The 144,179-nt window shown below is 34.7% G+C and overlaps 11 protein-coding genes across 11 annotated transcripts; all 11 read left to right on the top strand.

Moving 5' to 3' along the window:
• Positions 1–7,764: 7,764 nt before the first annotated feature.
• On the top strand, positions 7,765–9,064 carry LOC131057164 (1-aminocyclopropane-1-carboxylate oxidase-like). The gene is made up of 3 exons (XM_059215807.1): positions 7,765–7,920; positions 8,013–8,248; positions 8,401–9,064. Exons 1-3 carry the CDS (start codon positions 7,819–7,821, stop codon positions 9,011–9,013), a joined length of 951 nt encoding a protein of 316 aa, XP_059071790.1. The 5' UTR covers positions 7,765–7,818; the 3' UTR covers positions 9,014–9,064.
• Positions 9,065–20,674: 11,610 nt separating this feature from the next.
• LOC131057167 (1-aminocyclopropane-1-carboxylate oxidase-like) lies at positions 20,675–21,974 on the top strand. Its single transcript, XM_057991353.2, has 3 exons — positions 20,675–20,830; positions 20,923–21,158; positions 21,311–21,974. Exons 1-3 carry the CDS (start codon positions 20,729–20,731, stop codon positions 21,921–21,923), a joined length of 951 nt encoding a protein of 316 aa, XP_057847336.1. The 5' UTR covers positions 20,675–20,728; the 3' UTR covers positions 21,924–21,974.
• Positions 21,975–33,676: 11,702 nt separating this feature from the next.
• Positions 33,677–34,871, top strand: LOC131064064 (1-aminocyclopropane-1-carboxylate oxidase-like). Its single transcript, XM_059215805.1, has 3 exons — positions 33,677–33,778; positions 33,871–34,106; positions 34,259–34,871. Exons 1-3 carry the CDS (start codon positions 33,677–33,679, stop codon positions 34,869–34,871), a joined length of 951 nt encoding a protein of 316 aa, XP_059071788.1.
• An 11,735-nt stretch (positions 34,872–46,606) lies between these two features.
• On the top strand, positions 46,607–47,082 carry LOC131064063 (1-aminocyclopropane-1-carboxylate oxidase-like). The gene is made up of 2 exons (XM_057998090.2): positions 46,607–46,708; positions 46,801–47,082. Exons 1-2 carry the CDS (start codon positions 46,607–46,609, stop codon positions 47,080–47,082), a joined length of 384 nt encoding a protein of 127 aa, XP_057854073.2.
• A 10,701-nt stretch (positions 47,083–57,783) lies between these two features.
• Positions 57,784–59,106, top strand: LOC131064033 (1-aminocyclopropane-1-carboxylate oxidase-like). Its single transcript, XM_057998059.2, has 3 exons — positions 57,784–57,885; positions 57,978–58,213; positions 58,366–59,106. Exons 1-3 carry the CDS (start codon positions 57,784–57,786, stop codon positions 58,976–58,978), a joined length of 951 nt encoding a protein of 316 aa, XP_057854042.2. The 3' UTR covers positions 58,979–59,106.
• An 11,555-nt stretch (positions 59,107–70,661) lies between these two features.
• On the top strand, positions 70,662–72,038 carry LOC131057174 (1-aminocyclopropane-1-carboxylate oxidase-like). Its single transcript, XM_057991360.2, has 3 exons — positions 70,662–70,817; positions 70,910–71,145; positions 71,298–72,038. The coding sequence occupies exons 1-3, from the start codon at positions 70,716–70,718 to the stop codon at positions 71,908–71,910; spliced, it is 951 nt and encodes a 316-aa protein (XP_057847343.2). The 5' UTR covers positions 70,662–70,715; the 3' UTR covers positions 71,911–72,038.
• Positions 72,039–83,645: 11,607 nt separating this feature from the next.
• Positions 83,646–84,968, top strand: LOC131064060 (1-aminocyclopropane-1-carboxylate oxidase-like). The gene is made up of 3 exons (XM_057998086.2): positions 83,646–83,747; positions 83,840–84,075; positions 84,228–84,968. The coding sequence occupies exons 1-3, from the start codon at positions 83,646–83,648 to the stop codon at positions 84,838–84,840; spliced, it is 951 nt and encodes a 316-aa protein (XP_057854069.2). The 3' UTR covers positions 84,841–84,968.
• An 11,599-nt stretch (positions 84,969–96,567) lies between these two features.
• LOC131057553 (1-aminocyclopropane-1-carboxylate oxidase-like) lies at positions 96,568–97,890 on the top strand. Its single transcript, XM_059215804.1, has 3 exons — positions 96,568–96,669; positions 96,762–96,997; positions 97,150–97,890. The coding sequence occupies exons 1-3, from the start codon at positions 96,568–96,570 to the stop codon at positions 97,760–97,762; spliced, it is 951 nt and encodes a 316-aa protein (XP_059071787.1). The 3' UTR covers positions 97,763–97,890.
• Positions 97,891–109,497: 11,607 nt separating this feature from the next.
• LOC131064028 (1-aminocyclopropane-1-carboxylate oxidase-like) lies at positions 109,498–110,820 on the top strand. The gene is made up of 3 exons (XM_057998054.2): positions 109,498–109,599; positions 109,692–109,927; positions 110,080–110,820. Exons 1-3 carry the CDS (start codon positions 109,498–109,500, stop codon positions 110,690–110,692), a joined length of 951 nt encoding a protein of 316 aa, XP_057854037.2. The 3' UTR covers positions 110,693–110,820.
• Positions 110,821–122,373: 11,553 nt separating this feature from the next.
• Positions 122,374–123,750, top strand: LOC131057173 (1-aminocyclopropane-1-carboxylate oxidase-like). The gene is made up of 3 exons (XM_057991359.2): positions 122,374–122,529; positions 122,622–122,857; positions 123,010–123,750. Exons 1-3 carry the CDS (start codon positions 122,428–122,430, stop codon positions 123,620–123,622), a joined length of 951 nt encoding a protein of 316 aa, XP_057847342.1. The 5' UTR covers positions 122,374–122,427; the 3' UTR covers positions 123,623–123,750.
• Positions 123,751–135,357: 11,607 nt separating this feature from the next.
• On the top strand, positions 135,358–136,680 carry LOC131064026 (1-aminocyclopropane-1-carboxylate oxidase-like). The gene is made up of 3 exons (XM_057998051.2): positions 135,358–135,459; positions 135,552–135,787; positions 135,940–136,680. Exons 1-3 carry the CDS (start codon positions 135,358–135,360, stop codon positions 136,550–136,552), a joined length of 951 nt encoding a protein of 316 aa, XP_057854034.2. The 3' UTR covers positions 136,553–136,680.
• Positions 136,681–144,179: the final 7,499 nt, after the last annotated feature.

The following is a 144,179-nucleotide window of genomic DNA, read 5'->3' as shown; positions in this document are numbered from 1 at the left end:
ATTTCGATTTGGACCATGCAAAGATAATCAAACATCCTATGACTACCTCTAGGTTCTCTTCTCTTATCTCGTAATAACACAAAGTCCCTAACTACAAACTCTCTATTCTAATCTCTTCCATTAAACATTTATTTAAAATGTTCTTAATATTTTTAATCCTGTCTACCGCTATTTTCTTTATCTCTTCTTTCCTAGTCAAAGATGTGATCCCTTTTCCCTAATGATTATTCAAATTACTAATCTTTGATGACAGTTGCTATTCGTATTCCAACAAATTTCAATGGTATATGAAGCTTACTACTGATCTCATAAGCAATTTTAATTTGAAAAACTGTGATCTCTTTCTATTGTGATTGTGTCTACCCCAAGAACATCGAATATCCTTTTTTTTTTTCCTATTTTTTGTTATTATCATTTACTATCTTGAGCATAATGGTTGTGAGATTTTTGTTTCTTGATCATTACCCTGTGGGTGTAAACCAATGAATTTAAATATGCAAGGCTACATATAATAATACAAAACATAGATATGTTTGAAGCAGAATTGTTTTTATAAGTATCAATTAATATTGTCTAAGTAACCCTGAAAATTATCAGTATCATTTCATCAATGAAATTGTAAAACACTTTAGATGTAGAGTATTTTATATTCAACCACTTTAACACTCATACTTAAGTAATTAGCATCAATCAAAATATGAGTGTGGATAGTATTTGATTGTGGTTTAATTGTAACTATTGTATTTTGGTTCCATTGTTAGAATGCCTCGTCAATTACAAGAAACCTCAAGGGATAGAAAATGGCACTGGGTATATTAATAGTTTTTTGACATATTTTGCATCATGACTTTATTCTAATAAATTCTATTGTTGTTCTCTATTCGCACAATCCAACGAGATTTCATCAATCGCTTGCTTGTACCCTACAATCCACTAGATAACACTTTTTTGCTGATTTTAGCCTATAGTTCTTCTCTCTTTAGCATAGATGTTGAAGACATTCTTTGTGGGTAAGGAAATTTACAATGGCAAAGGCAACACATATAACACCAAATCACACTGTCGTTGTAGAAATAAAAAGATATCAATCTATCTAGGATTCTTTAGCATGTTAATACATTTATGCACGTTAGTCTTTTGAAACCATATATTTCACGTATAACCACCAATGGGAACGTAACTTCCAAAGTAACCTACTAACCAATTTTTAATTAATTATTGAAAAATCATACTAAAAAATAATTTGTAATATAATAATACAAAATTATCCCCTATTAGATTTATCCCAGTAAGTTTCGTGCATTGTAAGAGTTTAACACAACCCTTATCGATACTTTGATGAATCACCTTCACGAATAATCCTCACTGACACAGGAAACACGAGACTAACTCCATGAACGGATCTCCTAATTATAGAACCCACAAACCTCTACACAACATGAAACAGCGTAGCTTTTCCCAAACCTACTTGTATAATTAGAGAGAAACATTCCTCTGGCATTCTAGACCTATCAAATCCCTCTACAATGTTGCATATGACATAACAATTCTCCTTTGAGACTCCACATATCCCTCGAGTGTTTTGAATCCTTCCTCTATGGTTTAAATGAAGATCAACCAAATGCTGCTCTTTTGTACTAAATAGCAGCAATCAAATGTTGATACATCAAGTGCACTCATATGAAAACCCAATCCCCATCTTTTCTTAAGGGGCAAAAATGGAGAAGAATGCTTCTCCTGCCATGAATCACCCCTGAGAAAGAAGCTAGCTCGATATAATATATTTCCTCCTATATCCATTTCCTCCGACCTCCTATGTGATCCTATTACACTATCCATTTGACATCTCACTAAAATCTCAGACAATACAACCATCTGAATTTGAAATCTTTGTCAAGTGTAACATAGATGACTTGAACATTTGATTAATGTTGTAACGACACAAAACTAAATTATGATGGCATCCCTTTCTTCTTTTAAACAATCATCCTCGGGTTGGTGGCAGAATTCCCTTCGTCATCAACTCACTACTTTTCGTAATGATGTTTATGTCAATTATTCTGATGTTGTTTCTAAGGATACACAACTAATTATTCCTAGCTAGTAATCTTCTCCTATCTTGGTTGTTGTGGGTGTGTATTTGGGGTCGCTTTCTTCTTTGTCTACTACTTCCCAGTTGCCCTTGGGAAATGCTACATCTAATTTGCCTTCTATTCCGATTATATCTGCTCCTCTTCATTCCAATATAGAATTACTCTCTTATATGCCTTTTGAGGGACTCTCTCCCTCCTCTTTCCCTTTTGGTTTTAAATTTTGACGGTGACCCATCTTGGACAATTGTACATAGCAGGAAAAAGGGTTCCCTTATTCAACAAAATATATACCCTTATTTAACCACAAGAAAAGATTTAATTATAAAAATTACCTCCAAAATAATCTTTTCAAATACTCCCCTTTAATAAATTCTTAAAATCCTTCAATGTGTGTGTGTGTTCCTTACACATCTATATTGGTGTATCTTTTATAATGCATAAAAATCACAGTTCAAACCATACACATTTGTCGTCTTATAAATATGTGCCATAACTCCAACTACATGCCCTAGGTAAGTTAATTCTCAATGACAATTAAATATTCAAACAATTCATTTTTCAATAAAAAAAGACATTCTGCTCGTACCTTAATCAGTTTATGTATTTGGTATAAACTTCTGCACTTCACTGGGTGTGTTTAAAATAGAGAGATTAAAGACTAGTGCATTAACTTATTCCATGCCTAAATTTCCTTGTTATACATCAATAATTTCAGGTCTAAAATATCGATCTTTGGCTTCCATATAGGACCAACACATTATTTATAGTGTCTCCTGTCATTACTTCTCTGAGAAAGTGGATTACCTTATAATTTATATTATCGCCTTGGACTTCTTATATCTCCGTCATCAATTAATTCACTATCTTTCTTGCAGATTTTATAATTAAATCAACAGTGGTCTTCCAAATCTATCATGCGGCCAACAACCACCAATTCTTCACCAGTCTAAACTAACCACATGCCGCACATTCCTCCTTCTCTATATCTATTTATTGTAATATCCATGCTATTTCTTCTTCTCCACCCGCCTAGGGAAATAAATTCAAAATTTTCTTCTTTGATCGTGTACCACGCCTCTTCACAAATTTTACACAAGAACCTAATTCACTTCAACATTACCTCTATAAACTTCCATTTCCATTGCAAATATTTATATACCATAATTTAGCTACAACTCACTCATAGGATCAAAACCATTGCATGCTCTAATACCAAGTTAATAATGTTGGAGACAACACAAATAATACCAGATCACAAATTGTTTTTAGAAATAAAAGATATTAATTTATTTTGAATTTTTAAGGATAACTAGTAATGCGGTGTTCCACATTAGGCTTTTTAAAGGCTTATATTTCTCATATAAGCACCTACCAGATCGTAACTTCGCAACTGACCCGCTAACTTACAATTATTTATTTATTCTAAAACCTTACTAAAAAATAACTATTCATTAAGTACTCTAGCAGAAGTAAGCAATATTTAAGAATCGTTTTCTTAAGTCCAACAGAGACTACAAGTGTGAAATTTTTAGTTTCACTTAAATCATCTTCTCTCTTATTTTTTACTATGAGTTTGCACAATCCTTTCCCTCCTACCAAGTTTGTAGGTTTAATATCAATGTTATAATCTTGTACTCTAACAATCAATTTACTCCTTTCATTGAACCTAATCTCCTATTTAGTAAGAATAATTTTCACTATTCCATCAAGAGCATACATAATTAAATATAATTTTAATATTTAAAATTGAGACTGATTAATCACTTTTACGGGAAAAAAGGTGTGTTTTCAACAAAATATACTATTTATAATGGCGTTTTGAAGAAGTTCTCTTGAATCTATTCCCCCATCATTTTTCTAAAGAATTATGATCGGCATGATGTGGTCAGATGCGTGGTGCTTTAAAACAATAAATTTGAATACCATGATGGACTAAAACAGGGGTATTGGCCATGTTACTTTTAAGGCCGTCAAATTCTTTTTTACATAGATAGATCTACTTGAATATGTCATATCCCTTTTAAAACCTGTTTATAATTTTTAGGTCATTCTTTAACTTCATAAAACTTCAAAGGGTGAATTAATTATAGTATCATCAAAAAGGTGACAAGATTATTATAGGGAGATTTTCGTTACAAGAGCATGATCAAAAAGAGCTAATAAGAAATTATAGTAGCTACCTACAAAAATCACTATGAAACCCTCCATTTCAAGCACCCAATAAATAGGAGAGTCTGTGTATAAAACCATAAAATTATAGATGGGAAACCATGAGATAAACCACCCAAAGTGTGATGCCCAAAATCCAAAGCCAAAATTCCAATATGATTTAAGAGGCTATAAATATCATATTCCTTCCACCTATAATAAGCTCATCATGATCTACTCCCCCACATGGGTGCTTCACTGTCTCCATTCAAAAATAATTGATTATGCGCTAGAAGCAATCATAAGTTGGTCAAGCGTAACTCACTCTTACAAGGCTATTGTGCATATTAGATGAATTTACATTTCTATTTTGGGAAGCCCATATTCTAGAGGTAGTAACTTCTGATACAAAAATTTGATTGAGCTATACTTTTTTAAATGATAGAGCTTTGAGGGATATGTGTCTCGTTCATAAGAGAGCTAAGGAAAACCCATCTAGAATTATTTTTAAGTCAAAATATTAAATCTATTGACCGAAATTGAGATTCTATGTTCTCTAACTCAATTTTGTTTTTTGTATTATTAGCATTAGGATGCAAGTTCAAGACACCTTTCCTAAAAAAATTACACATTTCAAACACCTTGTAAGATAAAAGGCACTACAATCACTATTGACTAATTTTTCTAGGAAAAAATATTCCTCTAGACTAATGTCACCTTCTAAAATTCTCTACGCTCGCTACACTTCACAGTGCATTTGTAACATTTTGAGAAGAGTCAACTTTCTCAACCATCACCCTCTCATGCTCGACTGCCTAATAAAATGGTATTGAACATCAATGTTCTCAATACTCACATGAAAAATTGAGATATTTGTTGGATGTATGCCATAGCCTCTTCAACATCGATCTATAACAGTTCCTTAACTCAGTCCTGCATATGTGCAAAGTTAAATTTTACATTATACTTCTAAACTTACATTACATTAAGTGAGCCAAAAATGAGATTTCAAAACATGTGAGATGGAAAGTTCTAGATTACCGAAGAAAAATTTCTTAAATAAAAACCTAAATGAAAAATGGAAATATCAATTTAAATAAAGAACTTGGTACCAGACGATGGATCTCCTTGCCCAAGATGTTATTTTGATGTATCAAAAACTTTAAAGGGCTTGCCTAGTTTTGATCCCACGTACAAAATAGGAGATAAGAGCAACTAAAGTAGCAAAGCAAGGGAGACCAAATCATACAAAAATTAAAATTAACTAACTCAAATGATTAAAATAATGAAATAGAAATGAGAAGGTAGAGAAGAGATAATACCTTCGTGAGGCTGAATAACCCCGAATAAAACCTACAATCAGGAAGAGATGAAATGTTGGGGCCCCTTAAGAGATCACAATGAATGGTTGAGCCCCTACTTTAGTTTCTCAACCTCCAAAGGAAGAGATAAAGATTAAAAAAGATGTGTCGTTTTATCCTCTGTGTTTCTAGGAGGTCGAATAATTCATAAAATCCCTGAATTCCACTCCCATGTCCACGGGGAGTCACAAACTAGTGTTTCTATGTGTGGTCGAAAAGTTAGTGAAATCCCAAGGTGTCGAGTACAACATAGGATTTAATGCTGATGGATAAAATTACATGAGAAGAATGAGAACTAATCTGTAAAAATAACAAGACCAAATTCACCTCAACTCTTTGGAGAAGCCAAGGCGACCAAGTAGGTTGTAGAGCGTTGCAACAACCTTCAAGAGAGTGTTATAAACGATAGCACATTCGCAAGAAGATTAAAATGCTCAAGACATGGAAATCAATATAGATTGAGTTCAATAATTTATTTTTCTTAGTTATGGTATGCATGTGGAGGCCATTTTGTAGTGGTCATACATGCACGAGTGCAATTTGGTGATTATTCCTTTTCCTATCGATCATAAGTAGTCTTTGAATCAATGTCCTAGGTTAGATAATGATTTTGAGGATATTGATTTTCATATATTTAATATTTACCTCTCTAACATTTTTGTAATGACATACATTGGAAAATGGACACCCATGGGATCTTGGTAGGAATTATTTAGTTATTATTATTTTTTTTTATTGGTAAATTATTTGGTTATTATTATTCTCTAGGATACTCTAGATATTGTTAAGAGCATACTTTTTTTTATAAAAACAAGTCAGGAATACATCAACGTTGGCATGTTTTCCTTTGTATAGCATATTACAACGATTTGAGTAAGCATACATCTAAACCACAAGTCGCTTTCGGCTAAGCAGCCACGTACAGTGGGATCCAGCCCATAAGGGATTGAACCTGTTGCGAAGGCGGCTCCGGGGATTTCAACCTTGGTGCATGGATTCTATATCACACACCATCGTCCTCACCAATTGAGCTACAACCCTTTGGCATTAAAACCATATTGAATAGGGTAGGTTACATAAATGTGAATGTCAATGCTGGGAGTTATAGCCATTGTTTGTCATAAGATAAATCGGCATTTTTCTTATGAATCGTTTGGGAGATATTTTTGTGAGAGTGGAGCATCTTGTCATAATGGTGGGTGGCTCAGTCGCTTCCACCTTGATGATGGTGTGATGGTATTAAAGAGTGGTGACTATTGGGGTTATCTGTTCAGATTATGGGAATCGTTTGTCATCTTTTAAATGATTTAGATTAACTTCCACCCCCTGAAGATAGCATAGAGATTTAAGGCCTTCCCTTTCAAATATATCTAAAAGAAAAGAAATCTAATCTTAGATAAAAGAAGAATTATTACTGTTTTGCTAAATTAATCGGCTGTCCAGAACATAAGGCTCCTGTGTTATCTTCTAAATAACTTAAATCGGCGTTAAAGAAAAAAGACATTGTCAATAAAGAGTTAAATATTCAAAACGTAGACTGCTTGGTCATTTTTCTAAATAATTTAAATTCACTTACCACTTCGTGAGCCAGATCCAGATGTTCGTGATTGAGACCTAGGAACGAAGGCAAAGGCACGGCCAGTACCATAGCCATCTCACTAGCCAGCATCTCCTGAGCCCACACAAGTTCCGGTTCCAGGGCCAGCAGCGACTTCGTTGCTTACCCAGTTTCTGTTGATCCGATTGGTTAATCAGTCCTATCACCCGCTGTAGTAATCAATTATTCAAAAACCTATTGTCATCTTCAAAACGAGTTAAATTGACTTTATAATTAAAAAATACAAGCAGATCGTCAAAAATCCAAGAATAAACAGTTTCTTTGGAAAAGCTAAATACTCTCCTAATCTCTGTTTCGCTCGCAGTTGTTAAGATACACGTTTTAATTCATTTCACGTTTATATGCAAGACTTATCCGCAGACCAGGCCGATAACGATAAGTCGTCTATCATATTCATTGAATCTGCGGCATCGCAGACCACGTAAGTCGTCTATCGTGTTCATGTTAATTGCTTGGCTCAGTCACATTCCTTCCTGATGTGCATCTATATAAAGAGCTGCGCGCACCACAGCATTGCATAAAAGGAGTGACCAGTAACCAGCAGCCCGTTTCTTCTACTCCTTTTCAAGAGAATTTGTAGTGCAAATTTATAAGGAAAATGGGCGTTCCAGTGATTGACATGAAAAACATAGACGGAGGAGACAGAGAGGTGATCATGGCTGAAATAGCCAAGGCCTGCGAGAGTACTGGTTTCTTTCAGGTGAAAAACACAACTGATCATATTTTCTCATGTGCAAAACTTACTAATTATAGAGAAAACAGAGTTGAAGTGATTTCGTTTTGTGTTTGCAGCTTTTGAACCATGGCATAGAGCATGAACTCATGGACCGTGTAAAGAAAGTTTGCTCGGAGCATTACAAGCTTAACAGAGAGCAGAGCTTCAATGCCTCTTTGCCTGTAAGGTTGTTGAGCAACGCTCTTGACAGCGATAACGCTGATAAGATCGAGAACGTTGATTGGGAAGATGTTATTCAAATACATGAGATGCAGGAGACCAATTCATGGCCTTCCCAACCCAGTGATTTCAAGTACAACTACTCTACTATTTTGTGCACAATTCAAACGTTTCTATAAATATAGAATAGAAAAAATTAATATGAGCATGATCTATATACAAGTGTTTCTGGTTTCTGGATATCGAAAAACTAAATACTAAGACATTATATTGCATTTTTCTCAGGGAAACTATCCAGGAGTTTCGAAACAAGATATTTTCATTGACAGAAAAGCTGTTGGAAGTAATAAGTTTGAATCTGGGGCTAGAGAAAGAGTACCTGAAAGAGGCATTTGCGGGAGGAGAGAAGCCCTTCTTCGGCACCAAAGTGAGCCATTATCCTCCTTGCCCTAGACCGGACCTCATCAAGGGCATCCGTGCACACACAGATGCAGGTGGCCTCATTCTCTTATACCAAGACGATCAAGTGTCCGGTTTGCAGGTCCTCAATGATGGCACTTGGGTTGACGTGCAACCCATTCCATACGCAATAGTTGTTGACATTGGGGACCAGTTGGAAGCCATCACTAACGGCAAATACACCAGCGCATGGCATCGCATTCTACCCACTAAGAATGGCAACCGTTTCTCAGTGGCATCGTTTTATAATCCCTCATATAATGCCAAGGTTTATCCCGCATCTCAACTTACTGCTCAGACCGGTGATGAATTATCGGTTTATCCAGAGTATCCAGAGTATCTGTTTGGAGACTACATGCAGGTTTACAGCCACCAGAAATATGAAGCCAAAGAGCCACGATTCGAAGCTATGAGGATTGTGAATGTAGAATGCCAATAGAATAGAGCTCTATTTACCTCCTCCTCTCCTGTTTCTATTTCTGTGGCTACTGTCTTCCATCCATTTTGATATTCCTCGTAATGTATTCCATCCATTTAAGGAATATTTTCATCCATATATATAAATTTTTATCTATATATATCAAAGTGTTAATTTATATAATTATAAAAGTGTTTCTTATAAAAAGATTCGTATATTGAGTTGTAGTTTGAACTCTTATATTTATCGATGTTTTTCTCTCACATAGAATTCTCATAGCTAAGAGTATGTTTAAACATATGTTAGAACATTAAAATAGAAAGCATTCGTAATAATAATAGAATAGTTAACTCGTATAACCGAACATAAAAGTAATATTATAGGTTTCCAATCATGATGCTTTGTTTATATATCAAAAATTGAAATACGACTCGCAAATGCAGCCTCTCAGTATATTTCAAAGTTGAATATGACTGAAGAATGCAACCTCCCGTTATGTTTTCAATGCAGATATAACTAGCACATATATTCTAAACAAGACATCATTGCCATTAAACGTAACATAACAAAATATGCAAAGATAATTTCACACTAGACATAAGAAATTGAAATGAAACTATTAATTTCTCTACATTCTCAAAGGCTCAAGACCACCTATTTTTCATGGCTACTTCAATACCTTCTATCATACTCGAGCACTACACTTTTAAGGGAAATATATCTCTTTCTTCCACAATTGCCCACCTACCCTTTATTTTGGGTTTATAAGTGCTTTGGAAACAAAACACAATTAATTCTCTAGTGAACAACACAAGAAACTATTCCATTACAAGCATTCTAGGATAGGAATTTTATAATCAACTACTAACTCTTCTTGTAACTTCAACAAGCATACAGTTGTCGTGAAATTTGGTCAAACGGCTGACATTGTTTGGTTGTAGGCGAGCATTATTTACACCAATTTATGAAGCACATGATGAACGATGTCTGTACATGTCGACTCTCAAATAAAAATGTCTCCTCTTCTACTATTCAGTTGTTTGTACAATCACTACACTAACATGCAAGAACATCTACTATTAAGTAAAGATTCTAAATAAGCATGAACATATTTAGTGAGTCAAGTCTATCTTAATCATCAAAATCCATCATCCACGTATAGAGTAATACAAAAACTTAAGGGATATATTCTCTTGATACCTACGGATATAATTATGCCTTAATTTCCAACTTGGATAGTTTCTATTCCTTGTGAATTCCACAACAAAAACTACTTGGTGTACGACTTGATTCTTTATCCCATCTAGTGATCCAACAATATCTTATATAATATAAAATTATTCTAAACATGCCCACGAGAGATAATAATAGATTGGAAGTTTGATCCATCGAATCCATCAGACAATCCTTGAGTTTCTAATCACAATCACGCATGCCTATTTTCGGTAGCATCTCCCTTACCAATACCGCCATCAACCGATTTTCCTATATAAATATTCATATCTGTGTATCATTCCACAAAGAAAAGGCACAATAATTGAAGGATTCATTACCTTGGTTGGTTCAGTGTACTTCATACATGTCGGCACCCTATTTAGTCATGTCTCAATTTTGGCCTATTCTATGTAGGAGTGTATATTTTTCCCTTGCCGTCTCATTATTGATAACCCTTTCGATAGATTTACTATTTTGCATTCTGTCATGTCCTTCATAATGCACCTCAACCTTTCTCTTCTCGAGTTGGGGGCCCCCTTCTGCTCCGCTTTGTTTTCGTTCGTTTTTCTTTTCTTTCTTTGTTTGTGTTGTTGTCTTTTTTGTCTTGTGTTTTGGAGTCCCGAAACTCCGAGGTCCTAAACTTCTCCTTCGGATCTTCGGACTCCCGGGCTTCCTCCGTGTTCTTGACTATTCTTTCCCTTTGTTTTCTTCAGAATTCCAGGATCTCGGAGTTCCGGGTTTGGAAGAGTTCTTCCATTTCTCGAAACCCCGGAGTACGAGGTTCTCGGGTTTCGCTGTTCGTTTGTTTAGTGTTTGCATTTTTTCGGACATCTGGGTTTTCAAGGTTATGGTGGCCTCTAGCTTCCCCACACCCCGAGATCTCGAAATCATGGGTTTTCGTCCTTCTTCATTGCTTAGGGATTTCATGATTTCGGGATCCCAGGAACCTCGGGAACTTAGTTTCCCAAGTTCCTGGTTGCTCGAAATCTAAAGTCATGTGTTTTGTTTGTTCATTCTGCGTCTTTGGTTACCGTGCATGTGCTTTCGTCATGGTGTCACCGCGTGTTGTCTCTTCAAAAGTGTATCTCAAAAAACTGATCAAATGCCTTTGAGTATGTCAAAATAATTATGTGTTTCTTTATTCATTTGGAGAAATTTAATTTTAATTTGGAAAAATCCAATAGCTCTCATTTCGATGTGACCGTGACAACCCAAATATCACCAAAGACCGTATTTTCTCTCCCTCCCACTCCTCCCACCCACCCCTGCAGTGGCATCTACCTATTCCTAATGTCATCTTTTTGTTAATATCATTGACTATCTTTTGAATAATGGTTGTGAGATTCCTGTTGCTTGACCATTACCATGTGCATTCAATCGAATGAATGTATATATGCGATGCTACATATATTAAAATAACTTAATGATACAAATTATCTAATGAATTTGAAGCTTCTAAATATTACCAATGTCAAAATAACGGTAACAATTGCATGTGATAATCTTGACAATGACCTTGCAAATGTAGAAAGAACCAAAAATCATTGGGAAGAAGTAGTGCAATGTCCATCGGCTTCAAGAGTCAAAAGTTTACAAAGGTATTCAAATGACATTCAAGAAGAAAGACAAACAAAAATACCTAAAAGAGGACAAAACTTAATCAGGTATGGTATAGTACATGACACAACCCATTTTACGGATTGAATAGCTTCAAGTATTATCTAATATAAGGAGAGAAAATTTTAGTTCAACGTCAAGATGTCAATAGGTAAGTGATTCCAAAAAATATTAACCGACCTTAAATAGGACCAAGCAAGGATAGTGAAATGTCCCATGGTCATCTCTCAGTTATTTTCTCTTATCCTATAACGACACAAGGTCACTAACTACAAAATCTCTTTTTTCTTATCTCTTCTATTAAAGATTTGTTTAAATTTTCCCTACTATTTTCAACTTGCCTACTATTATTTCCCTTTTCCCTTCCATTTTTTAAAGAATAAGATCCCTTTTGCCTAATTATTCTTTAAATCACTCATCTTTGAGAACGTTTTCTATTTGCATTCCAAAAACTTTCAATGGTGTACGTAGCTTACTACCGATCTCATATACAATTTCAATTTGAAATAGTATCGCAACTCTTTTTGGTGTGATTGTGTCTATGCAAAGAACATCAAGGAGCTTATTTTTCCATTTTTCACTATCGTTGACTATCTTGTGAACAATGGTTGTGAGATTCCTGTTGCTTGACCATGACCTTGTGGTTGTAATCGTATGTATGTAAATATGTGATGATGGATATAATAAAATACCTTAATGCTACATACAATGTCTAATGAATGTGAACTGTTTAAATATTACCACGGTGAAAATGATGATAACAAATGGATGTAATAAACTCGACAATGACTTTTTACATGTAGAAAGAACCAAAAATAATTCAAAAGAACTATTGTAAATTCCATTTTGTTGTAGAGTCAAAACTTTACAATGCTATTTAGAAAAAATGACTTGGGATAAAACTCGAGAATCAAGACAAACACAAATATATAAAAGCGCATAATGCTCAATCGCCTATGCTATACTACATGACACGACCTATTTTACTATTAGAATACCTTCAAGTATTATCTATTATAAGGGGAGGGAATTTGAGTAACACCAAGATATGTCAATTAATAGATGATTATAGAAAAATGTTTATGGATTTCGATTTGGACCATGCAAAGATAATCAAACATCCTATGACTACCTCTAGGTTCTCTTCTCTTATCTCGTAATAACACAAAGTCCCTAACTACAAACTCTCTATTCTAATCTCTTCCATTAAACATTTATTTAAAATGTTCTTAATATTTTTAATCCTGTCTACCGCTATTTTCTTTATCTCTTCTTTCCTAGTCAAAGATGTGATCCCTTTTCCCTAATGATTATTCAAATTACTAATCTTTGATGACAGTTGCTATTCGTATTCCAACAAATTTCAATGGTATATGAAGCTTACTACTGATCTCATAAGCAATTTTAATTTGAAAAACTGTGATCTCTTTCTATTGTGATTGTGTCTACCCCAAGAACATCGAATATCCTTTTTTTTTTTCCTATTTTTTGTTATTATCATTTACTATCTTGAGCATAATGGTTGTGAGATTTTTGTTTCTTGATCATTACCCTGTGGGTGTAAACCAATGAATTTAAATATGCAAGGCTACATATAATAATACAAAACATAGATATGTTTGAAGCAGAATTGTTTTTATAAGTATCAATTAATATTGTCTAAGTAACCCTGAAAATTATCAGTATCATTTCATCAATGAAATTGTAAAACACTTTAGATGTAGAGTATTTTATATTCAACCACTTTAACACTCATACTTAAGTAATTAGCATCAATCAAAATATGAGTGTGGATAGTATTTGATTGTGGTTTAATTGTAACTATTGTATTTTGGTTCCATTGTTAGAATGCCTCGTCAATTACAAGAAACCTCAAGGGATAGAAAATGGCACTGGGTATATTAATAGTTTTTTGACATATTTTGCATCATGACTTTATTCTAATAAATTCTATTGTTGTTCTCTATTCGCACAATCCAACGAGATTTCATCAATCGCTTGCTTGTACCCTACAATCCACTAGATAACACTTTTTTGCTGATTTTAGCCTATAGTTCTTCTCTCTTTAGCATAGATGTTGAAGACATTCTTTGTGGGTAAGGAAATTTACAATGGCAAAGGCAACACATATAACACCAAATCACACTGTCGTTGTAGAAATAAAAAGATATCAATCTATCTAGGATTCTTTAGCATGTTAATACATTTATGCACGTTAGTCTTTTGAAACCATATATTTCACGTATAACCACCAATGGGAACGTAACTTCCAAAGTAACCTACTAACCAATTTTTAATTAATTATTGAAAAATCATACTAAAAAATAATTTGTAATATAATAATACAAAATTATCCCCTATTAGATTTATCCCAGTAAGTTTCGTGCATTGTAAGAGTTTAACACAACCCTTATCGATACTTTGATGAATCACCTTCACGAATAATCCTCACTGACACAGGAAACACGAGACTAACTCCATGAACGGATCTCCTAATTATAGAACCCACAAACCTCTACACAACATGAAACAGCGTAGCTTTTCCCAAACCTACTTGTATAATTAGAGAGAAACATTCCTCTGGCATTCTAGACCTATCAAATCCCTCTACAATGTTGCATATGACATAACAATTCTCCTTTGAGACTCCACATATCCCTCGAGTGTTTTGAATCCTTCCTCTATGGTTTAAATGAAGATCAACCAAATGCTGCTCTTTTGTACTAAATAGCAGCAATCAAATGTTGATACATCAAGTGCACTCATATGAAAACCCAATCCCCATCTTTTCTTAAGGGGCAAAAATGGAGAAGAATGCTTCTCCTGCCATGAATCACCCCTGAGAAAGAAGCTAGCTCGATATAATATATTTCCTCCTATATCCATTTCCTCCGACCTCCTATGTGATCCTATTACACTATCCATTTGACATCTCACTAAAATCTCAGACAATACAACCATCTGAATTTGAAATCTTTGTCAAGTGTAACATAGATGACTTGAACATTTGATTAATGTTGTAACGACACAAAACTAAATTATGATGGCATCCCTTTCTTCTTTTAAACAATCATCCTCGGGTTGGTGGCAGAATTCCCTTCGTCATCAACTCACTACTTTTCGTAATGATGTTTATGTCAATTATTCTGATGTTGTTTCTAAGGATACACAACTAATTATTCCTAGCTAGTAATCTTCTCCTATCTTGGTTGTTGTGGGTGTGTATTTGGGGTCGCTTTCTTCTTTGTCTACTACTTCCCAGTTGCCCTTGGGAAATGCTACATCTAATTTGCCTTCTATTCCGATTATATCTGCTCCTCTTCATTCCAATATAGAATTACTCTCTTATATGCCTTTTGAGGGACTCTCTCCCTCCTCTTTCCCTTTTGGTTTTAAATTTTGACGGTGACCCATCTTGGACAATTGTACATAGCAGGAAAAAGGGTTCCCTTATTCAACAAAATATATACCCTTATTTAACCACAAGAAAAGATTTAATTATAAAAATTACCTCCAAAATAATCTTTTCAAATACTCCCCTTTAATAAATTCTTAAAATCCTTCAATGTGTGTGTGTGTTCCTTACACATCTATATTGGTGTATCTTTTATAATGCATAAAAATCACAGTTCAAACCATACACATTTGTCGTCTTATAAATATGTGCCATAACTCCAACTACATGCCCTAGGTAAGTTAATTCTCAATGACAATTAAATATTCAAACAATTCATTTTTCAATAAAAAAAGACATTCTGCTCGTACCTTAATCAGTTTATGTATTTGGTATAAACTTCTGCACTTCACTGGTGTTTAAAATAGAGAGATTAAAGACTAGTGCATTAACTTATTCCATGCCTAAATTTCCTTGTTATACATCAATAATTTCAGGTCTAAAATATCGATCTTTGGCTTCCATATAGGACCAACACATTATTTATAGTGTCTCCTGTCATTACTTCTCTGAGAAAGTGGATTACCTTATAATTTATATTCAAATCGCCTTGGACTTCTTATATCTCCGTCATCAATTAATTCACTATCTTTCTTGCAGATTTTATAATTAAATCAACAGTGGTCTTCCAAATCTATCATGCGGCCAACAACCACCAATTCTTCACCAGTCTAAACTAACCACATGCCGCACATTCCTCCTTCTCTATATCTATTTATTGTAATATCCATGCTATTTCTTCTTCTCCACCCGCCTAGGGAAATAAATTCAAAATTTTCTTCTTTGATCGTGTACCACGCCTCTTCACAAATTTTACACAAGAACCTAATTCACTTCAACATTACCTCTATAAACTTCCATTTCCATTGCAAATATTTATATACCATAATTTAGCTACAACTCACTCATAGGATCAAAACCATTGCATGCTCTAATACCAAGTTAATAATGTTGGAGACAACACAAATAATACCAGATCACAAATTGTTTTTAGAAATAAAAGATATTAATTTATTTTGAATTTTTAAGGATAACTAGTAATGCGGTGTTCCACATTAGGCTTTTTAAAGGCTTATATTTCTCATATAAGCACCTACCAGATCGTAACTTCGCAACTGACCCGCTAACTTACAATTATTTATTTATTCTAAAACCTTACTAAAAAATAACTATTCATTAAGTACTCTAGCAGAAGTAAGCAATATTTAAGAATCGTTTTCTTAAGTCCAACAGAGACTACAAGTGTGAAATTTTTAGTTTCACTTAAATCATCTTCTCTCTTATTTTTTACTATGAGTTTGCACAATCCTTTCCCTCCTACCAAGTTTGTAGGTTTAATATCAATGTTATAATCTTGTACTCTAACAATCAATTTACTCCTTTCATTGAACCTAATCTCCTATTTAGTAAGAATAATTTTCACTATTCCATCAAGAGCATACATAATTAAATATAATTTTAATATTTAAAATTGAGACTGATTAATCACTTTTACGGGAAAAAAGGTGTGTTTTCAACAAAATATACTATTTATAATGGCGTTTTGAAGAAGTTCTCTTGAATCTATTCCCCCATCATTTTTCTAAAGAATTATGATCGGCATGATGTGGTCAGATGCGTGGTGCTTTAAAACAATAAATTTGAATACCATGATGGACTAAAACAGGGGTATTGGCCATGTTACTTTTAAGGCCGTCAAATTCTTTTTTACATAGATAGATCTACTTGAATATGTCATATCCCTTTTAAAACCTGTTTATAATTTTTAGGTCATTCTTTAACTTCATAAAACTTCAAAGGGTGAATTAATTATAGTATCATCAAAAAGGTGACAAGATTATTATAGGGAGATTTTCGTTACAAGAGCATGATCAAAAAGAGCTAATAAGAAATTATAGTAGCTACCTACAAAAATCACTATGAAACCCTCCATTTCAAGCACCCAATAAATAGGAGAGTCTGTGTATAAAACCATAAAATTATAGATGGGAAACCATGAGATAAACCACCCAAAGTGTGATGCCCAAAATCCAAAGCCAAAATTCCAATATGATTTAAGAGGCTATAAATATCATATTCCTTCCACCTATAATAAGCTCATCATGATCTACTCCCCCACATGGGTGCTTCACTGTCTCCATTCAAAAATAATTGATTATGCGCTAGAAGCAATCATAAGTTGGTCAAGCGTAACTCACTCTTACAAGGCTATTGTGCATATTAGATGAATTTACATTTCTATTTTGGGAAGCCCATATTCTAGAGGTAGTAACTTCTGATACAAAAATTTGATTGAGCTATACTTTTTTAAATGATAGAGCTTTGAGGGATATGTGTCTCGTTCATAAGAGAGCTAAGGAAAACCCATCTAGAATTATTTTTAAGTCAAAATATTAAATCTATTGACCGAAATTGAGATTCTATGTTCTCTAACTCAATTTTGTTTTTTGTATTATTAGCATTAGGATGCAAGTTCAAGACACCTTTCCTAAAAAACTTACACATTTCAAACACCTTGTAAGATAAAAGGCACTACAATCACTATTGACTAATTTTTCTAGGAAAAAATATTCCTCTAGACTAATGTCACCTTCTAAAATTCTCTACGCTCGCTACACTTCACAGTGCATTTGTAACATTTTGAGAAGAGTCAACTTTCTCAACCATCACCCTCTCATGCTCGACTGCCTAATAAAATGGTATTGAACATCAATGTTCTCAATACTCACATGAAAAATTGAGATATTTGTTGGATGTATGCCATAGCCTCTTCAACATCGATCTATAACAGTTCCTTAACTCAGTCCTGCATATGTGCAAAGTTAAATTTTACATTATACTTCTAAACTTACATTACATTAAGTGAGCCAAAAATGAGATTTCAAAACATGTGAGATGGAAAGTTCTAGATTACCGAAGAAAAATTTCTTAAATAAAAACCTAAATGAAAAATGGAAATATCAATTTAAATAAAGAACTTGGTACCAGACGATGGATCTCCTTGCCCAAGATGTTATTTTGATGTATCAAAAACTTTAAAGGGCTTGCCTAGTTTTGATCCCACGTACAAAATAGGAGATAAGAGCAACTAAAGTAGAAAAGCAAGGGAGACCAAATCATACAAAAATTAAAATTAACTAACTCAAATGATTAAAATAATGAAATAGAAATGAGAAGGTAGAGAAGAGATAATACCTTCGTGAGGCTGAATAACCCCGAATAAAACCTACAATCAGGAAGAGATGAAATGTTGGGGCCCCTTAAGAGATCACAATGAATGGTTGAGCCCCTACTTTAGTTTCTCAACCTCCAAAGGAAGAGATAAAGATTAAAAAAGATGTGTCGTTTTATCCTCTGTGTTTCTAGGAGGTCGAATAATTCATAAAATCCCTGAATTCCACTCCCATGTCCACGGGGAGTCACAAACTAGTGTTTCTATGTGTGGTCGAAAAGTTAGTGAAATCCCAAGGTGTCGAGTACAACATAGGATTTAATGCTGATGGATAAAATTACATGAGAAGAATGAGAACTAATCTGTAAAAATAACAAGACCAAATTCACCTCAACTCTTTGGAGAAGCCAAGGCGACCAAGTAGGTTGTAGAGCGTTGCAACAACCTTCAAGAGAGTGTTATAAACGATAGCACATTCGCAAGAAGATTAAAATGCTCAAGACATGGAAATCAATATAGATTGAGTTCAATAATTTATTTTTCTTAGTTATGGTATGCATGTGGAGGCCATTTTGTAGTGGTCATACATGCACGAGTGCAATTTGGTGATTATTCCTTTTCCTATCGATCATAAGTAGTCTTTGAATCAATGTCCTAGGTTAGATAATGATTTTGAGGATATTGATTTTCATATATTTAATATTTACCTCTCTAACATTTTTGTAATGACATACATTGGAAAATGGACACCCATGGGATCTTGGTAGGAATTATTTAGTTATTATTATTTTTTTTTATTGGTAAATTATTTGGTTATTATTATTCTCTAGGATACTCTAGATATTGTTAAGAGCATACTTTTTTTTATAAAAACAAGTCAGGAATACATCAACGTTGGCATGTTTTCCTTTGTATAGCATATTACAACGATTTGAGTAAGCATACATCTAAACCACAAGTCGCTTTCGGCTAAGCAGCCACGTACAGTGGGATCCAGCCCATAAGGGATTGAACCTGTTGCGAAGGCGGCTCCGGGGATTTCAACCTTGGTGCATGGATTCTATATCACACACCATCGTCCTCACCAATTGAGCTACAACCCTTTGGCATTAAAACCATATTGAATAGGGTAGGTTACATAAATGTGAATGTCAATGCTGGGAGTTATAGCCATTGTTTGTCATAAGATAAATCGGCATTTTTCTTATGAATCGTTTGGGAGATATTTTTGTGAGAGTGGAGCATCTTGTCATAATGGTGGGTGGCTCAGTCGCTTCCACCTTGATGATGGTGTGATGGTATTAAAGAGTGGTGACTATTGGGGTTATCTGTTCAGATTATGGGAATCGTTTGTCATCTTTTAAATGATTTAGATTAACTTCCACCCCCTGAAGATAGCATAGAGATTTAAGGCCTTCCCTTTCAAATATATCTAAAAGAAAAGAAATCTAATCTTAGATAAAAGAAGAATTATTACTGTTTTGCTAAATTAATCGGCTGTCCAGAACATAAGGCTCCTGTGTTATCTTCTAAATAACTTAAATCGGCGTTAAAGAAAAAAGACATTGTCAATAAAGAGTTAAATATTCAAAACGTAGACTGCTTGGTCATTTTTCTAAATAATTTAAATTCACTTACCACTTCGTGAGCCAGATCCAGATGTTCGTGATTGAGACCTAGGAACGAAGGCAAAGGCACGGCCAGTACCATAGCCATCTCACTAGCCAGCATCTCCTGAGCCCACACAAGTTCCGGTTCCAGGGCCAGCAGCGACTTCGTTGCTTACCCAGTTTCTGTTGATCCGATTGGTTAATCAGTCCTATCACCCGCTGTAGTAATCAATTATTCAAAAACCTATTGTCATCTTCAAAACGAGTTAAATTGACTTTATAATTAAAAAATACAAGCAGATCGTCAAAAATCCAAGAATAAACAGTTTCTTTGGAAAAGCTAAATACTCTCCTAATCTCTGTTTCGCTCGCAGTTGTTAAGATACACGTTTTAATTCATTTCACGTTTATATGCAAGACTTATCCGCAGACCAGGCCGATAACGATAAGTCGTCTATCATATTCATTGAATCTGCGGCATCGCAGACCACGTAAGTCGTCTATCGTGTTCATGTTAATTGCTTGGCTCAGTCACATTCCTTCCTGATGTGCATCTATATAAAGAGCTGCGCGCACCACAGCATTGCATAAAAGGAGTGACCAGTAACCAGCAGCCCGTTTCTTCTACTCCTTTTCAAGAGAATTTGTAGTGCAAATTTATAAGGAAAATGGGCGTTCCAGTGATTGACATGAAAAACATAGACGGAGGAGACAGAGAGGTGATCATGGCTGAAATAGCCAAGGCCTGCGAGAGTACTGGTTTCTTTCAGGTGAAAAACACAACTGATCATATTTTCTCATGTGCAAAACTTACTAATTATAGAGAAAACAGAGTTTAAGTGATTTCGTTTTGTGTTTGCAGCTTTTGAACCATGGCATAGAGCATGAACTCATGGACCGTGTAAAGAAAGTTTGCTCGGAGCATTACAAGCTTAACAGAGAGCAGAGCTTCAATGCCTCTTTGCCTGTAAGGTTGTTGAGCAACGCTCTTGACAGCGATAACGCTGATAAGATCGAGAACGTTGATTGGGAAGATGTTATTCAAATACATGAGATGCAGGAGACCAATTCATGGCCTTCCCAACCCAGTGATTTCAAGTACAACTACTCTACTATTTTGTGCACAATTCAAACGTTTCTATAAATATAGAATAGAAAAAATTAATATGAGCATGATCTATATACAAGTGTTTCTGGTTTCTGGATATCGAAAAACTAAATACTAAGACATTATATTGCATTTTTCTCAGGGAAACTATCCAGGAGTTTCGAAACAAGATATTTTCATTGACAGAAAAGCTGTTGGAAGTAATAAGTTTGAATCTGGGGCTAGAGAAAGAGTACCTGAAAGAGGCATTTGCGGGAGGAGAGAAGCCCTTCTTCGGCACCAAAGTGAGCCATTATCCTCCTTGCCCTAGACCGGACCTCATCAAGGGCATCCGTGCACACACAGATGCAGGTGGCCTCATTCTCTTATACCAAGACGATCAAGTGTCCGGTTTGCAGGTCCTCAATGATGGCACTTGGGTTGACGTGCAACCCATTCCATACGCAATAGTTGTTGACATTGGGGACCAGTTGGAAGCCATCACTAACGGCAAATACACCAGCGCATGGCATCGCATTCTACCCACTAAGAATGGCAACCGTTTCTCAGTGGCATCGTTTTATAATCCCTCATATAATGCCAAGGTTTATCCCGCATCTCAACTTACTGCTCAGACCGGTGATGAATTATCGGTTTATCCAGAGTATCCAGAGTATCTGTTTGGAGACTACATGCAGGTTTACAGCCACCAGAAATATGAAGCCAAAGAGCCACGATTCGAAGCTATGAGGATTGTGAATGTAGAATGCCAATAGAATAGAGCTCTATTTACCTCCTCCTCTCCTGTTTCTATTTCTGTGGCTACTGTCTTCCATCCATTTTGATATTCCTCGTAATGTATTCCATCCATTTAAGGAATATTTTCATCCATATATATAAATTTTTATCTATATATATCAAAGTGTTAATTTATATAATTATAAAAGTGTTTCTTATAAAAAGATTCGTATATTGAGTTGTAGTTTGAACTCTTATATTTATCGATGTTTTTCTCTCACATAGAATTCTCATAGTTAAGAGTATGTTTAAACATATGTTAGAACATTAAATTAGAAAGCATTCGTAATAATAATAGAATAGTTAACTCGTATAACCGAACATAAAAGTAATATTATAGGTTTCCAATCATGATGCTTTGTTTATATATCAAAAATTGAAATACGACTCGCAAATGCAGCCTCTCAGTATATTTCAAAGTTGAATATGACTGAAGAATGCAACCTCCCGTTATGTTTTCAATGCAGATATAACTAGCACATATATTCTAAACAAGACATCATTGCCATTAAACGTAACATAACAAAATATGCAAAGATAATTTCACACTAGACATAAGAAATTGAAATGAAACTATTAATTTCTCTACATTCTCAAAGGCTCAAGACCTTCTATTTTTCATGGCTACTTCAATACCTTCTATCATACTCGAGCACTACACTTTTAAGGGAAATATATCTCTTTCTTCCACAATTGCCCACCTACCCTTTATTTTGGGTTTATAAGTGCTTTGGAAACAAAACACAATTAATTCTCTAGTGAACAACACAAGAAACTATTCCATTACAAGCATTCTAGGATAGGAATTTTATAATCAACTACTAACTCTTCTTGTAACTTCAACAAGCATACAGTTGTCGTGAAATTTGGTCAAACGGCTGACATTGTTTGGTTGTAGGCGAGCATTATTTACACCAATTTATGAAGCACATGATGAACGATGTCTGTACATGTCGACTCTCAAATAAAAATGTCTCCTCTTCTACTATTCAGTTGTTTGTACAATCACTACACTAACATGCAAGAACATCTACTATTAAGTAAAGATTCTAAATAAGCATGAACATATTTAGTGAGTCAAGTCTATCTTAATCATCAAAATCCATCATCCACGTATAGAGTAATACCAAAACTTAAGGGATATATTCTCTTGATACCTACGGATATAATTATGCCTTAATTTCCAACTTGGATAGTTTCTATTCCTTGTGAATTCCACAACAAAAACTACTTGGTGTACGACTTGATTCTTTATCCCATCTAGTGATCCAACAATATCTTATATAATATAAAATTATTCTAAACATGCCCACGAGAGATAATAATAGATTGGAAGTTTGATCCATCGAATCCATCAGACAATCCTTGAGTTTCTAATCACAATCACGCATGCCTATTTTCGGTAGCATCTCCCTTACCAATACCGCCATCAACCGATTTTCCTATATAAATATTCATATCTGTGTATCATTCCACAAAGAAAAGGCACAATAATTGAAGGATTCATTACCTTGGTTGGTTCAGTGTACTTCATACATGTCGGCACCCTATTTAGTCATGTCTCAATTTTGGCCTATTCTATGTAGGAGTGTATATTTTTCCCTTGCCGTCTCATTATTGATAACCCTTTCGATAGATTTACTATTTTGCATTCTGTCATGTCCTTCATAATGCACCTCAACCTTTCTCTTCTCGAGTTGGGGGCCCCCTTCTGCTCCGCTTTGTTTTCGTTCGTTTTTCTTTTCTTTCTTTGTTTGTGTTGTTGTCTTTTTTGTCTTGTGTTTTGGAGTCCCGAAACTCCGAGGTCCTAAACTTCTCCTTTGGATCTTCGGACTCCCGGGCTTCCTCCGTGTTCTTGACTATTCTTTCCCTTTGTTTTCTTCGGAATTCCAGGATCTCGGAGTTCCGGGTTTGGAAGAGTTCTTCCATTTCTCGAAACCCCGGAGTACGAGGTTCTCGGGTTTCGCTGTTTGTTTGTTTAGTGTTTGCATTTTTTCGGACATCTGGGTTTTCAAGGTTATGGTGGCCTCTAGCTTCCCCACACCCCAAGATCTCGAAATCCTGGGTTTTCGTCCTTCTTCGTTGCTTAGGGATTTCGTGATTTCGGGATCCCAGGAACCTCGGGAACTTAGTTTCCCAAGTTCCTGGTTCCTCGAAATCTAAAGTCATGTGTTTTGTTTGTTCATTGTGCGTCTTTGGTTACCGTGCGTGTGCTTTCGTCTTGGTATCACCGCGTGTTGTCTCTTCAAAAGTGTATCTCAAAAAACTGATCAAATTCCTTTGAGTATGTCAAAATAATTATGTGTTTCTTTATTCATTTGGAGAAATTTAATTTTAATTTGGAAAAATCCAATAGCTCTCATTTCGATGTGATCGTGACAACCCAAATATCACCAAAGACCGTATTTTCTCTCCCTCCCACTCCTCCCACCCACCCCTGCAATGGCATCTACCTATTCCTAATGTCATCTCTTTGTTAATATCATTGACTATCTTTTGAATAATGGTTGTGAGATTCCTGTTGCTTGACCATTACCATGTGCATTCAATCGAATGAATGTATATATGCGATGCTACATATATTAAAATAACTTAATGATACAAATTATCTAATGAATTTGACGCTTCTAAATATTACCAATGTCAAAATAACGGTAACAATTGCATGTGATAATCTTGACAATGACCTTGCAAATGTAGAAAGAACCAAAAATCATTGGGAAGAAGTAGTGCAATGTCCATCGGCTTCAAGAGTCAAAATTTTACAAAGGTACTCAAATGACATTCAAGAAGAAAGACAAACAAGAATACCTGAAAGAGGACAAAACTTAATCAGGTATGGTATAGTGCATGACACGACCCATTTTATTGATTGAATAGCATCAAGTATTATCTAATATAAGGAGAGAAAATTTTAGTTCAACGTCAAGATGTCAATAGGTAAGTGATTCCAAAAAATATCAACCGACCTTAAATAGGACCAAGCAAGGATAGTGAAATGTCCCATGGTCATCTCTCAGTTATGTTCTCTTATCCTATAATGACACAAAGTCACTAACTACAAAATCTCTTTTTTCTTATCTCTTCTATTAAAGATTTGTTTAAATTTTCCCTACTATTTTCAACTTGCCTACTATTATTTCCCTTTTCCCTTCCATTTTTTAAAGAATAAGATCCCTTTTGCCTAATTATTCTTTAAATCACTCATCTTTGATAACCTTTTCTATTTGCATTCCAAAAACTTTCAATGGTGTACGAAGCTTACTACCGATCTCATATATACAATTTCAATTTGAAATATTATCACAACTCTTTTTGGTGTGATTGTGTCTATGCAAAGAACATCAAGGAGCTTGTTTTTCCATTTTTCACTATCGTTGACTATCTTGTGAACAATGGTTGTGAGATTCCTGTTGCTTGACCATGACCTTGTGGTTGTAATCGTATGTATGTAAATATGTGATGATGGATATAATAAAATACCTTAATGCTACATACAATGTCTAATGAATGTGAACTGTTTAAACATTACCACGGTGAAAATGATGATAACAAATGGATGTAATACTCTCGACAATGACCTTTTACATGTAGAAAGAACCAAAAATAATTCAAAAGAACTATTGTAAATTCCATTGTGTTGTAGAGTCAAAACTTTACAATGCTATTTAGAAAAAATGACTTGAGATAAAACTCGAGAATCAAGACAAACACAAATATATAAAAGCGCATAAATCTCAATCGCCTATGGTGTACTACATGACACGACCTATTTTACTATTAGAATACCTTCAAGTATTATCTATTATAAGGGGAGGGAATTTGAGTAACACCAAGATATGTCAATTAATAGATGATTCTAGAAAAATGTTTATGGATTTCGATTTGGACCATGCAAAGATAATCAAACATCCTATGACTACCTCTAAGTTCTCTTCTCTTATCTCGTAATAACACAAAGTCCCTAACTACAAACTCTCTATTCTAATCTCTTCCATTAAACATTTATTTAAAATGTTCTTAATATTTTTAATCTTGTCTACCGCTATTTTCTTTATCTCTTCTTTCCTAGTCAAAGATGTGATCCCTTTTCCCTAATGATTATTCAAATTACTAATCTTTGATGACAGTTGCTATTCGTATTCCAACAAATTTCAATGGTATATGAAGCTTACTACCGGTCTCATAAGCAATTTTAATTTGAAAAACTGTGATCTCTTTCTATTGTGATTGTGTCTACCCCAAGAACATCAAATATCCTTTTTTTTTCCTATTTTTTGTTATTATCATTTACTATCTTGAGCATAATGGTTGTGAGATTTTTGTTTCGTGATCATTACCCTGTGGGTGTAAGCCAATGAATTTAAATATGCAAGGCTACATATAATAATACAAAACATAGATATGTTTGAAGCAGAATTGTTTTTATAATTATCAATTAATATTGTCTAAGTAACCTTGAAAATTATCGGTATCATTTCATCAATGAAATTGCAAAACACTTTAGATGTAGAGTATTTTATATTCAACCACTTTAACACTCATACTTAAGTAATTAGCATCAATCAAAATATGAGTGTGGATAGTATTTGATTGCGGTTTAATTGTAACTATTGTATTTTGGTTCCATTGTTAGAATGCCTCGTCAATTACAAGAAACCTCAAGGGATAGAAAATGGCACTGGGTATATTAATAGTTTTTTGACATATTTTGCATCATGATTTTATTCTAATAAATTCTATTGTTGTTCTCTATTCGCACAATCCAACGAGATTTCATCAATCGCTTGCTTGTACCCTACAATCCACTAGATAACACTTTTTTGTTGATTTTAGCCTATAGTTCTTCTCTCTTTAGCATAGATGTTGAAGACATTCTTTGTGGGTAGGGAAATCTACAATGGCAAAGCCAACACATATAACACCAAATCACACTGTCGTTGTAGAAATAAAAAGATATTAATCTATCTAGGATTCTTTAGCATGTTAATACATGCATGCACGTTAGTCTTTTGAAACCATATATTTCACGTATAACCACCAATGGGAACGTAACTTCCAAAATAACCTACTAACCAATTTTTAATTAATTATTGAAAAATCATACTAAAAAATAATTTGTAATATAATAATACAAAATTATCCCCTATTAGATTTATCCCAGTGAGTTTTGTGCATTGTAAGAGTTTAACACAACCCTTATCGATACTTTGATGAATCACCTTCATGAATAATCCTCACTGACACAGGAAACACGAGACTAGCTCCATGAACGGATCTCCTAATTATAGAACCCACAAACCTCTACACAACATGAAACGGCGTAGCTTTTCCCAAACCTACTTGTATAATTAGAGAGAAACATTCCTCTGACATTCTAGACCTATCAAATCCCTCTACAGTGTTGCATATGACATAACAATTCTCCTTTGAGACTCCACATATCCCTCGAGTGTTTTGAATCCTTCCTCTATGGTTTAAATGAAGATCAACCAAATGCTGCTCTTTTGTACTAAATAGCAACAATCAAATGTTGATACATCAAGTGCACTCATATGAAAATCCAATCCCCATCTTTTCTTAAGGGGCAAAAATGGAGAAGAATGCTTCTCCTGCCATGAATCACTAATATATTTCCTCCTATATCCATTTCCTCCGACCTCCTATGTGATCCTATTACACTATCCATTTGATATCTCACTAGAATCTCAAACAATACAACCATCTGAATTTGAAATCTTTGTCAAGTGTAACATAGATGACTTGAACATTTGATTAATGTTGTAAGGACACAAAACTAAATTATGATGGCATCCCTTTCTTCTTTTAAACAATCATCCTCGGGTTGGTGGCAGAATTCCCTTCGTCATCAACTCACTACTTTTCGCAATGATGTTTATGTCAATTATTCTGATGTTGTTTCTAAGGATACGCAACCAATTATTCCTAGCTAGTAATCTTCTCCTATCTTGGTTGTTGCGGGTCTGTATTTGGGGTCGCTTTCTTCTTTGTCTACTACTTCCCAGTTGCCCTTGGGAAATGCTACATCTAATTTGCCTTCTATTCCGATTATATCTGCTCCTCTTCATTCCAATATAGAATTACTTTCTTATATGCCTTTGGAGGGACTCTCTCCCTCCTCTTTCCCTTTTGGTTTTAAATTTTGACGGTGACCCATCTTGGACAATTGTACATAGCAGGAAAAAGGGTTCCCTTATTCAACAAAATATATACCCTTATTTAACCACAAGAAAAGATTCAATTATGAAATTTACCTCCAAAATAATCTTTTCAAATACTCCCCTTTAATAAATTCTAAAACTCCTTCAATGTGTGTGTGTGTGTGTGTGTTCGTTACACATCTATATTGGTGTATCTTTTATAATGCATAAAAATCACAGTTCAAACCATACACATTTGTCGTCTTATGAATATGTGCCATAACTCCAACTACATGCCCTAGGTAAGTTAATTCTCAATGACAATTAAATATTCAAACAATTCATTTTTCAATAAAAAAAGACATTCTGCTCGTACCTTAATCAGTTTATGTATTTGGTATAAACTTCTACACTTCACTGGTGTTTAAAATAGAGAGATTAAAGACTAGTGCATTGACTTATTCCATGCCTAAATTTCCTTGTTATACATCAATAATTTCAGGTCTAAAATATCGATCTTTGGCTTCCATATAGGACCAACACATTATTTATAGTGTCTCCTGTCATTACTTCTCTGGGAAAGTGGATTACCTTATACTTTATATTCAAATCGCCTTGGACTTCTTATATCTCCGTCATCAATTAATTCACTATCTTTCTTGCAGATTTTATAATTAAATCAACAGTGGTCTTCCAAATCTATCATGCGGCCAACAACCACCAATTCTTCACCAGTCTAAACTAACCACATGCCGCACATTCCTCCTTCTCTATATCTATTTATTGTAATATCCATGCTATTTCTTCTTCTCCACACGCCTAGGGAAATAAATTCAAAATTTTCTTCTTTGATCATGTACCACGCCTATTCACAAATTTTACACAAGAACCTAATTCACTTCAACATTACCTCTATAAACTTCCATTTCCATTGCAAATATTTATATACCATAATTTAGCTACAACTCACTCATAGGATCAAAACCATTGCATGCTCTAATACCAAGTTAATAATGTTGGAGACAACACAAATAATACCAGATCACAAATTGTTTTTAGAAATAAAAGATATTAATTTATTTTGAATTTTTAAGGATAACTAGTAATGTGTTGTTCCACATTAGGCTTTTTAAAGGCTTATATTTCTCATATAAGCACCTACCAGATCGTAACTTCGCAACTAACCCGCTAACTTACAATTATCTATTTATTCTAAAACCTTACTAAAAAATAACTATTCATTAAGTACTCTAGCAGAAGTAAGCAATATTTAAGAATCGTTTTCTTAAGTCCAACAGAGACTACAAGTGCGAAATTTTTAGTTTCACTTAAATCGTCTTCTCTCTTATTTTTTACTATGAGTTTGCACAATCCTTTCCCTCCTACCAAGTTTGTAGGTTTAATATCAATGTTATAATCTTGTACTTTGACAATCAATTCACTCCTTTCATTGAACCTAATCTCCTATTTAGTAAGAATAATTTTCACTATTCCATCAAGAGCATACACAATTAAATATAATTTTAATATTTAAAATTGAGACTGATTAGTCACCTTTACGGGAAAAAAGGTGTGTTTTCAACCAAATGTACTATTTATAATGGCTTTTTGAAGAAGTTCTCTTGAATCTATTCCCCCATCATTTTTCTAAAGAATTATGATCGGCATGATGTGGTCAGATGCGTGGTGCTTTAAAACAATAAATTTGAATACCATGATGGACTAAAATAGGGGTATTGGCCATGTTACTTTTAAGGCCGTCAAATTCTTTTTTACATAGATAGATCTACTTGAATATGTCATATCCCTTTTAAAACCTGTTTATAATTTTTAGGTCATTCTTTAACTTCATAAAACTTCAAAGGGTGAATTAATTATAGTATCATCAAAAAGGTGACAAGATTATTATAGGGAGATTTTCGTTACAAGAGCATGATCAAAAAGAGGTATTAAGAAATTATAGTAGCTACCTACAAAAATCACTATGAAACCCTCCATTTCAAGCACCCAATAAATAGGAGAGTCTGTGTATAAAACCATAAAATTATAGATGGGAAACCATGAGATAAACCACCCAAAGTGTGATGCCCAAAATCCAAAGCCAAAATTCCAATATGATTTAAGAGGCTATAAATATCATATTCCTTCCCCCTATAATAAGCTCATCATGATCTACTCCCCCACATGGGTGCTTCACTGTCTCCGTTCAAAAATAATTGATTATGCGCTAGAAGCAATCATAAGTTGGTCAAGCGTAACTCACTCTTACAAGGCTATTGTGCATATTAGATGAATTTACATTTCTATTTTGGGAAGCCCGTATTCTAGAGGTCGTAACTTCTTATACAAAAATTTGATTGAGCTATACTTTTTTAAATGATAGAGCTTTGAGGGATATGTGTCTCGTTCATAAGAGAGCTAAGGAAAACCCATCTAGAATTATTTTTAAGTCAAAATATTAAATCTATCGACCGAAATTGAGATTCTATGTTCTCTAACTCAATTTTGTTTTTTGTATTATTAGCATTAGGATGCAAGTTCAAGACACCTTTCCTAAAAAACTTCCACATTTCAAACACCTTGTAAGACAAAAGGCACTACAATCACTATTGACTAATTTTGCTAGGAAAAAATATTCCTCTAGACTAATGTCACCTTCTAAAATTCTCTACGCTCACTACACTTCGCAGCGCATTTGTAACATTTTGAGAAGAGTCAACTTTCTCAACCATCACCCTCTCATGCTCGACTGCCTAATAAAATGGTATTGAACATCAACGTTCTCAATACTCACATGAAAAATTGAGATATTTGTTGGATGTATGCCATAGCCTCTTCAACATCGATCTATAACAGTTCCTTAACTCAGTCCCGCATATGTGCAAAGTTAAATTTTACATTATACTTCTAAACTTACATTACATTAAGTGAGCCAAAAATGAGATTTCAAAACATGTGAGATGGAAAGTTCTAGATTACCAAAGAAAAATTTCTTAAATAAAAACCTAAATGAAAAATGGAAATATCAGTTTAAATAAAGAACTTGGTACCAGACGATGGATCTCCTTGCCCAAGATGTTATTGTGATGTATCAAAAACTTTAAAGGGCTTGCCTAGTTTTTATCCCACGTACAAAATAGGAGATAAGAGCAACTAAAGTAGCAAAGCAAGGGAGACCAAATCATACAAAAATTAAAATTAACTAACTCAAATGATTAAAATAATGAAATAGAAATGAGAAGGTAGAGAAGAGATAATACCTTCGTGAGGCTGAATAACCCCGAATAAAACCTACAATCAGGAAGAGATGAAATGTTGGGGCCCCTTAAGAGATCACAATGAATGGTTGAGCCCCTACTTTAGTTTCTCAACCTCCAAAGGAAGAGATGAAGATTTAAAAAGATGTGTCGTTTTATCCTCTGTGTTTCTAGGAGGTCGAATAATTCATAAAATCCCTGAATTCCAATCCCATGTCCACGGGGAGTCACAAACTAGTGTGTATATGTGTGGTCGAAAAGTTAGTGAAATCCCAAGGTGTCGAGTACAACATAGGATTTAATGCTGATGGATAAAATTACATGAGAAGAATGAGAACTAATCTGTAAAAATAACAAGACCAAATTCACCTCAACTCTTTGGAGAAGCCAAGGCGACCAAGTAGGTTGTAGAGCGTTGCAACGACCTTCAAGAGAGTGTTATAAACGATAGCACATTCGCAAGAAGATTAAAATGCTCAAGATTGTTGCAGTGTGATTTTGATATGAAACATTTAGGGGATGACAAATATATCTTTGACATGGAAATCAATATAGATTGAGTTCAAATTTTATTTTTCTTAGTTATGGTATGCATGTGGAGGCTATTTTGTAGTGGTTATATATGCACGAGTGCAATTTGGTGATTATTCGTTTTCCTATCGATCATAAGTAGTCTTTGAATCAATGTCCTGGGTTAGATAATGATTTTGAGGATATTGATTTTCATATATTTAATATTTACCTCTCTAACATTTTTGTAATGACATACATTGGAAAATGGACACCCATGGGATCTTGGTAGGAATTATTTAGTTATTATTATTTTTTTTATTGGTAAATTATTTGGTTATTATTATTCTCTAGGATACTTTAGATATTGTTAAGAGCATACTTATTTTTATAAAAACAAGTCAGGAATACATCAACGTTGGCATGTTTTCCTTTGTATAGCATATTACAACGATTTGAGTAAGCATACATCTAAACCACAAGTCGCCTTCGGCTAAGCAGCCACGTACAGTGGGATCCAGTCCATAAGGGATTGAACCTGTTGCGAAGGCGGCTCCGGGGATTTCAACCTTGGTGCATGGATTCTATATCACACACCATCGTCCTCACCAATTGAGCTACAACCCTTTGGCATTAAAACCATATTGAATAGGGTAGGTTACATAAATGTGAATGTCAATGCTGGGAGTTATAGCCATTGTTTGTCATAAGATAAATTGGCATTTTTCTTATGAATCGTTTGGGAGATATTTTTGTGAGAGTGGAGCATCTTGTCATAATGGTGGGTGGCTCAGTCGCAAAAAACCTTGATGATGGTGTGATGGTATTAAAGAGTGGTGACTATTGGGGTTGTTTGTTCAGATTATGGGAATTGTTTGTCATCTTTTAAATGATTTAGATTAACTTCCACCCCCTGAAGATAGCATAGAGATTTAAGGCCTTCCCTTTCAAATATATATAAAAGAAAAGAAATCTAATCTTAGATAAAAGAAGAATTATTATTGTTTTGCTAAATTAATCGGCTGTCCAGAACATAAGGCTCCTGTGTTATCTTCTAAACAACTTAAATCGGCTTTAAAGAAAAACGACATTGTCAATAAAAAGTTAAATATTCAAAACGTAGACTGCTTGGTCATTTTTCTAAATAATTTAAATTCACTTACCACTTCGTGAGCCAGATCCAGATGTTCGTGATTGAGACCTAGGAACGAAGGCAAAGGCACGGCCAGTACCATAGCCATCTCACTAGCCAGCATCTCCTGAGCCCACACAAGTTCCGGTTCCAGGGCCAGCAGCGACTTCGTTGCTTACCCAGTTTCTGTTGATCCGATTGGTTAATCAGTCCTATCACCCGCTGTAGTAATCAATTATTCAAAAACCTATTGTCATCTTCAAAACGAGTTAAATTGACTTTATAATTAAAAAGTACAAGCAGATCTTCAAAAATCCGAGAATAAACAGTTTCTTTGGAAAAGCTAAATACTCTCCTAATCTCTGTTTCGCTCGCAGTTGTTAAGATACACGTTTTAATTCATTTCACGTTTATATGCAAGACTTATCCGCAGACCAGGCCGATAACGATAAGTCGTCTATCATATTCATTGAATCTGCGGCATCGCAGACCACGTAAGTCGTCTATCGTGTTCATGTTAATTGCTTAGCTCAGTCACATTCCTTCCTGATGTGCATCTATATAAAGAGCTGCGCGCACCACAGCATTGCATAAAAGTAGTAACCAGTAACCAGCAGCCCGTTTCTTCTACTCCTTTTCAAGAGAATTTGTAGTGCAAATTTATAAGGAAAATGGGCGTTCCAGTGATTGACATGAAAAACATAGACGGAGGAGACAGAGAGGTGATCATGGCTGAAATAGCCAAGGCCTGCGAGAGTACTGGTTTCTTTCAGGTGAAAAACACAACTGATCATATTTTCTCATGTGCAAAACTTACTAATTATAGAGAAAACAGAGTTGAAGTGATTTCGTTTTGCGTTTGCAGCTTTTGAACCATGGCATAGAGCATGAACTCATGGACCGTGTAAAGAAAGTTTGCTCGGAGCATTACAAGCTTAACAGAGAGCAGAGCTTCAATGCCTCTTTGCCTGTAAGGTTGTTGAGCAACGCTCTTGACAGCGATAACGCTGATAAGATCGAGAACGTTGATTGGGAAGATGTTATTCAAATACATGAGATGCAGGAGACCAATTCATGGCCTTCCCAACCCAGTGATTTCAAGTACAACTACTCAACTATTTTGTGCACAATTCAAACGTTTCTATAAATATAGAATAGAAAAAATTAATATGAGCATGATCTATATACAAGTGTTTCTGGTTTCTGGATATCGAAAAACTAAATACTAAGACATTATATTGCATTTTTCTCAGGGAAACTATCCAGGAGTTTCGAAACAAGATATTTTCATTGACAGAAAAGCTGTTGGAAGTAATAAGTTTGAATCTGGGGCTAGAGAAAGAGTACCTGAAAGAGGCATTTGCGGGAGGAGAGAAGCCCTTCTTCGGCACCAAAGTGAGCCATTATCCTCCTTGCCCTAGACCGGACCTCATCAAGGGCATCCGTGCACACACAGATGCAGGTGGCCTCATTCTCTTATACCAAGACGATCAAGTGTCCGGTTTGCAGGTCCTCGATGATGGCACTTGGGTTGACGTGCAACCCATTCCATACGCAATAGTTGTTGACATTGGGGACCAGTTGGAAGCCATCACTAACGGCAAATACACCAGCGCATGGCATCACATTCTACCCACTAAGAATGGCAACCGTTTCTCAGTGGCATCGTTTTATAATCCCTCATATAATGCCAAGGTTTATCCCGCATCTCAACTTACTGCTCAGACCGGTGATGAATTATCGGTTTATCCAGAGTATCCAGAGTATCTGTTTGGAGACTACATGCAGGTTTACAGCCACCAGAAATATGAAGCCAAAGAGCCACGATTCGAAGCTATGAGGATTGTGAATGTAGAATGCCAATAGAATAGAGCTCTATTTACCCCCTCCTCTCCTATTTCTATTTCTGTGGCTACTGTCTTCCATCCATTTTGATATTCCTCGTAATGTATTCCATCCATTTAAGGAATCTTTTCATCCATATATATAAAATTTTATCTATATATATCAAAGTGTTAATTTATATAATTATAAAAGTGTTTCTTATAAAAAGATTCGTATATTGAGTTGTAGTTTGAACTCTTATATTTATCGATGTTTTTCTCTCACATAGAATTATCATAGCTAAGAGTATGTTTAAACATATGTTAGAACATTAAAATAGAAAGCATTCGTAATAATACTAGAATAGTTAACTCGTCTAACCGAACATAAAAGTAATATTATAGGTTTCCAATCATGATGCTTTGTTTATATATCGAAAATTGAGCCTCTCAGTATATTTCAAAGTTGAATATGACTGAAGAATGCAACCTCCCGTTATGTTTTAAATGCAGATATAACTAGCACATATATTCTAAACAAGACATCATTGCCATTAAACGTAACATAACAAAATATGCAAAGACAATTTCACACTAGACATAAGAAATTGAAATGAAACTATTAATTTCTCTACATTCTCAAAAGCTCAAGACCTTCTATTTTTCATGGCTACTTCAATACCTTCTATCATACTCGAGCACTACACTTTTAAGGGAAATATATCTCTTTCTTCCACAATTGCCCACCTACCCTTTATTTTGGGTTTATAAGTGCTTTGGAAACAAAACACAATTAATTCTCTAGTGAACAACACAAGAAACTATTCCATTACAAGCATTCTAGGATAGGAATTTTATAATCAAATACTAACTCTTCTTGTAACTTCAACAAGCATACAGTTGTCGTGAAATTTGGTCAAACGGCTGACATTGTTTGGTTGTAGGCGAGCATTATTTACACCAATTTATGAAGCACATGATGAACGATGTCTGTACATGTCGACTCTCAAATAAAAATGTCTCCTCTTCTACTATTCAGTTGTTTGTACAATCACTACACTAACATGCAAGAACATCTACTATTACGTAAAGATTCTAAATAAGCATGAACATATTTAGTGAGTCAAGTCTATCTTAATCATCAAAATCCATCATCCACGTATAGAGTAATACCAAAACTTAAGGGATATATTCTCTTGATACCTACGGATATAATTATGCCTTAATTTCCAACTTGGATAGTTTCTATTCCTTGTGAATTCCACAACAAAAATTAATTGGTGTACGACTTGATTCTTTATCCTATCTAGTGATCCAACAATATCTTATATAATATAAAATTATTCTAAACATGCCCACGAGAGATAATAATAGATTCGAAGTTTGATCCATCGAATCCATCAGACAATCCTTGAGTTTCTAAGCACAATCACGCATGCCTATTTTCGGTAGCATCTCCCTTACCAATACCGCCATCAACCGATTTTCCTATATAAATATTCATATCTGTGTATCATTCCACAAAGAAAAGGCGCATTAATTGAAGGATTCATTACCTTGGTTGGTTCAGTGTACTTCATACATGCCGGCACCCTATTTAGCCATGTCTCAATTTTGGCCTATTTTATGTATGGGTGTATATTTTTCCCTTGTCGTCTCATTATTGATAACCCTTTCGATAGATTTACTATTTTGCATTCTGTCATGTCCTTCATAACGCACCTCAACCTTTCTCTTCTCGAGTTGGGGGCCCCCTTCTGCTCTGCTTTGTTTTTGTTCGTTTTTCTTTTCTTTCTTTGTTTGTGTTGTTGTCTTTTTTTGTCTTGTGTTTTGGAGTCCCGAAACTCCGAGGTCCTGAACTTCTCCTTCGGATCTTCGGACTCCCAGGCTTCCTCTGTGTCCTTGACTATTCTTTCCCTTTGTTTTCTTCGGAATTCCAGGATCTCGGAGTTCCGGGTTTGGAAGAGTTCTTCCATTTCTCGAAACCCCGGAGTACGAGGTTCTCGGGTTTCGCTGTTTGTTTGTTTAGTGTTTGCATTTTTTCGGACATCTGGGTTTTCAAGGTTATGGTGGCCTCTAGCTTCCCCACACCCCAAGATCTCGAAATCCTGGGTTTTCATCCTTCTTCGTTGCTTAGGGATTTCGTGATTTCGGGATCCCAGGAACCTCGGGAACTTAGTTTCCCAAGTTCCTGGTTCCTCGAAATCTAAAGTCATGTGTTTTGTTTGTTCATTGTGCATCTTTGGTTACCGTGCGTGTGCTTTCATCTTGGTATCACCGCGTGTTGTCTCTTCAAAAGTGTATCTCAAAAAACTGATCAAATTCCTTTGAGTATGTCAAAATAATTATGTGTTTCTTTATTCATTTGGAGAAATTTAATTTTAATTTGGAAAAATCCAATAGCTCTCATTTCGATGTGATCGTGACAACCCAAATATCACCAAAGACCGTATTTTCTCTCCCTCCCACTCCTCCCACCCACCCCTGCAATGGCATCTACCTATTCCTAATGTCATCTCTTTGTTAATATCATTGACTATCTTTTGAATAATGGTTGTGAGATTCCTGTTGCTTGACCATTACCATGTGCATTCAATCGAATGAATGTATATATGCGATGCTACATATATTAAAATAACTTAATGATACAAATTATCTAATGAATTTGACGCTTCTAAATATTACCAATGTCAAAATAACGGTAACAATTGCATGTGATAATCTTGACAATGACCTTGCAAATGTAGAAAGAACCAAAAATCATTGGGAAGAAGTAGTGCAATGTCCATCGGCTTCAAGAGTCAAAATTTTACAAAGGTACTCAAATGACATTCAAGAAGAAAGACAAACAAGAATACCTGAAAGAGGACAAAACTTAATCAGGTATGGTATAGTACATGACACGACCCATTTTATTGATTGAATAGCATCAAGTATTATCTAATATAAGGAGAGAAAATTTTATTTTAACGTCAAGATGTCAATAGGTAAGTGATTCCAAAAAATATCAACCGACCTTAAATAGGACCAAGCAAGGATAGTGAAATGTCCCATGGTCATCTCTCAGTTATGTTCTCTTATCCTATAATGACACAAAGTCACTAACTACAAAATCTCTTTTTTCTTATCTCTTCTATTAAAGATTTGTTTAAATTTTCCCTACTATTTTCAACTTGCCTACTATTATTTCCCTTTTCCCTTCCATTTTTTAAAGAATAAGATCCCTTTTGCCTAATTATTCTTTAAATCACTCATCTTTGATAACCTTTTCTATTTGCATTCCAAAAACTTTCAATGGTGTACGAAGCTTACTACCGATCTCATATATACAATTTCAATTTGAAATATTATCGCAACTCTTTTTGGTGTGATTGTGTCTATGCAAAGAACATCAAGGAGCTTGTTTTTCCATTTTTCACTATCGTTGACTATCTTGTGAACAATGGTTGTGAGATTCCTGTTGCTTGACCATGACCTTGTGGTTGTAATCGTATGTATGTAAATATGTGATGATGGATATAATAAAATACCTTAATGCTACATACAATGTCTAATGAATGTGAACTGTTTAAACATTACCACGGTGAAAATGATGATAACAAATGGATGTAATACTCTCGACAATGACCTTTTACATGTAGAAAGAACCAAAAATAATTCAAAAGAACTATTGTAAATTCCATTGTGTTGTAGAGTCAAAACTTTACAATGCTATTTAGAAAAAATGACTTGAGATAAAACTCGAGAATCAAGACAAACACAAATATATAAAAGCGCATAAATCTCAATCGCCTATGGTGTACTACATGACACGACCTATTTTACTATTAGAATACCTTCAAGTATTATCTATTATAAGGGGAGGGAATTTGAGTAACACCAAGATATGTCAATTAATAGATGATTCTAGAAAAATGTTTATGGATTTCGATTTGGACCATGCAAAGATAATCAAACATCCTATGACTACCTCTAAGTTCTCTTCTCTTATCTCGTAATAACACAAAGTCCCTAACTACAAACTCTCTATTCTAATCTCTTCCATTAAACATTTATTTAAAATGTTCTTAATATTTTTAATCTTGTCTACCGCTATTTTCTTTATCTCTTCTTTCCTAGTCAAAGATGTGATCCCTTTTCCCTAATGATTATTCAAATTACTAATCTTTGATGACAGTTGCTATTCGTATTCCAACAAATTTCAATGGTATATGAAGCTTACTACCGGTCTCATAAGCAATTTTAATTTGAAAAACTGTGATCTCTTTCTATTGTGATTGTGTCTACCCCAAGAACATCAAATATCCTTTTTTTTTCCTATTTTTTGTTATTATCATTTACTATCTTGAGCATAATGGTTGTGAGATTTTTGTTTCGTGATCATTACCCTGTGGGTGTAAGCCAATGAATTTAAATATGCAAGGCTACATATAATAATACAAAACATAGATATGTTTGAAGCAGAATTGTTTTTATAATTATCAATTAATATTGTCTAAGTAACCTTGAAAATTATCGGTATCATTTCATCAATGAAATTGCAAAACACTTTAGATGTAGAGTATTTTATATTCAACCACTTTAACACTCATACTTAAGTAATTAGCATCAATCAAAATATGAGTGTGGATAGTATTTGATTGCGGTTTAATTGTAACTATTGTATTTTGGTTCCATTGTTAGAATGCCTCGTCAATTACAAGAAACCTCAAGGGATAGAAAATGGCACTGGGTATATTAATAGTTTTTTGACATATTTTGCATCATGATTTTATTCTAATAAATTCTATTGTTGTTCTCTATTCGCACAATCCAACGAGATTTCATCAATCGCTTGCTTGTACCCTACAATCCACTAGATAACACTTTTTTGTTGATTTTAGCCTATAGTTCTTCTCTCTTTAGCATAGATGTTGAAGACATTCTTTGTGGGTAGGGAAATCTACAATGGCAAAGCCAACACATATAACACCAAATCACACTGTCGTTGTAGAAATAAAAAGATATTAATCTATCTAGGATTCTTTAGCATGTTAATACATGCATGCACGTTAGTCTTTTGAAACCATATATTTCACGTATAACCACCAATGGGAACGTAACTTCCAAAATAACCTACTAACCAATTTTTAATTAATTATTGAAAAATCATACTAAAAAATAATTTGTAATATAATAATACAAAATTATCCCCTATTAGATTTATCCCAGTGAGTTTTGTGCATTGTAAGAGTTTAACACAACCCTTATCGATACTTTGATGAATCACCTTCACGAATAATCCTCACTGACACAGGAAACACGAGACTAGCTCCATGAACGGATCTCCTAATTATAGAACCCACAAACCTCTACACAACATGAAACGGCGTAGCTTTTCCCAAACCTACTTGTATAATTAGAGAGAAACATTCCTCTGACATTCTAGACCTATCAAATCCCTCTACAGTGTTGCATATGACATAACAATTCTCCTTTGAGACTCCACATATCCCTCGAGTGTTTTGAATCCTTCCTCTATGGTTTAAATGAAGATCAACCAAATGCTGCTCTTTTGTACTAAATAGCAACAATCAAATGTTGATACATCAAGTGCACTCATATGAAAATCCAATCCCCATCTTTTCTTAAGGGGCAAAAATGGAGAAGAATGCTTCTCCTGCCATGAATCACTAATATATTTCCTCCTATATCCATTTCCTCCGACCTCCTGTGTGATCCTATTACACTATCCATTTGATATCTCACTAGAATCTCAAACAATACAACCATCTGAATTTGAAATCTTTGTCAAGTGTAACATAGATGACTTGAACATTTGATTAATGTTGTAACGACACAAAACTAAATTATGATGGCATCCCTTTCTTCTTTTAAACAATCATCCTCGGGTTGGTGGCAGAATTCCCTTCGTCATCAACTCACTACTTTTCGCAATGATGTTTATGTCAATTATTCTGATGTTGTTTCTAAGGATACGCAACCAATTATTCCTAGCTAGTAATCTTCTCCTATCTTGGTTGTTGCGGGTCTGTATTTGGGGTCGCTTTCTTCTTTGTCTACTACTTCCCAGTTGCCCTTGGGAAATGCTACATCTAATTTGCCTTCTATTCCGATTATATCTGCTCCTCTTCATTCCAATATAGAATTACTTTCTTATATGCCTTTGGAGGGACTCTCTCCCTCCTCTTTCCCTTTTGGTTTTAAATTTTGACGGTGACCCATCTTGGACAATTGTACATAGCAGGAAAAAGGGTTCCCTTATTCAACAAAATATATACCCTTATTTAACCACAAGAAAAGATTCAATTATGAAATTTACCTCCAAAATAATCTTTTCAAATACTCCCCTTTAATAAATTCTAAAACTCCTTCAATGTGTGTGTGTGTGTGTGTGTTCGTTACACATCTATATTGGTGTATCTTTTATAATGCATAAAAATCACAGTTCAAACCATACACATTTGTCGTCTTATGAATATGTGCCATAACTCCAACTACATGCCCTAGGTAAGTTAATTCTCAATGACAATTAAATATTCAAACAATTCATTTTTCAATAAAAAAAGACATTCTGCTCGTACCTTAATCAGTTTATGTATTTGGTATAAACTTCTGCACTTCACTGGTGTTTAAAATAGAGAGATTAAAGACTAGTGCATTGACTTATTCCATGCCTAAATTTCCTTGTTATACATCAATAATTTCAGGTCTAAAATATCGATCTTTGGCTTCCATATAGGACCAACACATTATTTATAGTGTCTCCTGTCATTACTTCTCTGGGAAAGTGGATTACCTTATACTTTATATTCAAATCGCCTTGGACTTCTTATATCTCCGTCATCAATTAATTCACTATCTTTCTTGCAGATTTTATAATTAAATCAACAGTGGTCTTCCAAATCTATCATGCGGCCAACAACCACCAATTCTTCACCAGTCTAAACTAACCACATGCCGCACATTCCTCCTTCTCTATATCTATTTATTGTAATATCCATGCTATTTCTTCTTCTCCACACGCCTAGGGAAATAAATTCAAAATTTTCTTCTTTGATCATGTACCACGCCTATTCACAAATTTTACACAAGAACCTAATTCACTTCAACATTACCTCTATAAACTTCCATTTCCATTGCAAATATTTATATACCATAATTTAGCTACAACTCACTCATAGGATCAAAACCATTGCATGCTCTAATACCAAGTTAATAATGTTGGAGACAACACAAATAATACCAGATCACAAATTGTTTTTAGAAATAAAAGATATTAATTTATTTTGAATTTTTAAGGATAACTAGTAATGTGTTGTTCCACATTAGGCTTTTTAAAGGCTTATATTTCTCATATAAGCACCTACCAGATCGTAACTTCGCAACTAACCCGCTAACTTACAATTATCTATTTATTCTAAAACCTTACTAAAAAATAACTATTCATTAAGTACTCTAGCAGAAGTAAGCAATATTTAAGAATCGTTTTCTTAAGTCCAACAGAGACTACAAGTGCGAAATTTTTAGTTTCACTTAAATCGTCTTCTCTCTTATTTTTTACTATGAGTTTGCACAATCCTTTCCCTCCTACCAAGTTTGTAGGTTTAATATCAATGTTATAATCTTGTACTTTGACAATCAATTCACTCCTTTCATTGAACCTAATCTCCTATTTAGTAAGAATAATTTTCACTATTCCATCAAGAGCATACACAATTAAATATAATTTTAATATTTAAAATTGAGACTGATTAGTCACCTTTACGGGAAAAAAGGTGTGTTTTCAACCAAATGTACTATTTATAATGGCTTTTTGAAGAAGTTCTCTTGAATCTATTCCCCCATCATTTTTCTAAAGAATTATGATCGGCATGATGTGGTCAGATGCGTGGTGCTTTAAAACAATAAATTTGAATACCATGATGGACTAAAATAGGGGTATTGGCCATGTTACTTTTAAGGCCGTCAAATTCTTTTTTACATAGATAGATCTACTTGAATATGTCATATCCCTTTTAAAACCTGTTTATAATTTTTAGGTCATTCTTTAACTTCATAAAACTTCAAAGGGTGAATTAATTATAGTATCATCAAAAAGGTGACAAGATTATTATAGGGAGATTTTCGTTACAAGAGCATGATCAAAAAGAGGTATTAAGAAATTATAGTAGCTACCTACAAAAATCACTATGAAACCCTCCATTTCAAGCACCCAATAAATAGGAGAGTCTGTGTATAAAACCATAAAATTATAGATGGGAAACCATGAGATAAACCACCCAAAGTGTGATGCCCAAAATCCAAAGCCAAAATTCCAATATGATTTAAGAGGCTATAAATATCATATTCCTTCCCCCTATAATAAGCTCATCATGATCTACTCCCCCACATGGGTGCTTCACTGTCTCCGTTCAAAAATAATTGATTATGCGCTAGAAGCAATCATAAGTTGGTCAAGCGTAACTCACTCTTACAAGGCTATTGTGCATATTAGATGAATTTACATTTCTATTTTGGGAAGCCCGTATTCTAGAGGTCGTAACTTCTTATACAAAAATTTGATTGAGCTATACTTTTTTAAATGATAGAGCTTTGAGGGATATGTGTCTCGTTCATAAGAGAGCTAAGGAAAACCCATCTAGAATTATTTTTAAGTCAAAATATTAAATCTATCGACCGAAATTGAGATTCTATGTTCTCTAACTCAATTTTGTTTTTTGTATTATTAGCATTAGGATGCAAGTTCAAGACACCTTTCCTAAAAAACTTCCACATTTCAAACACCTTGTAAGACAAAAGGCACTACAATCACTATTGACTAATTTTGCTAGGAAAAAATATTCCTCTAGACTAATGTCACCTTCTAAAATTCTCTACGCTCACTACACTTCGCAGCGCATTTGTAACATTTTGAGAAGAGTCAACTTTCTCAACCATCACCCTCTCATGCTCGACTGCCTAATAAAATGGTATTGAACATCAACGTTCTCAATACTCACATGAAAAATTGAGATATTTGTTGGATGTATGCCATAGCCTCTTCAACATCGATCTATAACAGTTCCTTAACTCAGTCCCGCATATGTGCAAAGTTAAATTTTACATTATACTTCTAAACTTACATTACATTAAGTGAGCCAAAAATGAGATTTCAAAACATGTGAGATGGAAAGTTCTAGATTACCAAAGAAAAATTTCTTAAATAAAAACCTAAATGAAAAATGGAAATATCAGTTTAAATAAAGAACTTGGTACCAGACGATGGATCTCCTTGCCCAAGATGTTATTGTGATGTATCAAAAACTTTAAAGGGCTTGCCTAGTTTTTATCCCACGTACAAAATAGGAGATAAGAGCAACTAAAGTAGCAAAGCAAGGGAGACCAAATCATACAAAAATTAAAATTAACTAACTCAAATGATTAAAATAATGAAATAGAAATGAGAAGGTAGAGAAGAGATAATACCTTCGTGAGGCTGAATAACCCCGAATAAAACCTACAATCAGGAAGAGATGAAATGTTGGGGCCCCTTAAGAGATCACAATGAATGGTTGAGCCCCTACTTTAGTTTCTCAACCTCCAAAGGAAGAGATGAAGATTTAAAAAGATGTGTCGTTTTATCCTCTGTGTTTCTAGGAGGTCGAATAATTCATAAAATCCCTGAATTCCAATCCCATGTCCACGGGGAGTCACAAACTAGTGTGTATATGTGTGGTCGAAAAGTTAGTGAAATCCCAAGGTGTCGAGTACAACATAGGATTTAATGCTGATGGATAAAATTACATGAGAAGAATGAGAACTAATCTGTAAAAATAACAAGACCAAATTCACCTCAACTCTTTGGAGAAGCCAAGGCGACCAAGTAGGTTGTAGAGCGTTGCAACGACCTTCAAGAGAGTGTTATAAACGATAGCACATTCGCAAGAAGATTAAAATGCTCAAGATTGTTGCAGTGTGATTTTGATATGAAACATTTAGGGGATGACAAATATATCTTTGACATGGAAATCAATATAGATTGAGTTCAAATTTTATTTTTCTTAGTTATGGTATGCATGTGGAGGCTATTTTGTAGTGGTTATATATGCACGAGTGCAATTTGGTGATTATTCGTTTTCCTATCGATCATAAGTAGTCTTTGAATCAATGTCCTGGGTTAGATAATGATTTTGAGGATATTGATTTTCATATATTTAATATTTACCTCTCTAACATTTTTGTAATGACATACATTGGAAAATGGACACCCATGGGATCTTGGTAGGAATTATTTAGTTATTATTATTTTTTTTATTGGTAAATTATTTGGTTATTATTATTCTCTAGGATACTTTAGATATTGTTAAGAGCATACTTATTTTTATAAAAACAAGTCAGGAATACATCAACGTTGGCATGTTTTCCTTTGTATAGCATATTACAACGATTTGAGTAAGCATACATCTAAACCACAAGTCGCCTTCGGCTAAGCAGCCACGTACAGTGGGATCCAGTCCATAAGGGATTGAACCTGTTGCGAAGGCGGCTCCGGGGATTTCAACCTTGGTGCATGGATTCTATATCACACACCATCGTCCTCACCAATTGAGCTACAACCCTTTGGCATTAAAACCATATTGAATAGGGTAGGTTACATAAATGTGAATGTCAATGCTGGGAGTTATAGCCATTGTTTGTCATAAGATAAATTGGCATTTTTCTTATGAATCGTTTGGGAGATATTTTTGTGAGACTGGAGCATCTTGTCATAATGGTGGGTGGCTCAGTCGCAAAAAACCTTGATGATGGTGTGATGGTATTAAAGAGTGGTGACTATTGGGGTTGTCTGTTCAGATTATGGGAATTGTTTGTCATCTTTTAAATGATTTAGATTAACTTCCACCCCCTGAAGATAGCATAGAGATTTAAGGCCTTCCCTTTCAAATATATATAAAAGAAAAGAAATCTAATCTTAGATAAAAGAAGAATTATTATTGTTTTGCTAAATTAATCGGCTGTCCAGAACATAAGGCTCCTGTGTTATCTTCTAAATAACTTAAATCGGCTTTAAAGAAAAACGACATTGTCAATAAAAAGTTAAATATTCAAAACGTAGACTGCTTGGTCATTTTTCTAAATAATTTAAATTCACTTACCACTTCGTGAGCCAGATCCAGATGTTCGTGATTGAGACCTAGGAACGAAGGCAAAGGCACGGCCAGTACCATAGCCATCTCACTAGCCAGCATCTCCTGAGCCCACACAAGTTCCGGTTCCAGGGCCAGCAGCGACTTCGTTGCTTACCCAGTTTCTGTTGATCCGATTGGTTAATCAGTCCTATCACCCGCTGTAGTAATCAATTATTCAAAAACCTATTGTCATCTTCAAAACGAGTTAAATTGACTTTATAATTAAAAAATACAAGCAGATCTTCAAAAATCCGAGAATAAACAGTTTCTTTGGAAAAGCTAAATACTCTCCTAATCTCTGTTTCGCTCGCAGTTGTTAAGATACACGTTTTAATTCATTTCACGTTTATATGCAAGACTTATCCGCAGACCAGGCCGATAACGATAAGTCGTCTATCATATTCATTGAATCTGCGGCATCGCAGACCACGTAAGTCGTCTATCGGGTTCATGTTAATTGCTTAGCTCAGTCACATTCCTTCCTGATGTGCATCTATATAAAGAGCTGCGCGCACCACAGCATTGCATAAAAGTAGTAACCAGTAACCAGCAGCCCGTTTCTTCTACTCCTTTTCAAGAGAATTTGTAGTGCAAATTTATAAGGAAAATGGGCGTTCCAGTGATTGACATGAAAAACATAGACGGAGGAGACAGAGAGGTGATCATGGCTGAAATAGCCAAGGCCTGCGAGAGTACTGGTTTCTTTCAGGTGAAAAACACAACTGATCATATTTTCTCATGTGCAAAACTTACTAATTATAGAGAAAACAGAGTTGAAGTGATTTCGTTTTGCGTTTGCAGCTTTTGAACCATGGCATAGAGCATGAACTCATGGACCGTGTAAAGAAAGTTTGCTCGGAGCATTACAAGCTTAACAGAGAGCAGAGCTTCAATGCCTCTTTGCCTGTAAGGTTGTTGAGCAACGCTCTTGACAGCGATAACGCTGATAAGATCGAGAACGTTGATTGGGAAGATGTTATTCAAATACATGAGATGCAGGAGACCAATTCATGGCCTTCCCAACCCAGTGATTTCAAGTACAACTACTCAACTATTTTGTGCACAATTCAAACGTTTCTATAAATATAGAATAGAAAAAATTAATATGAGCATGAACATATTTAGTGAGTCAAGTCTATCTTAATCATCAAAATCCATCATCCACGTATAGAGTAATACCAAAACTTAAGGGATATATTCTCTTGATACCTACGGATATAATTATGCCTTAATTTCCAACTTGGATAGTTTCTATTCCTTGTGAATTCCACAACAAAAATTAATTGGTGTACGACTTGATTCTTTATCCTATCTAGTGATCCAACAATATCTTATATAATATAAAATTATTCTAAACATGCCCACGAGAGATAATAATAGATTCGAAGTTTGATCCATCGAATCCATCAGACAATCCTTGAGTTTCTAAGCACAATCACGCATGCCTATTTTCGGTAGCATCTCCCTTACCAATACCACCATCAACCGATTTTCCTATATAAATATTCATATCTGTGTATCATTCCACAAAGAAAAGGCGCATTAATTGAAGGATTCATTACCTTGGTTGGTTCAGTGTACTTCATACATGTCGGCACCCTATTTAGCCATGTCTCAATTTTGGCCTATTTTATGTATGGGTGTATATTTTTCCCTTGTCGTCTCATTATTGATAACCCTTTCGATAGATTTACTATTTTGCATTCTGTCATGTCCTTCATAACGCACCTCAACCTTTCTCTTCTCGAGTTGGGGGCCCCCTTCTGCTCTGCTTTGTTTTTGTTCGTTTTTCTTTTCTTTCTTTGTTTGTGTTGTTGTCTTTTTTTGTCTTGTGTTTTGGAGTCCCGAAACTCCGAGGTCCTGAACTTCTCCTTCGGATCTTCGGACTCCCAGGCTTCCTCTGTGTCCTTGACTATTCTTTCCCTTTGTTTTCTTCGGAATTCCAGGATCTCGGAGTTCCGGGTTTGGAAGAGTTCTTCCATTTCTCGAAACCCCGGAGTACGAGGTTCTCGGGTTTCGCTGTTTGTTTGTTTAGTGTTTGCATTTTTTCGGACATCTGGGTTTTCAAGGTTATGGTGGCCTCTAGCTTCCCCACACCCCAAGATCTCGAAATCCTGGGTTTTCATCCTTCTTCGTTGCTTAGGGATTTCGTGATTTCGGGATCCCAGGAACCTCGGGAACTTAGTTTCCCAAGTTCCTGGTTCCTCGAAATCTAAAGTCATGTGTTTTGTTTGTTCATTGTGCGTCTTTGGTTACCGTGCGTGTGCTTTCGTCTTGGTATCACCGCGTGTTGTCTCTTCAAAAGTGTATCTCAAAAAACTGATCAAATTCCTTTGAGTATGTCAAAATAATTATGTGTTTCTTTATTCATTTGGAGAAATTTAATTTTAATTTGGAAAAATCCAATAGCTCTCATTTCGATGTGATCGTGACAACCCAAATATCACCAAAGACCGTATTTTCTCTCCCTCCCACTCCTCCCACCCACCCCTGCAATGGCATCTACCTATTCCTAATGCCATCTCTTTGTTAATATCATTGACTATCTTTTGAATAATGGTTGTGAGATTCCTGTTGCTTGACCATTACCATGTGCATTCAATCGAATGAATGTATATATGCGATGCTACATATATTAAAATAACTTAATGATACAAATTATCTAATGAATTTGACGCTTCTAAATATTACCAATGTCAAAATAACGGTAACAATTGCATGTGATAATCTTGACAATGACCTTGCAAATGTAGAAAGAACCAAAAATCATTGGGAAGAAGTAGTGCAATGTCCATCGGCTTCAAGAGTCAAAATTTTACAAAGGTACTCAAATGACATTCAAGAAGAAAGACAAACAAGAATACCTGAAAGAGGACAAAACTTAATCAGGTATGGTATAGTACATGACACGACCCATTTTATTGATTGAATAGCATCAAGTATTATCTAATATAAGGAGAGAAAATTTTAGTTCAACGTCAAGATGTCAATAGGTAAGTGATTCCAAAAAATATCAACCGACCTTAAATAGGACCAAGCAAGGATAGTGAAATGTCCCATGGTCATCTCTCAGTTATGTTCTCTTATCCTATAATGACACAAAGTCACTAACTACAAAATCTCTTTTTTCTTATCTCTTCTATTAAAGATTTGTTTAAATTTTCCCTACTATTTTCAACTTGCCTACTATTATTTCCCTTTTCCCTTCCATTTTTTAAAGAATAAGATCCCTTTTGCCTAATTATTCTTTAAATCACTCATCTTTGATAACCTTTTCTATTTGCATTCCAAAAACTTTCAATGGTGTACGAAGCTTACTACCGATCTCATATATACAATTTCAATTTGAAATATTATCGCAACTCTTTTTGGTGTGATTGTGTCTATGCAAAGAACATCAAGGAGCTTGTTTTTCCATTTTTCACTATCGTTGACTATCTTGTGAACAATGGTTGTGAGATTCCTGTTGCTTGACCATGACCTTGTGGTTGTAATCGTATGTATGTAAATATGTGATGATGGATATAATAAAATACCTTAATGCTACATACAATGTCTAATGAATGTGAACTGTTTAAACATTACCACGGTGAAAATGATGATAACAAATGGATGTAATACTCTCGACAATGACCTTTTACATGTAGAAAGAACCAAAAATAATTCAAAAGAACTATTGTAAATTCCATTGTGTTGTAGAGTCAAAACTTTACAATGCTATTTAGAAAAAATGACTTGAGATAAAACTCGAGAATCAAGACAAACACAAATATATAAAAGCGCATAAATCTCAATCGCCTATGGTGTACTACATGACACGACCTATTTTACTATTAGAATACCTTCAAGTATTATCTATTATAAGGGGAGGGAATTTGAGTAACACCAAGATATGTCAATTAATAGATGATTCTAGAAAAATGTTTATGGATTTCGATTTGGACCATGCAAAGATAATCAAACATCCTATGACTACCTCTAAGTTCTCTTCTCTTATCTCGTAATAACACAAAGTCCCTAACTACAAACTCTCTATTCTAATCTCTTCCATTAAACATTTATTTAAAATGTTCTTAATATTTTTAATCTTGTCTACCGCTATTTTCTTTATCTCTTCTTTCCTAGTCAAAGATGTGATCCCTTTTCCCTAATGATTATTCAAATTACTAATCTTTGATGACAGTTGCTATTCGTATTCCAACAAATTTCAATGGTATATGAAGCTTACTACCGGTCTCATAAGCAATTTTAATTTGAAAAACTGTGATCTCTTTCTATTGTGATTGTGTCTACCCCAAGAACATCAAATATCCTTTTTTTTTCCTATTTTTTGTTATTATCATTTACTATCTTGAGCATAATGGTTGTGAGATTTTTGTTTCGTGATCATTACCCTGTGGGTGTAAGCCAATGAATTTAAATATGCAAGGCTACATATAATAATACAAAACATAGATATGTTTGAAGCAGAATTGTTTTTATAATTATCAATTAATATTGTCTAAGTAACCTTGAAAATTATCGGTATCATTTCATCAATGAAATTGCAAAACACTTTAGATGTAGAGTATTTTATATTCAACCACTTTAACACTCATACTTAAGTAATTAGCATCAATCAAAATATGAGTGTGGATAGTATTTGATTGCGGTTTAATTGTAACTATTGTATTTTGGTTCCATTGTTAGAATGCCTCGTCAATTACAAGAAACCTCAAGGGATAGAAAATGGCACTGGGTATATTAATAGTTTTTTGACATATTTTGCATCATGATTTTATTCTAATAAATTCTATTGTTGTTCTCTATTCGCACAATCCAACGAGATTTCATCAATCGCTTGCTTGTACCCTACAATCCACTAGATAACACTTTTTTGTTGATTTTAGCCTATAGTTCTTCTCTCTTTAGCATAGATGTTGAAGACATTCTTTGTGGGTAGGGAAATCTACAATGGCAAAGCCAACACATATAACACCAAATCACACTGTCGTTGTAGAAATAAAAAGATATTAATCTATCTAGGATTCTTTAGCATGTTAATACATGCATGCACGTTAGTCTTTTGAAACCATATATTTCACGTATAACCACCAATGGGAACGTAACTTCCAAAATAACCTACTAACCAATTTTTAATTAATTATTGAAAAATCATACTAAAAAATAATTTGTAATATAATAATACAAAATTATCCCCTATTAGATTTATCCCAGTGAGTTTTGTGCATTGTAAGAGTTTAACACAACCCTTATCGATACTTTGATGAATCACCTTCACGAATAATCCTCACTGACACAGGAAACACGAGACTAGCTCCATGAACGGATCTCCTAATTATAGAACCCACAAACCTCTACACAACATGAAACGGCGTAGCTTTTCCCAAACCTACTTGTATAATTAGAGAGAAACATTCCTCTGACATTCTAGACCTATCAAATCCCTCTACAGTGTTGCATATGACATAACAATTCTCCTTTGAGACTCCACATATCCCTCGAGTGTTTTGAATCCTTCCTCTATGGTTTAAATGAAGATCAACCAAATGCTGCTCTTTTGTACTAAATAGCAACAATCAAATGTTGATACATCAAGTGCACTCATATGAAAATCCAATCCCCATCTTTTCTTAAGGGGCAAAAATGGAGAAGAATGCTTCTCCTGCCATGAATCACTAATATATTTCCTCCTATATCCATTTCCTCCGACCTCCTATGTGATCCTATTACACTATCCATTTGATATCTCACTAGAATCTCAAACAATACAACCATCTGAATTTGAAATCTTTGTCAAGTGTAACATAGATGACTTGAACATTTGATTAATGTTGTAACGACACAAAACTAAATTATGATGGCATCCCTTTCTTCTTTTAAACAATCATCCTCGGGTTGGTGGCAGAATTCCCTTCGTCATCAACTCACTACTTTTCGCAATGATGTTTATGTCAATTATTCTGATGTTGTTTCTAAGGATACGCAACCAATTATTCCTAGCTAGTAATCTTCTCCTATCTTGGTTGTTGCGGGTCTGTATTTGGGGTCGCTTTCTTCTTTGTCTACTACTTCCCAGTTGCCCTTGGGAAATGCTACATCTAATTTGCCTTCTATTCCGATTATATCTGCTCCTCTTCATTCCAATATAGAATTACTTTCTTATATGCCTTTGGAGGGACTCTCTCCCTCCTCTTTCCCTTTTGGTTTTAAATTTTGACGGTGACCCATCTTGGACAATTGTACATAGCAGGAAAAAGGGTTCCCTTATTCAACAAAATATATACCCTTATTTAACCACAAGAAAAGATTCAATTATGAAATTTACCTCCAAAATAATCTTTTCAAATACTCCCCTTTAATAAATTCTAAAACTCCTTCAATGTGTGTGTGTGTGTGTGTGTTCGTTACACATCTATATTGGTGTATCTTTTATAATGCATAAAAATCACAGTTCAAACCATACACATTTGTCGTCTTATGAATATGTGCCATAACTCCAACTACATGCCCTAGGTAAGTTAATTCTCAATGACAATTAAATATTCAAACAATTCATTTTTCAATAAAAAAAGACATTCTGCTCGTACCTTAATCAGTTTATGTATTTGGTATAAACTTCTGCACTTCACTGGTGTTTAAAATAGAGAGATTAAAGACTAGTGCATTGACTTATTCCATGCCTAAATTTCCTTGTTATACATCAATAATTTCAGGTCTAAAATATCGATCTTTGGCTTCCATATAGGACCAACACATTATTTATAGTGTCTCCTGTCATTACTTCTCTGGGAAAGTGGATTACCTTATACTTTATATTCAAATCGCCTTGGACTTCTTATATCTCCGTCATCAATTAATTCACTATCTTTCTTGCAGATTTTATAATTAAATCAACAGTGGTCTTCCAAATCTATCATGCGGCCAACAACCACCAATTCTTCACCAGTCTAAACTAACCACATGCCGCACATTCCTCCTTCTCTATATCTATTTATTGTAATATCCATGCTATTTCTTCTTCTCCACACGCCTAGGGAAATAAATTCAAAATTTTCTTCTTTGATCATGTACCACGCCTATTCACAAATTTTACACAAGAACCTAATTCACTTCAACATTACCTCTATAAACTTCCATTTCCATTGCAAATATTTATATACCATAATTTAGCTACAACTCACTCATAGGATCAAAACCATTGCATGCTCTAATACCAAGTTAATAATGTTGGAGACAACACAAATAATACCAGATCACAAATTGTTTTTAGAAATAAAAGATATTAATTTATTTTGAATTTTTAAGGATAACTAGTAATGTGTTGTTCCACATTAGGCTTTTTAAAGGCTTATATTTCTCATATAAGCACCTACCAGATCGTAACTTCGCAACTAACCCGCTAACTTACAATTATCTATTTATTCTAAAACCTTACTAAAAAATAACTATTCATTAAGTACTCTAGCAGAAGTAAGCAATATTTAAGAATCGTTTTCTTAAGTCCAACAGAGACTACAAGTGCGAAATTTTTAGTTTCACTTAAATCGTCTTCTCTCTTATTTTTTACTATGAGTTTGCACAATCCTTTCCCTCCTACCAAGTTTGTAGGTTTAATATCAATGTTATAATCTTGTACTTTGACAATCAATTCACTCCTTTCATTGAACCTAATCTCCTATTTAGTAAGAATAATTTTCACTATTCCATCAAGAGCATACACAATTAAATATAATTTTAATATTTAAAATTGAGACTGATTAGTCACCTTTACGGGAAAAAAGGTGTGTTTTCAACCAAATGTACTATTTATAATGGCTTTTTGAAGAAGTTCTCTTGAATCTATTCCCCCATCATTTTTCTAAAGAATTATGATCGGCATGATGTGGTCAGATGCGTGGTGCTTTAAAACAATAAATTTGAATACCATGATGGACTAAAATAGGGGTATTGGCCATGTTACTTTTAAGGCCGTCAAATTCTTTTTTACATAGATAGATCTACTTGAATATGTCATATCCCTTTTAAAACCTGTTTATAATTTTTAGGTCATTCTTTAACTTCATAAAACTTCAAAGGGTGAATTAATTATAGTATCATCAAAAAGGTGACAAGATTATTATAGGGAGATTTTCGTTACAAGAGCATGATCAAAAAGAGGTATTAAGAAATTATAGTAGCTACCTACAAAAATCACTATGAAACCCTCCATTTCAAGCACCCAATAAATAGGAGAGTCTGTGTATAAAACCATAAAATTATAGATGGGAAACCATGAGATAAACCACCCAAAGTGTGATGCCCAAAATCCAAAGCCAAAATTCCAATATGATTTAAGAGGCTATAAATATCATATTCCTTCCCCCTATAATAAGCTCATCATGATCTACTCCCCCACATGGGTGCTTCACTGTCTCCGTTCAAAAATAATTGATTATGCGCTAGAAGCAATCATAAGTTGGTCAAGCGTAACTCACTCTTACAAGGCTATTGTGCATATTAGATGAATTTACATTTCTATTTTGGGAAGCCCGTATTCTAGAGGTCGTAACTTCTTATACAAAAATTTGATTGAGCTATACTTTTTTAAATGATAGAGCTTTGAGGGATATGTGTCTCGTTCATAAGAGAGCTAAGGAAAACCCATCTAGAATTATTTTTAAGTCAAAATATTAAATCTATCGACCGAAATTGAGATTCTATGTTCTCTAACTCAATTTTGTTTTTTGTATTATTAGCATTAGGATGCAAGTTCAAGACACCTTTCCTAAAAAACTTCCACATTTCAAACACCTTGTAAGACAAAAGGCACTACAATCACTATTGACTAATTTTGCTAGGAAAAAATATTCCTCTAGACTAATGTCACCTTCTAAAATTCTCTACGCTCACTACACTTCGCAGCGCATTTGTAACATTTTGAGAAGAGTCAACTTTCTCAACCATCACCCTCTCATGCTCGACTGCCTAATAAAATGGTATTGAACATCAACGTTCTCAATACTCACATGAAAAATTGAGATATTTGTTGGATGTATGCCATAGCCTCTTCAACATCGATCTATAACAGTTCCTTAACTCAGTCCCGCATATGTGCAAAGTTAAATTTTACATTATACTTCTAAACTTACATTACATTAAGTGAGCCAAAAATGAGATTTCAAAACATGTGAGATGGAAAGTTCTAGATTACCAAAGAAAAATTTCTTAAATAAAAACCTAAATGAAAAATGGAAATATCAGTTTAAATAAAGAACTTGGTACCAGACGATGGATCTCCTTGCCCAAGATGTTATTGTGATGTATCAAAAACTTTAAAGGGCTTGCCTAGTTTTTATCCCACGTACAAAATAGGAGATAAGAGCAACTAAAGTAGCAAAGCAAGGGAGACCAAATCATACAAAAATTAAAATTAACTAACTCAAATGATTAAAATAATGAAATAGAAATGAGAAGGTAGAGAAGAGATAATACCTTCGTGAGGCTGAATAACCCCGAATAAAACCTACAATCAGGAAGAGATGAAATGTTGGGGCCCCTTAAGAGATCACAATGAATGGTTGAGCCCCTACTTTAGTTTCTCAACCTCCAAAGGAAGAGATGAAGATTTAAAAAGATGTGTCGTTTTATCCTCTGTGTTTCTAGGAGGTCGAATAATTCATAAAATCCCTGAATTCCAATCCCATGTCCACGGGGAGTCACAAACTAGTGTGTATATGTGTGGTCGAAAAGTTAGTGAAATCCCAAGGTGTCGAGTACAACATAGGATTTAATGCTGATGGATAAAATTACATGAGAAGAATGAGAACTAATCTGTAAAAATAACAAGACCAAATTCACCTCAACTCTTTGGAGAAGCCAAGGCGACCAAGTAGGTTGTAGAGCGTTGCAACGACCTTCAAGAGAGTGTTATAAACGATAGCACATTCGCAAGAAGATTAAAATGCTCAAGATTGTTGCAGTGTGATTTTGATATGAAACATTTAGGGGATGACAAATATATCTTTGACATGGAAATCAATATAGATTGAGTTCAAATTTTATTTTTCTTAGTTATGGTATGCATGTGGAGGCTATTTTGTAGTGGTTATATATGCACGAGTGCAATTTGGTGATTATTCGTTTTCCTATCGATCATAAGTAGTCTTTGAATCAATGTCCTGGGTTAGATAATGATTTTGAGGATATTGATTTTCATATATTTAATATTTACCTCTCTAACATTTTTGTAATGACATACATTGGAAAATGGACACCCATGGGATCTTGGTAGGAATTATTTAGTTATTATTATTTTTTTTATTGGTAAATTATTTGGTTATTATTATTCTCTAGGATACTTTAGATATTGTTAAGAGCATACTTATTTTTATAAAAACAAGTCAGGAATACATCAACGTTGGCATGTTTTCCTTTGTATAGCATATTACAACGATTTGAGTAAGCATACATCTAAACCACAAGTCGCCTTCGGCTAAGCAGCCACGTACAGTGGGATCCAGTCCATAAGGGATTGAACCTGTTGCGAAGGCGGCTCCGGGGATTTCAACCTTGGTGCATGGATTCTATATCACACACCATCGTCCTCACCAATTGAGCTACAACCCTTTGGCATTAAAACCATATTGAATAGGGTAGGTTACATAAATGTGAATGTCAATGCTGGGAGTTATAGCCATTGTTTGTCATAAGATAAATTGGCATTTTTCTTATGAATCGTTTGGGAGATATTTTTGTGAGAGTGGAGCATCTTGTCATAATGGTGGGTGGCTCAGTCGCAAAAAACCTTGATGATGGTGTGATGGTATTAAAGAGTGGTGACTATTGGGGTTGTCTGTTCAGATTATGGGAATTGTTTGTCATCTTTTAAATGATTTAGATTAACTTCCACCCCCTGAAGATAGCATAGAGATTTAAGGCCTTCCCTTTCAAATATATATAAAAGAAAAGAAATCTAATCTTAGATAAAAGAAGAATTATTATTGTTTTGCTAAATTAATCGGCTGTCCAGAACATAAGGCTCCTGTGTTATCTTCTAAACAACTTAAATCGGCTTTAAAGAAAAACGACATTGTCAATAAAAAGTTAAATATTCAAAACGTAGACTGCTTGGTCATTTTTCTAAATAATTTAAATTCACTTACCACTTCGTGAGCCAGATCCAGATGTTCGTGATTGAGACCTAGGAATGAAGGCAAAGGCACGGCCAGTACCATAGCCATCTCACTAGCCAGCATCTCCTGAGCCCACACAAGTTCCGGTTCCAGGGCCAGCAGCGACTTCGTTGCTTACCCAGTTTCTGTTGATCCGATTGGTTAATCAGTCCTATCACCCGCTGTAGTAATCAATTATTCAAAAACCTATTGTCATCTTCAAAACGAGTTAAATTGACTTTATAATTAAAAAATACAAGCAGATCTTCAAAAATCCGAGAATAAACAGTTTCTTTGGAAAAGCTAAATACTCTCCTAATCTCTGTTTCGCTCGCAGTTGTTAAGATACACGTTTTAATTCATTTCACGTTTATATGCAAGACTTATCCGCAGACCAGGCCGATAACGATAAGTCGTCTATCATATTCATTGAATCTGCGGCATCGCAGACCACGTAAGTCGTCTATCGTGTTCATGTTAATTGCTTAGCTCAGTCACATTCCTTCCTGATGTGCATCTATATAAAGAGCTGCGCGCACCACAGCATTGCATAAAAGTAGTAACCAGTAACCAGCAGCCCGTTTCTTCTACTCCTTTTCAAGAGAATTTGTAGTGCAAATTTATAAGGAAAATGGGCGTTCCAGTGATTGACATGAAAAACATAGACGGAGGAGACAGAGAGGTGATCATGGCTGAAATAGCCAAGGCCTGCGAGAGTACTGGTTTCTTTCAGGTGAAAAACACAACTGATCATATTTTCTCATGTGCAAAACTTACTAATTATAGAGAAAACAGAGTTGAAGTGATTTCGTTTTGCGTTTGCAGCTTTTGAACCATGGCATAGAGCATGAACTCATGGACCGTGTAAAGAAAGTTTGCTCGGAGCATTACAAGCTTAACAGAGAGCAGAGCTTCAATGCCTCTTTGCCTGTAAGGTTGTTGAGCAACGCTCTTGACAGCGATAACGCTGATAAGATCGAGAACGTTGATTGGGAAGATGTTATTCAAATACATGAGATGCAGGAGACCAATTCATGGCCTTCCCAACCCAGTGATTTCAAGTACAACTACTCAACTATTTTGTGCACAATTCAAACGTTTCTATAAATATAGAATAGAAAAAATTAATATGAGCATGATCTATATACAAGTGTTTCTGGTTTCTGGATATCGAAAAACTAAATACTAAGACATTATATTGCATTTTTCTCAGGGAAACTATCCAGGAGTTTCGAAACAAGATATTTTCATTGACAGAAAAGCTGTTGGAAGTAATAAGTTTGAATCTGGGGCTAGAGAAAGAGTACCTGAAAGAGGCATTTGCGGGAGGAGAGAAGCCCTTCTTCGGCACCAAAGTGAGCCATTATCCTCCTTGCCCTAGACCGGACCTCATCAAGGGCATCCGTGCACACACAGATGCAGGTGGCCTCATTCTCTTATACCAAGACGATCAAGTGTCCGGTTTGCAGGTCCTCGATGATGGCACTTGGGTTGACGTGCAACCCATTCCATACGCAATAGTTGTTGACATTGGGGACCAGTTGGAAGCCATCACTAACGGCAAATACACCAGCGCATGGCATCGCATTCTACCCACTAAGAATGGCAACCGTTTCTCAGTGGCATCGTTTTATAATCCCTCATATAATGCCAAGGTTTATCCCGCATCTCAACTTACTGCTCAGACCGGTGATGAATTATCGGTTTATCCAGAGTATCCAGAGTATCTGTTTGGAGACTACATGCAGGTTTACAGCCACCAGAAATATGAAGCCAAAGAGCCACGATTCGAAGCTATGAGGATTGTGAATGTAGAATGCCAATAGAATAGAGCTCTATTTACCCCCTCCTCTCCTATTTCTATTTCTGTGGCTACTGTCTTCCATCCATTTTGATATTCCTCGTAATGTATTCCATCCATTTAAGGAATCTTTTCATCCATATATATAAAATTTTATCTATATATATCAAAGTGTTAATTTATATAATTATAAAAGTGTTTCTTATAAAAAGATTCGTATATTGAGTTGTAGTTTGAACTCTTATATTTATCGATGTTTTTCTCTCACATAGAATTATCATAGCTAAGAGTATGTTTAAACATATGTTAGAACATTAAAATAGAAAGCATTCGTAATAATACTAGAATAGTTAACTCGTCTAACCGAACATAAAAGTAATATTATAGGTTTCCAATCATGATGCTTTGTTTATATATCGAAAATTGAGCCTCTCAGTATATTTCAAAGTTGAATATGACTGAAGAATGCAACCTCCCGTTATGTTTTAAATGCAGATATAACTAGCACATATATTCTAAACAAGACATCATTGCCATTAAACGTAACATAACAAAATATGCAAAGACAATTTCACACTAGACATAAGAAATTGAAATGAAACTATTAATTTCTCTACATTCTCAAAAGCTCAAGACCTTCTATTTTTCATGGCTACTTCAATACCTTCTATCATACTCGAGCACTACACTTTTAAGGGAAATATATCTCTTTCTTCCACAATTGCCCACCTACCCTTTATTTTGGGTTTATAAGTGCTTTGGAAACAAAACACAATTAATTCTCTAGTGAACAACACAAGAAACTATTCCATTACAAGCATTCTAGGATAGGAATTTTATAATCAAATACTAACTCTTCTTGTAACTTCAACAAGCATACAGTTGTCGTGAAATTTGGTCAAACGGCTGACATTGTTTGGTTGTAGGCGAGCATTATTTACACCAATTTATGAAGCACATGATGAACGATGTCTGTACATGTCGACTCTCAAATAAAAATGTCTCCTCTTCTACTATTCAGTTGTTTGTACAATCACTACACTAACATGCAAGAACATCTACTATTACGTAAAGATTCTAAATAAGCATGAACATATTTAGTGAGTCAAGTCTATCTTAATCATCAAAATCCATCATCCACGTATAGAGTAATACCAAAACTTAAGGGATATATTCTCTTGATACCTACGGATATAATTATGCCTTAATTTCCAACTTGGATAGTTTCTATTCCTTGTGAATTCCACAACAAAAATTAATTGGTGTACGACTTGATTCTTTATCCTATCTAGTGATCCAACAATATCTTATATAATATAAAATTATTCTAAACATGCCCACGAGAGATAATAATAGATTCGAAGTTTGATCCATCGAATCCATCAGACAATCCTTGAGTTTCTAAGCACAATCACGCATGCCTATTTTCGGTAGCATCTCCCTTACCAATACCACCATCAACCGATTTTCCTATATAAATATTCATATCTGTGTATCATTCCACAAAGAAAAGGCGCATTAATTGAAGGATTCATTACCTTGGTTGGTTCAGTGTACTTCATACATGCCGGCACCCTATTTAGCCATGTCTCAATTTTGGCCTATTTTATGTATGGGTGTATATTTTTCCCTTGTCGTCTCATTATTGATAACCCTTTCGATAGATTTACTATTTTGCATTCTGTCATGTCCTTCATAACGCACCTCAACCTTTCTCTTCTCGAGTTGGGGGCCCCCTTCTGCTCTGCTTTGTTTTTGTTCGTTTTTCTTTTCTTTCTTTGTTTGTGTTGTTGTCTTTTTTTGTCTTGTGTTTTGGAGTCCCGAAACTCCGAGGTCCTGAACTTCTCCTTCGGATCTTCGGACTCCCAGGCTTCCTCTGTGTCCTTGACTATTCTTTCCCTTTGTTTTCTTCGGAATTCCAGGATCTCGGAGTTCCGGGTTTGGAAGAGTTCTTCCATTTCTCGAAACCCCGGAGTACGAGGTTCTCGGGTTTCGCTGTTTGTTTGTTTAGTGTTTGCATTTTTTCGGACATCTGGGTTTTCAAGGTTATGGTGGCCTCTAGCTTCCCCACACCCCAAGATCTCGAAATCCTGGGTTTTCATCCTTCTTCGTTGCTTAGGGATTTCGTGATTTCGGGATCCCAGGAACCTCGGGAACTTAGTTTCCCAAGTTCCTGGTTCCTCGAAATCTAAAGTCATGTGTTTTGTTTGTTCATTGTGCGTCTTTGGTTACCGTGCGTGTGCTTTCGTCTTGGTATCACCGCGTGTTGTCTCTTCAAAAGTGTATCTCAAAAAACTGATCAAATTCCTTTGAGTATGTCAAAATAATTATGTGTTTCTTTATTCATTTGGAGAAATTTAATTTTAATTTGGAAAAATCCAATAGCTCTCATTTCGATGTGATCGTGACAACCCAAATATCACCAAAGACCGTATTTTCTCTCCCTCCCACTCCTCCCACCCACCCCTGCAATGGCATCTACCTATTCCTAATGCCATCTCTTTGTTAATATCATTGACTATCTTTTGAATAATGGTTGTGAGATTCCTGTTGCTTGACCATTACCATGTGCATTCAATCGAATGAATGTATATATGCGATGCTACATATATTAAAATAACTTAATGATACAAATTATCTAATGAATTTGACGCTTCTAAATATTACCAATGTCAAAATAACGGTAACAATTGCATGTGATAATCTTGACAATGACCTTGCAAATGTAGAAAGAACCAAAAATCATTGGGAAGAAGTAGTGCAATGTCCATCGGCTTCAAGAGTCAAAATTTTACAAAGGTACTCAAATGACATTCAAGAAGAAAGACAAACAAGAATACCTGAAAGAGGACAAAACTTAATCAGGTATGGTATAGTACATGACACGACCCATTTTATTGATTGAATAGCATCAAGTATTATCTAATATAAGGAGAGAAAATTTTAGTTCAACGTCAAGATGTCAATAGGTAAGTGATTCCAAAAAATATCAACCGACCTTAAATAGGACCAAGCAAGGATAGTGAAATGTCCCATGGTCATCTCTCAGTTATGTTCTCTTATCCTATAATGACACAAAGTCACTAACTACAAAATCTCTTTTTTCTTATCTCTTCTATTAAAGATTTGTTTAAATTTTCCCTACTATTTTCAACTTGCCTACTATTGTTTCCCTTTTCCCTTCCATTTTTTAAAGAATAAGATCCCTTTTGCCTAATTATTCTTTAAATCACTCATCTTTGATAACCTTTTCTATTTGCATTCCAAAAACTTTCAATGGTGTACGAAGCTTACTACCGATCTCATATATACAATTTCAATTTGAAATATTATCGCAACTCTTTTTGGTGTGATTGTGTCTATGCAAAGAACATCAAGGAGCTTGTTTTTCCATTTTTCACTATCGTTGACTATCTTGTGAACAATGGTTGTGAGATTCCTGTTGCTTGACCATGACCTTGTGGTTGTAATCGTATGTATGTAAATATGTGATGATGGATATAATAAAATACCTTAATGCTACATACAATGTCTAATGAATGTGAACTGTTTAAACATTACCACGGTGAAAATGATGATAACAAATGGATGTAATACTCTCGACAATGACCTTTTACATGTAGAAAGAACCAAAAATAATTCAAAAGAACTATTGTAAATTCCATTGTGTTGTAGAGTCAAAACTTTACAATGCTATTTAGAAAAAATGACTTGAGATAAAACTCGAGAATCAAGACAAACACAAATATATAAAAGCGCATAAATCTCAATCGCCTATGGTGTACTACATGACACGACCTATTTTACTATTAGAATACCTTCAAGTATTATCTATTATAAGGGGAGGGAATTTGAGTAACACCAAGATATGTCAATTAATAGATGATTCTAGAAAAATGTTTATGGATTTCGATTTGGACCATGCAAAGATAATCAAACATCCTATGACTACCTCTAAGTTCTCTTCTCTTATCTCGTAATAACACAAAGTCCCTAACTACAAACTCTCTATTCTAATCTCTTCCATTAAACATTTATTTAAAATGTTCTTAATATTTTTAATCTTGTCTACCGCTATTTTCTTTATCTCTTCTTTCCTAGTCAAAGATGTGATCCCTTTTCCCTAATGATTATTCAAATTACTAATCTTTGATGACAGTTGCTATTCGTATTCCAACAAATTTCAATGGTATATGAAGCTTACTACCGGTCTCATAAGCAATTTTAATTTGAAAAACTGTGATCTCTTTCTATTGTGATTGTGTCTACCCCAAGAACATCAAATATCCTTTTTTTTTCCTATTTTTTGTTATTATCATTTACTATCTTGAGCATAATGGTTGTGAGATTTTTGTTTCGTGATCATTACCCTGTGGGTGTAAGCCAATGAATTTAAATATGCAAGGCTACATATAATAATACAAAACATAGATATGTTTGAAGCAGAATTGTTTTTATAATTATCAATTAATATTGTCTAAGTAACCTTGAAAATTATCGGTATCATTTCATCAATGAAATTGCAAAACACTTTAGATGTAGAGTATTTTATATTCAACCACTTTAACACTCATACTTAAGTAATTAGCATCAATCAAAATATGAGTGTGGATAGTATTTGATTGCGGTTTAATTGTAACTATTGTATTTTGGTTCCATTGTTAGAATGCCTCGTCAATTACAAGAAACCTCAAGGGATAGAAAATGGCACTGGGTATATTAATAGTTTTTTGACATATTTTGCATCATGATTTTATTCTAATAAATTCTATTGTTGTTCTCTATTCGCACAATCCAACGAGATTTCATCAATCGCTTGCTTGTACCCTACAATCCACTAGATAACACTTTTTTGTTGATTTTAGCCTATAGTTCTTCTCTCTTTAGCATAGATGTTGAAGACATTCTTTGTGGGTAGGGAAATCTACAATGGCAAAGCCAACACATATAACACCAAATCACACTGTCGTTGTAGAAATAAAAAGATATTAATCTATCTAGGATTCTTTAGCATGTTAATACATGCATGCACGTTAGTCTTTTGAAACCATATATTTCACGTATAACCACCAATGGGAACGTAACTTCCAAAATAACCTACTAACCAATTTTTAATTAATTATTGAAAAATCATACTAAAAAATAATTTGTAATATAATAATACAAAATTATCCCCTATTAGATTTATCCCAGTGAGTTTTGTGCATTGTAAGAGTTTAACACAACCCTTATCGATACTTTGATGAATCACCTTCACGAATAATCCTCACTGACACAGGAAACACGAGACTAGCTCCATGAACGGATCTCCTAATTATAGAACCCACAAACCTCTACACAACATGAAACGGCGTAGCTTTTCCCAAACCTACTTGTATAATTAGAGAGAAACATTCCTCTGACATTCTAGACCTATCAAATCCCTCTACAGTGTTGCATATGACATAACAATTCTCCTTTGAGACTCCACATATCCCTCGAGTGTTTTGAATCCTTCCTCTATGGTTTAAATGAAGATCAACCAAATGCTGCTCTTTTGTACTAAATAGCAACAATCAAATGTTGATACATCAAGTGCACTCATATGAAAATCCAATCCCCATCTTTTCTTAAGGGGCAAAAATGGAGAAGAATGCTTCTCCTGCCATGAATCACTAATATATTTCCTCCTATATCCATTTCCTCCGACCTCCTGTGTGATCCTATTACACTATCCATTTGATATCTCACTAGAATCTCAAACAATACAACCATCTGAATTTGAAATCTTTGTCAAGTGTAACATAGATGACTTGAACATTTGATTAATGTTGTAACGACACAAAACTAAATTATGATGGCATCCCTTTCTTCTTTTAAACAATCATCCTCGGGTTGGTGGCAGAATTCCCTTCGTCATCAACTCACTACTTTTCGCAATGATGTTTATGTCAATTATTCTGATGTTGTTTCTAAGGATACGCAACCAATTATTCCTAGCTAGTAATCTTCTCCTATCTTGGTTGTTGCGGGTCTGTATTTGGGGTCGCTTTCTTCTTTGTCTACTACTTCCCAGTTGCCCTTGGGAAATGCTACATCTAATTTGCCTTCTATTCCGATTATATCTGCTCCTCTTCATTCCAATATAGAATTACTTTCTTATATGCCTTTGGAGGGACTCTCTCCCTCCTCTTTCCCTTTTGGTTTTAAATTTTGACGGTGACCCATCTTGGACAATTGTACATAGCAGGAAAAAGGGTTCCCTTATTCAACAAAATATATACCCTTATTTAACCACAAGAAAAGATTCAATTATGAAATTTACCTCCAAAATAATCTTTTCAAATACTCCCCTTTAATAAATTCTAAAACTCCTTCAATGTGTGTGTGTGTGTGTGTGTGTTCGTTACACATCTATATTGGTGTATCTTTTATAATGCATAAAAATCACAGTTCAAACCATACACATTTGTCGTCTTATGAATATGTGCCATAACTCCAACTACATGCCCTAGGTAAGTTAATTCTCAATGACAATTAAATATTCAAACAATTCATTTTTCAATAAAAAAAGACATTCTGCTCGTACCTTAATCAGTTTATGTATTTGGTATAAACTTCTGCACTTCACTGGTGTTTAAAATAGAGAGATTAAAGACTAGTGCATTGACTTATTCCATGCCTAAATTTCCTTGTTATACATCAATAATTTCAGGTCTAAAATATCGATCTTTGGCTTCCATATAGGACCAACACATTATTTATAGTGTCTCCTGTCATTACTTCTCTGGGAAAGTGGATTACCTTATACTTTATATTCAAATCGCCTTGGACTTCTTATATCTCCGTCATCAATTAATTCACTATCTTTCTTGCAGATTTTATAATTAAATCAACAGTGGTCTTCCAAATCTATCATGCGGCCAACAACCACCAATTCTTCACCAGTCTAAACTAACCACATGCCGCACATTCCTCCTTCTCTATATCTATTTATTGTAATATCCATGCTATTTCTTCTTCTCCACACGCCTAGGGAAATAAATTCAAAATTTTCTTCTTTGATCATGTACCACGCCTATTCACAAATTTTACACAAGAACCTAATTCACTTCAACATTACCTCTATAAACTTCCATTTCCATTGCAAATATTTATATACCATAATTTAGCTACAACTCACTCATAGGATCAAAACCATTGCATGCTCTAATACCAAGTTAATAATGTTGGAGACAACACAAATAATACCAGATCACAAATTGTTTTTAGAAATAAAAGATATTAATTTATTTTGAATTTTTAAGGATAACTAGTAATGTGTTGTTCCACATTAGGCTTTTTAAAGGCTTATATTTCTCATATAAGCACCTACCAGATCGTAACTTCGCAACTAACCCGCTAACTTACAATTATCTATTTATTCTAAAACCTTACTAAAAAATAACTATTCATTAAGTACTCTAGCAGAAGTAAGCAATATTTAAGAATCGTTTTCTTAAGTCCAACAGAGACTACAAGTGCGAAATTTTTAGTTTCACTTAAATCGTCTTCTCTCTTATTTTTTACTATGAGTTTGCACAATCCTTTCCCTCCTACCAAGTTTGTAGGTTTAATATCAATGTTATAATCTTGTACTTTGACAATCAATTCACTCCTTTCATTGAACCTAATCTCCTATTTAGTAAGAATAATTTTCACTATTCCATCAAGAGCATACACAATTAAATATAATTTTAATATTTAAAATTGAGACTGATTAGTCACCTTTACGGGAAAAAAGGTGTGTTTTCAACCAAATGTACTATTTATAATGGCTTTTTGAAGAAGTTCTCTTGAATCTATTCCCCCATCATTTTTCTAAAGAATTATGATCGGCATGATGTGGTCAGATGCGTGGTGCTTTAAAACAATAAATTTGAATACCATGATGGACTAAAATAGGGGTATTGGCCATGTTACTTTTAAGGCCGTCAAATTCTTTTTTACATAGATAGATCTACTTGAATATGTCATATCCCTTTTAAAACCTGTTTATAATTTTTAGGTCATTCTTTAACTTCATAAAACTTCAAAGGGTGAATTAATTATAGTATCATCAAAAAGGTGACAAGATTATTATAGGGAGATTTTCGTTACAAGAGCATGATCAAAAAGAGGTATTAAGAAATTATAGTAGCTACCTACAAAAATCACTATGAAACCCTCCATTTCAAGCACCCAATAAATAGGAGAGTCTGTGTATAAAACCATAAAATTATAGATGGGAAACCATGAGATAAACCACCCAAAGTGTGATGCCCAAAATCCAAAGCCAAAATTCCAATATGATTTAAGAGGCTATAAATATCATATTCCTTCCCCCTATAATAAGCTCATCATGATCTACTCCCCCACATGGGTGCTTCACTGTCTCCGTTCAAAAATAATTGATTATGCGCTAGAAGCAATCATAAGTTGGTCAAGCGTAACTCACTCTTACAAGGCTATTGTGCATATTAGATGAATTTACATTTCTATTTTGGGAAGCCCGTATTCTAGAGGTCGTAACTTCTTATACAAAAATTTGATTGAGCTATACTTTTTTAAATGATAGAGCTTTGAGGGATATGTGTCTCGTTCATAAGAGAGCTAAGGAAAACCCATCTAGAATTATTTTTAAGTCAAAATATTAAATCTATCGACCGAAATTGAGATTCTATGTTCTCTAACTCAATTTTGTTTTTTGTATTATTAGCATTAGGATGCAAGTTCAAGACACCTTTCCTAAAAAACTTCCACATTTCAAACACCTTGTAAGACAAAAGGCACTACAATCACTATTGACTAATTTTGCTAGGAAAAAATATTCCTCTAGACTAATGTCACCTTCTAAAATTCTCTACGCTCACTACACTTCGCAGCGCATTTGTAACATTTTGAGAAGAGTCAACTTTCTCAACCATCACCCTCTCATGCTCGACTGCCTAATAAAATGGTATTGAACATCAACGTTCTCAATACTCACATGAAAAATTGAGATATTTGTTGGATGTATGCCATAGCCTCTTCAACATCGATCTATAACAGTTCCTTAACTCAGTCCCGCATATGTGCAAAGTTAAATTTTACATTATACTTCTAAACTTACATTACATTAAGTGAGCCAAAAATGAGATTTCAAAACATGTGAGATGGAAAGTTCTAGATTACCAAAGAAAAATTTCTTAAATAAAAACCTAAATGAAAAATGGAAATATCAGTTTAAATAAAGAACTTGGTACCAGACGATGGATCTCCTTGCCCAAGATGTTATTGTGATGTATCAAAAACTTTAAAGGGCTTGCCTAGTTTTTATCCCACGTACAAAATAGGAGATAAGAGCAACTAAAGTAGCAAAGCAAGGGAGACCAAATCATACAAAAATTAAAATTAACTAACTCAAATGATTAAAATAATGAAATAGAAATGAGAAGGTAGAGAAGAGATAATACCTTCGTGAGGCTGAATAACCCCGAATAAAACCTACAATCAGGAAGAGATGAAATGTTGGGGCCCCTTAAGAGATCACAATGAATGGTTGAGCCCCTACTTTAGTTTCTCAACCTCCAAAGGAAGAGATGAAGATTTAAAAAGATGTGTCGTTTTATCCTCTGTGTTTCTAGGAGGTCGAATAATTCATAAAATCCCTGAATTCCAATCCCATGTCCACGGGGAGTCACAAACTAGTGTGTATATGTGTGGTCGAAAAGTTAGTGAAATCCCAAGGTGTCGAGTACAACATAGGATTTAATGCTGATGGATAAAATTACATGAGAAGAATGAGAACTAATCTGTAAAAATAACAAGACCAAATTCACCTCAACTCTTTGGAGAAGCCAAGGCGACCAAGTAGGTTGTAGAGCGTTGCAACGACCTTCAAGAGAGTGTTATAAACGATAGCACATTCGCAAGAAGATTAAAATGCTCAAGATTGTTGCAGTGTGATTTTGATATGAAACATTTAGGGGATGACAAATATATCTTTGACATGGAAATCAATATAGATTGAGTTCAAATTTTATTTTTCTTAGTTATGGTATGCATGTGGAGGCTATTTTGTAGTGGTTATATATGCACGAGTGCAATTTGGTGATTATTCGTTTTCCTATCGATCATAAGTAGTCTTTGAATCAATGTCCTGGGTTAGATAATGATTTTGAGGATATTGATTTTCATATATTTAATATTTACCTCTCTAACATTTTTGTAATGACATACATTGGAAAATGGACACCCATGGGATCTTGGTAGGAATTATTTAGTTATTATTATTTTTTTTATTGGTAAATTATTTGGTTATTATTATTCTCTAGGATACTTTAGATATTGTTAAGAGCATACTTATTTTTATAAAAACAAGTCAGGAATACATCAACGTTGGCATGTTTTCCTTTGTATAGCATATTACAACGATTTGAGTAAGCATACATCTAAACCACAAGTCGCCTTCGGCTAAGCAGCCACGTACAGTGGGATCCAGTCCATAAGGGATTGAACCTGTTGCGAAGGCGGCTCCGGGGATTTCAACCTTGGTGCATGGATTCTATATCACACACCATCGTCCTCACCAATTGAGCTACAACCCTTTGGCATTAAAACCATATTGAATAGGGTAGGTTACATAAATGTGAATGTCAATGCTGGGAGTTATAGCCATTGTTTGTCATAAGATAAATTGGCATTTTTCTTATGAATCGTTTGGGAGATATTTTTGTGAGAGTGGAGCATCTTGTCATAATGGTGGGTGGCTCAGTCGCAAAAAACCTTGATGATGGTGTGATGGTATTAAAGAGTGGTGACTATTGGGGTTGTCTGTTCAGATTATGGGAATTGTTTGTCATCTTTTAAATGATTTAGATTAACTTCCACCCCCTGAAGATAGCATAGAGATTTAAGGCCTTCCCTTTCAAATATATATAAAAGAAAAGAAATCTAATCTTAGATAAAAGAAGAATTATTATTGTTTTGCTAAATTAATCGGCTGTCCAGAACATAAGGCTCCTGTGTTATCTTCTAAACAACTTAAATCGGCTTTAAAGAAAAACGACATTGTCAATAAAAAGTTAAATATTCAAAACGTAGACTGCTTGGTCATTTTTCTAAATAATTTAAATTCACTTACCACTTCGTGAGCCAGATCCAGATGTTCGTGATTGAGACCTAGGAATGAAGGCAAAGGCACGGCCAGTACCATAGCCATCTCACTAGCCAGCATCTCCTGAGCCCACACAAGTTCCGGTTCCAGGGCCAGCAGCGACTTCGTTGCTTACCCAGTTTCTGTTGATCCGATTGGTTAATCAGTCCTATCACCCGCTGTAGTAATCAATTATTCAAAAACCTATTGTCATCTTCAAAACGAGTTAAATTGACTTTATAATTAAAAAATACAAGCAGATCTTCAAAAATCCGAGAATAAACAGTTTCTTTGGAAAAGCTAAATACTCTCCTAATCTCTGTTTCGCTCGCAGTTGTTAAGATACACGTTTTAATTCATTTCACGTTTATATGCAAGACTTATCCGCAGACCAGGCCGATAACGATAAGTCGTCTATCATATTCATTGAATCTGCGGCATCGCAGACCACGTAAGTCGTCTATCGTGTTCATGTTAATTGCTTAGCTCAGTCACATTCCTTCCTGATGTGCATCTATATAAAGAGCTGCGCGCACCACAGCATTGCATAAAAGTAGTAACCAGTAACCAGCAGCCCGTTTCTTCTACTCCTTTTCAAGAGAATTTGTAGTGCAAATTTATAAGGAAAATGGGCGTTCCAGTGATTGACATGAAAAACATAGACGGAGGAGACAGAGAGGTGATCATGGCTGAAATAGCCAAGGCCTGCGAGAGTACTGGTTTCTTTCAGGTGAAAAACACAACTGATCATATTTTCTCATGTGCAAAACTTACTAATTATAGAGAAAACAGAGTTGAAGTGATTTCGTTTTGCGTTTGCAGCTTTTGAACCATGGCATAGAGCATGAACTCATGGACCGTGTAAAGAAAGTTTGCTCGGAGCATTACAAGCTTAACAGAGAGCAGAGCTTCAATGCCTCTTTGCCTGTAAGGTTGTTGAGCAACGCTCTTGACAGCGATAACGCTGATAAGATCGAGAACGTTGATTGGGAAGATGTTATTCAAATACATGAGATGCAGGAGACCAATTCATGGCCTTCCCAACCCAGTGATTTCAAGTACAACTACTCAACTATTTTGTGCACAATTCAAACGTTTCTATAAATATAGAATAGAAAAAATTAATATGAGCATGATCTATATACAAGTGTTTCTGGTTTCTGGATATCGAAAAACTAAATACTAAGACATTATATTGCATTTTTCTCAGGGAAACTATCCAGGAGTTTCGAAACAAGATATTTTCATTGACAGAAAAGCTGTTGGAAGTAATAAGTTTGAATCTGGGGCTAGAGAAAGAGTACCTGAAAGAGGCATTTGCGGGAGGAGAGAAGCCCTTCTTCGGCACCAAAGTGAGCCATTATCCTCCTTGCCCTAGACCGGACCTCATCAAGGGCATCCGTGCACACACAGATGCAGGTGGCCTCATTCTCTTATACCAAGACGATCAAGTGTCCGGTTTGCAGGTCCTCGATGATGGCACTTGGGTTGACGTGCAACCCATTCCATACGCAATAGTTGTTGACATTGGGGACCAGTTGGAAGCCATCACTAACGGCAAATACACCAGCGCATGGCATCGCATTCTACCCACTAAGAATGGCAACCGTTTCTCAGTGGCATCGTTTTATAATCCCTCATATAATGCCAAGGTTTATCCCGCATCTCAACTTACTGCTCAGACCGGTGATGAATTATCGGTTTATCCAGAGTATCCAGAGTATCTGTTTGGAGACTACATGCAGGTTTACAGCCACCAGAAATATGAAGCCAAAGAGCCACGATTCGAAGCTATGAGGATTGTGAATGTAGAATGCCAATAGAATAGAGCTCTATTTACCCCCTCCTCTCCTATTTCTATTTCTGTGGCTACTGTCTTCCATCCATTTTGATATTCCTCGTAATGTATTCCATCCATTTAAGGAATCTTTTCATCCATATATATAAAATTTTATCTATATATATCAAAGTGTTAATTTATATAATTATAAAAGTGTTTCTTATAAAAAGATTCGTATATTGAGTTGTAGTTTGAACTCTTATATTTATCGATGTTTTTCTCTCACATAGAATTATCATAGCTAAGAGTATGTTTAAACATATGTTAGAACATTAAAATAGAAAGCATTCGTAATAATACTAGAATAGTTAACTCGTCTAACCGAACATAAAAGTAATATTATAGGTTTCCAATCATGATGCTTTGTGTATATATCGAAAATTGAGCCTCTCAGTATATTTCAAAGTTGAATATGACTGAAGAATGCAACCTCCCGTTATGTTTTAAATGCAGATATAACTAGCACATATATTCTAAACAAGACATCATTGCCATTAAACGTAACATAACAAAATATGCAAAGACAATTTCACACTAGACATAAGAAATTGAAATGAAACTATTAATTTCTCTACATTCTCAAAAGCTCAAGACCTTCTATTTTTCATGGCTACTTCAATACCTTCTATCATACTCGAGCACTACACTTTTAAGGGAAATATATCTCTTTCTTCCACAATTGCCCACCTACCCTTTATTTTGGGTTTATAAGTGCTTTGGAAACAAAACACAATTAATTCTCTAGTGAACAACACAAGAAACTATTCCATTACAAGCATTCTAGGATAGGAATTTTATAATCAAATACTAACTCTTCTTGTAACTTCAACAAGCATACAGTTGTCGTGAAATTTGGTCAAACGGCTGACATTGTTTGGTTGTAGGCGAGCATTATTTACACCAATTTATGAAGCACATGATGAACGATGTCTGTACATGTCGACTCTCAAATAAAAATGTCTCCTCTTCTACTATTCAGTTGTTTGTACAATCACTACACTAACATGCAAGAACATCTACTATTACGTAAAGATTCTAAATAAGCATGAACATATTTAGTGAGTCAAGTCTATCTTAATCATCAAAATCCATCATCCACGTATAGAGTAATACCAAAACTTAAGGGATATATTCTCTTGATACCTACGGATATAATTATGCCTTAATTTCCAACTTGGATAGTTTCTATTCCTTGTGAATTCCACAACAAAAATTAATTGGTGTACGACTTGATTCTTTATCCTATCTAGTGATCCAACAATATCTTATATAATATAAAATTATTCTAAACATGCCCACGAGAGATAATAATAGATTCGAAGTTTGATCCATCGAATCCATCAGACAATCCTTGAGTTTCTAAGCACAATCACGCATGCCTATTTTCGGTAGCATCTCCCTTACCAATACCACCATCAACCGATTTTCCTATATAAATATTCATATCTGTGTATCATTCCACAAAGAAAAGGCGCATTAATTGAAGGATTCATTACCTTGGTTGGTTCAGTGTACTTCATACATGCCGGCACCCTATTTAGCCATGTCTCAATTTTGGCCTATTTTATGTATGGGTGTATATTTTTCCCTTGTCGTCTCATTATTGATAACCCTTTCGATAGATTTACTATTTTGCATTCTGTCATGTCCTTCATAACGCACCTCAACCTTTCTCTTCTCGAGTTGGGGGCCCCCTTCTGCTCTGCTTTGTTTTTGTTCGTTTTTCTTTTCTTTCTTTGTTTGTGTTGTTGTCTTTTTTTGTCTTGTGTTTTGGAGTCCCGAAACTCCGAGGTCCTGAACTTCTCCTTCGGATCTTCGGACTCCCAGGCTTCCTCTGTGTCCTTGACTATTCTTTCCCTTTGTTTTCTTCGGAATTCCAGGATCTCGGAGTTCCGGGTTTGGAAGAGTTCTTCCATTTCTCGAAACCCCGGAGTACGAGGTTCTCGGGTTTCGCTGTTTGTTTGTTTAGTGTTTGCATTTTTTCGGACATCTGGGTTTTCAAGGTTATGGTGGCCTCTAGCTTCCCCACACCCCAAGATCTCGAAATCCTGGGTTTTCATCCTTCTTCGTTGCTTAGGGATTTCGTGATTTCGGGATCCCAGGAACCTCGGGAACTTAGTTTCCCAAGTTCCTGGTTCCTCGAAATCTAAAGTCATGTGTTTTGTTTGTTCATTGTGCGTCTTTGGTTACCGTGCGTGTGCTTTCGTCTTGGTATCACCGCGTGTTGTCTCTTCAAAAGTGTATCTCAAAAAACTGATCAAATTCCTTTGAGTATGTCAAAATAATTATGTGTTTCTTTATTCATTTGGAGAAATTTAATTTTAATTTGGAAAAATCCAATAGCTCTCATTTCGATGTGATCGTGACAACCCAAATATCACCAAAGACCGTATTTTCTCTCCCTCCCACTCCTCCCACCCACCCCTGCAATGGCATCTACCTATTCCTAATGCCATCTCTTTGTTAATATCATTGACTATCTTTTGAATAATGGTTGTGAGATTCCTGTTGCTTGACCATTACCATGTGCATTCAATCGAATGAATGTATATATGCGATGCTACATATATTAAAATAACTTAATGATACAAATTATCTAATGAATTTGACGCTTCTAAATATTACCAATGTCAAAATAACGGTAACAATTGCATGTGATAATCTTGACAATGACCTTGCAAATGTAGAAAGAACCAAAAATCATTGGGAAGAAGTAGTGCAATGTCCATCGGCTTCAAGAGTCAAAATTTTACAAAGGTACTCAAATGACATTCAAGAAGAAAGACAAACAAGAATACCTGAAAGAGGACAAAACTTAATCAGGTATGGTATAGTACATGACACGACCCATTTTATTGATTGAATAGCATCAAGTATTATCTAATATAAGGAGAGAAAATTTTAGTTCAACGTCAAGATGTCAATAGGTAAGTGATTCCAAAAAATATCAACCGACCTTAAATAGGACCAAGCAAGGATAGTGAAATGTCCCATGGTCATCTCTCAGTTATGTTCTCTTATCCTATAATGACACAAAGTCACTAACTACAAAATCTCTTTTTTCTTATCTCTTCTATTAAAGATTTGTTTAAATTTTCCCTACTATTTTCAACTTGCCTACTATTATTTCCCTTTTCCCTTCCATTTTTTAAAGAATAAGATCCCTTTTGCCTAATTATTCTTTAAATCACTCATCTTTGATAACCTTTTCTATTTGCATTCCAAAAACTTTCAATGGTGTACGAAGCTTACTACCGATCTCATATATACAATTTCAATTTGAAATATTATCGCAACTCTTTTTGGTGTGATTGTGTCTATGCAAAGAACATCAAGGAGCTTGTTTTTCCATTTTTCACTATCGTTGACTATCTTGTGAACAATGGTTGTGAGATTCCTGTTGCTTGACCATGACCTTGTGGTTGTAATCGTATGTATGTAAATATGTGATGATGGATATAATAAAATACCTTAATGCTACATACAATGTCTAATGAATGTGAACTGTTTAAACATTACCACGGTGAAAATGATGATAACAAATGGATGTAATACTCTCGACAATGACCTTTTACATGTAGAAAGAACCAAAAATAATTCAAAAGAACTATTGTAAATTCCATTGTGTTGTAGAGTCAAAACTTTACAATGCTATTTAGAAAAAATGACTTGAGATAAAACTCGAGAATCAAGACAAACACAAATATATAAAAGCGCATAAATCTCAATCGCCTATGGTGTACTACATGACACGACCTATTTTACTATTAGAATACCTTCAAGTATTATCTATTATAAGGGGAGGGAATTTGAGTAACACCAAGATATGTCAATTAATAGATGATTCTAGAAAAATGTTTATGGATTTCGATTTGGACCATGCAAAGATAATCAAACATCCTATGACTACCTCTAAGTTCTCTTCTCTTATCTCGTAATAACACAAAGTCCCTAACTACAAACTCTCTATTCTAATCTCTTCCATTAAACATTTATTTAAAATGTTCTTAATATTTTTAATCTTGTCTACCGCTATTTTCTTTATCTCTTCTTTCCTAGTCAAAGATGTGATCCCTTTTCCCTAATGATTATTCAAATTACTAATCTTTGATGACAGTTGCTATTCGTATTCCAACAAATTTCAATGGTATATGAAGCTTACTACCGGTCTCATAAGCAATTTTAATTTGAAAAACTGTGATCTCTTTCTATTGTGATTGTGTCTACCCCAAGAACATCAAATATCCTTTTTTTTTCCTATTTTTTGTTATTATCATTTACTATCTTGAGCATAATGGTTGTGAGATTTTTGTTTCGTGATCATTACCCTGTGGGTGTAAGCCAATGAATTTAAATATGCAAGGCTACATATAATAATACAAAACATAGATATGTTTGAAGCAGAATTGTTTTTATAATTATCAATTAATATTGTCTAAGTAACCTTGAAAATTATCGGTATCATTTCATCAATGAAATTGCAAAACACTTTAGATGTAGAGTATTTTATATTCAACCACTTTAACACTCATACTTAAGTAATTAGCATCAATCAAAATATGAGTGTGGATAGTATTTGATTGCGGTTTAATTGTAACTATTGTATTTTGGTTCCATTGTTAGAATGCCTCGTCAATTACAAGAAACCTCAAGGGATAGAAAATGGCACTGGGTATATTAATAGTTTTTTGACATATTTTGCATCATGATTTTATTCTAATAAATTCTATTGTTGTTCTCTATTCGCACAATCCAACGAGATTTCATCAATCGCTTGCTTGTACCCTACAATCCACTAGATAACACTTTTTTGTTGATTTTAGCCTATAGTTCTTCTCTCTTTAGCATAGATGTTGAAGACATTCTTTGTGGGTAGGGAAATCTACAATGGCAAAGCCAACACATATAACACCAAATCACACTGTCGTTGTAGAAATAAAAAGATATTAATCTATCTAGGATTCTTTAGCATGTTAATACATGCATGCACGTTAGTCTTTTGAAACCATATATTTCACGTATAACCACCAATGGGAACGTAACTTCCAAAATAACCTACTAACCAATTTTTAATTAATTATTGAAAAATCATACTAAAAAATAATTTGTAATATAATAATACAAAATTATCCCCTATTAGATTTATCCCAGTGAGTTTTGTGCATTGTAAGAGTTTAACACAACCCTTATCGATACTTTGATGAATCACCTTCACGAATAATCCTCACTGACACAGGAAACACGAGACTAGCTCCATGAACGGATCTCCTAATTATAGAACCCACAAACCTCTACACAACATGAAACGGCGTAGCTTTTCCCAAACCTACTTGTATAATTAGAGAGAAACATTCCTCTGACATTCTAGACCTATCAAATCCCTCTACAGTGTTGCATATGACATAACAATTCTCCTTTGAGACTCCACATATCCCTCGAGTGTTTTGAATCCTTCCTCTATGGTTTAAATGAAGATCAACCAAATGCTGCTCTTTTGTACTAAATAGCAACAATCAAATGTTGATACATCAAGTGCACTCATATGAAAATCCAATCCCCATCTTTTCTTAAGGGGCAAAAATGGAGAAGAATGCTTCTCCTGCCATGAATCACTAATATATTTCCTCCTATATCCATTTCCTCCGACCTCCTATGTGATCCTATTACACTATCCATTTGATATCTCACTAGAATCTCAAACAATACAACCATCTGAATTTGAAATCTTTGTCAAGTGTAACATAGATGACTTGAACATTTGATTAATGTTGTAACGACACAAAACTAAATTATGATGGCATCCCTTTCTTCTTTTAAACAATCATCCTCGGGTTGGTGGCAGAATTCCCTTCGTCATCAACTCACTACTTTTCGCAATGATGTTTATGTCAATTATTCTGATGTTGTTTCTAAGGATACGCAACCAATTATTCCTAGCTAGTAATCTTCTCCTATCTTGGTTGTTGCGGGTCTGTATTTGGGGTCGCTTTCTTCTTTGTCTACTACTTCCCAGTTGCCCTTGGGAAATGCTACATCTAATTTGCCTTCTATTCCGATTATATCTGCTCCTCTTCATTCCAATATAGAATTACTTTCTTATATGCCTTTGGAGGGACTCTCTCCCTCCTCTTTCCCTTTTGGTTTTAAATTTTGACGGTGACCCATCTTGGACAATTGTACATAGCAGGAAAAAGGGTTCCCTTATTCAACAAAATATATACCCTTATTTAACCACAAGAAAAGATTCAATTATGAAATTTACCTCCAAAATAATCTTTTCAAATACTCCCCTTTAATAAATTCTAAAACTCCTTCAATGTGTGTGTGTGTGTGTGTGTTCGTTACACATCTATATTGGTGTATCTTTTATAATGCATAAAAATCACAGTTCAAACCATACACATTTGTCGTCTTATGAATATGTGCCATAACTCCAACTACATGCCCTAGGTAAGTTAATTCTCAATGACAATTAAATATTCAAACAATTCATTTTTCAATAAAAAAAGACATTCTGCTCGTACCTTAATCAGTTTATGTATTTGGTATAAACTTCTGCACTTCACTGGTGTTTAAAATAGAGAGATTAAAGACTAGTGCATTGACTTATTCCATGCCTAAATTTCCTTGTTATACATCAATAATTTCAGGTCTAAAATATCGATCTTTGGCTTCCATATAGGACCAACACATTATTTATAGTGTCTCCTGTCATTACTTCTCTGGGAAAGTGGATTACCTTATACTTTATATTCAAATCGCCTTGGACTTCTTATATCTCCGTCATCAATTAATTCACTATCTTTCTTGCAGATTTTATAATTAAATCAACAGTGGTCTTCCAAATCTATCATGCGGCCAACAACCACCAATTCTTCACCAGTCTAAACTAACCACATGCCGCACATTCCTCCTTCTCTATATCTATTTATTGTAATATCCATGCTATTTCTTCTTCTCCACACGCCTAGGGAAATAAATTCAAAATTTTCTTCTTTGATCATGTACCACGCCTATTCACAAATTTTACACAAGAACCTAATTCACTTCAACATTACCTCTATAAACTTCCATTTCCATTGCAAATATTTATATACCATAATTTAGCTACAACTCACTCATAGGATCAAAACCATTGCATGCTCTAATACCAAGTTAATAATGTTGGAGACAACACAAATAATACCAGATCACAAATTGTTTTTAGAAATAAAAGATATTAATTTATTTTGAATTTTTAAGGATAACTAGTAATGTGTTGTTCCACATTAGGCTTTTTAAAGGCTTATATTTCTCATATAAGCACCTACCAGATCGTAACTTCGCAACTAACCCGCTAACTTACAATTATCTATTTATTCTAAAACCTTACTAAAAAATAACTATTCATTAAGTACTCTAGCAGAAGTAAGCAATATTTAAGAATCGTTTTCTTAAGTCCAACAGAGACTACAAGTGCGAAATTTTTAGTTTCACTTAAATCGTCTTCTCTCTTATTTTTTACTATGAGTTTGCACAATCCTTTCCCTCCTACCAAGTTTGTAGGTTTAATATCAATGTTATAATCTTGTACTTTGACAATCAATTCACTCCTTTCATTGAACCTAATCTCCTATTTAGTAAGAATAATTTTCACTATTCCATCAAGAGCATACACAATTAAATATAATTTTAATATTTAAAATTGAGACTGATTAGTCACCTTTACGGGAAAAAAGGTGTGTTTTCAACCAAATGTACTATTTATAATGGCTTTTTGAAGAAGTTCTCTTGAATCTATTCCCCCATCATTTTTCTAAAGAATTATGATCGGCATGATGTGGTCAGATGCGTGGTGCTTTAAAACAATAAATTTGAATACCATGATGGACTAAAATAGGGGTATTGGCCATGTTACTTTTAAGGCCGTCAAATTCTTTTTTACATAGATAGATCTACTTGAATATGTCATATCCCTTTTAAAACCTGTTTATAATTTTTAGGTCATTCTTTAACTTCATAAAACTTCAAAGGGTGAATTAATTATAGTATCATCAAAAAGGTGACAAGATTATTATAGGGAGATTTTCGTTACAAGAGCATGATCAAAAAGAGGTATTAAGAAATTATAGTAGCTACCTACAAAAATCACTATGAAACCCTCCATTTCAAGCACCCAATAAATAGGAGAGTCTGTGTATAAAACCATAAAATTATAGATGGGAAACCATGAGATAAACCACCCAAAGTGTGATGCCCAAAATCCAAAGCCAAAATTCCAATATGATTTAAGAGGCTATAAATATCATATTCCTTCCCCCTATAATAAGCTCATCATGATCTACTCCCCCACATGGGTGCTTCACTGTCTCCGTTCAAAAATAATTGATTATGCGCTAGAAGCAATCATAAGTTGGTCAAGCGTAACTCACTCTTACAAGGCTATTGTGCATATTAGATGAATTTACATTTCTATTTTGGGAAGCCCGTATTCTAGAGGTCGTAACTTCTTATACAAAAATTTGATTGAGCTATACTTTTTTAAATGATAGAGCTTTGAGGGATATGTGTCTCGTTCATAAGAGAGCTAAGGAAAACCCATCTAGAATTATTTTTAAGTCAAAATATTAAATCTATCGACCGAAATTGAGATTCTATGTTCTCTAACTCAATTTTGTTTTTTGTATTATTAGCATTAGGATGCAAGTTCAAGACACCTTTCCTAAAAAACTTCCACATTTCAAACACCTTGTAAGACAAAAGGCACTACAATCACTATTGACTAATTTTGCTAGGAAAAAATATTCCTCTAGACTAATGTCACCTTCTAAAATTCTCTACGCTCACTACACTTCGCAGCGCATTTGTAACATTTTGAGAAGAGTCAACTTTCTCAACCATCACCCTCTCATGCTCGACTGCCTAATAAAATGGTATTGAACATCAACGTTCTCAATACTCACATGAAAAATTGAGATATTTGTTGGATGTATGCCATAGCCTCTTCAACATCGATCTATAACAGTTCCTTAACTCAGTCCCGCATATGTGCAAAGTTAAATTTTACATTATACTTCTAAACTTACATTACATTAAGTGAGCCAAAAATGAGATTTCAAAACATGTGAGATGGAAAGTTCTAGATTACCAAAGAAAAATTTCTTAAATAAAAACCTAAATGAAAAATGGAAATATCAGTTTAAATAAAGAACTTGGTACCAGACGATGGATCTCCTTGCCCAAGATGTTATTGTGATGTATCAAAAACTTTAAAGGGCTTGCCTAGTTTTTATCCCACGTACAAAATAGGAGATAAGAGCAACTAAAGTAGCAAAGCAAGGGAGACCAAATCATACAAAAATTAAAATTAACTAACTCAAATGATTAAAATAATGAAATAGAAATGAGAAGGTAGAGAAGAGATAATACCTTCGTGAGGCTGAATAACCCCGAATAAAACCTACAATCAGGAAGAGATGAAATGTTGGGGCCCCTTAAGAGATCACAATGAATGGTTGAGCCCCTACTTTAGTTTCTCAACCTCCAAAGGAAGAGATGAAGATTTAAAAAGATGTGTCGTTTTATCCTCTGTGTTTCTAGGAGGTCGAATAATTCATAAAATCCCTGAATTCCAATCCCATGTCCACGGGGAGTCACAAACTAGTGTGTATATGTGTGGTCGAAAAGTTAGTGAAATCCCAAGGTGTCGAGTACAACATAGGATTTAATGTTGATGGATAAAATTACATGAGAAGAATGAGAACTAATCTGTAAAAATAACAAGACCAAATTCACCTCAACTCTTTGGAGAAGCCAAGGCGACCAAGTAGGTTGTAGAGCGTTGCAACGACCTTCAAGAGAGTGTTATAAACGATAGCACATTCGCAAGAAGATTAAAATGCTCAAGATTGTTGCAGTGTGATTTTGATATGAAACATTTAGGGGATGACAAATATATCTTTGACATGGAAATCAATATAGATTGAGTTCAAATTTTATTTTTCTTAGTTATGGTATGCATGTGGAGGCTATTTTGTAGTGGTTATATATGCACGAGTGCAATTTGGTGATTATTCGTTTTCCTATCGATCATAAGTAGTCTTTGAATCAATGTCCTGGGTTAGATAATGATTTTGAGGATATTGATTTTCATATATTTAATATTTACCTCTCTAACATTTTTGTAATGACATACATTGGAAAATGGACACCCATGGGATCTTGGTAGGAATTATTTAGTTATTATTATTTTTTTTATTGGTAAATTATTTGGTTATTATTATTCTCTAGGATACTTTAGATATTGTTAAGAGCATACTTATTTTTATAAAAACAAGTCAGGAATACATCAACGTTGGCATGTTTTCCTTTGTATAGCATATTACAACGATTTGAGTAAGCATACATCTAAACCACAAGTCGCCTTCGGCTAAGCAGCCACGTACAGTGGGATCCAGTCCATAAGGGATTGAACCTGTTGCGAAGGCGGCTCCGGGGATTTCAACCTTGGTGCATGGATTCTATATCACACACCATCGTCCTCACCAATTGAGCTACAACCCTTTGGCATTAAAACCATATTGAATAGGGTAGGTTACATAAATGTGAATGTCAATGCTGGGAGTTATAGCCATTGTTTGTCATAAGATAAATTGGCATTTTTCTTATGAATCGTTTGGGAGATATTTTTGTGAGAGTGGAGCATCTTGTCATAATGGTGGGTGGCTCAGTCGCAAAAAACCTTGATGATGGTGTGATGGTATTAAAGAGTGGTGACTATTGGGGTTGTCTGTTCAGATTATGGGAATTGTTTGTCATCTTTTAAATGATTTAGATTAACTTCCACCCCCTGAAGATAGCATAGAGATTTAAGGCCTTCCCTTTCAAATATATATAAAAGAAAAGAAATCTAATCTTAGATAAAAGAAGAATTATTATTGTTTTGCTAAATTAATCGGCTGTCCAGAACATAAGGCTCCTGTGTTATCTTCTAAACAACTTAAATCGGCTTTAAAGAAAAACGACATTGTCAATAAAAAGTTAAATATTCAAAACGTAGACTGCTTGGTCATTTTTCTAAATAATTTAAATTCACTTACCACTTCGTGAGCCAGATCCAGATGTTCGTGATTGAGACCTAGGAACGAAGGCAAAGGCACGGCCAGTACCATAGCCATCTCACTAGCCAGCATCTCCTGAGCCCACACAAGTTCCGGTTCCAGGGCCAGCAGCGACTTCGTTGCTTACCCAGTTTCTGTTGATCCGATTGGTTAATCAGTCCTATCACCCGCTGTAGTAATCAATTATTCAAAAACCTATTGTCATCTTCAAAACGAGTTAAATTGACTTTATAATTAAAAAATACAAGCAGATCTTCAAAAATCCGAGAATAAACAGTTTCTTTGGAAAAGCTAAATACTCTCCTAATCTCTGTTTCGCTCGCAGTTGTTAAGATACACGTTTTAATTCATTTCACGTTTATATGCAAGACTTATCCGCAGACCAGGCCGATAACGATAAGTCGTCTATCATATTCATTGAATCTGCGGCATCGCAGACCACGTAAGTCGTCTATCGTGTTCATGTTAATTGCTTAGCTCAGTCACATTCCTTCCTGATGTGCATCTATATAAAGAGCTGCGCGCACCACAGCATTGCATAAAAGTAGTAACCAGTAACCAGCAGCCCGTTTCTTCTACTCCTTTTCAAGAGAATTTGTAGTGCAAATTTATAAGGAAAATGGGCGTTCCAGTGATTGACATGAAAAACATAGACGGAGGAGACAGAGAGGTGATCATGGCTGAAATAGCCAAGGCCTGCGAGAGTACTGGTTTCTTTCAGGTGAAAAACACAACTGATCATATTTTCTCATGTGCAAAACTTACTAATTATAGAGAAAACAGAGTTGAAGTGATTTCGTTTTGCGTTTGCAGCTTTTGAACCATGGCATAGAGCATGAACTCATGGACCGTGTAAAGAAAGTTTGCTCGGAGCATTACAAGCTTAACAGAGAGCAGAGCTTCAATGCCTCTTTGCCTGTAAGGTTGTTGAGCAACGCTCTTGACAGCGATAACGCTGATAAGATCGAGAACGTTGATTGGGAAGATGTTATTCAAATACATGAGATGCAGGAGACCAATTCATGGCCTTCCCAACCCAGTGATTTCAAGTACAACTACTCAACTATTTTGTGCACAATTCAAACGTTTCTATAAATATAGAATAGAAAAAATTAATATGAGCATGATCTATATACAAGTGTTTCTGGTTTCTGGATATCGAAAAACTAAATACTAAGACATTATATTGCATTTTTCTCAGGGAAACTATCCAGGAGTTTCGAAACAAGATATTTTCATTGACAGAAAAGCTGTTGGAAGTAATAAGTTTGAATCTGGGGCTAGAGAAAGAGTACCTGAAAGAGGCATTTGCGGGAGGAGAGAAGCCCTTCTTCGGCACCAAAGTGAGCCATTATCCTCCTTGCCCTAGACCGGACCTCATCAAGGGCATCCGTGCACACACAGATGCAGGTGGCCTCATTCTCTTATACCAAGACGATCAAGTGTCCGGTTTGCAGGTCCTCGATGATGGCACTTGGGTTGACGTGCAACCCATTCCATACGCAATAGTTGTTGACATTGGGGACCAGTTGGAAGCCATCACTAACGGCAAATACACCAGCGCATGGCATCGCATTCTACCCACTAAGAATGGCAACCGTTTCTCAGTGGCATCGTTTTATAATCCCTCATATAATGCCAAGGTTTATCCCGCATCTCAACTTACTGCTCAGACCGGTGATGAATTATCGGTTTATCCAGAGTATCCAGAGTATCTGTTTGGAGACTACATGCAGGTTTACAGCCACCAGAAATATGAAGCCAAAGAGCCACGATTCGAAGCTATGAGGATTGTGAATGTAGAATGCCAATAGAATAGAGCTCTATTTACCCCCTCCTCTCCTATTTCTATTTCTGTGGCTACTGTCTTCCATCCATTTTGATATTCCTCGTAATGTATTCCATCCATTTAAGGAATCTTTTCATCCATATATATAAAATTTTATCTATATATATCAAAGTGTTAATTTATATAATTATAAAAGTGTTTCTTATAAAAAGATTCGTATATTGAGTTGTAGTTTGAACTCTTATATTTATCGATGTTTTTCTCTCACATAGAATTATCATAGCTAAGAGTATGTTTAAACATATGTTAGAACATTAAAATAGAAAGCATTCGTAATAATACTAGAATAGTTAACTCGTCTAACCGAACATAAAAGTAATATTATAGGTTTCCAATCATGATGCTTTGTTTATATATCGAAAATTGAGCCTCTCAGTATATTTCAAAGTTGAATATGACTGAAGAATGCAACCTCCCGTTATGTTTTAAATGCAGATATAACTAGCACATATATTCTAAACAAGACATCATTGCCATTAAACGTAACATAACAAAATATGCAAAGACAATTTCACACTAGACATAAGAAATTGAAATGAAACTATTAATTTCTCTACATTCTCAAAAGCTCAAGACCTTCTATTTTTCATGGCTACTTCAATACCTTCTATCATACTCGAGCACTACACTTTTAAGGGAAATATATCTCTTTCTTCCACAATTGCCCACCTACCCTTTATTTTGGGTTTATAAGTGCTTTGGAAACAAAACACAATTAATTCTCTAGTGAACAACACAAGAAACTATTCCATTACAAGCATTCTAGGATAGGAATTTTATAATCAAATACTAACTCTTCTTGTAACTTCAACAAGCATACAGTTGTCGTGAAATTTGGTCAAACGGCTGACATTGTTTGGTTGTAGGCGAGCATTATTTACACCAATTTATGAAGCACATGATGAACGATGTCTGTACATGTCGACTCTCAAATAAAAATGTCTCCTCTTCTACTATTCAGTTGTTTGTACAATCACTACACTAACATGCAAGAACATCTACTATTACGTAAAGATTCTAAATAAGCATGAACATATTTAGTGAGTCAAGTCTATCTTAATCATCAAAATCCATCATCCACGTATAGAGTAATACCAAAACTTAAGGGATATATTCTCTTGATACCTACGGATATAATTATGCCTTAATTTCCAACTTGGATAGTTTCTATTCCTTGTGAATTCCACAACAAAAATTAATTGGTGTACGACTTGATTCTTTATCCTATCTAGTGATCCAACAATATCTTATATAATATAAAATTATTCTAAACATGCCCACGAGAGATAATAATAGATTCGAAGTTTGATCCATCGAATCCATCAGACAATCCTTGAGTTTCTAAGCACAATCACGCATGCCTATTTTCGGTAGCATCTCCCTTACCAATACCACCATCAACCGATTTTCCTATATAAATATTCATATCTGTGTATCATTCCACAAAGAAAAGGCGCATTAATTGAAGGATTCATTACCTTGGTTGGTTCAGTGTACTTCATACATGCCGGCACCCTATTTAGCCATGTCTCAATTTTGGCCTATTTTATGTATGGGTGTATATTTTTCCCTTGTCGTCTCATTATTGATAACCCTTTCGATAGATTTACTATTTTGCATTCTGTCATGTCCTTCATAACGCACCTCAACCTTTCTCTTCTCGAGTTGGGGGCCCCCTTCTGCTCTGCTTTGTTTTTGTTCGTTTTTCTTTTCTTTCTTTGTTTGTGTTGTTGTCTTTTTTTGTCTTGTGTTTTGGAGTCCCGAAACTCCGAGGTCCTGAACTTCTCCTTCGGATCTTCGGACTCCCAGGCTTCCTCTGTGTCCTTGACTATTCTTTCCCTTTGTTTTCTTCGGAATTCCAGGATCTCGGAGTTCCGGGTTTGGAAGAGTTCTTCCATTTCTCGAAACCCCGGAGTACGAGGTTCTCGGGTTTCGCTGTTTGTTTGTTTAGTGTTTGCATTTTTTCGGACATCTGGGTTTTCAAGGTTATGGTGGCCTCTAGCTTCCCCACACCCCAAGATCTCGAAATCCTGGGTTTTCATCCTTCTTCGTTGCTTAGGGATTTCGTGATTTCGGGATCCCAGGAACCTCGGGAACTTAGTTTCCCAAGTTCCTGGTTCCTCGAAATCTAAAGTCATGTGTTTTGTTTGTTCATTGTGCGTCTTTGGTTACCGTGCGTGTGCTTTCGTCTTGGTATCACCGCGTGTTGTCTCTTCAAAAGTGTATCTCAAAAAACTGATCAAATTCCTTTGAGTATGTCAAAATAATTATGTGTTTCTTTATTCATTTGGAGAAATTTAATTTTAATTTGGAAAAATCCAATAGCTCTCATTTCGATGTGATCGTGACAACCCAAATATCACCAAAGACCGTATTTTCTCTCCCTCCCACTCCTCCCACCCACCCCTGCAATGGCATCTACCTATTCCTAATGCCATCTCTTTGTTAATATCATTGACTATCTTTTGAATAATGGTTGTGAGATTCCTGTTGCTTGACCATTACCATGTGCATTCAATCGAATGAATGTATATATGCGATGCTACATATATTAAAATAACTTAATGATACAAATTATCTAATGAATTTGACGCTTCTAAATATTACCAATGTCAAAATAACGGTAACAATTGCATGTGATAATCTTGACAATGACCTTGCAAATGTAGAAAGAACCAAAAATCATTGGGAAGAAGTAGTGCAATGTCCATCGGCTTCAAGAGTCAAAATTTTACAAAGGTACTCAAATGACATTCAAGAAGAAAGACAAACAAGAATACCTGAAAGAGGACAAAACTTAATCAGGTATGGTATAGTACATGACACGACCCATTTTATTGATTGAATAGCATCAAGTATTATCTAATATAAGGAGAGAAAATTTTAGTTCAACGTCAAGATGTCAATAGGTAAGTGATTCCAAAAAATATCAACCGACCTTAAATAGGACCAAGCAAGGATAGTGAAATGTCCCATGGTCATCTCTCAGTTATGTTCTCTTATCCTATAATGACACAAAGTCACTAACTACAAAATCTCTTTTTTCTTATCTCTTCTATTAAAGATTTGTTTAAATTTTCCCTACTATTTTCAACTTGCCTACTATTATTTCCCTTTTCCCTTCCATTTTTTAAAGAATAAGATCCCTTTTGCCTAATTATTCTTTAAATCACTCATCTTTGATAACCTTTTCTATTTGCATTCCAAAAACTTTCAATGGTGTACGAAGCTTACTACCGATCTCATATATACAATTTCAATTTGAAATATTATCGCAACTCTTTTTGGTGTGATTGTGTCTATGCAAAGAACATCAAGGAGCTTGTTTTTCCATTTTTCACTATCGTTGACTATCTTGTGAACAATGGTTGTGAGATTCCTGTTGCTTGACCATGACCTTGTGGTTGTAATCGTATGTATGTAAATATGTGATGATGGATATAATAAAATACCTTAATGCTACATACAATGTCTAATGAATGTGAACTGTTTAAACATTACCACGGTGAAAATGATGATAACAAATGGATGTAATACTCTCGACAATGACCTTTTACATGTAGAAAGAACCAAAAATAATTCAAAAGAACTATTGTAAATTCCATTGTGTTGTAGAGTCAAAACTTTACAATGCTATTTAGAAAAAATGACTTGAGATAAAACTCGAGAATCAAGACAAACACAAATATATAAAAGCGCATAAATCTCAATCGCCTATGGTGTACTACATGACACGACCTATTTTACTATTAGAATACCTTCAAGTATTATCTATTATAAGGGGAGGGAATTTGAGTAACACCAAGATATGTCAATTAATAGATGATTCTAGAAAAATGTTTATGGATTTCGATTTGGACCATGCAAAGATAATCAAACATCCTATGACTACCTCTAAGTTCTCTTCTCTTATCTCGTAATAACACAAAGTCCCTAACTACAAACTCTCTATTCTAATCTCTTCCATTAAACATTTATTTAAAATGTTCTTAATATTTTTAATCTTGTCTACCGCTATTTTCTTTATCTCTTCTTTCCTAGTCAAAGATGTGATCCCTTTTCCCTAATGATTATTCAAATTACTAATCTTTGATGACAGTTGCTATTCGTATTCCAACAAATTTCAATGGTATATGAAGCTTACTACCGGTCTCATAAGCAATTTTAATTTGAAAAACTGTGATCTCTTTCTATTGTGATTGTGTCTACCCCAAGAACATCAAATATCCTTTTTTTTTCCTATTTTTTGTTATTATCATTTACTATCTTGAGCATAATGGTTGTGAGATTTTTGTTTCGTGATCATTACCCTGTGGGTGTAAGCCAATGAATTTAAATATGCAAGGCTACATATAATAATACAAAACATAGATATGTTTGAAGCAGAATTGTTTTTATAATTATCAATTAATATTGTCTAAGTAACCTTGAAAATTATCGGTATCATTTCATCAATGAAATTGCAAAACACTTTAGATGTAGAGTATTTTATATTCAACCACTTTAACACTCATACTTAAGTAATTAGCATCAATCAAAATATGAGTGTGGATAGTATTTGATTGCGGTTTAATTGTAACTATTGTATTTTGGTTCCATTGTTAGAATGCCTCGTCAATTACAAGAAACCTCAAGGGATAGAAAATGGCACTGGGTATATTAATAGTTTTTTGACATATTTTGCATCATGATTTTATTCTAATAAATTCTATTGTTGTTCTCTATTCGCACAATCCAACGAGATTTCATCAATCGCTTGCTTGTACCCTACAATCCACTAGATAACACTTTTTTGTTGATTTTAGCCTATAGTTCTTCTCTCTTTAGCATAGATGTTGAAGACATTCTTTGTGGGTAGGGAAATCTACAATGGCAAAGCCAACACATATAACACCAAATCACACTGTCGTTGTAGAAATAAAAAGATATTAATCTATCTAGGATTCTTTAGCATGTTAATACATGCATGCACGTTAGTCTTTTGAAACCATATATTTCACGTATAACCACCAATGGGAACGTAACTTCCAAAATAACCTACTAACCAATTTTTAATTAATTATTGAAAAATCATACTAAAAAATAATTTGTAATATAATAATACAAAATTATCCCCTATTAGATTTATCCCAGTGAGTTTTGTGCATTGTAAGAGTTTAACACAACCCTTATCGATACTTTGATGAATCACCTTCACGAATAATCCTCACTGACACAGGAAACACGAGACTAGCTCCATGAACGGATCTCCTAATTATAGAACCCACAAACCTCTACACAACATGAAACGGCGTAGCTTTTCCCAAACCTACTTGTATAATTAGAGAGAAACATTCCTCTGACATTCTAGACCTATCAAATCCCTCTACAGTGTTGCATATGACATAACAATTCTCCTTTGAGACTCCACATATCCCTCGAGTGTTTTGAATCCTTCCTCTATGGTTTAAATGAAGATCAACCAAATGCTGCTCTTTTGTACTAAATAGCAACAATCAAATGTTGATACATCAAGTGCACTCATATGAAAATCCAATCCCCATCTTTTCTTAAGGGGCAAAAATGGAGAAGAATGCTTCTCCTGCCATGAATCACTAATATATTTCCTCCTATATCCATTTCCTCCGACCTCCTATGTGATCCTATTACACTATCCATTTGATATCTCACTAGAATCTCAAACAATACAACCATCTGAATTTGAAATCTTTGTCAAGTGTAACATAGATGACTTGAACATTTGATTAATGTTGTAACGACACAAAACTAAATTATGATGGCATCCCTTTCTTCTTTTAAACAATCATCCTCGGGTTGGTGGCAGAATTCCCTTCGTCATCAACTCACTACTTTTCGCAATGATGTTTATGTCAATTATTCTGATGTTGTTTCTAAGGATACGCAACCAATTATTCCTAGCTAGTAATCTTCTCCTATCTTGGTTGTTGCGGGTCTGTATTTGGGGTCGCTTTCTTCTTTGTCTACTACTTCCCAGTTGCCCTTGGGAAATGCTACATCTAATTTGCCTTCTATTCCGATTATATCTGCTCCTCTTCATTCCAATATAGAATTACTTTCTTATATGCCTTTGGAGGGACTCTCTCCCTCCTCTTTCCCTTTTGGTTTTAAATTTTGACGGTGACCCATCTTGGACAATTGTACATAGCAGGAAAAAGGGTTCCCTTATTCAACAAAATATATACCCTTATTTAACCACAAGAAAAGATTCAATTATGAAATTTACCTCCAAAATAATCTTTTCAAATACTCCCCTTTAATAAATTCTAAAACTCCTTCAATGTGTGTGTGTGTGTGTGTGTTCGTTACACATCTATATTGGTGTATCTTTTATAATGCATAAAAATCACAGTTCAAACCATACACATTTGTCGTCTTATGAATATGTGCCATAACTCCAACTACATGCCCTAGGTAAGTTAATTCTCAATGACAATTAAATATTCAAACAATTCATTTTTCAATAAAAAAAGACATTCTGCTCGTACCTTAATCAGTTTATGTATTTGGTATAAACTTCTGCACTTCACTGGTGTTTAAAATAGAGAGATTAAAGACTAGTGCATTGACTTATTCCATGCCTAAATTTCCTTGTTATACATCAATAATTTCAGGTCTAAAATATCGATCTTTGGCTTCCATATAGGACCAACACATTATTTATAGTGTCTCCTGTCATTACTTCTCTGGGAAAGTGGATTACCTTATACTTTATATTCAAATCGCCTTGGACTTCTTATATCTCCGTCATCAATTAATTCACTATCTTTCTTGCAGATTTTATAATTAAATCAACAGTGGTCTTCCAAATCTATCATGCGGCCAACAACCACCAATTCTTCACCAGTCTAAACTAACCACATGCCGCACATTCCTCCTTCTCTATATCTATTTATTGTAATATCCATGCTATTTCTTCTTCTCCACACGCCTAGGGAAATAAATTCAAAATTTTCTTCTTTGATCATGTACCACGCCTATTCACAAATTTTACACAAGAACCTAATTCACTTCAACATTACCTCTATAAACTTCCATTTCCATTGCAAATATTTATATACCATAATTTAGCTACAACTCACTCATAGGATCAAAACCATTGCATGCTCTAATACCAAGTTAATAATGTTGGAGACAACACAAATAATACCAGATCACAAATTGTTTTTAGAAATAAAAGATATTAATTTATTTTGAATTTTTAAGGATAACTAGTAATGTGTTGTTCCACATTAGGCTTTTTAAAGGCTTATATTTCTCATATAAGCACCTACCAGATCGTAACTTCGCAACTAACCCGCTAACTTACAATTATCTATTTATTCTAAAACCTTACTAAAAAATAACTATTCATTAAGTACTCTAGCAGAAGTAAGCAATATTTAAGAATCGTTTTCTTAAGTCCAACAGAGACTACAAGTGCGAAATTTTTAGTTTCACTTAAATCGTCTTCTCTCTTATTTTTTACTATGAGTTTGCACAATCCTTTCCCTCCTACCAAGTTTGTAGGTTTAATATCAATGTTATAATCTTGTACTTTGACAATCAATTCACTCCTTTCATTGAACCTAATCTCCTATTTAGTAAGAATAATTTTCACTATTCCATCAAGAGCATACACAATTAAATATAATTTTAATATTTAAAATTGAGACTGATTAGTCACCTTTACGGGAAAAAAGGTGTGTTTTCAACCAAATGTACTATTTATAATGGCTTTTTGAAGAAGTTCTCTTGAATCTATTCCCCCATCATTTTTCTAAAGAATTATGATCGGCATGATGTGGTCAGATGCGTGGTGCTTTAAAACAATAAATTTGAATACCATGATGGACTAAAATAGGGGTATTGGCCATGTTACTTTTAAGGCCGTCAAATTCTTTTTTACATAGATAGATCTACTTGAATATGTCATATCCCTTTTAAAACCTGTTTATAATTTTTAGGTCATTCTTTAACTTCATAAAACTTCAAAGGGTGAATTAATTATAGTATCATCAAAAAGGTGACAAGATTATTATAGGGAGATTTTCGTTACAAGAGCATGATCAAAAAGAGGTATTAAGAAATTATAGTAGCTACCTACAAAAATCACTATGAAACCCTCCATTTCAAGCACCCAATAAATAGGAGAGTCTGTGTATAAAACCATAAAATTATAGATGGGAAACCATGAGATAAACCACCCAAAGTGTGATGCCCAAAATCCAAAGCCAAAATTCCAATATGATTTAAGAGGCTATAAATATCATATTCCTTCCCCCTATAATAAGCTCATCATGATCTACTCCCCCACATGGGTGCTTCACTGTCTCCGTTCAAAAATAATTGATTATGCGCTAGAAGCAATCATAAGTTGGTCAAGCGTAACTCACTCTTACAAGGCTATTGTGCATATTAGATGAATTTACATTTCTATTTTGGGAAGCCCGTATTCTAGAGGTCGTAACTTCTTATACAAAAATTTGATTGAGCTATACTTTTTTAAATGATAGAGCTTTGAGGGATATGTGTCTCGTTCATAAGAGAGCTAAGGAAAACCCATCTAGAATTATTTTTAAGTCAAAATATTAAATCTATCGACCGAAATTGAGATTCTATGTTCTCTAACTCAATTTTGTTTTTTGTATTATTAGCATTAGGATGCAAGTTCAAGACACCTTTCCTAAAAAACTTCCACATTTCAAACACCTTGTAAGACAAAAGGCACTACAATCACTATTGACTAATTTTGCTAGGAAAAAATATTCCTCTAGACTAATGTCACCTTCTAAAATTCTCTACGCTCACTACACTTCGCAGCGCATTTGTAACATTTTGAGAAGAGTCAACTTTCTCAACCATCACCCTCTCATGCTCGACTGCCTAATAAAATGGTATTGAACATCAACGTTCTCAATACTCACATGAAAAATTGAGATATTTGTTGGATGTATGCCATAGCCTCTTCAACATCGATCTATAACAGTTCCTTAACTCAGTCCCGCATATGTGCAAAGTTAAATTTTACATTATACTTCTAAACTTACATTACATTAAGTGAGCCAAAAATGAGATTTCAAAACATGTGAGATGGAAAGTTCTAGATTACCAAAGAAAAATTTCTTAAATAAAAACCTAAATGAAAAATGGAAATATCAGTTTAAATAAAGAACTTGGTACCAGACGATGGATCTCCTTGCCCAAGATGTTATTGTGATGTATCAAAAACTTTAAAGGGCTTGCCTAGTTTTTATCCCACGTACAAAATAGGAGATAAGAGCAACTAAAGTAGCAAAGCAAGGGAGACCAAATCATACAAAAATTAAAATTAACTAACTCAAATGATTAAAATAATGAAATAGAAATGAGAAGGTAGAGAAGAGATAATACCTTCGTGAGGCTGAATAACCCCGAATAAAACCTACAATCAGGAAGAGATGAAATGTTGGGGCCCCTTAAGAGATCACAATGAATGGTTGAGCCCCTACTTTAGTTTCTCAACCTCCAAAGGAAGAGATGAAGATTTAAAAAGATGTGTCGTTTTATCCTCTGTGTTTCTAGGAGGTCGAATAATTCATAAAATCCCTGAATTCCAATCCCATGTCCACGGGGAGTCACAAACTAGTGTGTATATGTGTGGTCGAAAAGTTAGTGAAATCCCAAGGTGTCGAGTACAACATAGGATTTAATGCTGATGGATAAAATTACATGAGAAGAATGAGAACTAATCTGTAAAAATAACAAGACCAAATTCACCTCAACTCTTTGGAGAAGCCAAGGCGACCAAGTAGGTTGTAGAGCGTTGCAACGACCTTCAAGAGAGTGTTATAAACGATAGCACATTCGCAAGAAGATTAAAATGCTCAAGATTGTTGCAGTGTGATTTTGATATGAAACATTTAGGGGATGACAAATATATCTTTGACATGGAAATCAATATAGATTGAGTTCAAATTTTATTTTTCTTAGTTATGGTATGCATGTGGAGGCTATTTTGTAGTGGTTATATATGCACGAGTGCAATTTGGTGATTATTCGTTTTCCTATCGATCATAAGTAGTCTTTGAATCAATGTCCTGGGTTAGATAATGATTTTGAGGATATTGATTTTCATATATTTAATATTTACCTCTCTAACATTTTTGTAATGACATACATTGGAAAATGGACACCCATGGGATCTTGGTAGGAATTATTTAGTTATTATTATTTTTTTTATTGGTAAATTATTTGGTTATTATTATTCTCTAGGATACTTTAGATATTGTTAAGAGCATACTTATTTTTATAAAAACAAGTCAGGAATACATCAACGTTGGCATGTTTTCCTTTGTATAGCATATTACAACGATTTGAGTAAGCATACATCTAAACCACAAGTCGCCTTCGGCTAAGCAGCCACGTACAGTGGGATCCAGTCCATAAGGGATTGAACCTGTTGCGAAGGCGGCTCCGGGGATTTCAACCTTGGTGCATGGATTCTATATCACACACCATCGTCCTCACCAATTGAGCTACAACCCTTTGGCATTAAAACCATATTGAATAGGGTAGGTTACATAAATGTGAATGTCAATGCTGGGAGTTATAGCCATTGTTTGTCATAAGATAAATTGGCATTTTTCTTATGAATCGTTTGGGAGATATTTTTGTGAGAGTGGAGCATCTTGTCATAATGGTGGGTGGCTCAGTCGCAAAAAACCTTGATGATGGTATTAAAGAGTGGTGACTATTGGGGTTGTCTGTTCAGATTATGGGAATTGTTTGTCATCTTTTAAATGATTTAGATTAACTTCCACCCCCTGAAGATAGCATAGAGATTTAAGGCCTTCCCTTTCAAATATATATAAAAGAAAAGAAATCTAATCTTAGATAAAAGAAGAATTATTATTGTTTTGCTAAATTAATCGGCTGTCCAGAACATAAGGCTCCTGTGTTATCTTCTAAACAACTTAAATCGGCTTTAAAGAAAAACGACATTGTCAATAAAAAGTTAAATATTCAAAACGTAGACTGCTTGGTCATTTTTCTAAATAATTTAAATTCACTTACCACTTCGTGAGCCAGATCCAGATGTTCGTGATTGAGACCTAGGAACGAAGGCAAAGGCACGGCCAGTACCATAGCCATCTCACTAGCCAGCATCTCCTGAGCCCACACAAGTTCCGGTTCCAGGGCCAGCAGCGACTTCGTTGCTTACCCAGTTTCTGTTGATCCGATTGGTTAATCAGTCCTATCACCCGCTGTAGTAATCAATTATTCAAAAACCTATTGTCATCTTCAAAACGAGTTAAATTGACTTTATAATTAAAAAATACAAGCAGATCTTCAAAAATCCGAGAATAAACAGTTTCTTTGGAAAAGCTAAATACTCTCCTAATCTCTGTTTCGCTCGCAGTTGTTAAGATACACGTTTTAATTCATTTCACGTTTATATGCAAGACTTATCCGCAGACCAGGCCGATAACGATAAGTCGTCTATCATATTCATTGAATCTGCGGCATCGCAGACCACGTAAGTCGTCTATCGTGTTCATGTTAATTGCTTAGCTCAGTCACATTCCTTCCTGATGTGCATCTATATAAAGAGCTGCGCGCACCACAGCATTGCATAAAAGTAGTAACCAGTAACCAGCAGCCCGTTTCTTCTACTCCTTTTCAAGAGAATTTGTAGTGCAAATTTATAAGGAAAATGGGCGTTCCAGTGATTGACATGAAAAACATAGACGGAGGAGACAGAGAGGTGATCATGGCTGAAATAGCCAAGGCCTGCGAGAGTACTGGTTTCTTTCAGGTGAAAAACACAACTGATCATATTTTCTCATGTGCAAAACTTACTAATTATAGAGAAAACAGAGTTGAAGTGATTTCGTTTTGCGTTTGCAGCTTTTGAACCATGGCATAGAGCATGAACTCATGGACCGTGTAAAGAAAGTTTGCTCGGAGCATTACAAGCTTAACAGAGAGCAGAGCTTCAATGCCTCTTTGCCTGTAAGGTTGTTGAGCAACGCTCTTGACAGCGATAACGCTGATAAGATCGAGAACGTTGATTGGGAAGATGTTATTCAAATACATGAGATGCAGGAGACCAATTCATGGCCTTCCCAACCCAGTGATTTCAAGTACAACTACTCAACTATTTTGTGCACAATTCAAACGTTTCTATAAATATAGAATAGAAAAAATTAATATGAGCATGATCTATATACAAGTGTTTCTGGTTTCTGGATATCGAAAAACTAAATACTAAGACATTATATTGCATTTTTCTCAGGGAAACTATCCAGGAGTTTCGAAACAAGATATTTTCATTGACAGAAAAGCTGTTGGAAGTAATAAGTTTGAATCTGGGGCTAGAGAAAGAGTACCTGAAAGAGGCATTTGCGGGAGGAGAGAAGCCCTTCTTCGGCACCAAAGTGAGCCATTATCCTCCTTGCCCTAGACCGGACCTCATCAAGGGCATCCGTGCACACACAGATGCAGGTGGCCTCATTCTCTTATACCAAGACGATCAAGTGTCCGGTTTGCAGGTCCTCGATGATGGCACTTGGGTTGACGTGCAACCCATTCCATACGCAATAGTTGTTGACATTGGGGACCAGTTGGAAGCCATCACTAACGGCAAATACACCAGCGCATGGCATCGCATTCTACCCACTAAGAATGGCAACCGTTTCTCAGTGGCATCGTTTTATAATCCCTCATATAATGCCAAGGTTTATCCCGCATCTCAACTTACTGCTCAGACCGGTGATGAATTATCGGTTTATCCAGAGTATCCAGAGTATCTGTTTGGAGACTACATGCAGGTTTACAGCCACCAGAAATATGAAGCCAAAGAGCCACGATTCGAAGCTATGAGGATTGTGAATGTAGAATGCCAATAGAATAGAGCTCTATTTACCCCCTCCTCTCCTATTTCTATTTCTGTGGCTACTGTCTTCCATCCATTTTGATATTCCTCGTAATGTATTCCATCCATTTAAGGAATCTTTTCATCCATATATATAAAATTTTATCTATATATATCAAAGTGTTAATTTATATAATTATAAAAGTGTTTCTTATAAAAAGATTCGTATATTGAGTTGTAGTTTGAACTCTTATATTTATCGATGTTTTTCTCTCACATAGAATTATCATAGCTAAGAGTATGTTTAAACATATGTTAGAACATTAAAATAGAAAGCATTCGTAATAATACTAGAATAGTTAACTCGTCTAACCGAACATAAAAGTAATATTATAGGTTTCCAATCATGATGCTTTGTTTATATATCGAAAATTGAGCCTCTCAGTATATTTCAAAGTTGAATATGACTGAAGAATGCAACCTCCCGTTATGTTTTAAATGCAGATATAACTAGCACATATATTCTAAACAAGACATCATTGCCATTAAACGTAACATAACAAAATATGCAAAGACAATTTCACACTAGACATAAGAAATTGAAATGAAACTATTAATTTCTCTACATTCTCAAAAGCTCAAGACCTTCTATTTTTCATGGCTACTTCAATACCTTCTATCATACTCGAGCACTACACTTTTAAGGGAAATATATCTCTTTCTTCCACAATTGCCCACCTACCCTTTATTTTGGGTTTATAAGTGCTTTGGAAACAAAACACAATTAATTCTCTAGTGAACAACACAAGAAACTATTCCATTACAAGCATTCTAGGATAGGAATTTTATAATCAAATACTAACTCTTCTTGTAACTTCAACAAGCATACAGTTGTTGTGAAATTTGGTCAAACGGCTGACATTGTTTGGTTGTAGGCGAGCATTATTTACACCAATTTATGAAGCACATGATGAACGATGTCTGTACATGTCGACTCTCAAATAAAAATGTCTCCTCTTCTACTATTCAGTTGTTTGTACAATCACTACACTAACATGCAAGAACATCTACTATTACGTAAAGATTCTAAATAAGCATGAACATATTTAGTGAGTCAAGTCTATCTTAATCATCAAAATCCATCATCCACGTATAGAGTAATACCAAAACTTAAGGGATATATTCTCTTGATACCTACGGATATAATTATGCCTTAATTTCCAACTTGGATAGTTTCTATTCCTTGTGAATTCCACAACAAAAATTAATTGGTGTACGACTTGATTCTTTATCCTATCTAGTGATCCAACAATATCTTATATAATATAAAATTATTCTAAACATGCCCACGAGAGATAATAATAGATTCGAAGTTTGATCCATCGAATCCATCAGACAATCCTTGAGTTTCTAAGCACAATCACGCATGCCTATTTTCGGTAGCATCTCCCTTACCAATACCACCATCAACCGATTTTCCTATATAAATATTCATATCTGTGTATCATTCCACAAAGAAAAGGCGCATTAATTGAAGGATTCATTACCTTGGTTGGTTCAGTGTACTTCATACATGCCGGCACCCTATTTAGCCATGTCTCAATTTTGGCCTATTTTATGTATGGGTGTATATTTTTCCCTTGTCGTCTCATTATTGATAACCCTTTCGATAGATTTACTATTTTGCATTCTGTCATGTCCTTCATAACGCACCTCAACCTTTCTCTTCTCGAGTTGGGGGCCCCCTTCTGCTCTGCTTTGTTTTTGTTCGTTTTTCTTTTCTTTCTTTGTTTGTGTTGTTGTCTTTTTTTGTCTTGTGTTTTGGAGTCCCGAAACTCCGAGGTCCTGAACTTCTCCTTCGGATCTTCGGACTCCCAGGCTTCCTCTGTGTCCTTGACTATTCTTTCCCTTTGTTTTCTTCGGAATTCCAGGATCTCGGAGTTCCGGGTTTGGAAGAGTTCTTCCATTTCTCGAAACCCCGGAGTACGAGGTTCTCGGGTTTCGCTGTTTGTTTGTTTAGTGTTTGCATTTTTTCGGACATCTGGGTTTTCAAGGTTATGGTGGCCTCTAGCTTCCCCACACCCCAAGATCTCGAAATCCTGGGTTTTCATCCTTCTTCGTTGCTTAGGGATTTCGTGATTTCGGGATCCCAGGAACCTCGGGAACTTAGTTTCCCAAGTTCCTGGTTCCTCGAAATCTAAAGTCATGTGTTTTGTTTGTTCATTGTGCGTCTTTGGTTACCGTGCGTGTGCTTTCGTCTTGGTATCACCGCGTGTTGTCTCTTCAAAAGTGTATCTCAAAAAACTGATCAAATTCCTTTGAGTATGTCAAAATAATTATGTGTTTCTTTATTCATTTGGAGAAATTTAATTTTAATTTGGAAAAATCCAATAGCTCTCATTTCGATGTGATCGTGACAACCCAAATATCACCAAAGACCGTATTTTCTCTCCCTCCCACTCCTCCCACCCACCCCTGCAATGGCATCTACCTATTCCTAATGTCATCTCTTTGTTAATATCATTGACTATCTTTTGAATAATGGTTGTGAGATTCCTGTTGCTTGACCATTACCATGTGCATTCAATCGAATGAATGTATATATGCGATGCTACATATATTAAAATAACTTAATGATACAAATTATCTAATGAATTTGACGCTTCTAAATATTACCAATGTCAAAATAACGGTAACAATTGCATGTGATAATCTTGACAATGACCTTGCAAATGTAGAAAGAACCAAAAATCATTGGGAAGAACTAGTGCAATGTCCATCGGCTTCAAGAGTCAAAATTTTACAAAGGTACTCAAATGACATTCAAGAAGAAAGACAAACAAGAATACCTGAAAGAGGACAAAACTTAATCAGGTATGGTATAGTACATGACACGACCCATTTTATTGATTGAATAGCATCAAGTATTATCTAATATAAGGAGAGAAAATTTTAGTTCAACGTCAAGATGTCAATAGGTAAGTGATTCCAAAAAATATCAACCGACCTTAAATAGGACCAAGCAAGGATAGTGAAATGTCCCATGGTCATCTCTCAGTTATGTTCTCTTATCCTATAATGACACAAAGTCACTAACTACAAAATCTCTTTTTTCTTATCTCTTCTATTAAAGATTTGTTTAAATTTTCCCTACTATTTTCAACTTGCCTACTATTATTTCCCTTTTCCCTTCCATTTTTTAAAGAATAAGATCCCTTTTGCCTAATTATTCTTTAAATCACTCATCTTTGATAACCTTTTCTATTTGCATTCCAAAAACTTTCAATGGTGTACGAAGCTTACTACCGATCTCATATATACAATTTCAATTTGAAATATTATCGCAACTCTTTTTGGTGTGATTGTGTCTATGCAAAGAACATCAAGGAGCTTGTTTTTCCATTTTTCACTATCGTTGACTATCTTGTGAACAATGGTTGTGAGATTCCTGTTGCTTGACCATGACCTTGTGGTTGTAATCGTATGTATGTAAATATGTGATGATGGATATAATAAAATACCTTAATGCTACATACAATGTCTAATGAATGTGAACTGTTTAAACATTACCACGGTGAAAATGATGATAACAAATGGATGTAATACTCTCGACAATGACCTTTTACATGTAGAAAGAACCAAAAATAATTCAAAAGAACTATTGTAAATTCCATTGTGTTGTAGAGTCAAAACTTTACAATGCTATTTAGAAAAAATGACTTGAGATAAAACTCGAGAATCAAGACAAACACAAATATATAAAAGCGCATAAATCTCAATCGCCTATGGTGTACTACATGACACGACCTATTTTACTATTAGAATACCTTCAAGTATTATCTATTATAAGGGGAGGGAATTTGAGTAACACCAAGATATGTCAATTAATAGATGATTCTAGAAAAATGTTTATGGATTTCGATTTGGACCATGCAAAGATAATCAAACATCCTATGACTACCTCTAAGTTCTCTTCTCTTATCTCGTAATAACACAAAGTCCCTAACTACAAACTCTCTATTCTAATCTCTTCCATTAAACATTTATTTAAAATGTTCTTAATATTTTTAATCTTGTCTACCGCTATTTTCTTTATCTCTTCTTTCCTAGTCAAAGATGTGATCCCTTTTCCCTAATGATTATTCAAATTACTAATCTTTGATGACAGTTGCTATTCGTATTCCAACAAATTTCAATGGTATATGAAGCTTACTACCGGTCTCATAAGCAATTTTAATTTGAAAAACTGTGATCTCTTTCTATTGTGATTGTGTCTACCCCAAGAACATCAAATATCCTTTTTTTTTCCTATTTTTTGTTATTATCATTTACTATCTTGAGCATAATGGTTGTGAGATTTTTGTTTCGTGATCATTACCCTGTGGGTGTAAGCCAATGAATTTAAATATGCAAGGCTACATATAATAATACAAAACATAGATATGTTTGAAGCAGAATTGTTTTTATAATTATCAATTAATATTGTCTAAGTAACCTTGAAAATTATCGGTATCATTTCATCAATGAAATTGCAAAACACTTTAGATGTAGAGTATTTTATATTCAACCACTTTAACACTCATACTTAAGTAATTAGCATCAATCAAAATATGAGTGTGGATAGTATTTGATTGCGGTTTAATTGTAACTATTGTATTTTGGTTCCATTGTTAGAATGCCTCGTCAATTACAAGAAACCTCAAGGGATAGAAAATGGCACTGGGTATATTAATAGTTTTTTGACATATTTTGCATCATGATTTTATTCTAATAAATTCTATTGTTGTTCTCTATTCGCACAATCCAACGAGATTTCATCAATCGCTTGCTTGTACCCTACAATCCACTAGATAACACTTTTTTGTTGATTTTAGCCTATAGTTCTTCTCTCTTTAGCATAGATGTTGAAGACATTCTTTGTGGGTAGGGAAATCTACAATGGCAAAGCCAACACATATAACACCAAATCACACTGTCGTTGTAGAAATAAAAAGATATTAATCTATCTAGGATTCTTTAGCATGTTAATACATGCATGCACGTTAGTCTTTTGAAACCATATATTTCACGTATAACCACCAATGGGAACGTAACTTCCAAAATAACCTACTAACCAATTTTTAATTAATTATTGAAAAATCATACTAAAAAATAATTTGTAATATAATAATACAAAATTATCCCCTATTAGATTTATCCCAGTGAGTTTTGTGCATTGTAAGAGTTTAACACAACCCTTATCGATACTTTGATGAATCACCTTCACGAATAATCCTCACTGACACAGGAAACACGAGACTAGCTCCATGAACGGATCTCCTAATTATAGAACCCACAAACCTCTACACAACATGAAACGGCGTAGCTTTTCCCAAACCTACTTGTATAATTAGAGAGAAACATTCCTCTGACATTCTAGACCTATCAAATCCCTCTACAGTGTTGCATATGACATAACAATTCTCCTTTGAGACTCCACATATCCCTCGAGTGTTTTGAATCCTTCCTCTATGGTTTAAATGAAGATCAACCAAATGCTGCTCTTTTGTACTAAATAGCAACAATCAAATGTTGATACATCAAGTGCACTCATATGAAAATCCAATCCCCATCTTTTCTTAAGGGGCAAAAATGGAGAAGAATGCTTCTCCTGCCATGAATCACTAATATATTTCCTCCTATATCCATTTCCTCCGACCTCCTATGTGATCCTATTACACTATCCATTTGATATCTCACTAGAATCTCAAACAATACAACCATCTGAATTTGAAATCTTTGTCAAGTGTAACATAGATGACTTGAACATTTGATTAATGTTGTAACGACACAAAACTAAATTATGATGGCATCCCTTTCTTCTTTTAAACAATCATCCTCGGGTTGGTGGCAGAATTCCCTTCGTCATCAACTCACTACTTTTCGCAATGATGTTTATGTCAATTATTCTGATGTTGTTTCTAAGGATACGCAACCAATTATTCCTAGCTAGTAATCTTCTCCTATCTTGGTTGTTGCGGGTCTGTATTTGGGGTCGCTTTCTTCTTTGTCTACTACTTCCCAGTTGCCCTTGGGAAATGCTACATCTAATTTGCCTTCTATTCCGATTATATCTGCTCCTCTTCATTCCAATATAGAATTACTTTCTTATATGCCTTTGGAGGGACTCTCTCCCTCCTCTTTCCCTTTTGGTTTTAAATTTTGACGGTGACCCATCTTGGACAATTGTACATAGCAGGAAAAAGGGTTCCCTTATTCAACAAAATATATACCCTTATTTAACCACAAGAAAAGATTCAATTATGAAATTTACCTCCAAAATAATCTTTTCAAATACTCCCCTTTAATAAATTCTAAAACTCCTTCAATGTGTGTGTGTGTGTGTGTGTTCGTTACACATCTATATTGGTGTATCTTTTATAATGCATAAAAATCACAGTTCAAACCATACACATTTGTCGTCTTATGAATATGTGCCATAACTCCAACTACATGCCCTAGGTAAGTTAATTCTCAATGACAATTAAATATTCAAACAATTCATTTTTCAATAAAAAAAGACATTCTGCTCGTACCTTAATCAGTTTATGTATTTGGTATAAACTTCTGCACTTCACTGGTGTTTAAAATAGAGAGATTAAAGACTAGTGCATTGACTTATTCCATGCCTAAATTTCCTTGTTATACATCAATAATTTCAGGTCTAAAATATCGATCTTTGGCTTCCATATAGGACCAACACATTATTTATAGTGTCTCCTGTCATTACTTCTCTGGGAAAGTGGATTACCTTATACTTTATATTCAAATCGCCTTGGACTTCTTATATCTCCGTCATCAATTAATTCACTATCTTTCTTGCAGATTTTATAATTAAATCAACAGTGGTCTTCCAAATCTATCATGCGGCCAACAACCACCAATTCTTCACCAGTCTAAACTAACCACATGCCGCACATTCCTCCTTCTCTATATCTATTTATTGTAATATCCATGCTATTTCTTCTTCTCCACACGCCTAGGGAAATAAATTCAAAATTTTCTTCTTTGATCATGTACCACGCCTATTCACAAATTTTACACAAGAACCTAATTCACTTCAACATTACCTCTATAAACTTCCATTTCCATTGCAAATATTTATATACCATAATTTAGCTACAACTCACTCATAGGATCAAAACCATTGCATGCTCTAATACCAAGTTAATAATGTTGGAGACAACACAAATAATACCAGATCACAAATTGTTTTTAGAAATAAAAGATATTAATTTATTTTGAATTTTTAAGGATAACTAGTAATGTGTTGTTCCACATTAGGCTTTTTAAAGGCTTATATTTCTCATATAAGCACCTACCAGATCGTAACTTCGCAACTAACCCGCTAACTTACAATTATCTATTTATTCTAAAACCTTACTAAAAAATAACTATTCATTAAGTACTCTAGCAGAAGTAAGCAATATTTAAGAATCGTTTTCTTAAGTCCAACAGAGACTACAAGTGCGAAATTTTTAGTTTCACTTAAATCGTCTTCTCTCTTATTTTTTACTATGAGTTTGCACAATCCTTTCCCTCCTACCAAGTTTGTAGGTTTAATATCAATGTTATAATCTTGTACTTTGACAATCAATTCACTCCTTTCATTGAACCTAATCTCCTATTTAGTAAGAATAATTTTCACTATTCCATCAAGAGCATACACAATTAAATATAATTTTAATATTTAAAATTGAGACTGATTAGTCACCTTTACGGGAAAAAAGGTGTGTTTTCAACCAAATGTACTATTTATAATGGCTTTTTGAAGAAGTTCTCTTGAATCTATTCCCCCATCATTTTTCTAAAGAATTATGATCGGCATGATGTGGTCAGATGCGTGGTGCTTTAAAACAATAAATTTGAATACCATGATGGACTAAAATAGGGGTATTGGCCATGTTACTTTTAAGGCCGTCAAATTCTTTTTTACATAGATAGATCTACTTGAATATGTCATATCCCTTTTAAAACCTGTTTATAATTTTTAGGTCATTCTTTAACTTCATAAAACTTCAAAGGGTGAATTAATTATAGTATCATCAAAAAGGTGACAAGATTATTATAGGGAGATTTTCGTTACAAGAGCATGATCAAAAAGAGGTATTAAGAAATTATAGTAGCTACCTACAAAAATCACTATGAAACCCTCCATTTCAAGCACCCAATAAATAGGAGAGTCTGTGTATAAAACCATAAAATTATAGATGGGAAACCATGAGATAAACCACCCAAAGTGTGATGCCCAAAATCCAAAGCCAAAATTCCAATATGATTTAAGAGGCTATAAATATCATATTCCTTCCCCCTATAATAAGCTCATCATGATCTACTCCCCCACATGGGTGCTTCACTGTCTCCGTTCAAAAATAATTGATTATGCGCTAGAAGCAATCATAAGTTGGTCAAGCGTAACTCACTCTTACAAGGCTATTGTGCATATTAGATGAATTTACATTTCTATTTTGGGAAGCCCGTATTCTAGAGGTCGTAACTTCTTATACAAAAATTTGATTGAGCTATACTTTTTTAAATGATAGAGCTTTGAGGGATATGTGTCTCGTTCATAAGAGAGCTAAGGAAAACCCATCTAGAATTATTTTTAAGTCAAAATATTAAATCTATCGACCGAAATTGAGATTCTATGTTCTCTAACTCAATTTTGTTTTTTGTATTATTAGCATTAGGATGCAAGTTCAAGACACCTTTCCTAAAAAACTTCCACATTTCAAACACCTTGTAAGACAAAAGGCACTACAATCACTATTGACTAATTTTGCTAGGAAAAAATATTCCTCTAGACTAATGTCACCTTCTAAAATTCTCTACGCTCACTACACTTCGCAGCGCATTTGTAACATTTTGAGAAGAGTCAACTTTCTCAACCATCACCCTCTCATGCTCGACTGCCTAATAAAATGGTATTGAACATCAACGTTCTCAATACTCACATGAAAAATTGAGATATTTGTTGGATGTATGCCATAGCCTCTTCAACATCGATCTATAACAGTTCCTTAACTCAGTCCCGCATATGTGCAAAGTTAAATTTTACATTATACTTCTAAACTTACATTACATTAAGTGAGCCAAAAATGAGATTTCAAAACATGTGAGATGGAAAGTTCTAGATTACCAAAGAAAAATTTCTTAAATAAAAACCTAAATGAAAAATGGAAATATCAGTTTAAATAAAGAACTTGGTACCAGACGATGGATCTCCTTGCCCAAGATGTTATTGTGATGTATCAAAAACTTTAAAGGGCTTGCCTAGTTTTTATCCCACGTACAAAATAGGAGATAAGAGCAACTAAAGTAGCAAAGCAAGGGAGACCAAATCATACAAAAATTAAAATTAACTAACTCAAATGATTAAAATAATGAAATAGAAATGAGAAGGTAGAGAAGAGATAATACCTTCGTGAGGCTGAATAACCCCGAATAAAACCTACAATCAGGAAGAGATGAAATGTTGGGGCCCCTTAAGAGATCACAATGAATGGTTGAGCCCCTACTTTAGTTTCTCAACCTCCAAAGGAAGAGATGAAGATTTAAAAAGATGTGTCGTTTTATCCTCTGTGTTTCTAGGAGGTCGAATAATTCATAAAATCCCTGAATTCCAATCCCATGTCCACGGGGAGTCACAAACTAGTGTGTATATGTGTGGTCGAAAAGTTAGTGAAATCCCAAGGTGTCGAGTACAACATAGGATTTAATGCTGATGGATAAAATTACATGAGAAGAATGAGAACTAATCTGTAAAAATAACAAGACCAAATTCACCTCAACTCTTTGGAGAAGCCAAGGCGACCAAGTAGGTTGTAGAGCGTTGCAACGACCTTCAAGAGAGTGTTATAAACGATAGCACATTCGCAAGAAGATTAAAATGCTCAAGATTGTTGCAGTGTGATTTTGATATGAAACATTTAGGGGATGACAAATATATCTTTGACATGGAAATCAATATAGATTGAGTTCAAATTTTATTTTTCTTAGTTATGGTATGCATGTGGAGGCTATTTTGTAGTGGTTATATATGCACGAGTGCAATTTGGTGATTATTCGTTTTCCTATCGATCATAAGTAGTCTTTGAATCAATGTCCTGGGTTAGATAATGATTTTGAGGATATTGATTTTCATATATTTAATATTTACCTCTCTAACATTTTTGTAATGACATACATTGGAAAATGGACACCCATGGGATCTTGGTAGGAATTATTTAGTTATTATTATTTTTTTTATTGGTAAATTATTTGGTTATTATTATTCTCTAGGATACTTTAGATATTGTTAAGAGCATACTTATTTTTATAAAAACAAGTCAGGAATACATCAACGTTGGCATGTTTTCCTTTGTATAGCATATTACAACGATTTGAGTAAGCATACATCTAAACCACAAGTCGCCTTCGGCTAAGCAGCCACGTACAGTGGGATCCAGTCCATAAGGGATTGAACCTGTTGCGAAGGCGGCTCCGGGGATTTCAACCTTGGTGCATGGATTCTATATCACACACCATCGTCCTCACCAATTGAGCTACAACCCTTTGGCATTAAAACCATATTGAATAGGGTAGGTTACATAAATGTGAATGTCAATGCTGGGAGTTATAGCCATTGTTTGTCATAAGATAAATTGGCATTTTTCTTATGAATCGTTTGGGAGATATTTTTGTGAGAGTGGAGCATCTTGTCATAATGGTGGGTGGCTCAGTCGCAAAAAACCTTGATGATGGTGTGATGGTATTAAAGAGTGGTGACTATTGGGGTTGTCCGTTCAGATTATGGGAATTGTTTGTCATCTTTTAAATGATTTAGATTAACTTCCACCCCCTGAAGATAGCATAGAGATTTAAGGCCTTCCCTTTCAAATATATATAAAAGAAAAGAAATCTAATCTTAGATAAAAGAAGAATTATTATTGTTTTGCTAAATTAATCGGCTGTCCAGAACATAAGGCTCCTGTGTTATCTTCTAAACAACTTAAATCGGCTTTAAAGAAAAACGACATTGTCAATAAAAAGTTAAATATTCAAAACGTAGACTGCTTGGTCATTTTTCTAAATAATTTAAATTCACTTACCACTTCGTGAGCCAGATCCAGATGTTCGTGATTGAGACCTAGGAACGAAGGCAAAGGCACGGCCAGTACCATAGCCATCTCACTAGCCAGCATCTCCTGAGCCCACACAAGTTCCGGTTCCAGGGCCAGCAGCGACTTCGTTGCTTACCCAGTTTCTGTTGATCCGATTGGTTAATCAGTCCTATCACCCGCTGTAGTAATCAATTATTCAAAAACCTATTGTCATCTTCAAAACGAGTTAAATTGACTTTATAATTAAAAAATACAAGCAGATCTTCAAAAATCCGAGAATAAACAGTTTCTTTGGAAAAGCTAAATACTCTCCTAATCTCTGTTTCGCTCGCAGTTGTTAAGATACACGTTTTAATTCATTTCACGTTTATATGCAAGACTTATCCGCAGACCAGGCCGATAACGATAAGTCGTCTATCATATTCATTGAATCTGCGGCATCGCAGACCACGTAAGTCGTCTATCGTGTTCATGTTAATTGCTTAGCTCAGTCACATTCCTTCCTGATGTGCATCTATATAAAGAGCTGCGCGCACCACAGCATTGCATAAAAGTAGTAACCAGTAACCAGCAGCCCGTTTCTTCTACTCCTTTTCAAGAGAATTTGTAGTGCAAATTTATAAGGAAAATGGGCGTTCCAGTGATTGACATGAAAAACATAGACGGAGGAGACAGAGAGGTGATCATGGCTGAAATAGCCAAGGCCTGCGAGAGTACTGGTTTCTTTCAGGTGAAAAACACAACTGATCATATTTTCTCATGTGCAAAACTTACTAATTATAGAGAAAACAGAGTTGAAGTGATTTCGTTTTGCGTTTGCAGCTTTTGAACCATGGCATAGAGCATGAACTCATGGACCGTGTAAAGAAAGTTTGCTCGGAGCATTACAAGCTTAACAGAGAGCAGAGCTTCAATGCCTCTTTGCCTGTAAGGTTGTTGAGCAACGCTCTTGACAGCGATAACGCTGATAAGATCGAGAACGTTGATTGGGAAGATGTTATTCAAATACATGAGATGCAGGAGACCAATTCATGGCCTTCCCAACCCAGTGATTTCAAGTACAACTACTCAACTATTTTGTGCACAATTCAAACGTTTCTATAAATATAGAATAGAAAAAATTAATATGAGCATGATCTATATACAAGTGTTTCTGGTTTCTGGATATCGAAAAACTAAATACTAAGACATTATATTGCATTTTTCTCAGGGAAACTATCCAGGAGTTTCGAAACAAGATATTTTCATTGACAGAAAAGCTGTTGGAAGTAATAAGTTTGAATCTGGGGCTAGAGAAAGAGTACCTGAAAGAGGCATTTGCGGGAGGAGAGAAGCCCTTCTTCGGCACCAAAGTGAGCCATTATCCTCCTTGCCCTAGACCGGACCTCATCAAGGGCATCCGTGCACACACAGATGCAGGTGGCCTCATTCTCTTATACCAAGACGATCAAGTGTCCGGTTTGCAGGTCCTCGATGATGGCACTTGGGTTGACGTGCAACCCATTCCATACGCAATAGTTGTTGACATTGGGGACCAGTTGGAAGCCATCACTAACGGCAAATACACCAGCGCATGGCATCGCATTCTACCCACTAAGAATGGCAACCGTTTCTCAGTGGCATCGTTTTATAATCCCTCATATAATGCCAAGGTTTATCCCGCATCTCAACTTACTGCTCAGACCGGTGATGAATTATCGGTTTATCCAGAGTATCCAGAGTATCTGTTTGGAGACTACATGCAGGTTTACAGCCACCAGAAATATGAAGCCAAAGAGCCACGATTCGAAGCTATGAGGATTGTGAATGTAGAATGCCAATAGAATAGAGCTCTATTTACCCCCTCCTCTCCTATTTCTATTTCTGTGGCTACTGTCTTCCATCCATTTTGATATTCCTCGTAATGTATTCCATCCATTTAAGGAATCTTTTCATCCATATATATAAAATTTTATCTATATATATCAAAGTGTTAATTTATATAATTATAAAAGTGTTTCTTATAAAAAGATTCGTATATTGAGTTGTAGTTTGAACTCTTATATTTATCGATGTTTTTCTCTCACATAGAATTATCATAGCTAAGAGTATGTTTAAACATATGTTAGAACATTAAAATAGAAAGCATTCGTAATAATACTAGAATAGTTAACTCGTCTAACCGAACATAAAAGTAATATTATAGGTTTCCAATCATGATGCTTTGTTTATATATCGAAAATTGAGCCTCTCAGTATATTTCAAAGTTGAATATGACTGAAGAATGCAACCTCCCGTTATGTTTTAAATGCAGATATAACTAGCACATATATTCTAAACAAGACATCATTGCCATTAAACGTAACATAACAAAATATGCAAAGACAATTTCACACTAGACATAAGAAATTGAAATGAAACTATTAATTTCTCTACATTCTCAAAAGCTCAAGACCTTCTATTTTTCATGGCTACTTCAATACCTTCTATCATACTCGAGCACTACACTTTTAAGGGAAATATATCTCTTTCTTCCACAATTGCCCACCTACCCTTTATTTTGGGTTTATAAGTGCTTTGGAAACAAAACACAATTAATTCTCTAGTGAACAACACAAGAAACTATTCCATTACAAGCATTCTAGGATAGGAATTTTATAATCAAATACTAACTCTTCTTGTAACTTCAACAAGCATACAGTTGTCGTGAAATTTGGTCAAACGGCTGACATTGTTTGGTTGTAGGCGAGCATTATTTACACCAATTTATGAAGCACATGATGAACGATGTCTGTACATGTCGACTCTCAAATAAAAATGTCTCCTCTTCTACTATTCAGTTGTTTGTACAATCACTACACTAACATGCAAGAACATCTACTATTACGTAAAGATTCTAAATAAGCATGAACATATTTAGTGAGTCAAGTCTATCTTAATCATCAAAATCCATCATCCACGTATAGAGTAATACCAAAACTTAAGGGATATATTCTCTTGATACCTACGGATATAATTATGCCTTAATTTCCAACTTGGATAGTTTCTATTCCTTGTGAATTCCACAACAAAAATTAATTGGTGTACGACTTGATTCTTTATCCTATCTAGTGATCCAACAATATCTTATATAATATAAAATTATTCTAAACATGCCCACGAGAGATAATAATAGATTCGAAGTTTGATCCATCGAATCCATCAGACAATCCTTGAGTTTCTAAGCACAATCACGCATGCCTATTTTCGGTAGCATCTCCCTTACCAATACCACCATCAACCGATTTTCCTATATAAATATTCATATCTGTGTATCATTCCACAAAGAAAAGGCGCATTAATTGAAGGATTCATTACCTTGGTTGGTTCAGTGTACTTCATACATGCCGGCACCCTATTTAGCCATGTCTCAATTTTGGCCTATTTTATGTATGGGTGTATATTTTTCCCTTGTCGTCTCATTATTGATAACCCTTTCGATAGATTTACTATTTTGCATTCTGTCATGTCCTTCATAACGCACCTCAACCTTTCTCTTCTCGAGTTGGGGGCCCCCTTCTGCTCTGCTTTGTTTTTGTTCGTTTTTCTTTTCTTTCTTTGTTTGTGTTGTTGTCTTTTTTTGTCTTGTGTTTTGGAGTCCCGAAACTCCGAGGTCCTGAACTTCTCCTTCGGATCTTCGGACTCCCAGGCTTCCTCTGTGTCCTTGACTATTCTTTCCCTTTGTTTTCTTCGGAATTCCAGGATCTCGGAGTTCCGGGTTTGGAAGAGTTCTTCCATTTCTCGAAACCCCGGAGTACGAGGTTCTCGGGTTTCGCTGTTTGTTTGTTTAGTGTTTGCATTTTTTCGGACATCTGGGTTTTCAAGGTTATGGTGGCCTCTAGCTTCCCCACACCCCAAGATCTCGAAATCCTGGGTTTTCATCCTTCTTCGTTGCTTAGGGATTTCGTGATTTCGGGATCCCAGGAACCTCGGGAACTTAGTTTCCCAAGTTCCTGGTTCCTCGAAATCTAAAGTCATGTGTTTTGTTTGTTCATTGTGCGTCTTTGGTTACCGTGCGTGTGCTTTCGTCTTGGTATCACCGCGTGTTGTCTCTTCAAAAGTGTATCTCAAAAAACTGATCAAATTCCTTTGAGTATGTCAAAATAATTATGTGTTTCTTTATTCATTTGGAGAAATTTAATTTTAATTTGGAAAAATCCAATAGCTCTCATTTCGATGTGATCGTGACAACCCAAATATCACCAAAGACCGTATTTTCTCTCCCTCCCACTCCTCCCACCCACCCCTGCAATGGCATCTACCTATTCCTAATGCCATCTCTTTGTTAATATCATTGACTATCTTTTGAATAATGGTTGTGAGATTCCTGTTGCTTGACCATTACCATGTGCATTCAATCGAATGAATGTATATATGCGATGCTACATATATTAAAATAACTTAATGATACAAATTATCTAATGAATTTGACGCTTCTAAATATTACCAATGTCAAAATAACGGTAACAATTGCATGTGATAATCTTGACAATGACCTTGCAAATGTAGAAAGAACCAAAAATCATTGGGAAGAAGTAGTGCAATGTCCATCGGCTTCAAGAGTCAAAATTTTACAAAGGTACTCAAATGACATTCAAGAAGAAAGACAAACAAGAATACCTGAAAGAGGACAAAACTTAATCAGGTATGGTATAGTACATGACACGACCCATTTTATTGATTGAATAGCATCAAGTATTATCTAATATAAGGAGAGAAAATTTTAGTTCAACGTCAAGATGTCAATAGGTAAGTGATTCCAAAAAATATCAACCGACCTTAAATAGGACCAAGCAAGGATAGTGAAATGTCCCATGGTCATCTCTCAGTTATGTTCTCTTATCCTATAATGACACAAAGTCACTAACTACAAAATCTCTTTTTTCTTATCTCTTCTATTAAAGATTTGTTTAAATTTTCCCTACTATTTTCAACTTGCCTACTATTATTTCCCTTTTCCCTTCCATTTTTTAAAGAATAAGATCCCTTTTGCCTAATTATTCTTTAAATCACTCATCTTTGATAACCTTTTCTATTTGCATTCCAAAAACTTTCAATGGTGTACGAAGCTTACTACCGATCTCATATATACAATTTCAATTTGAAATATTATCGCAACTCTTTTTGGTGTGATTGTGTCTATGCAAAGAACATCAAGGAGCTTGTTTTTCCATTTTTCACTATCGTTGACTATCTTGTGAACAATGGTTGTGAGATTCCTGTTGCTTGACCATGACCTTGTGGTTGTAATCGTATGTATGTAAATATGTGATGATGGATATAATAAAATACCTTAATGCTACATACAATGTCTAATGAATGTGAACTGTTTAAACATTACCACGGTGAAAATGATGATAACAAATGGATGTAATACTCTCGACAATGACCTTTTACATGTAGAAAGAACCAAAAATAATTCAAAAGAACTATTGTAAATTCCATTGTGTTGTAGAGTCAAAACTTTACAATGCTATTTAGAAAAAATGACTTGAGATAAAACTCGAGAATCAAGACAAACACAAATATATAAAAGCGCATAAATCTCAATCGCCTATGGTGTACTACATGACACGACCTATTTTACTATTAGAATACCTTCAAGTATTATCTATTATAAGGGGAGGGAATTTGAGTAACACCAAGATATGTCAATTAATAGATGATTCTAGAAAAATGTTTATGGATTTCGATTTGGACCATGCAAAGATAATCAAACATCCTATGACTACCTCTAAGTTCTCTTCTCTTATCTCGTAATAACACAAAGTCCCTAACTACAAACTCTCTATTCTAATCTCTTCCATTAAACATTTATTTAAAATGTTCTTAATATTTTTAATCTTGTCTACCGCTATTTTCTTTATCTCTTCTTTCCTAGTCAAAGATGTGATCCCTTTTCCCTAATGATTATTCAAATTACTAATCTTTGATGACAGTTGCTATTCGTATTCCAACAAATTTCAATGGTATATGAAGCTTACTACCGGTCTCATAAGCAATTTTAATTTGAAAAACTGTGATCTCTTTCTATTGTGATTGTGTCTACCCCAAGAACATCAAATATCCTTTTTTTTTCCTATTTTTTGTTATTATCATTTACTATCTTGAGCATAATGGTTGTGAGATTTTTGTTTCGTGATCATTACCCTGTGGGTGTAAGCCAATGAATTTAAATATGCAAGGCTACATATAATAATACAAAACATAGATATGTTTGAAGCAGAATTGTTTTTATAATTATCAATTAATATTGTCTAAGTAACCTTGAAAATTATCGGTATCATTTCATCAATGAAATTGCAAAACACTTTAGATGTAGAGTATTTTATATTCAACCACTTTAACACTCATACTTAAGTAATTAGCATCAATCAAAATATGAGTGTGGATAGTATTTGATTGCGGTTTAATTGTAACTATTGTATTTTGGTTCCATTGTTAGAATGCCTCGTCAATTACAAGAAACCTCAAGGGATAGAAAATGGCACTGGGTATATTAATATTTTTTTGACATATTTTGCATCATGATTTTATTCTAATAAATTCTATTGTTGTTCTCTATTCGCACAATCCAACGAGATTTCATCAATCGCTTGCTTGTACCCTACAATCCACTAGATAACACTTTTTTGTTGATTTTAGCCTATAGTTCTTCTCTCTTTAGCATAGATGTTGAAGACATTCTTTGTGGGTAGGGAAATCTACAATGGCAAAGCCAACACATATAACACCAAATCACACTGTCGTTGTAGAAATAAAAAGATATTAATCTATCTAGGATTCTTTAGCATGTTAATACATGCATGCACGTTAGTCTTTTGAAACCATATATTTCACGTATAACCACCAATGGGAACGTAACTTCCAAAATAACCTACTAACCAATTTTTAATTAATTATTGAAAAATCATACTAAAAAATAATTTGTAATATAATAATACAAAATTATCCCCTATTAGATTTATCCCAGTGAGTTTTGTGCATTGTAAGAGTTTAACACAACCCTTATCGATACTTTGATGAATCACCTTCACGAATAATCCTCACTGACACAGGAAACACGAGACTAGCTCCATGAACGGATCTCCTAATTATAGAACCCACAAACCTCTACACAACATGAAACGGCGTAGCTTTTCCCAAACCTACTTGTATAATTAGAGAGAAACATTCCTCTGACATTCTAGACCTATCAAATCCCTCTACAGTGTTGCATATGACATAACAATTCTCCTTTGAGACTCCACATATCCCTCGAGTGTTTTGAATCCTTCCTCTATGGTTTAAATGAAGATCAACCAAATGCTGCTCTTTTGTACTAAATAGCAACAATCAAATGTTGATACATCAAGTGCACTCATATGAAAATCCAATCCCCATCTTTTCTTAAGGGGCAAAAATGGAGAAGAATGCTTCTCCTGCCATGAATCACTAATATATTTCCTCCTATATCCATTTCCTCCGACCTCCTATGTGATCCTATTACACTATCCATTTGATATCTCACTAGAATCTCAAACAATACAACCATCTGAATTTGAAATCTTTGTCAAGTGTAACATAGATGACTTGAACATTTGATTAATGTTGTAACGACACAAAACTAAATTATGATGGCATCCCTTTCTTCTTTTAAACAATCATCCTCGGGTTGGTGGCAGAATTCCCTTCGTCATCAACTCACTACTTTTCGCAATGATGTTTATGTCAATTATTCTGATGTTGTTTCTAAGGATACGCAACCAATTATTCCTAGCTAGTAATCTTCTCCTATCTTGGTTGTTGCGGGTCTGTATTTGGGGTCGCTTTCTTCTTTGTCTACTACTTCCCAGTTGCCCTTGGGAAATGCTACATCTAATTTGCCTTCTATTCCGATTATATCTGCTCCTCTTCATTCCAATATAGAATTACTTTCTTATATGCCTTTGGAGGGACTCTCTCCCTCCTCTTTCCCTTTTGGTTTTAAATTTTGACGGTGACCCATCTTGGACAATTGTACATAGCAGGAAAAAGGGTTCCCTTATTCAACAAAATATATACCCTTATTTAACCACAAGAAAAGATTCAATTATGAAATTTACCTCCAAAATAATCTTTTCAAATACTCCCCTTTAATAAATTCTAAAACTCCTTCAATGTGTGTGTGTGTGTGTGTGTTCGTTACACATCTATATTGGTGTATCTTTTATAATGCATAAAAATCACAGTTCAAACCATACACATTTGTCGTCTTATGAATATGTGCCATAACTCCAACTACATGCCCTAGGTAAGTTAATTCTCAATGACAATTAAATATTCAAACAATTCATTTTTCAATAAAAAAAGACATTCTGCTCGTACCTTAATCAGTTTATGTATTTGGTATAAACTTCTGCACTTCACTGGTGTTTAAAATAGAGAGATTAAAGACTAGTGCATTGACTTATTCCATGCCTAAATTTCCTTGTTATACATCAATAATTTCAGGTCTAAAATATCGATCTTTGGCTTCCATATAGGACCAACACATTATTTATAGTGTCTCCTGTCATTACTTCTCTGGGAAAGTGGATTACCTTATACTTTATATTCAAATCGCCTTGGACTTCTTATATCTCCGTCATCAATTAATTCACTATCTTTCTTGCAGATTTTATAATTAAATCAACAGTGGTCTTCCAAATCTATCATGCGGCCAACAACCACCAATTCTTCACCAGTCTAAACTAACCACATGCCGCACATTCCTCCTTCTCTATATCTATTTATTGTAATATCCATGCTATTTCTTCTTCTCCACACGCCTAGGGAAATAAATTCAAAATTTTCTTCTTTGATCATGTACCACGCCTATTCACAAATTTTACACAAGAACCTAATTCACTTCAACATTACCTCTATAAACTTCCATTTCCATTGCAAATATTTATATACCATAATTTAGCTACAACTCACTCATAGGATCAAAACCATTGCATGCTCTAATACCAAGTTAATAATGTTGGAGACAACACAAATAATACCAGATCACAAATTGTTTTTAGAAATAAAAGATATTAATTTATTTTGAATTTTTAAGGATAACTAGTAATGTGTTGTTCCACATTAGGCTTTTTAAAGGCTTATATTTCTCATATAAGCACCTACCAGATCGTAACTTCGCAACTAACCCGCTAACTTACAATTATCTATTTATTCTAAAACCTTACTAAAAAATAACTATTCATTAAGTACTCTAGCAGAAGTAAGCAATATTTAAGAATCGTTTTCTTAAGTCCAACAGAGACTACAAGTGCGAAATTTTTAGTTTCACTTAAATCGTCTTCTCTCTTATTTTTTACTATGAGTTTGCACAATCCTTTCCCTCCTACCAAGTTTGTAGGTTTAATATCAATGTTATAATCTTGTACTTTGACAATCAATTCACTCCTTTCATTGAACCTAATCTCCTATTTAGTAAGAATAATTTTCACTATTCCATCAAGAGCATACACAATTAAATATAATTTTAATATTTAAAATTGAGACTGATTAGTCACCTTTACGGGAAAAAAGGTGTGTTTTCAACCAAATGTACTATTTATAATGGCTTTTTGAAGAAGTTCTCTTGAATCTATTCCCCCATCATTTTTCTAAAGAATTATGATCGGCATGATGTGGTCAGATGCGTGGTGCTTTAAAACAATAAATTTGAATACCATGATGGACTAAAATAGGGGTATTGGCCATGTTACTTTTAAGGCCGTCAAATTCTTTTTTACATAGATAGATCTACTTGAATATGTCATATCCCTTTTAAAACCTGTTTATAATTTTTAGGTCATTCTTTAACTTCATAAAACTTCAAAGGGTGAATTAATTATAGTATCATCAAAAAGGTGACAAGATTATTATAGGGAGATTTTCGTTACAAGAGCATGATCAAAAAGAGGTATTAAGAAATTATAGTAGCTACCTACAAAAATCACTATGAAACCCTCCATTTCAAGCACCCAATAAATAGGAGAGTCTGTGTATAAAACCATAAAATTATAGATGGGAAACCATGAGATAAACCACCCAAAGTGTGATGCCCAAAATCCAAAGCCAAAATTCCAATATGATTTAAGAGGCTATAAATATCATATTCCTTCCCCCTATAATAAGCTCATCATGATCTACTCCCCCACATGGGTGCTTCACTGTCTCCGTTCAAAAATAATTGATTATGCGCTAGAAGCAATCATAAGTTGGTCAAGCGTAACTCACTCTTACAAGGCTATTGTGCATATTAGATGAATTTACATTTCTATTTTGGGAAGCCCGTATTCTAGAGGTCGTAACTTCTTATACAAAAATTTGATTGAGCTATACTTTTTTAAATGATAGAGCTTTGAGGGATATGTGTCTCGTTCATAAGAGAGCTAAGGAAAACCCATCTAGAATTATTTTTAAGTCAAAATATTAAATCTATCGACCGAAATTGAGATTCTATGTTCTCTAACTCAATTTTGTTTTTTGTATTATTAGCATTAGGATGCAAGTTCAAGACACCTTTCCTAAAAAACTTCCACATTTCAAACACCTTGTAAGACAAAAGGCACTACAATCACTATTGACTAATTTTGCTAGGAAAAAATATTCCTCTAGACTAATGTCACCTTCTAAAATTCTCTACGCTCACTACACTTCGCAGCGCATTTGTAACATTTTGAGAAGAGTCAACTTTCTCAACCATCACCCTCTCATGCTCGACTGCCTAATAAAATGGTATTGAACATCAACGTTCTCAATACTCACATGAAAAATTGAGATATTTGTTGGATGTATGCCATAGCCTCTTCAACATCGATCTATAACAGTTCCTTAACTCAGTCCCGCATATGTGCAAAGTTAAATTTTACATTATACTTCTAAACTTACATTACATTAAGTGAGCCAAAAATGAGATTTCAAAACATGTGAGATGGAAAGTTCTAGATTACCAAAGAAAAATTTCTTAAATAAAAACCTAAATGAAAAATGGAAATATCAGTTTAAATAAAGAACTTGGTACCAGACGATGGATCTCCTTGCCCAAGATGTTATTGTGATGTATCAAAAACTTTAAAGGGCTTGCCTAGTTTTTATCCCACGTACAAAATAGGAGATAAGAGCAACTAAAGTAGCAAAGCAAGGGAGACCAAATCATACAAAAATTAAAATTAACTAACTCAAATGATTAAAATAATGAAATAGAAATGAGAAGGTAGAGAAGAGATAATACCTTCGTGAGGCTGAATAACCCCGAATAAAACCTACAATCAGGAAGAGATGAAATGTTGGGGCCCCTTAAGAGATCACAATGAATGGTTGAGCCCCTACTTTAGTTTCTCAACCTCCAAAGGAAGAGATGAAGATTTAAAAAGATGTGTCGTTTTATCCTCTGTGTTTCTAGGAGGTCGAATAATTCATAAAATCCCTGAATTCCAATCCCATGTCCACGGGGAGTCACAAACTAGTGTGTATATGTGTGGTCGAAAAGTTAGTGAAATCCCAAGGTGTCGAGTACAACATAGGATTTAATGCTGATGGATAAAATTACATGAGAAGAATGAGAACTAATCTGTAAAAATAACAAGACCAAATTCACCTCAACTCTTTGGAGAAGCCAAGGCGACCAAGTAGGTTGTAGAGCGTTGCAACGACCTTCAAGAGAGTGTTATAAACGATAGCACATTCGCAAGAAGATTAAAATGCTCAAGATTGTTGCAGTGTGATTTTGATATGAAACATTTAGGGGATGACAAATATATCTTTGACATGGAAATCAATATAGATTGAGTTCAAATTTTATTTTTCTTAGTTATGGTATGCATGTGGAGGCTATTTTGTAGTGGTTATATATGCACGAGTGCAATTTGGTGATTATTCGTTTTCCTATCGATCATAAGTAGTCTTTGAATCAATGTCCTGGGTTAGATAATGATTTTGAGGATATTGATTTTCATATATTTAATATTTACCTCTCTAACATTTTTGTAATGACATACATTGGAAAATGGACACCCATGGGATCTTGGTAGGAATTATTTAGTTATTATTATTTTTTTTATTGGTAAATTATTTGGTTATTATTATTCTCTAGGATACTTTAGATATTGTTAAGAGCATACTTATTTTTATAAAAACAAGTCAGGAATACATCAACGTTGGCATGTTTTCCTTTGTATAGCATATTACAACGATTTGAGTAAGCATACATCTAAACCACAAGTCGCCTTCGGCTAAGCAGCCACGTACAGTGGGATCCAGTCCATAAGGGATTGAACCTGTTGCGAAGGCGGCTCCGGGGATTTCAACCTTGGTGCATGGATTCTATATCACACACCATCGTCCTCACCAATTGAGCTACAACCCTTTGGCATTAAAACCATATTGAATAGGGTAGGTTACATAAATGTGAATGTCAATGCTGGGAGTTATAGCCATTGTTTGTCATAAGATAAATTGGCATTTTTCTTATGAATCGTTTGGGAGATATTTTTGTGAGAGTGGAGCATCTTGTCATAATGGTGGGTGGCTCAGTCGCAAAAAACCTTGATGATGGTGTGATGGTATTAAAGAGTGGTGACTATTGGGGTTGTCTGTTCAGATTATGGGAATTGTTTGTCATCTTTTAAATGATTTAGATTAACTTCCACCCCCTGAAGATAGCATAGAGATTTAAGGCCTTCCCTTTCAAATATATATAAAAGAAAAGAAATCTAATCTTAGATAAAAGAAGAATTATTATTGTTTTGCTAAATTAATCGGCTGTCCAGAACATAAGGCTCCTGTGTTATCTTCTAAACAACTTAAATCGGCTTTAAAGAAAAACGACATTGTCAATAAAAAGTTAAATATTCAAAACGTAGACTGCTTGGTCATTTTTCTAAATAATTTAAATTCACTTACCACTTCGTGAGCCAGATCCAGATGTTCGTGATTGAGACCTAGGAACGAAGGCAAAGGCACGGCCAGTACCATAGCCATCTCACTAGCCAGCATCTCCTGAGCCCACACAAGTTCCGGTTCCAGGGCCAGCAGCGACTTCGTTGCTTACCCAGTTTCTGTTGATCCGATTGGTTAATCAGTCCTATCACCCGCTGTAGTAATCAATTATTCAAAAACCTATTGTCATCTTCAAAACGAGTTAAATTGACTTTATAATTAAAAAATACAAGCAGATCTTCAAAAATCCGAGAATAAACAGTTTCTTTGGAAAAGCTAAATACTCTCCTAATCTCTGTTTCGCTCGCAGTTGTTAAGATACACGTTTTAATTCATTTCATGTTTATATGCAAGACTTATCCGCAGACCAGGCCGATAACGATAAGTCGTCTATCATATTCATTGAATCTGCGGCATCGCAGACCACGTAAGTCGTCTATCGTGTTCATGTTAATTGCTTAGCTCAGTCACATTCCTTCCTGATGTGCATCTATATAAAGAGCTGCGCGCACCACAGCATTGCATAAAAGTAGTAACCAGTAACCAGCAGCCCGTTTCTTCTACTCCTTTTCAAGAGAATTTGTAGTGCAAATTTATAAGGAAAATGGGCGTTCCAGTGATTGACATGAAAAACATAGACGGAGGAGACAGAGAGGTGATCATGGCTGAAATAGCCAAGGCCTGCGAGAGTACTGGTTTCTTTCAGGTGAAAAACACAACTGATCATATTTTCTCATGTGCAAAACTTACTAATTATAGAGAAAACAGAGTTGAAGTGATTTCGTTTTGCGTTTGCAGCTTTTGAACCATGGCATAGAGCATGAACTCATGGACCGTGTAAAGAAAGTTTGCTCGGAGCATTACAAGCTTAACAGAGAGCAGAGCTTCAATGCCTCTTTGCCTGTAAGGTTGTTGAGCAACGCTCTTGACAGCGATAACGCTGATAAGATCGAGAACGTTGATTGGGAAGATGTTATTCAAATACATGAGATGCAGGAGACCAATTCATGGCCTTCCCAACCCAGTGATTTCAAGTACAACTACTCAACTATTTTGTGCACAATTCAAACGTTTCTATAAATATAGAATAGAAAAAATTAATATGAGCATGATCTATATACAAGTGTTTCTGGTTTCTGGATATCGAAAAACTAAATACTAAGACATTATATTGCATTTTTCTCAGGGAAACTATCCAGGAGTTTCGAAACAAGATATTTTCATTGACAGAAAAGCTGTTGGAAGTAATAAGTTTGAATCTGGGGCTAGAGAAAGAGTACCTGAAAGAGGCATTTGCGGGAGGAGAGAAGCCCTTCTTCGGCACCAAAGTGAGCCATTATCCTCCTTGCCCTAGACCGGACCTCATCAAGGGCATCCGTGCACACACAGATGCAGGTGGCCTCATTCTCTTATACCAAGACGATCAAGTGTCCGGTTTGCAGGTCCTCGATGATGGCACTTGGGTTGACGTGCAACCCATTCCATACGCAATAGTTGTTGACATTGGGGACCAGTTGGAAGCCATCACTAACGGCAAATACACCAGCGCATGGCATCGCATTCTACCCACTAAGAATGGCAACCGTTTCTCAGTGGCATCGTTTTATAATCCCTCATATAATGCCAAGGTTTATCCCGCATCTCAACTTACTGCTCAGACCGGTGATGAATTATCGGTTTATCCAGAGTATCCAGAGTATCTGTTTGGAGACTACATGCAGGTTTACAGCCACCAGAAATATGAAGCCAAAGAGCCACGATTCGAAGCTATGAGGATTGTGAATGTAGAATGCCAATAGAATAGAGCTCTATTTACCCCCTCCTCTCCTATTTCTATTTCTGTGGCTACTGTCTTCCATCCATTTTGATATTCCTCGTAATGTATTCCATCCATTTAAGGAATCTTTTCATCCATATATATAAAATTTTATCTATATATATCAAAGTGTTAATTTATATAATTATAAAAGTGTTTCTTATAAAAAGATTCGTATATTGAGTTGTAGTTTGAACTCTTATATTTATCGATGTTTTTCTCTCACATAGAATTATCATAGCTAAGAGTATGTTTAAACATATGTTAGAACATTAAAATAGAAAGCATTCGTAATAATACTAGAATAGTTAACTCGTCTAACCGAACATAAAAGTAATATTATAGGTTTCCAATCATGATGCTTTGTTTATATATCGAAAATTGAGCCTCTCAGTATATTTCAAAGTTGAATATGACTGAAGAATGCAACCTCCCGTTATGTTTTAAATGCAGATATAACTAGCACATATATTCTAAACAAGACATCATTGCCATTAAACGTAACATAACAAAATATGCAAAGACAATTTCACACTAGACATAAGAAATTGAAATGAAACTATTAATTTCTCTACATTCTCAAAAGCTCAAGACCTTCTATTTTTCATGGCTACTTCAATACCTTCTATCATACTCGAGCACTACACTTTTAAGGGAAATATATCTCTTTCTTCCACAATTGCCCACCTACCCTTTATTTTGGGTTTATAAGTGCTTTGGAAACAAAACACAATTAATTCTCTAGTGAACAACACAAGAAACTATTCCATTACAAGCATTCTAGGATAGGAATTTTATAATCAAATACTAACTCTTCTTGTAACTTCAACAAGCATACAGTTGTCGTGAAATTTGGTCAAACGGCTGACATTGTTTGGTTGTAGGCGAGCATTATTTACACCAATTTATGAAGCACATGATGAACGATGTCTGTACATGTCGACTCTCAAATAAAAATGTCTCCTCTTCTACTATTCAGTTGTTTGTACAATCACTACACTAACATGCAAGAACATCTACTATTACGTAAAGATTCTAAATAAGCATGAACATATTTAGTGAGTCAAGTCTATCTTAATCATCAAAATCCATCATCCACGTATAGAGTAATACCAAAACTTAAGGGATATATTCTCTTGATACCTACGGATATAATTATGCCTTAATTTCCAACTTGGATAGTTTCTATTCCTTGTGAATTCCACAACAAAAATTAATTGGTGTACGACTTGATTCTTTATCCTATCTAGTGATCCAACAATATCTTATATAATATAAAATTATTCTAAACATGCCCACGAGAGATAATAATAGATTCGAAGTTTGATCCATCGAATCCATCAGACAATCCTTGAGTTTCTAAGCACAATCACGCATGCCTATTTTCGGTAGCATCTCCCTTACCAATACCACCATCAACCGATTTTCCTATATAAATATTCATATCTGTGTATCATTCCACAAAGAAAAGGCGCATTAATTGAAGGATTCATTACCTTGGTTGGTTCAGTGTACTTCATACATGCCGGCACCCTATTTAGCCATGTCTCAATTTTGGCCTATTTTATGTATGGGTGTATATTTTTCCCTTGTCGTCTCATTATTGATAACCCTTTCGATAGATTTACTATTTTGCATTCTGTCATGTCCTTCATAACGCACCTCAACCTTTCTCTTCTCGAGTTGGGGGCCCCCTTCTGCTCTGCTTTGTTTTTGTTCGTTTTTCTTTTCTTTCTTTGTTTGTGTTGTTGTCTTTTTTTGTCTTGTGTTTTGGAGTCCCGAAACTCCGAGGTCCTGAACTTCTCCTTCGGATCTTCGGACTCCCAGGCTTCCTCTGTGTCCTTGACTATTCTTTCCCTTTGTTTTCTTCGGAATTCCAGGATCTCGGAGTTCCGGGTTTGGAAGAGTTCTTCCATTTCTCGAAACCCCGGAGTACGAGGTTCTCGGGTTTCGCTGTTTGTTTGTTTAGTGTTTGCATTTTTTCGGACATCTGGGTTTTCAAGGTTATGGTGGCCTCTAGCTTCCCCACACCCCAAGATCTCGAAATCCTGGGTTTTCATCCTTCTTCGTTGCTTAGGGATTTCGTGATTTCGGGATCCCAGGAACCTCGGGAACTTAGTTTCCCAAGTTCCTGGTTCCTCGAAATCTAAAGTCATGTGTTTTGTTTGTTCATTGTGCGTCTTTGGTTACCGTGCGTGTGCTTTCGTCTTGGTATCACCGCGTGTTGTCTCTTCAAAAGTGTATCTCAAAAAACTGATCAAATTCCTTTGAGTATGTCAAAATAATTATGTGTTTCTTTATTCATTTGGAGAAATTTAATTTTAATTTGGAAAAATCCAATAGCTCTCATTTCGATGTGATCGTGACAACCCAAATATCACCAAAGACCGTATTTTCTCTCCCTCCCACTCCTCCCACCCACCCCTGCAATGGCATCTACCTATTCCTAATGCCATCTCTTTGTTAATATCATTGACTATCTTTTGAATAATGGTTGTGAGATTCCTGTTGCTTGACCATTACCATGTGCATTCAATCGAATGAATGTATATATGCGATGCTACATATATTAAAATAACTTAATGATACAAATTATCTAATGAATTTGACGCTTCTAAATATTACCAATGTCAAAATAACGGTAACAATTGCATGTGATAATCTTGACAATGACCTTGCAAATGTAGAAAGAACCAAAAATCATTGGGAAGAAGTAGTGCAATGTCCATCGGCTTCAAGAGTCAAAATTTTACAAAGGTACTCAAATGACATTCAAGAAGAAAGACAAACAAGAATACCTGAAAGAGGACAAAACTTAATCAGGTATGGTATAGTACATGACACGACCCATTTTATTGATTGAATAGCATCAAGTATTATCTAATATAAGGAGAGAAAATTTTAGTTCAACGTCAAGATGTCAATAGGTAAGTGATTCCAAAAAATATCAACCGACCTTAAATAGGACCAAGCAAGGATAGTGAAATGTCCCATGGTCATCTCTCAGTTATGTTCTCTTATCCTATAATGACACAAAGTCACTAACTACAAAATCTCTTTTTTCTTATCTCTTCTATTAAAGATTTGTTTAAATTTTCCCTACTATTTTCAACTTGCCTACTATTATTTCCCTTTTCCCTTCCATTTTTTAAAGAATAAGATCCCTTTTGCCTAATTATTCTTTAAATCACTCATCTTTGATAACCTTTTCTATTTGCATTCCAAAAACTTTCAATGGTGTACGAAGCTTACTACCGATCTCATATATACAATTTCAATTTGAAATATTATCGCAACTCTTTTTGGTGTGATTGTGTCTATGCAAAGAACATCAAGGAGCTTGTTTTTCCATTTTTCACTATCGTTGACTATCTTGTGAACAATGGTTGTGAGATTCCTGTTGCTTGACCATGACCTTGTGGTTGTAATCGTATGTATGTAAATATGTGATGATGGATATAATAAAATACCTTAATGCTACATACAATGTCTAATGAATGTGAACTGTTTAAACATTACCACGGTGAAAATGATGATAACAAATGGATGTAATACTCTCGACAATGACCTTTTACATGTAGAAAGAACCAAAAATAATTCAAAAGAACTATTGTAAATTCCATTGTGTTGTAGAGTCAAAACTTTACAATGCTATTTAGAAAAAATGACTTGAGATAAAACTCGAGAATCAAGACAAACACAAATATATAAAAGCGCATAAATCTCAATCGCCTATGGTGTACTACATGACACGACCTATTTTACTATTAGAATACCTTCAAGTATTATCTATTATAAGGGGAGGGAATTTGAGTAACACCAAGATATGTCAATTAATAGATGATTCTAGAAAAATGTTTATGGATTTCGATTTGGACCATGCAAAGATAATCAAACATCCTATGACTACCTCTAAGTTCTCTTCTCTTATCTCGTAATAACACAAAGTCCCTAACTACAAACTCTCTATTCTAATCTCTTCCATTAAACATTTATTTAAAATGTTCTTAATATTTTTAATCTTGTCTACCGCTATTTTCTTTATCTCTTCTTTCCTAGTCAAAGATGTGATCCCTTTTCCCTAATGATTATTCAAATTACTAATCTTTGATGACAGTTGCTATTCGTATTCCAACAAATTTCAATGGTATATGAAGCTTACTACCGGTCTCATAAGCAATTTTAATTTGAAAAACTGTGATCTCTTTCTATTGTGATTGTGTCTACCCCAAGAACATCAAATATCCTTTTTTTTTCCTATTTTTTGTTATTATCATTTACTATCTTGAGCATAATGGTTGTGAGATTTTTGTTTCGTGATCATTACCCTGTGGGTGTAAGCCAATGAATTTAAATATGCAAGGCTACATATAATAATACAAAACATAGATATGTTTGAAGCAGAATTGTTTTTATAATTATCAATTAATATTGTCTAAGTAACCTTGAAAATTATCGGTATCATTTCATCAATGAAATTGCAAAACACTTTAGATGTAGAGTATTTTATATTCAACCACTTTAACACTCATACTTAAGTAATTAGCATCAATCAAAATATGAGTGTGGATAGTATTTGATTGCGGTTTAATTGTAACTATTGTATTTTGGTTCCATTGTTAGAATGCCTCGTCAATTACAAGAAACCTCAAGGGATAGAAAATGGCACTGGGTATATTAATAGTTTTTTGACATATTTTGCATCATGATTTTATTCTAATAAATTCTATTGTTGTTCTCTATTCGCACAATCCAACGAGATTTCATCAATCGCTTGCTTGTACCCTACAATCCACTAGATAACACTTTTTTGTTGATTTTAGCCTATAGTTCTTCTCTCTTTAGCATAGATGTTGAAGACATTCTTTGTGGGTAGGGAAATCTACAATGGCAAAGCCAACACATATAACACCAAATCACACTGTCGTTGTAGAAATAAAAAGATATTAATCTATCTAGGATTCTTTAGCATGTTAATACATGCATGCACGTTAGTCTTTTGAAACCATATATTTCACGTATAACCACCAATGGGAACGTAACTTCCAAAATAACCTACTAACCAATTTTTAATTAATTATTGAAAAATCATACTAAAAAATAATTTGTAATATAATAATACAAAATTATCCCCTATTAGATTTATCCCAGTGAGTTTTGTGCATTGTAAGAGTTTAACACAACCCTTATCGATACTTTGATGAATCACCTTCACGAATAATCCTCACTGACACAGGAAACACGAGACTAGCTCCATGAACGGATCTCCTAATTATAGAACCCACAAACCTCTACACAACATGAAACGGCGTAGCTTTTCCCAAACCTACTTGTATAATTAGAGAGAAACATTCCTCTGACATTCTAGACCTATCAAATCCCTCTACAGTGTTGCATATGACATAACAATTCTCCTTTGAGACTCCACATATCCCTCGAGTGTTTTGAATCCTTCCTCTATGGTTTAAATGAAGATCAACCAAATGCTGCTCTTTTGTACTAAATAGCAACAATCAAATGTTGATACATCAAGTGCACTCATATGAAAATCCAATCCCCATCTTTTCTTAAGGGGCAAAAATGGAGAAGAATGCTTCTCCTGCCATGAATCACTAATATATTTCCTCCTATATCCATTTCCTCCGACCTCCTATGTGATCCTATTACACTATCCATTTGATATCTCACTAGAATCTCAAACAATACAACCATCTGAATTTGAAATCTTTGTCAAGTGTAACATAGATGACTTGAACATTTGATTAATGTTGTAACGACACAAAACTAAATTATGATGGCATCCCTTTCTTCTTTTAAACAATCATCCTCGGGTTGGTGGCAGAATTCCCTTCGTCATCAACTCACTACTTTTCGCAATGATGTTTATGTCAATTATTCTGATGTTGTTTCTAAGGATACGCAACCAATTATTCCTAGCTAGTAATCTTCTCCTATCTTGGTTGTTGCGGGTCTGTATTTGGGGTCGCTTTCTTCTTTGTCTACTACTTCCCAGTTGCCCTTGGGAAATGCTACATCTAATTTGCCTTCTATTCCGATTATATCTGCTCCTCTTCATTCCAATATAGAATTACTTTCTTATATGCCTTTGGAGGGACTCTCTCCCTCCTCTTTCCCTTTTGGTTTTAAATTTTGACGGTGACCCATCTTGGACAATTGTACATAGCAGGAAAAAGGGTTCCCTTATTCAACAAAATATATACCCTTATTTAACCACAAGAAAAGATTCAATTATGAAATTTACCTCCAAAATAATCTTTTCAAATACTCCCCTTTAATAAATTCTAAAACTCCTTCAATGTGTGTGTGTGTGTGTGTGTTCGTTACACATCTATATTGGTGTATCTTTTATAATGCATAAAAATCACAGTTCAAACCATACACATTTGTCGTCTTATGAATATGTGCCATAACTCCAACTACATGCCCTAGGTAAGTTAATTCTCAATGACAATTAAATATTCAAACAATTCATTTTTCAATAAAAAAAGACATTCTGCTCGTACCTTAATCAGTTTATGTATTTGGTATAAACTTCTGCACTTCACTGGTGTTTAAAATAGAGAGATTAAAGACTAGTGCATTGACTTATTCCATGCCTAAATTTCCTTGTTATACATCAATAATTTCAGGTCTAAAATATCGATCTTTGGCTTCCATATAGGACCAACACATTATTTATAGTGTCTCCTGTCATTACTTCTCTGGGAAAGTGGATTACCTTATACTTTATATTCAAATCGCCTTGGACTTCTTATATCTCCGTCATCAATTAATTCACTATCTTTCTTGCAGATTTTATAATTAAATCAACAGTGGTCTTCCAAATCTATCATGCGGCCAACAACCACCAATTCTTCACCAGTCTAAACTAACCACATGCCGCACATTCCTCCTTCTCTATATCTATTTATTGTAATATCCATGCTATTTCTTCTTCTCCACACGCCTAGGGAAATAAATTCAAAATTTTCTTCTTTGATCATGTACCACGCCTATTCACAAATTTTACACAAGAACCTAATTCACTTCAACATTACCTCTATAAACTTCCATTTCCATTGCAAATATTTATATACCATAATTTAGCTACAACTCACTCATAGGATCAAAACCATTGCATGCTCTAATACCAAGTTAATAATGTTGGAGACAACACAAATAATACCAGATCACAAATTGTTTTTAGAAATAAAAGATATTAATTTATTTTGAATTTTTAAGGATAACTAGTAATGTGTTGTTCCACATTAGGCTTTTTAAAGGCTTATATTTCTCATATAAGCACCTACCAGATCGTAACTTCGCAACTAACCCGCTAACTTACAATTATCTATTTATTCTAAAACCTTACTAAAAAATAACTATTCATTAAGTACTCTAGCAGAAGTAAGCAATATTTAAGAATCGTTTTCTTAAGTCCAACAGAGACTACAAGTGCGAAATTTTTAGTTTCACTTAAATCGTCTTCTCTCTTATTTTTTACTATGAGTTTGCACAATCCTTTCCCTCCTACCAAGTTTGTAGGTTTAATATCAATGTTATAATCTTGTACTTTGACAATCAATTCACTCCTTTCATTGAACCTAATCTCCTATTTAGTAAGAATAATTTTCACTATTCCATCAAGAGCATACACAATTAAATATAATTTTAATATTTAAAATTGAGACTGATTAGTCACCTTTACGGGAAAAAAGGTGTGTTTTCAACCAAATGTACTATTTATAATGGCTTTTTGAAGAAGTTCTCTTGAATCTATTCCCCCATCATTTTTCTAAAGAATTATGATCGGCATGATGTGGTCAGATGCGTGGTGCTTTAAAACAATAAATTTGAATACCATGATGGACTAAAATAGGGGTATTGGCCATGTTACTTTTAAGGCCGTCAAATTCTTTTTTACATAGATAGATCTACTTGAATATGTCATATCCCTTTTAAAACCTGTTTATAATTTTTAGGTCATTCTTTAACTTCATAAAACTTCAAAGGGTGAATTAATTATAGTATCATCAAAAAGGTGACAAGATTATTATAGGGAGATTTTCGTTACAAGAGCATGATCAAAAAGAGGTATTAAGAAATTATAGTAGCTACCTACAAAAATCACTATGAAACCCTCCATTTCAAGCACCCAATAAATAGGAGAGTCTGTGTATAAAACCATAAAATTATAGATGGGAAACCATGAGATAAACCACCCAAAGTGTGATGCCCAAAATCCAAAGCCAAAATTCCAATATGATTTAAGAGGCTATAAATATCATATTCCTTCCCCCTATAATAAGCTCATCATGATCTACTCCCCCACATGGGTGCTTCACTGTCTCCGTTCAAAAATAATTGATTATGCGCTAGAAGCAATCATAAGTTGGTCAAGCGTAACTCACTCTTACAAGGCTATTGTGCATATTAGATGAATTTACATTTCTATTTTGGGAAGCCCGTATTCTAGAGGTCGTAACTTCTTATACAAAAATTTGATTGAGCTATACTTTTTTAAATGATAGAGCTTTGAGGGATATGTGTCTCGTTCATAAGAGAGCTAAGGAAAACCCATCTAGAATTATTTTTAAGTCAAAATATTAAATCTATCGACCGAAATTGAGATTCTATGTTCTCTAACTCAATTTTGTTTTTTGTATTATTAGCATTAGGATGCAAGTTCAAGACACCTTTCCTAAAAAACTTCCACATTTCAAACACCTTGTAAGACAAAAGGCACTACAATCACTATTGACTAATTTTGCTAGGAAAAAATATTCCTCTAGACTAATGTCACCTTCTAAAATTCTCTACGCTCACTACACTTCGCAGCGCATTTGTAACATTTTGAGAAGAGTCAACTTTCTCAACCATCACCCTCTCATGCTCGACTGCCTAATAAAATGGTATTGAACATCAACGTTCTCAATACTCACATGAAAAATTGAGATATTTGTTGGATGTATGCCATAGCCTCTTCAACATCGATCTATAACAGTTCCTTAACTCAGTCCCGCATATGTGCAAAGTTAAATTTTACATTATACTTCTAAACTTACATTACATTAAGTGAGCCAAAAATGAGATTTCAAAACATGTGAGATGGAAAGTTCTAGATTACCAAAGAAAAATTTCTTAAATAAAAACCTAAATGAAAAATGGAAATATCAGTTTAAATAAAGAACTTGGTACCAGACGATGGATCTCCTTGCCCAAGATGTTATTGTGATGTATCAAAAACTTTAAAGGGCTTGCCTAGTTTTTATCCCACGTACAAAATAGGAGATAAGAGCAACTAAAGTAGCAAAGCAAGGGAGACCAAATCATACAAAAATTAAAATTAACTAACTCAAATGATTAAAATAATGAAATAGAAATGAGAAGGTAGAGAAGAGATAATACCTTCGTGAGGCTGAATAACCCCGAATAAAACCTACAATCAGGAAGAGATGAAATGTTGGGGCCCCTTAAGAGATCACAATGAATGGTTGAGCCCCTACTTTAGTTTCTCAACCTCCAAAGGAAGAGATGAAGATTTAAAAAGATGTGTCGTTTTATCCTCTGTGTTTCTAGGAGGTCGAATAATTCATAAAATCCCTGAATTCCAATCCCATGTCCACGGGGAGTCACAAACTAGTGTGTATATGTGTGGTCGAAAAGTTAGTGAAATCCCAAGGTGTCGAGTACAACATAGGATTTAATGCTGATGGATAAAATTACATGAGAAGAATGAGAACTAATCTGTAAAAATAACAAGACCAAATTCACCTCAACTCTTTGGAGAAGCCAAGGCGACCAAGTAGGTTGTAGAGCGTTGCAACGACCTTCAAGAGAGTGTTATAAACGATAGCACATTCGCAAGAAGATTAAAATGCTCAAGATTGTTGCAGTGTGATTTTGATATGAAACATTTAGGGGATGACAAATATATCTTTGACATGGAAATCAATATAGATTGAGTTCAAATTTTATTTTTCTTAGTTATGGTATGCATGTGGAGGCTATTTTGTAGTGGTTATATATGCACGAGTGCAATTTGGTGATTATTCGTTTTCCTATCGATCATAAGTAGTCTTTGAATCAATGTCCTGGGTTAGATAATGATTTTGAGGATATTGATTTTCATATATTTAATATTTACCTCTCTAACATTTTTGTAATGACATACATTGGAAAATGGACACCCATGGGATCTTGGTAGGAATTATTTAGTTATTATTATTTTTTTTATTGGTAAATTATTTGGTTATTATTATTCTCTAGGATACTTTAGATATTGTTAAGAGCATACTTATTTTTATAAAAACAAGTCAGGAATACATCAACGTTGGCATGTTTTCCTTTGTATAGCATATTACAACGATTTGAGTAAGCATACATCTAAACCACAAGTCGCCTTCGGCTAAGCAGCCACGTACAGTGGGATCCAGTCCATAAGGGATTGAACCTGTTGCGAAGGCGGCTCCGGGGATTTCAACCTTGGTGCATGGATTCTATATCACACACCATCGTCCTCACCAATTGAGCTACAACCCTTTGGCATTAAAACCATATTGAATAGGGTAGGTTACATAAATGTGAATGTCAATGCTGGGAGTTATAGCCATTGTTTGTCATAAGATAAATTGGCATTTTTCTTATGAATCGTTTGGGAGATATTTTTGTGAGAGTGGAGCATCTTGTCATAATGGTGGGTGGCTCAGTCGCAAAAAACCTTGATGATGGTGTGATGGTATTAAAGAGTGGTGACTATTGGGGTTGTCTGTTCAGATTATGGGAATTGTTTGTCATCTTTTAAATGATTTAGATTAACTTCCACCCCCTGAAGATAGCATAGAGATTTAAGGCCTTCCCTTTCAAATATATATAAAAGAAAAGAAATCTAATCTTAGATAAAAGAAGAATTATTATTGTTTTGCTAAATTAATCGGCTGTCCAGAACATAAGGCTCCTGTGTTATCTTCTAAACAACTTAAATCGGCTTTAAAGAAAAACGACATTGTCAATAAAAAGTTAAATATTCAAAACGTAGACTGCTTGGTCATTTTTCTAAATAATTTAAATTCACTTACCACTTCGTGAGCCAGATCCAGATGTTCGTGATTGAGACCTAGGAACGAAGGCAAAGGCACGGCCAGTACCATAGCCATCTCACTAGCCAGCATCTCCTGAGCCCACACAAGTTCCGGTTCCAGGGCCAGCAGCGACTTCGTTGCTTACCCAGTTTCTGTTGATCCGATTGGTTAATCAGTCCTATCACCCGCTGTAGTAATCAATTATTCAAAAACCTATTGTCATCTTCAAAACGAGTTAAATTGACTTTATAATTAAAAAATACAAGCAGATCTTCAAAAATCCGAGAATAAACAGTTTCTTTGGAAAAGCTAAATACTCTCCTAATCTCTGTTTCGCTCGCAGTTGTTAAGATACACGTTTTAATTCATTTCACGTTTATATGCAAGACTTATCCGCAGACCAGGCCGATAACGATAAGTCGTCTATCATATTCATTGAATCTGCGGCATCGCAGACCACGTAAGTCGTCTATCGTGTTCATGTTAATTGCTTAGCTCAGTCACATTCCTTCCTGATGTGCATCTATATAAAGAGCTGCGCGCACCACAGCATTGCATAAAAGTAGTAACCAGTAACCAGCAGCCCGTTTCTTCTACTCCTTTTCAAGAGAATTTGTAGTGCAAATTTATAAGGAAAATGGGCGTTCCAGTGATTGACATGAAAAACATAGACGGAGGAGACAGAGAGGTGATCATGGCTGAAATAGCCAAGGCCTGCGAGAGTACTGGTTTCTTTCAGGTGAAAAACACAACTGATCATATTTTCTCATGTGCAAAACTTACTAATTATAGAGAAAACAGAGTTGAAGTGATTTCGTTTTGCGTTTGCAGCTTTTGAACCATGGCATAGAGCATGAACTCATGGACCGTGTAAAGAAAGTTTGCTCGGAGCATTACAAGCTTAACAGAGAGCAGAGCTTCAATGCCTCTTTGCCTGTAAGGTTGTTGAGCAACGCTCTTGACAGCGATAACGCTGATAAGATCGAGAACGTTGATTGGGAAGATGTTATTCAAATACATGAGATGCAGGAGACCAATTCATGGCCTTCCCAACCCAGTGATTTCAAGTACAACTACTCAACTATTTTGTGCACAATTCAAACGTTTCTATAAATATAGAATAGAAAAAATTAATATGAGCATGATCTATATACAAGTGTTTCTGGTTTCTGGATATCGAAAAACTAAATACTAAGACATTATATTGCATTTTTCTCAGGGAAACTATCCAGGAGTTTCGAAACAAGATATTTTCATTGACAGAAAAGCTGTTGGAAGTAATAAGTTTGAATCTGGGGCTAGAGAAAGAGTACCTGAAAGAGGCATTTGCGGGAGGAGAGAAGCCCTTCTTCGGCACCAAAGTGAGCCATTATCCTCCTTGCCCTAGACCGGACCTCATCAAGGGCATCCGTGCACACACAGATGCAGGTGGCCTCATTCTCTTATACCAAGACGATCAAGTGTCCGGTTTGCAGGTCCTCGATGATGGCACTTGGGTTGACGTGCAACCCATTCCATACGCAATAGTTGTTGACATTGGGGACCAGTTGGAAGCCATCACTAACGGCAAATACACCAGCGCATGGCATCGCATTCTACCCACTAAGAATGGCAACCGTTTCTCAGTGGCATCGTTTTATAATCCCTCATATAATGCCAAGGTTTATCCCGCATCTCAACTTACTGCTCAGACCGGTGATGAATTATCGGTTTATCCAGAGTATCCAGAGTATCTGTTTGGAGACTACATGCAGGTTTACAGCCACCAGAAATATGAAGCCAAAGAGCCACGATTCGAAGCTATGAGGATTGTGAATGTAGAATGCCAATAGAATAGAGCTCTATTTACCCCCTCCTCTCCTATTTCTATTTCTGTGGCTACTGTCTTCCATCCATTTTGATATTCCTCGTAATGTATTCCATCCATTTAAGGAATCTTTTCATCCATATATATAAAATTTTATCTATATATATCAAAGTGTTAATTTATATAATTATAAAAGTGTTTCTTATAAAAAGATTCGTATATTGAGTTGTAGTTTGAACTCTTATATTTATCGATGTTTTTCTCTCACATAGAATTATCATAGCTAAGAGTATGTTTAAACATATGTTAGAACATTAAAATAGAAAGCATTCGTAATAATACTAGAATAGTTAACTCGTCTAACCGAACATAAAAGTAATATTATAGGTTTCCAATCATGATGCTTTGTTTATATATCGAAAATTGAGCCTCTCAGTATATTTCAAAGTTGAATATGACTGAAGAATGCAACCTCCCGTTATGTTTTAAATGCAGATATAACTAGCACATATATTCTAAACAAGACATCATTGCCATTAAACGTAACATAACAAAATATGCAAAGACAATTTCACACTAGACATAAGAAATTGAAATGAAACTATTAATTTCTCTACATTCTCAAAAGCTCAAGACCTTCTATTTTTCATGGCTACTTCAATACCTTCTATCATACTCGAGCACTACACTTTTAAGGGAAATATATCTCTTTCTTCCACAATTGCCCACCTACCCTTTATTTTGGGTTTATAAGTGCTTTGGAAACAAAACACAATTAATTCTCTAGTGAACAACACAAGAAACTATTCCATTACAAGCATTCTAGGATAGGAATTTTATAATCAAATACTAACTCTTCTTGTAACTTCAACAAGCATACAGTTGTCGTGAAATTTGGTCAAACGGCTGACATTGTTTGGTTGTAGGCGAGCATTATTTACACCAATTTATGAAGCACATGATGAACGATGTCTGTACATGTCGACTCTCAAATAAAAATGTCTCCTCTTCTACTATTCAGTTGTTTGTACAATCACTACACTAACATGCAAGAACATCTACTATTACGTAAAGATTCTAAATAAGCATGAACATATTTAGTGAGTCAAGTCTATCTTAATCATCAAAATCCATCATCCACGTATAGAGTAATACCAAAACTTAAGGGATATATTCTCTTGATACCTACGGATATAATTATGCCTTAATTTCCAACTTGGATAGTTTCTATTCCTTGTGAATTCCACAACAAAAATTAATTGGTGTACGACTTGATTCTTTATCCTATCTAGTGATCCAACAATATCTTATATAATATAAAATTATTCTAAACATGCCCACGAGAGATAATAATAGATTCGAAGTTTGATCCATCGAATCCATCAGACAATCCTTGAGTTTCTAAGCACAATCACGCATGCCTATTTTCGGTAGCATCTCCCTTACCAATACCACCATCAACCGATTTTCCTATATAAATATTCATATCTGTGTATCATTCCACAAAGAAAAGGCGCATTAATTGAAGGATTCATTACCTTGGTTGGTTCAGTGTACTTCATACATGCCGGCACCCTATTTAGCCATGTCTCAATTTTGGCCTATTTTATGTATGGGTGTATATTTTTCCCTTGTCGTCTCATTATTGATAACCCTTTCGATAGATTTACTATTTTGCATTCTGTCATGTCCTTCATAACGCACCTCAACCTTTCTCTTCTCGAGTTGGGGGCCCCCTTCTGCTCTGCTTTGTTTTTGTTCGTTTTTCTTTTCTTTCTTTGTTTGTGTTGTTGTCTTTTTTTGTCTTGTGTTTTGGAGTCCCGAAACTCCGAGGTCCTGAACTTCTCCTTCGGATCTTCGGACTCCCAGGCTTCCTCTGTGTCCTTGACTATTCTTTCCCTTTGTTTTCTTCGGAATTCCAGGATCTCGGAGTTCCGGGTTTGGAAGAGTTCTTCCATTTCTCGAAACCCCGGAGTACGAGGTTCTCGGGTTTCGCTGTTTGTTTGTTTAGTGTTTGCATTTTTTCGGACATCTGGGTTTTCAAGGTTATGGTGGCCTCTAGCTTCCCCACACCCCAAGATCTCGAAATCCTTGGTTTTCATCCTTCTTCGTTGCTTAGGGATTTCGTGATTTCGGGATCCCAGGAACCTCGGGAACTTAGTTTCCCAAGTTCCTGGTTCCTCGAAATCTAAAGTCATGTGTTTTGTTTGTTCATTGTGCGTCTTTGGTTACCGTGCGTGTGCTTTCGTCTTGGTATCACCGCGTGTTGTCTCTTCAAAAGTGTATCTCAAAAAACTGATCAAATTCCTTTGAGTATGTCAAAATAATTATGTGTTTCTTTATTCATTTGGAGAAATTTAATTTTAATTTGGAAAAATCCAATAGCTCTCATTTCGATGTGATCGTGACAACCCAAATATCACCAAAGACCGTATTTTCTCTCCCTCCCACTCCTCCCACCCACCCCTGCAATGGCATCTACCTATTCCTAATGCCATCTCTTTGTTAATATCATTGACTATCTTTTGAATAATGGTTGTGAGATTCCTGTTGCTTGACCATTACCATGTGCATTCAATCGAATGAATGTATATATGCGATGCTACATATATTAAAATAACTTAATGATACAAATTATCTAATGAATTTGACGCTTCTAAATATTACCAATGTCAAAATAACGGTAACAATTGCATGTGATAATCTTGACAATGACCTTGCAAATGTAGAAAGAACCAAAAATCATTGGGAAGAAGTAGTGCAATGTCCATCGGCTTCAAGAGTCAAAATTTTACAAAGGTACTCAAATGACATTCAAGAAGAAAGACAAACAAGAATACCTGAAAGAGGACAAAACTTAATCAGGTATGGTATAGTACATGACACGACCCATTTTATTGATTGAATAGCATCAAGTATTATCTAATATAAGGAGAGAAAATTTTAGTTCAACGTCAAGATGTCAATAGGTAAGTGATTCCAAAAAATATCAACCGACCTTAAATAGGACCAAGCAAGGATAGTGAAATGTCCCATGGTCATCTCTCAGTTATGTTCTCTTATCCTATAATGACACAAAGTCACTAACTACAAAATCTCTTTTTTCTTATCTCTTCTATTAAAGATTTGTTTAAATTTTCCCTACTATTTTCAACTTGCCTACTATTATTTCCCTTTTCCCTTCCATTTTTTAAAGAATAAGATCCCTTTTGCCTAATTATTCTTTAAATCACTCATCTTTGATAACCTTTTCTATTTGCATTCCAAAAACTTTCAATGGTGTACGAAGCTTACTACCGATCTCATATATACAATTTCAATTTGAAATATTATCGCAACTCTTTTTGGTGTGATTGTGTCTATGCAAAGAACATCAAGGAGCTTGTTTTTCCATTTTTCACTATCGTTGACTATCTTGTGAACAATGGTTGTGAGATTCCTGTTGCTTGACCATGACCTTGTGGTTGTAATCGTATGTATGTAAATATGTGATGATGGATATAATAAAATACCTTAATGCTACATACAATGTCTAATGAATGTGAACTGTTTAAACATTACCACGGTGAAAATGATGATAACAAATGGATGTAATACTCTCGACAATGACCTTTTACATGTAGAAAGAACCAAAAATAATTCAAAAGAACTATTGTAAATTCCATTGTGTTGTAGAGTCAAAACTTTACAATGCTATTTAGAAAAAATGACTTGAGATAAAACTCGAGAATCAAGACAAACACAAATATATAAAAGCGCATAAATCTCAATCGCCTATGGTGTACTACATGACACGACCTATTTTACTATTAGAATACCTTCAAGTATTATCTATTATAAGGGGAGGGAATTTGAGTAACACCAAGATATGTCAATTAATAGATGATTCTAGAAAAATGTTTATGGATTTCGATTTGGACCATGCAAAGATAATCAAACATCCTATGACTACCTCTAAGTTCTCTTCTCTTATCTCGTAATAACACAAAGTCCCTAACTACAAACTCTCTATTCTAATCTCTTCCATTAAACATTTATTTAAAATGTTCTTAATATTTTTAATCTTGTCTACCGCTATTTTCTTTATCTCTTCTTTCCTAGTCAAAGATGTGATCCCTTTTCCCTAATGATTATTCAAATTACTAATCTTTGATGACAGTTGCTATTCGTATTCCAACAAATTTCAATGGTATATGAAGCTTACTACCGGTCTCATAAGCAATTTTAATTTGAAAAACTGTGATCTCTTTCTATTGTGATTGTGTCTACCCCAAGAACATCAAATATCCTTTTTTTTTCCTATTTTTTGTTATTATCATTTACTATCTTGAGCATAATGGTTGTGAGATTTTTGTTTCGTGATCATTACCCTGTGGGTGTAAGCCAATGAATTTAAATATGCAAGGCTACATATAATAATACAAAACATAGATATGTTTGAAGCAGAATTGTTTTTATAATTATCAATTAATATTGTCTAAGTAACCTTGAAAATTATCGGTATCATTTCATCAATGAAATTGCAAAACACTTTAGATGTAGAGTATTTTATATTCAACCACTTTAACACTCATACTTAAGTAATTAGCATCAATCAAAATATGAGTGTGGATAGTATTTGATTGCGGTTTAATTGTAACTATTGTATTTTGGTTCCATTGTTAGAATGCCTCGTCAATTACAAGAAACCTCAAGGGATAGAAAATGGCACTGGGTATATTAATATTTTTTTGACATATTTTGCATCATGATTTTATTCTAATAAATTCTATTGTTGTTCTCTATTCGCACAATCCAACGAGATTTCATCAATCGCTTGCTTGTACCCTACAATCCACTAGATAACACTTTTTTGTTGATTTTAGCCTATAGTTCTTCTCTCTTTAGCATAGATGTTGAAGACATTCTTTGTGGGTAGGGAAATCTACAATGGCAAAGCCAACACATATAACACCAAATCACACTGTCGTTGTAGAAATAAAAAGATATTAATCTATCTAGGATTCTTTAGCATGTTAATACATGCATGCACGTTAGTCTTTTGAAACCATATATTTCACGTATAACCACCAATGGGAACGTAACTTCCAAAATAACCTACTAACCAATTTTTAATTAATTATTGAAAAATCATACTAAAAAATAATTTGTAATATAATAATACAAAATTATCCCCTATTAGATTTATCCCAGTGAGTTTTGTGCATTGTAAGAGTTTAACACAACCCTTATCGATACTTTGATGAATCACCTTCACGAATAATCCTCACTGACACAGGAAACACGAGACTAGCTCCATGAACGGATCTCCTAATTATAGAACCCACAAACCTCTACACAACATGAAACGGCGTAGCTTTTCCCAAACCTACTTGTATAATTAGAGAGAAACATTCCTCTGACATTCTAGACCTATCAAATCCCTCTACAGTGTTGCATATGACATAACAATTCTCCTTTGAGACTCCACATATCCCTCGAGTGTTTTGAATCCTTCCTCTATGGTTTAAATGAAGATCAACCAAATGCTGCTCTTTTGTACTAAATAGCAACAATCAAATGTTGATACATCAAGTGCACTCATATGAAAATCCAATCCCCATCTTTTCTTAAGGGGCAAAAATGGAGAAGAATGCTTCTCCTGCCATGAATCACTAATATATTTCCTCCTATATCCATTTCCTCCGACCTCCTATGTGATCCTATTACACTATCCATTTGATATCTCACTAGAATCTCAAACAATACAACCATCTGAATTTGAAATCTTTGTCAAGTGTAACATAGATGACTTGAACATTTGATTAATGTTGTAACGACACAAAACTAAATTATGATGGCATCCCTTTCTTCTTTTAAACAATCATCCTCGGGTTGGTGGCAGAATTCCCTTCGTCATCAACTCACTACTTTTCGCAATGATGTTTATGTCAATTATTCTGATGTTGTTTCTAAGGATACGCAACCAATTATTCCTAGCTAGTAATCTTCTCCTATCTTGGTTGTTGCGGGTCTGTATTTGGGGTCGCTTTCTTCTTTGTCTACTACTTCCCAGTTGCCCTTGGGAAATGCTACATCTAATTTGCCTTCTATTCCGATTATATCTGCTCCTCTTCATTCCAATATAGAATTACTTTCTTATATGCCTTTGGAGGGACTCTCTCCCTCCTCTTTCCCTTTTGGTTTTAAATTTTGACGGTGACCCATCTTGGACAATTGTACATAGCAGGAAAAAGGGTTCCCTTATTCAACAAAATATATACCCTTATTTAACCACAAGAAAAGATTCAATTATGAAATTTACCTCCAAAATAATCTTTTCAAATACTCCCCTTTAATAAATTCTAAAACTCCTTCAATGTGTGTGTGTGTGTGTGTTCGTTACACATCTATATTGGTGTATCTTTTATAATGCATAAAAATCACAGTTCAAACCATACACATTTGTCGTCTTATGAATATGTGCCATAACTCCAACTACATGCCCTAGGTAAGTTAATTCTCAATGACAATTAAATATTCAAACAATTCATTTTTCAATAAAAAAAGACATTCTGCTCGTACCTTAATCAGTTTATGTATTTGGTATAAACTTCTGCACTTCACTGGTGTTTAAAATAGAGAGATTAAAGACTAGTGCATTGACTTATTCCATGCCTAAATTTCCTTGTTATACATCAATAATTTCAGGTCTAAAATATCGATCTTTGGCTTCCATATAGGACCAACACATTATTTATAGTGTCTCCTGTCATTACTTCTCTGGGAAAGTGGATTACCTTATACTTTATATTCAAATCGCCTTGGACTTCTTATATCTCCGTCATCAATTAATTCACTATCTTTCTTGCAGATTTTATAATTAAATCAACAGTGGTCTTCCAAATCTATCATGCGGCCAACAACCACCAATTCTTCACCAGTCTAAACTAACCACATGCCGCACATTCCTCCTTCTCTATATCTATTTATTGTAATATCCATGCTATTTCTTCTTCTCCACACGCCTAGGGAAATAAATTCAAAATTTTCTTCTTTGATCATGTACCACGCCTATTCACAAATTTTACACAAGAACCTAATTCACTTCAACATTACCTCTATAAACTTCCATTTCCATTGCAAATATTTATATACCATAATTTAGCTACAACTCACTCATAGGATCAAAACCATTGCATGCTCTAATACCAAGTTAATAATGTTGGAGACAACACAAATAATACCAGATCACAAATTGTTTTTAGAAATAAAAGATATTAATTTATTTTGAATTTTTAAGGATAACTAGTAATGTGTTGTTCCACATTAGGCTTTTTAAAGGCTTATATTTCTCATATAAGCACCTACCAGATCGTAACTTCGCAACTAACCCGCTAACTTACAATTATCTATTTATTCTAAAACCTTACTAAAAAATAACTATTCATTAAGTACTCTAGCAGAAGTAAGCAATATTTAAGAATCGTTTTCTTAAGTCCAACAGAGACTACAAGTGCGAAATTTTTAGTTTCACTTAAATCGTCTTCTCTCTTATTTTTTACTATGAGTTTGCACAATCCTTTCCCTCCTACCAAGTTTGTAGGTTTAATATCAATGTTATAATCTTGTACTTTGACAATCAATTCACTCCTTTCATTGAACCTAATCTC

This window comes from Cryptomeria japonica, unplaced genomic scaffold (genome assembly GCF_030272615.1).
Source record: "Cryptomeria japonica unplaced genomic scaffold, Sugi_1.0 HiC_scaffold_288, whole genome shotgun sequence".
In the NCBI taxonomy this organism is placed as follows: domain Eukaryota; kingdom Viridiplantae; phylum Streptophyta; class Pinopsida; order Cupressales; family Cupressaceae; genus Cryptomeria; species Cryptomeria japonica.
This window is presented reverse-complemented; position numbering and strand designations above follow the sequence as displayed.

Coding starts and splice junctions, on each gene's coding strand:
- LOC131057164 (XM_059215807.1), top strand. CDS start 7,819: ATGGGCGTTCCAGTGATTGACATGAAAAACATAGACGGAGGAGACAGA. Junction 7,921..8,012: donor AGAGTACTGGTTTCTTTCAG/GTGAAAAACACA, acceptor TTGTGTTTGCAG/CTTTTGAACCATGGCATAGA. Junction 8,249..8,400: donor TCCCAACCCAGTGATTTCAA/GTACAACTACTC, acceptor CATTTTTCTCAG/GGAAACTATCCAGGAGTTTC.
- LOC131057167 (XM_057991353.2), top strand. CDS start 20,729: ATGGGCGTTCCAGTGATTGACATGAAAAACATAGACGGAGGAGACAGA. Junction 20,831..20,922: donor AGAGTACTGGTTTCTTTCAG/GTGAAAAACACA, acceptor TTGTGTTTGCAG/CTTTTGAACCATGGCATAGA. Junction 21,159..21,310: donor TCCCAACCCAGTGATTTCAA/GTACAACTACTC, acceptor CATTTTTCTCAG/GGAAACTATCCAGGAGTTTC.
- LOC131064064 (XM_059215805.1), top strand. CDS start 33,677: ATGGGCGTTCCAGTGATTGACATGAAAAACATAGACGGAGGAGACAGA. Junction 33,779..33,870: donor AGAGTACTGGTTTCTTTCAG/GTGAAAAACACA, acceptor TTGCGTTTGCAG/CTTTTGAACCATGGCATAGA. Junction 34,107..34,258: donor TCCCAACCCAGTGATTTCAA/GTACAACTACTC, acceptor CATTTTTCTCAG/GGAAACTATCCAGGAGTTTC.
- LOC131064063 (XM_057998090.2), top strand. CDS start 46,607: ATGGGCGTTCCAGTGATTGACATGAAAAACATAGACGGAGGAGACAGA. Junction 46,709..46,800: donor AGAGTACTGGTTTCTTTCAG/GTGAAAAACACA, acceptor TTGCGTTTGCAG/CTTTTGAACCATGGCATAGA.
- LOC131064033 (XM_057998059.2), top strand. CDS start 57,784: ATGGGCGTTCCAGTGATTGACATGAAAAACATAGACGGAGGAGACAGA. Junction 57,886..57,977: donor AGAGTACTGGTTTCTTTCAG/GTGAAAAACACA, acceptor TTGCGTTTGCAG/CTTTTGAACCATGGCATAGA. Junction 58,214..58,365: donor TCCCAACCCAGTGATTTCAA/GTACAACTACTC, acceptor CATTTTTCTCAG/GGAAACTATCCAGGAGTTTC.
- LOC131057174 (XM_057991360.2), top strand. CDS start 70,716: ATGGGCGTTCCAGTGATTGACATGAAAAACATAGACGGAGGAGACAGA. Junction 70,818..70,909: donor AGAGTACTGGTTTCTTTCAG/GTGAAAAACACA, acceptor TTGCGTTTGCAG/CTTTTGAACCATGGCATAGA. Junction 71,146..71,297: donor TCCCAACCCAGTGATTTCAA/GTACAACTACTC, acceptor CATTTTTCTCAG/GGAAACTATCCAGGAGTTTC.
- LOC131064060 (XM_057998086.2), top strand. CDS start 83,646: ATGGGCGTTCCAGTGATTGACATGAAAAACATAGACGGAGGAGACAGA. Junction 83,748..83,839: donor AGAGTACTGGTTTCTTTCAG/GTGAAAAACACA, acceptor TTGCGTTTGCAG/CTTTTGAACCATGGCATAGA. Junction 84,076..84,227: donor TCCCAACCCAGTGATTTCAA/GTACAACTACTC, acceptor CATTTTTCTCAG/GGAAACTATCCAGGAGTTTC.
- LOC131057553 (XM_059215804.1), top strand. CDS start 96,568: ATGGGCGTTCCAGTGATTGACATGAAAAACATAGACGGAGGAGACAGA. Junction 96,670..96,761: donor AGAGTACTGGTTTCTTTCAG/GTGAAAAACACA, acceptor TTGCGTTTGCAG/CTTTTGAACCATGGCATAGA. Junction 96,998..97,149: donor TCCCAACCCAGTGATTTCAA/GTACAACTACTC, acceptor CATTTTTCTCAG/GGAAACTATCCAGGAGTTTC.
- LOC131064028 (XM_057998054.2), top strand. CDS start 109,498: ATGGGCGTTCCAGTGATTGACATGAAAAACATAGACGGAGGAGACAGA. Junction 109,600..109,691: donor AGAGTACTGGTTTCTTTCAG/GTGAAAAACACA, acceptor TTGCGTTTGCAG/CTTTTGAACCATGGCATAGA. Junction 109,928..110,079: donor TCCCAACCCAGTGATTTCAA/GTACAACTACTC, acceptor CATTTTTCTCAG/GGAAACTATCCAGGAGTTTC.
- LOC131057173 (XM_057991359.2), top strand. CDS start 122,428: ATGGGCGTTCCAGTGATTGACATGAAAAACATAGACGGAGGAGACAGA. Junction 122,530..122,621: donor AGAGTACTGGTTTCTTTCAG/GTGAAAAACACA, acceptor TTGCGTTTGCAG/CTTTTGAACCATGGCATAGA. Junction 122,858..123,009: donor TCCCAACCCAGTGATTTCAA/GTACAACTACTC, acceptor CATTTTTCTCAG/GGAAACTATCCAGGAGTTTC.
- LOC131064026 (XM_057998051.2), top strand. CDS start 135,358: ATGGGCGTTCCAGTGATTGACATGAAAAACATAGACGGAGGAGACAGA. Junction 135,460..135,551: donor AGAGTACTGGTTTCTTTCAG/GTGAAAAACACA, acceptor TTGCGTTTGCAG/CTTTTGAACCATGGCATAGA. Junction 135,788..135,939: donor TCCCAACCCAGTGATTTCAA/GTACAACTACTC, acceptor CATTTTTCTCAG/GGAAACTATCCAGGAGTTTC.